Source organism: Peromyscus maniculatus, chromosome 19, assembly GCF_049852395.1.
Source record: "Peromyscus maniculatus bairdii isolate BWxNUB_F1_BW_parent chromosome 19, HU_Pman_BW_mat_3.1, whole genome shotgun sequence".
NCBI classification, from domain to species: Eukaryota; Metazoa; Chordata; class Mammalia; order Rodentia; family Cricetidae; genus Peromyscus; species Peromyscus maniculatus.
Genome location: NC_134870.1, coordinates 53,686,540 through 53,830,718, shown reverse-complemented (window position 1 = coordinate 53,830,718; position 144,179 = coordinate 53,686,540). Strand labels below are relative to the sequence as shown.

Sequence of the window (144,179 nt, the reverse complement as noted above, 5' to 3'; positions counted from 1 at the left end):
GAGAGAGTTCAATTATCTATGCAAGAGCTAAAACCATTTAGATCATTCCTCATAAATATGGAACTATTAGGAAAAAAATTAAGCTATGGAAGATCTTATGCAACAATTTGTCTTCTCCATTTAGAAAAAAACCCAAAGTTTCTACTTTGAAATCTACTTTGGGTTTTATAGCGATGTTGAGTTTGAGCTGATGTTTTCACAGAAAGTACCCTTTTTCTTGATTATTTTCACTGTTTCATATCATAGGCATTTTGCTGGCCTTTCCATCATATAAACATTGTCTGCCTAACACCCTTTGTGACTGGTCTGTGATTGGTTTAGAGAGCATGTGCCTGCACTAAGCCAGCAGCAGCTGAGGTTAGAATGACATTTGCTCATGCAGGCAGCAAAGCCCCGCCAGTTGGCAAGGACCCCTCTGCAATAAAATACTAATATTAAAAAAAAAAACAAAAAAAAAACAGCCTTTTTATCATCTGAGGTATTTGTAGCAGATTCTCCGAGTAACGTTCTTCACTCCCTTATTCATTCATGTTGTGTGGAATACATTGGATTCCATCGTCTCACAGCCCTGTGGGGAGACATTGTAGTGGCTTCCCTCCAGCAAGCCTTGGCAGGCTCCGGCTATACACTGCTACTTGATTAAGGATTTGGCGTGGAAGCTAAGGTAAGCCTTTTCATGGTTTGATCCAAGATGGGATTCCTAATGAATGACATACTCCCCAAAGAATGTTTCCAGAGTAGCTGTTAAAGCATTTTGGGAGGGGGGTAGAAATTTCACATTTTGCTTACTTGCTTTATTCTGTAGATTTACAGAGTACTAACTACTCCAGGGCTTCCTGACCTGAGACTTCAGCCTCCTCGATGGGAGGGTGGTGAGGAGCACCGTGGTTCCCTGACATCTAGGGAGAAGTGTTGTGATCGTTGAAGCATCTAGAAACAGACTAGAGGATAAGAAATGGGAAGGAGCAGAAATTCTATTATCTGCTCTGTCTTTCTCCTCCTTCATCATCCCACTCAGATTTTAGAATCTTCTAGAATGATGAGAGATAGACTCTAGGGAAACTGCTCCAAACAGCTCTGGTATGATTCTGTGAAAAACCAAAAACCCTTTAGGGAAGTGGAGAGATTATAGTGATGGGAGACATATTGGAGTTGTCTGGCAGGATATGGTAATTTTTGGGACTTGGCCATTCCAACTGGTTATGGTCATTCAATGGATTGAGTCAGGCTTACTCCTTACAGGATTCCTTCTTGAGGGAAGGAAACCAGCACAGCTTTTCTGGGAAGTCACTTCTGGCAGAGCCAGAAATATGGGCTTCCATTCTTGGCAGGAAAGTCAAATCAACTGCTACAATTTTTCTTCCAAATCTACCTTCCTGTACATTGTCCAGAATATCCTCCCAGCTCAACAAGATCCAAGCTTCCAGCCTCAGGGCATTAGTGATTAAGGAAGCCATCTTTAGGGTTGAGGATTAATTCCCCTTCTGCAAATGAAGTTTTGGTGGGGACATCTGGGAAGAGTTTACCTAGAAGAGCAGACTGCTCCCAGGCATTCCAGAGGAGCTACAAAGAATACAAGAAATTCTAATATATATTAGTCAGCTTTATGTGTCTATAATGAGATATCTAAAGCTAACTAGCTTATAAAGAAGAAAAGTTCATTTAGCTCACAGGTTTGGAGGCTCAATAGCATGGCACTGGAAAAGGTCCTTCTGGCTGTACTCACATGGTAGTGGAGGTGTGCATGTCTGGAAGAGCTTTGTGATGTCTACTGTTGAATGTCAACTTCACTGAATTGAGAGATGCTAAATAGATTAGTAAAGCATACCTGTTTATGGAGATGATTAGACCATGAGAGCTCTGGCCTAATCAATTGCTTAATCCATTGATAGATTCAAAATCCAAATAGACTATTGGTAGGTGATGGCACTGTGAGGGTGGGGCCTATTTGAAGGGCCCTTGGGATGTGTTCTTAGGAACTAGACCTTGTGTTTGGACCCTTCTTGCTACTTCTCTATACTTTCTATCTGCTGGGAGGTAAGGAACTCACTATGGCCTCTACCATACCATGATGGTCTGCTCTACCATGGCTTAGAAACAATGGAGCAGCTGACCATGGACTGAAACCTCTTTCATCATGAACCTTCTTTAATTTGTTTATCTTGGGCATTTGTCATAGCCATGAAAGGCCCAGCTAATGTAAGCCTTGCATCACCAAGCAGAGGTTGGGGAAAAGGAGAGGTGTAGGGAGGAAGGGAGGAAGAGGAGAGAGAGAGAGAAAGAGGAAGAGAGAGAGAGACAGAGACAGAGACAGAGACAGACAGACAGACAGTCAGACTAGGGTATCATAATACCTTTCAGTAGCCCAAGGGCCTCCTACAACCTCCCATCATCTTTCATCAGCACCATTATCATGGGAGGCCAAGACTAATTATAATAAACCATTGGGAAGGCCATCCAGGCTACACTCAAACCACAGCAGTAGAGTTCTGCAAAGCCTCTCAGCCTTCAAGCCCCCAGGCCAGCAAAGTCCTAAGGACTTTCATCTGCAAGTGGAAGGAGACGCCACCCCCCAAAGTCCCTGGTACCCCAAGGTTTCCCAAAGACCTTACCACACATGACCTTGACACAGGCAGGGGCCACCAGAAAGACTTTTGGCTGCTGTCAGTGTGACTGCTGGCCTCCTTTGCATCTAAAATGAGCACTGTTTGAAATATATTGGTGTTTTTTTTTTCTTTAATTTTTAAATATATTTTAAGACTTTTAAAATTATGTGTCCATATCTCTGTACTGGTATGTGCACATGAGTACAGGTACTGAAGGAAGCCAGAGGCATTGGATCCCCCAAGAAGCTGAAGTGACAGGAAATTGTGAGCTTCCCAACATGAGTGCTGGACACAGAGCCTCTGCACAAGCAGTATGTGCTCTCAGTCCCTGAACCATCTCTGCAGCCCCTGACAGGCACTACACTGGGTCCTCTGCATATATGTCATGGGTGTTGGCTTGCTGTTCTTGTGGAACTCCTCACAGCAGGAGTAGAGGTGTCTCTGACTCATTCGCCTGCTCTTGGGACCCTTTTCCTCCTCCTAAGTTCCCTTGTCCAGCCATGATATGAGAGTTTGTGCCCAGTCTCATCTTATACTGTGTTCAGGTGATATCCCTGGGAGGCTTGATTTTTTTTTTTCTGAGGGGAAACAGAGGAGGAGTGGATCTGGGTGAGGGAGGAGGTGAAGAAGTGGAGGGATTAGGGGAAATGAAATTGCTGTGGGGATGTATTGTATGAGAAAAGAATAAATAAGTAAATAGATAAATAGTGTGAAAGTGTGAAGGGAGGGAGAGATTCTAAGTCTACACAACTTCATTGAGAGATATAAACTGTGGGTCTGGTTGATTTTGGTGTATGATAGTTTTCCAAATTTTTTTTTATAATAAAGTTAATTCAAAAATTGTGTGTATATACGTGTATGTCCATGAATAGGTATGTGCATGTGAGTGTGGGTGCTCTTAAAGGCCAGAAAAATATGTTTTGATCCCCTGGAGCTGGAGTCACAGGAAGTTTTGAGCCACTAGACATGGATGCTAAGAAATAAATTCAGGCCCTCTGCAAGAGCAGTATGTACTCTTAACCTTTGAGCCGTCTCTCCGGTCCTCTTAAAATTATTTTTTTCCTCTCTTATTCCATCTTCCTCAATTCTGCTTATAAATACACCAGTGAAGGGAAACTGAGAGATGGGAAATTCATTTCCCAAATGTATTCATGAACAATGGAGTTTCCTATTGTTAGAAACACATGAAGAATATTGGTGTTATGCAAAGGAACATTCAAGCAAAGTGAAAGTATCTGAGGCAATTCTTTTGGAAAAAAAAAATGTGCCAGAACCCAGCCAGATTCACCAATGAAGCTTATGTCTTTTATCCCTGACATAAGAGGTATTTGTATCTCATTCAATTGGTGGGAGTTCAACTTCACCATCGAACACCACGGGCAAATTTGAGACAAGGGCAAGTTTCAGGAAATATGAGTGCTTGCTGGCTGACTAGCCACCATAGACAGAACCCAGTATTTAACATGACGCTTCACAGGGTTTGAGTGACCATAATCTGTGCCCTTACACAACTCCCTTTTCAGAGCCATACCAGGAGAATCTAGCTGAGACTCACAGTCCAGCAATCCAGGCTGTGTGGCCAACGGTCTCTTTCTTGTAGCAGGGCATGTTGGCATTAACTAACTCGGTATGTGGAAAAGAAAACAGCTTCCTACTCGTGGGAAGGACTCCATGGCCACTGCGCTGTATCTGCCTGTATGTCTCCCTCCAGCTGCCTGCCTCAACTTCCCATGTGTGTTAGTTCATGCAGTTCCCAGACTGTGGACTTCAGGGTCACACTGGCTCTTTTTTCTTTTCCTCAATTCCATGAGCCGTGGCTTACTCAGGCATGATGAGTGCTTAGAAACCTTAGCCAAGGGGTTGGGGATTTAGCTCAGTGGTAGAACGTTTGCCTAGCAAGTGCAAGGCCCTGGGTTCGGTCCTCAGCTCTGGAAAAAAGAATGAAAGAAAAAAAGAAACTTTAGCCATTGCTGATTTCTGATATGTTCCTGCAGATTCAGAACCCAATGGGCCATGGAGAGTCCAACAGAGATCAAAATGTCAGAGGACTGTGAAGCCAGCATGAAGATCAAGTCTAAATTCCCCACTAAATGTGTTTTCTTTTTCCTTCTTTCTTTCTTTCTTTCTTTCTTTCTTTCTTTCTTTCTTTCTTTCTTTCTTTCTTTCTCTCTCTCTCTCTCTCTCTCTCTCTCTCTCTCTCTCTTTCTTTCTTTCTTTTTCTTTTGGTTTTTCGAGACAGGGTTTCTCTGTGTAGCTTTGCGCCTTTCCTGGAACTCACTTGGTAGCCCAGGCTGGCCTCGAACTCACAGAGATCCGCCTAGCTCTGCCTCCCGAGTGCTGGGATTAAAGGCATGCACCACCAGCACCCGGCCTAAATGTGTTTTCTTATGCTGAGACTTGAGGGCACCCCTGAGGTGAGTTAAGTCTGCCCAGCAGGCAGCCTCCCACCAGCCTCATGGAGAATGGTGACGCACCCTGCATATCACCAAAGTGTCCAGGGTCTAGCAGCTTGATATAGAACTCAGTGATCTCTAGAAACAGCCCTTTCCTGGGTTTGTTTCCCACTTGGAAGCACGGGAGGACTAAAGACTGGAAAGATTCAGGTGAATGAGAAAGATGTAGACAGACAGAGAGAAAGGGAAAAAAGGCCCAACCCAGGGCCGTGCCTAGAATCATCGCTGAATGCTGCTTTTTGTCCCGCTGATGGGCAGGGATGGGAAGACAGACTGCTGTCCTGTTGCTGTGGTCTCTGATACTGTCACCTCTCCTGTGATCAGGGTCACTGTCACGGCTGCCTCCTTTGTCAAATGGAGCCACACAGAGGCCCTTAAAGAAGACAGTCCCTCCCTCTCCTCACATAGATCACCCAGGGGTGAGTGCCCAGGAAGCTGAGGCAGCAGCAGGACATAGAGTTTCCTTTGCCTGCTGCTCAAATATTCCTCAGGCTTTCCGATCTCTCTCTCACCTTTGGGTTGATACAACAGCAAATCTAGCAAGTCTAGCCCGGGAGGAGAGGGGTCCGGGGCAGGGAGAATGGGCCTTGCGTGTCAGACAGCGTCAGTGGACAAGTCGGAGTCTGCGCAGTGTCATGTGGCCTGAGCTCAAGTTGGGTCACATGGGTGAAGGGCTGGAAGGCAAGCCCAGGAGTTGTTCTCCAACTTTCTCTTAGCCACTAGGGTTGAGTGGGATGCTAACGGGCTCAGAGTGAAAGACATAAGAATGTGGGTTAGCTATAGTGTCTCCTTCCTGGGGCCACTGCCTTGAGACATCCTAAGAGGCTGCTAGTCATGTATCAAACAAAGCTGTGTAGATCTCACGCCCTAGAGCATGGGAGGGGAGGGGACCAGGGACCACCACATCCTATCCCATCTTGAGGCTTGATGCTGTCTACCTACCGGGCCCTTTCCAACTCCAGTCTTCTTTATTCAGCATTGTTGAGCTCCCCACAGCCTACTCTATAGAAATTGCTCCTTTTGCTTTGTTAATTTCCCCTTTCAAAACGAAAGTCTCTTCGGCATTTTCACTAAGGTACCAGGAAGGTATTCTCAGTACTTCCTCTTGCTCTGAAAAAAAATCTAAGCAAAAATTCATCCTATGAAGCTGAAAGGTGAGACTCGGGGTGTGAGAGAAACAGGGGCCATTTCAAGGGACTTTCTATCAGGAAAAGGCCAGTGTAGTGAGGAGGTTTTGGAAACCTGGGCACAGGAAATGTCAGTTTTCAAACACATACACCAAACAACAAAAGAGAACACTGTTATTATTAAAATGTGGGTCCTGAACTCTGGGATGGGGGTGGGGTGGGGTTCTAGATGAGGGAGGAGCCTGGACTCTCCCTCTCCTTGGTGGCCTGGCTGGGAATATTGTGCTGGCACCTCTGGGCCCTTGCATCTTTGGGTCCTGGGGCTATGGCCCCTTAGCCCCCCCATCGCCAGCCCCTTCTCCCCTTTTCTCCTTCACAGTACAGTCTGTTGGATGAGCCACCTCGCCAGCGTGTTTCAGTGAACCGTAGGTGTCAGCGGCGAGGGCACAGCCTGGCAAGGGAAGGCTCCAGCCAGAGTACGACTATGCCAGTGAGAGAGAGCCAAAGGACCCGCCTGCCGTTCACACACAGAGTTCAGGGAGCCCCCTGAACCACTTCGTGCAAAGCCAGCCTCTTTAGATCTGTGACCCGAGCCTGGAGGACTTTCTCAGGACCTTTCTACAATGTTCTCCAGTCTCCAGTTCAAGCAGACTTCGAATTATTTTCACTTTACTTTTGCTGTAGGAGGAAAACAAGAAAGCTAATTAACTTTGAACTTGGGTGCCACTGTGGCTTCATTTGGCCCATTTCCTTGTCCTGTTGGCCCGGCTGAACTGGCGACTCCAGCAGGGGAGGGCTTCTAGACTTTCTGTCAGTCAGCCTGCCCTTCTGATGGACTGGAAACCCACAGCCAGCCTGCCCTCCAGAGGGTGATCTCTGGATCTTGTCTCCCACTGCAACCTTTATTGACTGTGTTCTTTTCATTCTGCCCATGTTGTTTACATGGCCATCGTGGTGCCTTTTGGGTGAGTCTCTTCCTGTAGTGTGGACCGCACTCACCCCCGAGGTCATCCATGTTCTCTGAGTACAGTTACATGATGAGAGTTGATGGGACGACGGTACTAAGGTCTGCAGAAACCACACCCCAAGCTCTTCCCTTCTTGGAAAACCTTCTCCCCGCCCCCCCCCCCCCGCCCCCCAGCCCTTAAATGTGTCCTGTGATGGTGCCCAGATGCTCCGGGAAGCCGCCCAGATGAGCCCTGGAGGCCGAGCAGCGAGCAGTGCTGGCTGAGCCGGCAAACGAGACCCAGCAGCCCAGCATGGAACTATCTTTGCAGAATTGCCCAGAGCCCAAAGTGAGTTTCTGGAATTCGGACACATGACACAGCACCAGGGAGCTGATTGGAAGGGGTGTTCGTGTGGTTCCCAGGAAAATATGCGTAGAAAAACAGTGTTTGGAAGATCCCCTGAGGGGTAAACAAGCCAGAAGAAATTAAATCCATGAATCCAGGGGCGCTTCCCGGAACAAAAGAGCTGGGTGTGCATCCCGTTCTACAACACTTTCTTAGTCTGTACTTAACGACAAACTGGCCAGAAGTTGGACAGGTCTACATACTGACCAACAGCAAGGTCCAGACAGTATTTTACATGGACTTTATTCTTTCCAAATAGGCTTATTTTTAATGTAATATTTTTATTAGTTCTTCAGGAATTTCGTACATGCATACAGTGTAGTTTGATCTCCTTTCTCTTCCCTCTAATTCCTCCTAGATACATCTCTCCCAACTTCATGTGCCTTACTCTTTTTGTTTTAATAACCTGCTGAGTCCAGTGTGTGCTGCTTATATATTCACAGGTATGGATGTGGTCATCCACTGTAGCATAGCCAACCTTCCACAGCGCTATACGCTTACTGACTCATTCCTCCATAAGCCATCAACTTTCAATAACTCCTCAGTTAGAGGTTGGAGCTGGCCATCCCCTCTTCACTCTGTGCTGGAATGGTGACTGGCTTGATCTGGTGCAGATCTTCTCCAGGCAATCAGAGCTGCTCCAGAAGATCCTTTTTGGTCCAGTCCTCCCTGGCCTCTGACTCTTTTAACCCTCTGCCTCCACTGCTGCTGGGGTCCCTAAGCCTTAGCGGAGAGGGTAGCATAGGTGTCCCTGTATAGATCAGAGGCCAGAGGCCTTGAACCAGACCAATGACTCATTGTAATGAACATTTGGGGGTGGGCTCACTGGACAAAAGGGTATACTGTGTGATACACTGCAGCACCCAGTGAAGCTAGGATGAATAAAGAGAGGTTGGAGAGGCAGGAAAGAAAGATGGAGGAGTGAAGTGGTTTGTTTGTTTGTTTGTTTTGTTTTGTTTTTAATTAATTTGGTGGGGTCTTTTTGGGGTGATGCTGTAGGATGATAGGTGGATGTAGAGTGATGGGCAGGTGAGCAGGATTGGGGCATATGATGTGAAATTCCCAAAGAATCGATAAACAATTATTCTTTTTTTTTTTTTTTTTTTTTTTTTGGTCTTTCGAGACAGGGTTTCTCTGTGTAGCTTTGCGCCTCTCCTGGGACTCACTTGGTAGTCCAGGCTGGCCTTGAACTCACAGAGATCTGCCTGGCTCTGCCTCCCGAGTGCTGGGATTAAAGGCATGCGCCACCACCGCCTGGCTCGATAAACAATTATTAATTGAAAGGAATTGTTTTAGGTCAAATAAACAAACAACAAACAACCAAATAAATAAAATTGCCTGAAGAAGCAATAAGTAAATAAACAAATAAATAGATTGGTAGATAGGTAAACATAAGGTTCCACAGTCTCCCAAGCCAGACCCTCCAGCTGGGGACCTAGTGTTCCAATGTACGAACCCGTGGGAGACCTCTTAAGTCCGAACTGTGATAGAAGCCAGCATCTTCCATTCTGCTGCGATGCTTGTGACTCTCACTGGTGCCTTTAAGATCATGTCATTGTGCCTTGCTGCCAGGGATGGGACTGGAGCTTGAGGGATGTGGACTAGCTAGCTCTCCATCCCAGGTTCTCTGCTTTCCAGCTGCCCACACCCTGTATTCAAGTGTCTCCTGTTCCTGCTGCTACAGCTGTGAGCTTCCCCCACTCCATGTCTTCCCTCTCGTGATGGACTCTACCTCCTCAGACTGTGAGCCAGGAATAAAACTGTCCTTCTCAAAGTGGCTGTTGTTTGGTAGGCAGTCGGTCCCTGCAGCACGAATCTTAAAGAGTCTTATTAATAAAAACAAACCCGGAGCCAGGTGAATGGGGTGAACGCTGAAAGACCAGAGAAACAGAGCCAGCCACAATTAACCTCACCTCACCAGTTCCTCAGCTGATCTCCTTTCCTCAAACTGGAAACCTGTGTGTTCTCATCTGGAATGGATCTCAGCTGAACTGATGCTCAAAAGTCTAAAAGCTTAACCAGCTCTAGTTCCTGGTTTTCACGTCTTATATACCTTTCTGCTTTCTGCCATCATTTCCTGGGATTAAAGGCGTGAGTCACCATGCCTGGCTGTTTCCAGTGTGGCTTTGAACTCACAGAGATCCGGATGGATCTCTGCTTCCCAAGTGATAGGATTTAAGGTGTATGTGTGCCACCATTTTCTGGCCTCTATATCTAGTGGCTGTTCTGTCCTCTGACCTCAGATAAGTTTATTAAGATGCACAATATATTGGGGGACACAATATATCACCACAAGTCCCAATAACCAGAAAAGTAACTAGTACAGTTTCAAATGAAGATTATAAAAAGTCAAGCTACGTTTTTTTCCCTGGAGGGGAATAGAACCCAGGTTGCTGACCCCAAGCTTGTGTGTCCTTCCTCAAGCTAGGTGGCCACCACCATCCATCTAGCTCCAGGCTTCCAAGTTGGGGGGGGGCAATTTGAACAAGAAGGGCTTTCTAAGAGACCCTAAAAGGTTCCTTCTAGAGAATTATCTGCATGTTGTAATTTTACTTCTACAACCATCCTATCTCTCTCTCTCTCTCTCTCTCTCTCTCTCTCTCTCTCTCTCTCTCTCTCTCTGATTTTTTTGAGACAGGGTTTCTCTGTGTAGCTTTGGTGCCTGTCCTGGATCTAGCTCTGTAGACCAGGCTGGCCTCGAACTCGTAGAGATTCTCCCGAGTGCTGGGATTAAAGGCATGTGCACCACTGCTCAGCTACAACCATTCTATTTTGACCAAAGTAATACATCTCTCCCAGGTAAACCACTTGCCCAGAAAAGACTCTAGAGGTTCTCTTACTAAGAGGAGAAAAGGAGAGTGGACCCTGGGAGGATGACTGGATGTTCCTGCTGTTCTCTCTTACTTCACATAAGTCGAAATGATGAGGTCAAATTAGTCCAGCTTCTTTGCATGAAGATGGGGATTGGCTCCTCCCTGGAAACACTTGATGCCAGGGTTTCTCAGGCAGACCTCAAATGCACTAACTGCTGAACTAGCTCTCCATGGCTCCAGCAGCCAGGGAATGAAGCTCTGTTGTGGTCTCCTTTGGCTTTCCAGTTAACTGAGCCGCTGCTGCTGGAGCTGAGATGATGGTACCCAGGATCACTGGCCACCCGAGTCCCAGAGTCCCAGAGCTAGTGGCAAAGCTTTCTACCTTAATTTTTGTTGTTTCTTTTGTTTTGTTTTGTTTTTCAAATTCCTACGGGAAACAAATGTGGACTGATTTCTTTATGTAGACTGATTATAAGTTGCGAAGATCTTGAGGAAATGACCCTCTTCCCCACTTTTCATGTCCCTTTCAGGCGTAGATGCATGTCGGATGGGTGCCTGAGCTGGGTGACTCCAGGCATTTGGGGCTACAGTTTGGCCATGATTTTCCCTGGCAGCTCTAAGTTGAGACTGCCCGCCTCCTTGGTTGAGTAAATGCTTTCCAGTGGCATGCTTTTCTCGGGGCTTTGATTCTCTTCCATCAACCCTCAATTTCCGATCGAGTCTTATTAAACAGTATACCTCTGCTCCACTCCACAATTAGATATCAAGGGAAGTGTTACACCAGCCCCACAGGCCACAGTGTCGTCAGAGCATTGAAGAAAATGGCACCTAAGGATGAGTGAGTCTGGAAGACGAGAGTTTTGGGGCTGCAGCTGACAGGCACACCACGTCCACCTGATGTGATAGAGGCGCGCATGAGTTCAGCAGCTCCAAACCCCAGGAAGGCTAGCAGGAGCCTCTTTGCTCTCTCTCTATCACCTGGAACAGCTCAGGACTGCCCTTGCCTCTGCATGCCTTCCACCGCAGACTCTTGGATTCTATGGTCAGTCGTGGACTTCATTAAATGAAATTTTACATTAATGGAAATGTGGAATGGCCACTCCATGGGCCACGGGCCTTTCTTTTCCGGCTCTTCCTCATAGCCAAATCTTCCCTGTGGATTTCCCTCAAGGATATTCTGCCCATCTTCATGGAAGACTCCATCCTAGGGCTGAGTTTTAATTCTATGAGGTCCACCCCACCTCTGCTGTTTGCGTCTGCTGGTTTGGTTGTGGGTTGTGTTGCCCTTGATAGCCATGTCCCTTTGAATTTGTCAGGAGATGTTAGAGAAGTCCTACACACACACACACACACACACACACACACACACACACACACACGCACGCACGTACGCACGCACGCACGCACGCACGCACATACACATAGACACCCTTGCACGTGATTGTTCATACACACACCCACAGACGTGTGCACACACATGGCTGGGGTATACTCTATAAGGGACCCTTTGAGAGGGCGATAAGCATGTTTCCAAAGTTCTGAAGTGGGAGCCTGTGGTGGAGAGTCAGTGAACGTGAGATTTGCTAACTAATTGGTTTCCTTTATATTTTCAAAGGGCTGTCACCTTAAATCATTCATGAGAGTAAATGTTTCTAATAATGTTGGTCCCGATTACTAAGCATTCACTGTGACTCAAGCATTGTACAAAACCATTGATGTGTTTGTATTACTTGATTCTATCTGTTTCGTGATAATATATCCTATCCTGTCCGTTCTTTAAATGAGGAAACTCAGGCTTGGGGATTTAATGAGGGTTTCACAGCTCATAAAGGACAGAGCATGATTTCAGCCCAGGTTTATCTTGCTCCAAGTCTCTGCTTTATCCACTTTACTTTTATACTTATGCTTCGGTCCCACTTCCTCTATAGGAGAATCACTTGCTAATACAGACAAGGGCCCAGATTAGTCCTGGCTGAACATGGGCCATCATTTCTTTTCTCCTTGATTGACAGCTATGGCTAATGAGTCACCCTGGGAATGAGGCAGATCACGTGCTATTCTCAACCAGTTCCCAGTTGATGCTTGCTAAAGATTTTTTAAATTATTTTATTATTGTTGTCTTTGTTTTTCATTATTGTTTATGTTATGACATCAGCCCCACTGTGGACCACCTGTCCCAACCCTCTGTGTGTAAGGATGACAGACCCACGCCACATGCTACATGCCTAACTGTACTTTGCACGGACCTTGCCAAATTATAGTCGCTCATAGTTGCTCATGACTCTCTTTCCTGGTTTTCTAGATGTAAAGTTATATTGAAATTAGTTAAGATATTTCCACAGTCAAAAGTCACAGGACAATGGAGACATAAACTGCTTTGTTGTGGAATGTTTTTGACATTCGTGTATCCTGCCTTGCCTGAAATCTCTCAGGATGATGCTCCCTGTATTGTAACAAAGCAACCAAAGCCGAGTAATATATATATATATATATATATATATATATATATATATATATATATATATATATATCCAACAGGTTTGTTTAGTTCACAGTTTTGGAAGTTGAAAGTTCATGATCAAGTACCAGTCAGCTTCCAGGAAGTCCTCCCTGGCTATGTCACAAATGAGAGAAAAGGAAACTGACTTGTAGAAGACGCTATGTGCAGAGAGAGGTGCAGAGAGGTGGCTTCATATTATAACAACCCATTCTTAAGAGAACTAACTTATACTAGGAGAAAATATTAAATTTTCCTCATTCAAGGCCGGGCGTTGGTGGCGCACGCCTTTAATCCCAGCACTCGGGAGGCAGAGCCAGGCGGATCTCTGTGAGTTTGAGGCCAGCCTGGGCTACCGAGTGAGCTCCAGGAAAGGCGCAAAGCTGCACAGAGAAACCCTGTCTCGAAAAACAAAAAAAAAAAAAAAAATTTTCCTCATTCTGCACAACTAAGGATGCCAGCCTTCCCCAGACTGCACACCTAAGGATGCCAGCCTTCCCCAGACTGCACACCTAAGGATGCTGCACACTTTTAAGGATGCCAGCCTTCCCCAGACTGTACACCTAAGGATGCTGCACACTTTTAAGGATGCCAGCCTTCCCCAGACTGTACACCTAAGGATGCTGCACACTTTTAAGGATGCCAGCCTTCCCCAGACTGCACACCTAAGAACACAAGCCTCCATTTCTTAAAGTCCCTTCAACTTTAAACATGACCAACAAACTTCCAGCCCAGGAACCCTTGGGGGACACACTCAACCCTACCCAAACCGTAACATCCCCAAGGAGGCCATTCTGAGATGGGCTGGCTACAGTCACCAGCTCTTGCTGGGCCTTTTGGAATTACCCTTCAGGGTTAAGCCCGGAGCTAAAGCTTCGGTCACATTTCCACACTGTATTTTTAGGAAATTGAAGCTGTAGGGAAGAGAAAAGGCAGAGCCCATCTTCTGAAGTAGCAGCTAAGGCACCCAGCATGGAAGCACACGATTAGCAGCAAGAATGCGATTTGAATCTGCACACTCTCAACTCCCTTCTCTCCACAGAAAGGAGCAAATGGAAGCGCTGGCCAGGTTTCGTGAAATACAGCACGCATGCAGAGATGTCAGGACGGATCTTACTGGAGATGAATATCTAAGCAACAGTTCAAACGCTATTGACTTAACAGGAACCAACTGTGCCTTTTATGAGCAAACCTAAATCAGAACAGAAACTTCAGGGCTGCCTTTGAAAAGAGGCCCCCAGACCTCTCTCTGTGACTGCGCCGCCCCCCCTCCCCACGCTTCTGCATGTGCTGGGGCAGAAGTGCGGCTTGTCTGACGAGTTCCGGTCTGTGGTGTCTGTTTGTCCCACCGTACAGCAGCCCTGGGCTACAGGCTTGAGTCGGGGAATCCCAAAGTACTTTGGTGACCCATTCTGCCCGGCTCCTTGTTCCTCCAGGGAAATTTATTTTCATTTCTACAGTTACCTCCACTGGCTAGGTGGGTCTGAGCTGCAGGCACTGTCCAGGTTAGCGTTTATGGGAAGATGCCCTCTCCAACAGGCAAAGCCCATGGGGGTCCACACCAGTGAGCTCTGATCCCCCGCGGGATCAGTGTCTGGGCCCAATAACAGCAGATGAAGATAGTGAATACAAAGGACATGACCCTGGCAAGGTTTTGGAGAATGACTACTTACTTGACGGGGGCAGGGAGAGTGTGGTAAGGGAGGAGGTTCCCCTCAGAGAGTTGCAGCCCCAGGAAAGGATCTTATTACCTCTGGGATAGTCTGGAAGACCTGGAGAAAATTGGATTGCAGGGTCATGCAGGCGTGAGTCTGGGGTTGAGACCATCCTGGGGTAAAGGAGAGCACAAACCATGGGCCCCAAGATGGGCTAGGAGACCAGGTGGACAGAAGCCTTCTCTCCTACCAAGTTCCCATGTGATGCCAGGGCCCCAGGCCCATACCGACTGGACCCAGCTCTGCCTGCTGTGGGGGCGGGGGAGGCTGCTTCTTACCAAACAATCTGACTGTTGCCAGATGTGGGCTCCTGGCCAGCTTTTACATAATTCAGGCTTTTCTTCTCCCCACACGGTCCAACTTAAAGGAGCCTTAGAAGTTGTGCTTTAATCTTCATTGTGAGGCCTCCCTCGCTCCTTTCATGCCTTTCCTCTTCGTGGCCGCAAACCCTCTCGCCCAGATGCGTGGTGGACCTTTATTGTGTGCGCTGCACATATGGCTGGAAACAAAAGCCACCCATTTCCTTTATGTTTGCTACAACCTAAAATAAAAATAACCCCAAGCATCTGCCCCCAGCCTCTGGATACCAGAGGCTTCTCTTCCAAGGATCCCATCTCTAAACACCCTGTTGGGGAGCTCAGGAGGCGAGCAGGCCACATTGCCCAGCATGGAGAAGCAGATCCATTTGGTCCTGTCAGCAAAAAAAAAAAAAAAAGCAGTCTTTTTCTAATTTAAAGTTGTTCTTGTCACGCGAGGAGAGCCAGCTACCGCAGAGGGGGGCCGAAGGGGACTCTGATCAAGCAGGTCCGAAATTCATTTCGTTCTTCTGTGCGTGCGAGTTGGTCACGTTGCTTTTTTTTTTATCAAGGCTCAAGCGGGTCTTGCTTTGTCATCTGGACCCCATCCGAAAGGCTGGGGCACAGAAGGAGCCTCGCTTGGCTTTGGAACACTCACGTTTGCAGAGCACCGATGCTGGGAGACCGCTGTAGTCTCTCTCAAGTCCAGCCTTCTCATTAAGAAAGAACGAAGAAGCCACCACATCTTTATCGCGGGAAGCCTCTCATAAAGACAGGACAGTACACATACGGCTGGTCTCCGAACAGGCTCCACCCACCCCGGGGGCTGGTCTCAGAACATGCTCCACCCACCCCGGGGGCTGGTCTCAGAACATGCTCCACCCACCCCGGGGGCTGGTCTCAGAACATGCTCCACCCACCCTGGGGGCAATATAAAAAGCAGGGACTGAGCTCAGGCTTAATCTAGATAGACAGACTTCCATTGTGGTTCCTTCCATCCTGCGTAAGAAGTTTTCATTACAAGATCAAGCTAGTCAGCATGCCAGCATGGATGAGGGTGAGGCACACAAGGCTCCACCCCTAATTGAAGAGCTATTGGCAATTGATGGCTGGGGAGAGTCATTCTTCTTTGGTGGTGGTGGTGGGGGGGGGGGTGGCCACTGGTAGGTTGTCCTTGCTGCAACTGGTGTCCTCACCCGCCCCCACACAGGTAGCACTAATTGGACTCAGTGGGCCATACAGAAACGAGGAGGACATCAAGTCTGGAGGTGGAGGGACAATTGGGAGAGTCAACCAGAGGGGAACCAGAGTGGCAGAAGTAAGTGAACATGACCAAAATACATTTTCTACATATATGAAATTCCCAATGAATAGAGACGAAGTTCACACCTCCTTAGTGTCGTATCTGAATCCTAAATGTTCCCCCTGGGCTTATACATTTGAACACTTGGTCCTCGGCCAAGGGTCCTGTTTTGGGACATTACAGAATCTTGAGGACATAGGGGCTATCCCAGTTAGCGTTCAAGTCAACTTGTCACAGTCTAGACTCCTCTGAGTCTCCATTGAGGCATTGCTTAGATAAGATCAGCCTGTGGGCACGGCTGTGGGGGATGGTCTTGATTGTGAATTGATGTAGGAGGGCCCAGCCCACTGTGGGCGGCGTCACCCCTAGGCAGGTGGTATCCTGAGAAGTACAGCCTAGCCTGTGAGCCAGCCAGGGCAGCATCCTGATGGTTCCTGCTGTACTTCTTTGACTGTCAAGTGACTCCTTGGTTGGAGGTGATACTGTGTGGGATAGCAAACAGGCCTGTCTTCCCCTGCTTGCCTTGACTTCCTTCCTGCCTTCAGCCTGTAAGTTGAAATAAACCCTTTCCTCCACAATGGTTTATCAAGGCAACAGAAACAGAACTAAAACAGGGCCCAACTAACAGAAGGGGTTTACTGGGGGGTGGACCTTGAGGGTGATAGCTGCTCTGGTTCTGGCCTGAGAGACCTGCTTCCTGACCCAGCAGGATTCAAGAAGTGATAGCCACAAGTTCCTCCACCTTGAGACATTCCTCCATGCTCTGCCTTCCAGGACTGTGTTCCTGAAGGCCATGGGCCAAAATTAATATTCCCTTAAGTTACTTCTATTGCATATCTTATCACAGTGATAAGAGAAACTAACATGCTTTTGGAGCCTTACATAAGCTATGGAAGATTTTTCTATAATCTTACACTTAATCTATAATTGGTTCGATAAATAATCATGACAACTTCCACGAATATTGAAGCCAGATCTCTTTCCTTTTTTTTGAAGTATTTTATGTTAGGCATATGGGTGTTTTGTGTGTGTATGTTTGCCTGTGACTACTTGCATGCCTGGTGCCCAAGAAGGCCAGAGGAGGTCATTGGCTCCTTTGGAACTGGACTAGGAATGGTTGGGTGCTGGGAACTGAACCCAGGTCCTCTGGAAGAGCAGCCAGTGAGTGCTCTTAACCACTGAGCCACCTTCTCAGTCCTCTTTATCCTTTTGGAAAATCCACACACACTTTAGGAAACCGAGACTGTTCAGGAACTGTGCATCTGAAGCTCAGCTTCTCTGATGACTGGAGGAGCAGGTGGAAGGGCTTACCCGCCTCCCAGACTGCCCAAGGACCTCCAGCAGGGAGGCTGGAGGCTGTCCCATCTTAGTCCATTTCCTGTTTCTAGGAACACAAAGCCACAAGCTGGAAAGTCATCAAGATGACTTTCATTTGAGCTCACAGTTCTGGTTCAAGGCCAAGGGTCTGCAGGGGCTGGTAGTGTCCTGAGGCAGGACATGGTGAAACAGTCATGTGTCTGTGAGTATGTGTGCGTGTGCGTGTGCGTGTACGTGTGCGTGTGCGTGTGCGTGTGTGTGTGCGTGTGCGTGTGCGTGTGTGTGTGTGTGTGTCCTCCAATGCTAGGCAACCACTCTGCCAATGAGGTGCATCCCCAGCCCTACAAGTAGAGAAGATTCAATCATAGGGACTGGGAAGGTGGTTCCATTGGTAAAGCATTTGCTTCACAAGGACAAGGACCTGACTTTGACCTCCAGAATCCCTCCACCCCCAAAATAGCATGCCTGTAATCCCAGCACCAGAGAGGTAGGAACAGGCAGATTCCTAGGGCTCATGGACTAGCCAGCCTGACCTACTTGGCAAGTTCTAGTCCAGAAAGAGACTCTGTCTCAAGAGGGAAAAGGGTAGATGGCATCTGAGAAAAGACATCTGAGGTTCCCCTCTGACCTCACTCACATGCACACAACTGCATGTACAGCACACACAACCACCTCTCACACACAGGCATCTTCAATCATGGGGCTCCTCCCTGGCCACTCTAATCCTAACCAGCCCCACCTCTACACACCACACTTGGGTGCAGTCTTAGCCTTTTTAATGTTTCGTAACTGAGACTGAGCTGCAGCGTGAATTTCAAAGGAAACCAGTTATGGTCAAACCGCAGTACTCTCCACCACAAGTATCTAGCTTGACTGCACAGGCCAGCTCTTAGGTGATATACTGTGGGACATGTTTATATCCCAAAATGAACCCATCATTACCATCACTCAAACACAGAGAACAAAACTAAATGGGAAAATGACTTTATGATCTTATCCAGAAGCCTACCCCCGGGCCTCCATGCTGATATGACAATTCCTCACCTACATATGAGCTGTTTATGGGTCCAAATGCAGCTCAGATATAATAAACGGTGTGAACAAGCCCTATGACAGGCTATTTCCCATGCTTTCACTGAGCCCTAGGGTACCCCAAGGAGAACGAGGCAGCTGTTTCCTATCTGTGGATGGATGAGAGAACACCAGGGCCTTGGTTGGTCTTGGGATCACGCTTGTCTTTCATCCCTGTGCCGCTCTGAGCTGTACTTCCTCTCTCCGAACCACAGGGACATAGCATCAGCCCTTGAACATGACCAAACTCATTCCCAACTTATAAGTGGTTAAGAAATGGTGACCTTGTATCCACTTGGAGGTAGGGGAATATTGTGATTCTACTGGAAACGAGGGTTATGACTGAGCTTGTTTTAACAGAAAGCTAGTTGTTCCTATCCTCCATGTAAAAGATTCCCCTAAAATATGTGCATGCATTTATTTTTCCTCCACAAAACAGAGCAGAGTAGATTTGTAGATCTCTGTGTGTATGGTGCCTGTGTGCGTGTGCGTGTGCGTGTGGTGTGTGTGCGTGTGCGTGTGCGTGTGCGTGTGTGTGTGCGTGTGTGTGTGTGTGTGTGTGTGTGTGTGTGTGTGTGTGTGTGTGTGTGTTGACTGAGGCAGCCGTTCTGCAATGAGGCTTTTCACAGCTTGCTAGACACTGGGATGCACACGGGAGAAACTGTGCAGACTCCAGGACAGGCAGCTACCCTTAAAAGTCCACAGTCTCTAGAAAAATAAATCTGATACCAGAGTGCTTCGCTGGCACTTGACTGTTGCCTATCAGTGTGGACTGGAAGAGTTGGCTGTGTTCCTGATTGAGGGCTAGTTCCGGATCATTGGCAACGTGTTTATTCCTCAGGAATGGTGCCTCCTCATCCTCTCACGTGGAAGGGAAGATGCTAATGGCAGAAGCCCAGTTCCAGCTGAGACTGAGACCAGGCTGGACCTTAATAACCCAGCTGAAGCTGGAGCTCCTTAGAGTTCTGTCACCTGAGAATATGTATAACCCTAAGCCATGAAATTTTCTAAGGGAAAGAGGAGATGGTGGGGGATGGGAACAGGGGAAGTGGAGACTTGTGTGGTTTGGTCTGGGATGATTCCTTCTGGCTTTCGATAGCAGAAGAGGCAATTGTGTGACTTTGCTTAGGCCCGCCCAGTGTGTCTCCAGCCTGTGGCAGCCCCTCAGGTCTCCCAGAGCATCAGAAGCCTTCACTCATCAGCAGCTTACAGAAAGACATGTGACTGAGTCCAACACATAAGGTTTACATTTCCCTGAGAAAACAGGTCCTTGAGAAAGGAAGGGAGAAGGTGCCTAGGGAAACACATTACAGATTCTGCCAAGGCCTGGGAGGCCAGCAAGTACTTCAGCTACTCTCTCCATACCATGGGAGGGTATGATTAAAGTCAATGGGACAGACCTGTCAGGAATGAAGTTATGGGTCACTCCGCCAGGAAAAGAGCCAAGACCTGGTGAGGTTCTTGCTGAGGGTGGAGGAAAGACAGAATGAATGGATAGTAAAGGAAAGTAGTTATAAATACCAGCTAAGACCATATGACCAGTTGTAGAAATGAGGATTATAGTTGACATGAGTGTTTCTGTTATATTTTGTTAAGAATGCATTTGTACAGATATTTATGTTTTCTTTCATTTCTTTATCATGTGTTGTAACATCAATTAAAAGAATATCAATGGTTATCATACTTAAGTTTGAGATATTAAAGGAATGTCCCCCAAGGAACACTGACACCCATTCTAAACTTATAATGTGTTTGTGGTTGCACAGGGCTAGTTATACCATGTTAGGCATCAGTATGACCTGTTTAAATATATAATGTGTTTACAATTGTATGTGGGATAGTTACATTACATTTAGGCATTGTTATAACCTGGTATTGTTTTCATTTAGAAATTAATCATGACATAAGGAGGGATGACTGTGTGTCAGGTTGACAGGGGATGGACTTGTGATGGCTCTTCTTGGTTGTCAACTTGACTACACCTGGAGTGAACTGCAATCCAGAAATGGAGGGCACACCTGTGAGATTTTTGTTTGGTTTGAAGTAGGTGAATCTACTTCTAGTCAGGACCATTGAGGTAGGAAGATGCATCTTCAGTCTGGACCTTGAGGAGGGAAGACATACCTTTAATCTGAGCCATCACAAGGTCCTAAAAGCCTGTGATCAAAATGGGTGGAGAAAAAAACAAAAAGCTAAATTCTGAGTGATGGAGCCACAGACAGACCAGGAGGCTTTCCTCTCCCCCGTGGCTCCCTCCAGACCAGCTCCAAGGAGCAAGAATGTCAAGGCACAGGCTCTTCCTGGTCACCATCTGGACAGTGAGGTCCCTACTTGGAGGTTTGTGGAGCACTGTGTGTGTGTGTGGGGAGGGGGCAGACCCTGCAGGACAGCCTGGATGTACAGGCAAGCCACAAGCCAAATAAACCCCCAGACTGCCTTTTTCAGGTACTTGAGGCTTCCTGGCTCAGTGGAACATGTTTGTTTACTATTATTATTATTGTTGTTGTTGTTGTTATTGTGGCTCCACAAAAGGCCTAATGTCTCTTAAGCACTCTTGCTCTCCTTTACAAGTCCCTTTGCTTCTCCAAATCTCCCATTTCTAAGAGTGTTTCTTCCTGGTGTCCCTGCTATCTAAATCATGCTTGTCTCCAGTACTTCCATCACCCCTTTTCTCCCTCTTGGTTCCTTGGCTCTTGGGACACAAGGCCCTACTCCCATTCCTGAGGTGGACTGGCCACAAAAGGAGCTGGCAGCACCATCCACACATTTCCCTCAGGAACCAGGATGCTTCTTGGTATCATGACACTTTCACCATTATCAAAGACCTCCATTAGGACAGCATCCATGGGAAAAGAGTAGCCTTGGAGAGTTCTGAAGAGACAGCTAGTTCTACTTATCCATGCAGTGGCCCTAGTTAGGTCCCAGAAGACCTGGAGGTACTGCAGAACCCACTTTGCCTCTAGCACAGACCTTTCCATCAGCATGTCCCACTTTTCACTTGGATCAGAAAGTAAGTGGTGATAGGGTGGTTAGACTTCCCAAAGGGCCCCGGTCTTCACACAAAAGTTTCTACTCAAGGCCCTGTCCACAAGGGCCCCCACTCTGGTGTCCAGTTTCATAAACTCAAGTTTTTCCCTTTCCCCACTGATTTCCACTCCCCCTCTCCTCTCAGTGTAGGGAGAGATTTTGCTTCCTCACACACTGTCTGAGCCTGTGTTCTGGTGCCATAATGGAATGCCTGAAACGGGGTAATTTATAAACACTGGAAGGTTACTTGTCTTGCGGCCCCGGCATCTGATGAGGCGTCATTCCACAAAGGTGGAAGGGCACGAAGCAAAGGGAAGCCCCAAAGCTGGTCTTGCTTTCCTAACAGAGCCACTTAACTCTTGTAGGAATTAATCTACTTCCACAATAACAATAGTTAGTCCTAATCACCAACTAGGTTTTATACTACACAGGGAGACACAGTTGCCTTGGGAATTAGGTTTCCAGTCCACGAAGCTTAGGGGATATATTAAAACCACAGCATAGCTGAATCTCTCATTGTCTAATGAAATGTGGGGCAGGGGACCAGAGGGCAATGCCAGTCACCTCTCAGTGAGAGCTTTGGCCACAGGCACTGTACTCCCCCATTTTTGTTATGTGAGTGTGTGTGTCTATATGTCACATGTGTGCAGGTGCCTGTGGAAGCCAGAAGAGGACCTTGAATCCTCTAGAACTAGATGTCACAGGCAGTTGTGAGCCAAGGTAGGCTCAATGTTGGTGGTGGTGTTCATTACCATGAGTTCATTGCATACTAATGAGGTTCAGTGTAACATTTTAATACAAGTGTATGTTTCATGTACCAATCAAATCCAGCCTCTCTTTGGCCAGCCCCCCATTGAACCCCAGCCTCTATCCAGCTTGCCTTGGTTCTCTCTCTCTCTCTCTCTCTCTCTCTCTCTCTCTCTCTCTCTCTCTCTCTCTCTCTCTCTCCCAGTACTACTTAATTGCAATTGCTTCCCTTGCCTGTCAATTCATATATCTTTTCCATGATCATAGACATAGGCTTGTACGCATAGTTTATAAATGGGTTGGCTTTTATTGCCAGCAGGTATCAGAAATCAGAATTTGAGGAAGGGAAAACTTAGCATAGATCTAAGAAAAAAGCTTTATGTACATCGTGAGATCTAAGAAAGATGCTTTATGTACCTCATGGTGACAGATGGTTAATGAACATGTATTACAACTGGCTGGGTGTGATGTCACCTTTAACCCCAGCACTCAGAAGGGAGGGGCAGGCAAATCTCTGTGAGTGTGATGCTAGCATGGCCTACATAATCACTTCTGAGATAGCCAGAGCTACGTAATACTTTGTAAAACAAAAATAAAAACAAACTTTAAAAAAGTATTTCAACCGTAAAACTGGCAAAACCTATTTGGGTTCTCATCACAAAAAAATGATATGCATGTGAAGTAATACATATGATTGATGTGGCCAATCCATAATATATACATATTTCAGAACCTTGTGCTTAATAAATATATCCAAGTTTATCTGTGTATATTCAGATGATTGCTAAATACATCTATAGAGACAGATAGCAATGAAATCCTTAAGTCAGTAGTCTGAAAACACTTCAAATCTGTGACAAAGATAAGAAAAGAATGAGTTATTTATTCATCTCAACAATCAGAATGGAAGGGTTGTTTACAGAGCCTGAACAGTCTGGAAGTGAAGCTAAGGACGTACCTCAGAGGCAGTGTTCACAGCATGTGTGAAGCTCCCCACTAAATCATCATTACCCTCCCCAACACCCCACCTCCCCCAAACCAACTCTCTGTGCAAGAAGGGTTAGCAGAACCCTGGAAGAGTGTAAGGAAACATCAAACTGCTTACAGCCTAAAGACCTTGAGCCCCTTGCTCTGCCAGACCAGGACTAAAGAAACGTCATTTCAGAAGCTACTTATTCCTGCTGAAGACATCACAGAGGCAGCAGGGGAGAAATTTCAGGAGAGGAAAAAAAATCTTCCCTTTCCTCTCATTGCAGTAACTTTAAATTCCCAGAAGGACATAAACCATATGCTGGTGTTATGAATAAATTGTGAAAAGTGTCTGAGGGTAAGTGTTTAATTACGTTTGGCGTGGCTACACCTTTTTGCTCTTAAGACAGGAAATCCCCAACTATTAACAGGATTCAACCTTGGCAGACCAAATACAGCCTTCCTGACTGCCTCTCCCAGACAGTCAGCACCAATGGTCTCTCTGGGACGATAGTAGCGCCCGAGGCCAGAACTTATTGTGTAGGTCCGCATGGTTGGAGGCCAAGTGGACACCCCAGAGTCTCAGTGAAGAAAGAAAGAAGATGAAGGCAGGTCCCCCAACTTCTGCCTAAGAGTGTCAGTCATCCTTCAGTCTCTGGAACACACACTTGAGATAATATATACAAAGAAAGGGTTTAGTATGATCAAGGTTTTAGAGGATTTAGTTTGCGGTCAGGTGGCCCCATTGCTCTTGGGCTTGGGGTAAGGCAGCACATTACTGTGCGAGTATAGGGCAGGGAAACCCATTCACCTCATCACCAGAATGAAAGCGGAGACAAGGAAAAGATGGCCTTCCCTGTAAACTCCATCAGGGGAATACCCCAAGATTACTAACACTGGGCCTCGTCTAAGAATGGATCTACTGCTTCCAAATGGGGCCACCACCTAGGGGCCAAGACTTCAACATCTGACCATCTGGGGGACATTTAACAGAACATTTAAAACTTTCTTTTCTTTTCTTTTTTGGTGATTTCTACCCTCAGTTTTCTTCTAAATCTTCTGAAATTCTTACTGAGACACCCGAGGCATCTGTTTGACAGGTAGCAGGCATCAAGTACGAGACAGTCACAGACCAATAAGAAATAGCCAGAAAAATAAATCTCTGTGTGTTTTTAACACATAGTTCCTATAAACGATTCAAATTCTCTCTCTCTCTCTCTCTCTCTCTCTCTCTCTCTCTCTCTCTCTCTCTCTCTCTCTTTCTTGGTTTTTCGAGACAAAGTTTCTCTGTGTAACAGCTCTGGCTGTTCTGGAACTAGCTTTGTAAAGTTATACAGCTTCCATTCCAAGTGGCTATTCTCACCGTATAAGGTTCACTGAGATTGTTTTATTTGCATTTTTTGGAATAAAGTTTATAAACCTTACATATCTTCCTTTAAAGTATACTACATATATATATATATATATATATATATATATATATATATATATATATATATATATATATAACTATGACTAAAACTCTATTCAGATCGTGACAAAGCTGAAGGATGACTTCTGAGCACTGTGTGATGACCTTGTCCTTGAGAATCTGGATTAGAATTTCTAACCTTTTGCTTTTCATTGGTTTCCATATCATGAATTTTAAGAATGCACTCATCTATAATACTGTCATTTGTTCACTCAATAAATATTTATCAAGGGCATATTCCCTGCTAATCTGACTACTAGGTGTTAGATTAGTACAATTGTGATGCTTGTTCTTGCTCAAAATAAGCAAAGACACACTGTTAATGCTCTAGTGAATTCTAGGATGCAGGCATGTGCTGGGCAAACATGGGTGGGGGGCACATGGAGCTTCAGAAAACCACCTATTCTTAATTGTTCTGACTGTTTAGACCAGTGCTGCATAAATTTGTGATGGACGGAACATCCTCAGAGACTCTTCGCCTGCTCCTGTGTCTCAAGTGTTCTCCATATCTTCTCCTCAGGAAGCCCCAAGTCATGTATACAAATCAGAGACGTCAGAATAGCTGTCATGGAGGAAACCAAGGAGAAAAGGAACCATTACACATTCTAAGAGGAAAAAAAAAACCAGCGCAGCCACTTCCAGGATAATTAATAAGATTCCTCAAATAAATAAATAAAAATAAGACTACCATAGGACCCAGGTATCCCCTTCTTGAGAATATGTTACCCAATGTTCACTGCAGTGCTATTTACAGTAGCCAAGCTATGAAACCAGCTTCATGCTTATCAACAGATGAATGGACAAAGACAACATGCTGTGTGTGTGTGTGTGTGTGTGTAGTGGAGTATTATTCTGCCACAAAGACAAGGGAAATTGCATTCTTTGCAGGAAAACAAACAGAGCTAGAGATCATCATATCAAGTAGAATAAGCCAGACTTGGATAGACAAACGCCACATTTTCTCTCATGTGTAGAATCTGTAATTTTTAAAAAGGAAAAAAAAACATGAAACCAAAAAAGAGGGAAAGAGGTGAACTTTTAAAAGTTAAGATAATGACATTCCAAAAGGCCTGAGTTCCCATCACCCTAAAAGTTTCCTGTGCCTGTCAGTATACACTTTTAGAAACCTCGGCTCATCTTTTCCTTGATATAACTTGCATTTCCTAGAAACTTACAAAACTGTGATCATACATTTTGTGTCTGTTTCTTTCTCTGAGCCTAATCATTCTGAAATCAATTTATCTTGTTGCACAAATCAATAATTCCTTAGGAGCTGGCAGGAAGTTGCACCTGGGGCTTTGGGCATGCTAGCTAGATTAAGTGTGCTGACATTGAACCCTAGCCCCCAAAGGCATTCTTACATTTTGTTAAGCAAAAGTATCTCTAAACATTCAAGTGGTGGTGGGTATTGTGGACAAAGGGCACTCTGACGGAAAGACAAGACGCCTGATATCAGCCAGTATGAGTAGCCACTTCATTATGCAGTAAGCGGGGACGTAGGTGTGGAAGGCCTGCTGAACACGTGGCTGTTTAAGAAAGCAGTCTCACAAGGCCCCTCCTCCCCAAGATTATAGAAGCAGCAAGGACTGCTAAGCAGAGGAGATACTTCTATTTGTTGAGCTGCCTGTAAGTCATTCAATATGCTCCAGAGTTACAGCTTTTGTGAGCTATCACCCACACATACATCCGCCTGTGTTCCAATAAACTCAAGGGTACACACACACATACACACAAAAATGCAGAGAGAGAGAGAGAGAGAGAGAGAGAGAGACAGAGACAGAGACAGAGAGACAGAGAGAGAGAAAGAGAAAGAAAAAAAAACAATCTAACACATTTTATGGGAAAAAAAAAGAGAAGAAAAAAAATACCTTCTCTTATCTTCAGGAGACTAAACGTCTTCTTGCTGTCTCCTGTACATTTCCTGCAAGAGAGCCATGAGCTAATTCCTAAGGTGTGTTTATTTGAACAGACCCAAGAAATACCCTTACACTGTAAACACTGGAGATTGGGCTCAGCCCCTAATGATCCATCTTTATTTCAAAGGTCATTACAAGGCCCAGACTCACCAGGAAAACAGTCTAACAAAGAGTGAAAGGAAAGAAAGTGATTTCCTTTACCCTCCCAATGAGTGGCTTGCTTTCTGCTTTGGGCTATTCCAAATAAAGCTTCTATGATCACTCATACTCCACCATGTCTGGCTACACACGTCTGTCTGTTGCTAAGATTACTTCCCTGGGGGAAATGTAACGCAAGGTCTACCCCTCCCCCCAAGGTCCTGTGCTCAAACTGAGGCAGGACTCTCCCCAAGTTCACTCTGGCGAACCAGTGAATTTGTTGGGTTTCCTTACAGAGCTCAGGTGAGGGGTTACACGGGTGTGGGAATTCATCCCTCAGCTGGCCGTACCTGAAAAGCCTATACTCCACAGAGGGGAGGGCCTCCCGATGGCCCCATAGATGGAGCCTCCCTTCCCAGCCTTCCCGGTCTGTATCCTCTAGCCTGTCCCCAGACCTTGTGCAAGTAAGGCAGCATTGTGTACGACAAGTAGGGAGCAACTAGATACGCAAGTGAGGGTCTCATGACCTCTACCCACCCCTCTATGAGGGGGTACAAGCAAACAACAACCCTTTGGCAAGGGACACAGCTCAACACCCCAAGATGGCAGTTGCTTGGCTAGGAGGTCAATCAATCATGACACTGCCTTCCTGAAGACCTAAGAAAGGAAAGGCCGGCCTGAGTCACCAAGATGTGTGCTCAGCTTTAAAGGAATCACCAAAATGTTTTCCCCAATGGCTTTGCCATGCTGCATTTCTGTCAGCGTGTATGTGTATGGTCATTGCAATTGTGCCATACTCTTGCCAACACAAGGCTTGCTCGGTTGTTTGCTTGATTTTGCTAAGGATCAAATCTAAGCTCTTATAAAGACCAGGCCAGCACTCCACCACTAAGTTACGCCCTGGGGCTCGAAAAAGTAGCCAATTTTGATGGCGTCCAACCAGAAAAAAATGAAAACTGATCAGAGACCTCTGGGTTCCAGACTTAGGAAGAATGGATGTGCTATTCCAAGCCACCAAACTCTGTGGCTACATGTGACTCAGATGCACTTGTTTCCTTGGTTCAGACCTGCTTCTTGCATTGGTGGTTCCGGGCTTAGGCCGAGAACTGTGTGCTGAAATAAACCTTTTCCTCCCTCAAATTGCTTTTGGTCATGGTATTTAGCTCAGCAAAGCAAACTAGAAAGGGAGATAAGAAGGATTTCTGTTAAGTTCCCTGTGTGCATTGTGATAGTGTGTTCTACAGGAGTCTTGATCTGGTAAGGCAGTGCTGGTGGCCCAAGTTAGTGATCCTCCTGCCTCAGCCTCCCAAGTGCTGTGATTACAGGTACACACCACCTTGTCCTGCTCTGTCACAGATGCATAGTGGACAACATAGTTTTCTGGATCTAGTCTTGGCCCCAAGTTTCCAAAATCATATTTATTAATATTTTTGGTTTCCATAGGTACTAATTTGAGGGGGGGATTTTTGTTTGTTTTGTTTTTTTTGAGACAGAGTCTCATTATGTAGCACTGGCTGTCCTAGAACTTGATATGTGGACCAGGCTGGCCTTGAACTCACAGAAATCTGCTTGCCTCTGTCTCCCAAGTGCCTTGAGAAGAGTGGACTATGTCCTGGGTGCTCTGAGGACCCTAAAGATGAAAAAGAATGCTTGAAGGGGCTCAGAATGACAGCCCTCATGTTTGTATATTAAGGTGGAACCCGACTGCAGTCAGCCAAGCATTCAATGATGTGGTACATTTCCAAATTGGCTTCCGTAGAAACTTCAAAATTGAGCTCTCAAAAGTGCAAAATTTAAGCTTTAATTGTACATATTTGTCCCTGCAGCCTCTCGTTTTACTAAATTATGTTATTATATATGTTATTTAGCTTCCTGTCACTGTGATAAAATACATAAGATGATTAACCATAAATTACGAAGAGAGTTTACTTTTGGTTCATGGTTCCAGAGATTCCAGTCCTTGGTCACTGGGGCCCCGTGACAGCACCAGTACATCATGGTGGGAGCCAATGGTGGAGGAAGCTGTTTGTCTCATAGCAGCCAAGAAGAAGAGAGAGAAATTGAAAGGGGTCAGGGTTACGGTATCCTTTTAAAGGGCCGGATCCCAGTGACCCAGGTTCATCTACTAGGTTCCACCTCCCAAAGATTCCTCTAGTGTTCAACTACCTTGGACAGGCTTTATACTCCATACACCACATGAGCAATTTATTCCATTGGTACCATAAAGGTAAGGCAGTACTCAAGGGGTTACTTTGTTTTGTTTTTAGTGAAAATAAAAATTTTTATACAGTATATTCTGATCATAGTTCCTTCTCCTCCATCTCTTCCCAGATCCTCCCCACTTCCCTAGCCATCCAATCCCACACCTTCTTTCTCTCTCGCTTTAGAAAACAAACAGGCCAAGACCAACCAACAACCGAACACACAAACAACAGACATTTTTTTTTCAGTTCCCTTTAAAGTGTCTTCTGGAGCCTGTCCTTTTGTCTCTGTCTTAACCATAGCCCAAGGAGCCAAGCACCCTCTACAGGCAGGGCAGATGATTGCAGAGCACCGCCAGCCTGTGGACGATGCCCACTGAGAACTCAGAACTCTGTTTCAAGGTGAATGAGTATATATTAAAAGGGGGAGCCACAGTAGGGAAGTACTTCACCACTTCTTTTTGGAGCATCCAAATTTCCATCATAACCAGTCTTGTGCCACTCTTAAATACAGGAAAAGTGACCTGAGGGTGGGCAAGATGCCGCCATACTCTGTCTGATAACTGAGATGGTTCCTAAACGATCACTGCTGTCCCTGCGTTTCCTCCCTGATACCAGAACCCACCTCCTTGGGCCTCTGATGTGGACTGAAGTTCAGCAACTCCCTGGGAATTCTCCAGGCCTTCAGTGCCATATTTGGACTGCTGATGTACCTCGTTTGTGGAACTGAGCAACTGCAGGGTTCTCAGCCTCTCCAGTGTGAATAGCCATTGTCCAGTGTGAAACAGCCATTGTTGGACTAGCCAGACTATACTGTGAAAGCCAGAAAAACACACACACACACACACACACACACACACACACACACACACACACCATAAAAACACACAATCAGAAACCATAATATATAAGGAAAAGACCACTAAGATAAAAATGCCTTTTCCCCCTCTCTCCTTCTTCCTCCCTCCCTCCCTCCCTCCCTCCCTCCCTCCCTCCCTCCCTCCCTCCCTCCTTCCCTCCTTCCTTCCTTCCTTCGTTCCTTCCTTCCTTCCTTCCTTCCTTCCTTCCTTCCTTCCTTCCTTCCTTCCTTCCGTTTTTTTTAAAATGTGTAAGATGTGGAGATGTGGTGGAGACCAGAGCAGAAAGCCACAGTCTTGGTCCCCATGTGTGAGAAGGTGAAACGCCTGTTCCTTCCCCTCTTCACACTTGGTTGTTTAGTTTTGTCAGGTCTTTGGAAAGTTCCAGGCCAAGCTGAACTCCATTACAAAAGGATATAGAACAAAATGATACCCAAACTCATAATAAACTCCGGGTCAGAGGATATTTGAAAACTTTTCATTGGCATCACAGAGTTGTTTAGGCTCGAGAGATGAACACAGGAGAAGACAGAAGTGCAATATAGTCCGGTTCCTTCTGGAAAGTTCCCCCCCACACACCCGATTACTTACCTTTCATATTGCTTTATTAATAACTTTTAAAGGAAAACGTATTTTGTTCTTTGCTAAATAAAGCAAAAGTGACTGCGGGCATATGACTGTAGGTCCTGAAGGATTTTCCTCAGACTGGATCTTTCTCAACCAAATACATGTAGAAAGAAACTGCTTTCTGGATTTGTTTGAAGTGTGTGCACATGTACTTCCTAAAGGATGCTGTTTATTTTGCTACAGCTGTGGGTGGATTGCTTGTTGTTGCTCCAAAGCCTGCTTGGAGTCCTGGATTGTAATCAATAGATGAGTAAGAACAGGAAAGTTCCGGAACTGTTGTTCTCACCGAAGCCTCCTCATGAGCTGGGAGTTAGAGGATAGGCTAACGTCTTTGTGGCTGTTCTTAATGGTTTATGGAAGTTTGAGGTAACAGAGGAGACCCTGGGAAGTCTATGCCACCGGAAGAACTCGTGAGTACCTTCTGGGTCACTGTTTCAGGCATACGCTCTGGATAGGCTAGTCTAACCCCAAAGTCTAACTCCACCGAAGCCCTCATTTAGACTTTATTTGTGTTCTTTTGTGTATTTCGTTACAGTTGTCAGATTTTAAAGCACAGTTACAATGTCTTAACTTTTGTATGTAGACTAAGGACATTGCTAATAGTGTACTTGCACGAATGGATGAGTAGAGAATAAATGAATGAATGAATGAGCTAATGAGTGAATGAATGAATAATGAATGGTGGGACAAAGCTACAATTCTAACTCGGATCTTTGTAAATGCCAGATAGGCAGAGTGTGGTCTCATGTGATTAGGTGGAATTCCACACTACGCATGCCCTGGAGAGCATCATTCATTCACTGACAGTCCTAAAGCCAGGGAGTTCCAGTTCCCCCCAGGCCCCTTCCCATCCCTGCAGCCAAAGCTCTTTCCCCTCTTATTCCATCTGCTGTAGTCCCAGATAGCCGTCACCTAAACTAAAACACCGTCGTTTGGGGGGAGACTGCCCTGTCTGCTGTGCCTGCTCTCTTTAGAATGCGTGCACGCTGCGACTGGAATCCTCAGGGTTTGGAACTGTGATATCTCAAAATCAATCACCCTGTCTGCTCAGCTCTCAGGTGCCTTGAACAGCATTTATGCAAAGCCCAGCTTAGTACTCAGGGAGTTTTTGTTTGTGAGTGATTATAGTCCACCAAAAACAAAACAAAACAAAACAAAACAAAACAAAACAAAACAAAAAATGCTCTAAGTATAGTTCATACTGTTTTAATTCTTTGAAAATTGGTCAAATTCTCCCTTTGCATGACACTGCTAAATAACTAAGAATTGGCGCTGCTTTGATCTCTGCGATCTTATTTTAAGCAGACTGAACCATTTAGCCAAGGACTCTTTCGTTTCTCCATAAAAACTAAGAACTTAGTATGGGGGGGGGGGAAGCTCTGAAGGTTTTTCTCCATCGGCAGCCTACCTACTAACCTGCCCACCCTACCTATCGCCAGTTGTGATCAGATTGCACAAAGCCAGGAAAACAGTGTTGGCCCTCCACAACAAGATTTGCTCAATCCTTTTGCCACGGTTAATTTTATGCAGCCCACAAAGCATGCCTCTGAGGCCAGAATCAGGAAGAAACAGGGCACACTTCCCCGTTAGCCTTTGATGTGTGCTCTTGGCTCCATCCCATCTCTACCCCAGGCAGGAGCCACAGCTGGCCACCATGTGTAAAGGGAGGGGTGGTGGGGGAGGGGGCTGCGCTTCTTCCGAGCCAAGTGTGGATTCCACAGCTGAAGTGGAAAATCCACTTGCTTAGTGTGATGGGCACACTGCCGGCATCTTTGCAGCAAGTCAGGTTAACCCAACCCCCCCACCCCCACCCCCCGACCCTGGGGAAATTCTGATCTTAGAATCTGGCATTCAGGTCCTGGATGTTTCACCTCCTGGCTGTCTCTTGTCCTCGGCCAACTTTCTCCAGTGGCCTGAAAACGGAGTTGCCTTTCTCTGCATTGGGTGCTACTCTAAGCATATATAATGTGATCACTTGGAAAGTCACAGCAGGATCCTCCTCGTGGGTGTTCCCATCATTTACAACCTTTTCCCTTTCAGTAGGAATAATGGATGGAAAAACTGAACCCGTTAGGGAGGGCCTCTTCTACCCTAGCATGCCCAGCGAGAATCTTCTGTCTTCGCCAAACACATCTGTGCCCTTCACCCTGAGAATGATCATGTGCGCCCCCGGGGGCAGAAGACACCGACTCTCTCTTCTGGTTTTGGCTAGCCAAGAAGATCCCTGTAAGAAAATCAATCATGACCTTCCTCTCATCTTCATTCAGCACACCTCACTCAGATGAGTCAGGCAAGCTGAGAGTGACAGGCCTTCTGACAACGCCACAATTCATTCCAATGTACATGTCAATGTACATTGCTTGTAGACTTCAGCCAAGAGCCTGGGCACCCTGGGAATTTCCTATAAGCCAGCCTCTGGATATCATAATAACAAATGGGGAGCGAGACCTATCTCAGGACTTTGACCAGCTGACTCAGTGGGCCGCCCTATCAAAGCCGAAGCCATGGAGAGCATGATGGCTGGCCTCTCCCTGTTGGGTCATCCCATCAGAATGAGTTAAAAGTGTGGGGACACTTCTGAAAAGGAGGAGGGCAAACAGAAGAAACCAGCACAGACGGGTGACTTCTTCCCCCGCGCTCGTTCTGAAAACCAGGGCACGCACTACAAGGCCCCTGCTGCAGAAGTTTGGAAAAGCACTGGGCTTTGTAAATCTTTAAGGTCTCAGGAGAGAGTAGAATCCAGGCCTTTCAACACAGGATACTCAAGTTAATCTCCCAGCCTAATCCACTTAGAGCCTTGCTTTTAACTCCCATTTGAAGTGACAGAGAGTCTGGGCTAAGACAGATAAGCCCTTCCCACTTGGTAGGGGTTCAGCCACACTCACACCTAAGAGTTGACCTTCCAAGCCTTGTCCAGGGACAGTGCATGTGATGCTGGGGGGTATATTTTAGCTTTGGGGACGAAGCACAGAGAGCTACATCCCATCTATAAGGTTGGACCCTTTTGCCTTCCCTCCATGACAGGCAACCAAGGTGGCACTCTCTCACTACCAGCTGCCCTTGTCCCAACAGGGCATCTCCAAGGCCCCGGGCTCAACACACTGTTGGGCATGTGCTAGATCATCATTTATAGATGAGGAGATCTCAGGTTGTTATTGACAAATGATGATCCCATCTCAGAACAAACAGAAAGATCCAGGGCTGGGGGTTTCTGCCAGATGTCCATTCATATGTAGAAAACAAACACGGCTCTACCTGCCCCAGCCCCCCCTCCCTCTTCATAGCCCAGCAGGTACAGCCTAAGAATAAACTGATAAATTGTGGTGGTTTGGATGAGGATGGTCCCTGCGGGCTCATATAATTGATTGTTTGGTTCCCAGTTGTGGAACTGTTTGGGAAGGATTAAAAGGTGTAGCCTGATTGGAGGTGTGTCACTGGGGTCGGGCTCTGAGGTTTCAAAAAAAAAAAAAAAACAACATGGTCCATTCCGTATGTGTGTGTGTGTGTGTGTGTGTGTGTGTGTGTGTGTGTGTGTGTCTGTCTGTCTGTCTGTCTGTCTTGTCACAGTGTTTCAGGATGTGAGCTCTCAGCTACTGTTCCAGCACTGTGCCTGCTTCCATGCTCCCTGCTATGATGGTCATGGACTCTGACCTTCTGAAACTGTTAGCCCCAAATTATATGCTTTATTTTAGAAGTAGCTTTTGTCATAGTCTCTTATCACAGAAACAGAAAAGTAACTAAGACACACTGACATGTGATTGCACTCATAACTTGCACATGTGTGAACATGTACATATGTACCAACATGTGGCCACATTCAGAACTTGTGTGTGTGTGAATGAATACATGCAGATGCACCGACATATGACCTTGTATATGTACTGACACGAGAAGATCTAGAAATTTTCACATGTGTTAACAATGTGATGTGCCCATACATGGCCATAATCAGAACTTGCACACATGTCAATATGCACATATGTGCTGACATGTGACCAGACTTGGCACTTGCACACATATCAACTCAAAGATATGCAGTGGCATGTTGCTATACACAGAAGTTGCATACATGTCAAAACGCATATATGCTCCAACCTGTGGTCAAGCTCAGAACTTGCACATGTGTGAACAAACACATATGTGCTAACCTGTAACCAAGCTTGGAACTTGACTATGTGTGAACACATGCATAAATGCTGACATGTGACCGTGCTCAGAACTGCACACATGTAACTAAGTGCATTAGCACAGACATATGACCATGTTTAGAAATTCATATGTGTGAATACATGCATGTGTGCCAATATGGAAATATTGTTAAAATATGCAAATGTGTCAAGATACACATATGTAACATGTGACCATGCTTAGAATTTACACATACTTGCATTGACATAGAACTGCACATGTACAAGTAAGTGCATTTGCTTGAACATGTGACAATGCTCAGAACTGCATGCATGTGAAAGCATGCATATAATCCAACGTGAGACTGCGATGAGAATTTGTACATGTGCCAGCATGTGCATTATGTGTTGAAATGTGACCATGCTCAGAATCTGCATGCGTGTTAACACATGCATATGCACAGACATGTGACCATGTTTAGGAACTTGTATCTTTGTCAGTGTGTGCATCTGTGCCAAAATATAGCATGTGCATACATGCCTACATATGACAGCACTTGGAAACTGCACGCACATGAACTTGTACATGAATACTGATGTGACAGCATTTGGCAAGTCTATGTGTGAACACGTACCTTAACGTCTGCAATGGTCAGTGGTCAGAAATTGCATGAGTGTGAACAAGTGTGTACATACCTACATATGGCAGTGCTCAGAAGCTATATGCCTGTGAACATGCATGAAAACTGCATGCGTTTCAACCCATACATCTATGCCTATATGCTACAGTGCTCCAACATCAATACTCTCTGAGGTTGGCGATTCAATTTGTGTTGTAACTCAGTGAACTAGGCTTGGGTTTGTTTTTCTGCAACCTCAGCTCGATGGCAGCAGGGGAGAAGATTCTCTCCCAGTGACCTTTAGACAGTCTGTGCGCATCTGGAGCCAGTCAGTTTTATTACTCAGCTCTTTTTTCTGTGACTTTGTTCAAAGATGCTCAACGAAACCAAGCACGATTGTTAGTTTCCTACCAGTGTTCAAAGGTTCCCTACAGGGTCACTGGATTCCTTACACAGGAGGTGAATCTGGATCATCAAACTTACCTGTCTCAAGAAGCTCTTTAAGCAGTGCACACTATGGATTTTCAGGGCCCTGGAGACATCTGAAGTACCTTTATCCACTGTAGGTTCCATAAAGCCGAAATATCAGAACCAGATTCCGCTAAGCCCGCTAGAGAAACTGGCCCTTATAACTCCATCTCTCCAGAACCACTCCTTGTACCACAGATTGTTTTAGTCAGGTTCTCTAGAGGGGTGGAATCGAGGGAAAAGAGATTGAGCATGTGAGCTTTCAAACAATGCTAGCCCAAACACATCTGAGACCCTGAGGTTCCATCTTTGAGGCTGGGTGGCTACCTCCGCAGTTGGAATAGCACCAGAAGAGCTCTGCCTCACTGGAGGTGTGGCCCCTAGCCAGGGTGAGCCTTCCCACATCTGTAATGACAATCAGGACAGTTCTTCAGGTGAGGGCCCCTATTCAGGTGGCCCTAATTTGTAGCCAGTTGATATTAAAACCAACTGTAATAACCATTTTCAGCTACATAGCAACTTAGAGGCCAGGTTAAGCTACATGATCCAGTTGAGAGAGAGAAAGAGAGAGAGAGAGGAGAGAGAGAGAGAGATTTGTGTCCCGATACACAACACCAAAAGAACACAGACAAGTGTGGGCAGGCTCAGTGCTCGAGATGGGCTGCTTGCCTCCCTCCCTCCCTCCCTCCCTCCCTCCCTCCCTCCCTCCCTCCCTCCCTTCCTCCCTCCCTCCCTCCCTCCCTCTCTCCCTCCCTCCCTCCCTCCCTCCCTCCCTCCCTCCCTCCCTCACATCTTGCACAGGGTCATCAATGACAGCTGCACAAAGAGAAGTCAGGATATCCTGAAGTCACCAAGCAAGGGAACTAAATGCTGGGGACAAATCCCATCCACCTCAGTCTAACACCAATCAGTTGTTCCCGGCCTTTCTTGGCCTTCAACCCTTCAGATAGAGCAGTGGTTCTCAACCTGTGGGTCATGAGCCCTTGGGGGAGGGGTCCAATGACCCTTGCAAAGAGCTCATGTATCAGATACCCTGCATGTTGGATATTTACATTGCAATTCATAACAGTAGCATAACTACAGTTATGAAGTAGTAACAAAAATAATTTTATGGTTGGGGGTCACCACAACATGAAGAACTATATTAAAGTAGTCTAGACTTTTGGGTCTAGACACAGTGGATCTAAAGCGAAGAAGAAAAGGGCTGGGTTTTCCAGAGCATCACCCAGGATCTGAGTGAGCTTATGACATCAGGTACACAGCCATTTTCCCAACCATGAAATGGGGCCTGGGATTTATAGTCTACACTGTGTTATGAACCCACAACCTATGCATGTCCACAAGAGTCACATTCAGGTCATGTTTCCCACTTCTTTCAAACTAAGTTCCCATGGGCACATTTCCTCCCGGAGGAACGAAATTTCTCATTGTCCTACAGAGTTGTATCTACTATTTTCCTACTTTTGGTTTCTGAGACAAAGTTGTAGTATGTGGCTCAGACTGTCCCTCAACTTACATTGTTGTTCAGGCTGTCCTGAAACTTACAGTCCTCCAGCTCCAGCCTCCTTACTGGTGACATTACAGACATTCAACACTATACCCAGATCCTGACTGTTTATTAAGGTAGGGAGAAGGCCTTTGTACCCATATTTTGGTATTTCTAATTTTCTTTTTTCAATTAGCTTTTAAATGTGTCATTCCCATATGGCATCTTTCCAAACAATATTTGTTTATTGTTTCTCCTCCTTTTTCTTTCCCAACTCCTTCCCTCCCTTCACCTCTCTCACCTTCTTGTAGACACTTTCCTGGTCTCATGTCACATGTGATCTCCCTAACAATAACTCTTCTTCCTCCCATGGTCTCCTGTCTAGTTTCATAATCTATACTCAGTCCATTATCTATCTATCTATCTATCTATCTATCTATCTATCTATCTATCTATCTATATCTATCTATCTTTATACAGTATTAAATGTAGAATCTATATATAAGAAAGAACATGCAATGTTTTACCCCCGAGACTAGGTCATCTCACTAAATATAATACATTCGAGATTCATTCATTTTTCCTATAAAATTCATTTTCCTTAAAAGCTGAGAAAAAATCCATTGTTTATATTCTAATTTCTAAATAAGACCTATTTCAAACTATGTCTTTGATAGGTCTCAGATGTAGGATTCAAGGAGGACACTGAGATGGATTGTTGGGAGTATTGGTTTTATTGAAAGGTATACCAATACCATGGACTAACAGACCACAGCATTGCAGGGACCAAAGGAGATGCCAGGCCACGGCACCATCACAGAGGAGGGGGCTCTGAAGAAGGGTCCATTCTTATAGCTCTCTGAGGAAGAGAGTGTCTTAGTTAGGGTTCCTATGGCTGCAATGAAACATCATGACCAAAAAGCAAGTAGGAGAGGAAAGGGTTTATTTGGCTTACACTTCCACATTGCTGTTCATCATTGAAGGAAGTCAGGACAGGAGCTCAAACAGGGCAGGATCCTGGAGGCAGGAACTGATGCAGAGGCCATGGAGGAGTGCTACTTACTGGCTCACTTCTCCTGGCTTGCTCAGCCTCCTTTCTTATAGAACTCAGGACCACCAGCCCAGGGATGGTCCCACCCACCATGGCCTGGGCCCTCCTCCATTGATCACTAATTGATAAGAATGCCTTACAGCTGGATCTCATGGAGGCATTTCCTCAATTGAGGCTCCTTCCTCTCTGATGACTCTAGCTTGTGTCAAATTGACACAGAAAACCAACCAGTACAGAGAGGTTTCCCAGCAAGAGCCTGTATCTAGATATTCTGATTCCTCAGCAGGCAGCAGGGAAGGAGGTTTGGGAAGAAGGATGCATGGTCACAAGTACCCATCTGATGTCTCTGAGCCTCTAACACTGCCCCTCATCCCTGGTGAGGAATAGAACACCAAGGAATAGGAGCACCTGGCAATCTGTTAGCTGATGATTCAAAGACACTGCTTTCATTAGGGTGCCTGTCGGTATCTGTGAGGGGGAAGGGGCTGCTGCAGGTGTTGTGACCTCAGCTGCAGTCTGGTCTGGATGGTAACAGTCCTCAGAGTCCCATTTTCTCCATTGAATTCTTGGTGGTACATGAGAATCCCTTTTCCTTCCAATCACACCTTCTCCCCTCTTCCATCTTTTCCTTTCTGTTTTTTTTTTTTTTTTTTTTTTTTTTTTTATCATCTAGGGGGCCTGATTTTTCCCTCTGGCTTTTGTGTCTGTGGAGTGGCAGGGGTGTACCGTTGACCTGAAAGCTGCCCAGAGAGAGTTCTCTGGGTGGCTCCAGCTTGGCCAAATTCCCTAGGTACCCACTACTCTAGAATCCCCCTGAAGAAGGTTCTTAGGGTCCAGATAGGAGAGGACCATACCAAGAACAGAGGAGAACCAGTCTGGAAGCTCCAACTCCACCTTCAAAATCATCCTTCCGCAGGGCTGCTCAGCTCAAGGGCCCCACATCCTTCCTCAGTCCTACAGCAACTTGGCATCCAGGGAGACATCTCTCAGATCTGTGTGATCTTCGCTAAAGCAGAAGGACAGACAGACTTTGGGATTTCTCAGGCTGAACAAAGACAACTGGAGGCAGATGCTCTGGTTGGAGGAAGGCGCGGGGGGGGGGGGGGGTCCTGTTTTCATTAGAGAGACAGAAAGAAAGATGAGGAGGGGCACAAGGAAGAAAGGAGGAAGGGAGGAGAGTGTGGAAGAGGCCATGGAGAACCAGGGTGCACCAAGGAGCAGGGGTAGAATCTGAATCCTCCACAGGCTATTTATATCCTCTTCAATCCTCGGCACAGCATGAGATCCCAGAGAAATGGCTGATCCACCCACCTGCCAGGGAAAGCAGGTCTGGGACAGCTTCAAGATGACATCATCCAACCCACCTGTGCTCATGAGAGGCGCTGGTCCTTCTCTACAAGTCTCCCTCCCTCCCTGCCTTTTGTATAAAGGGCCACCCAATACCTTTACATTGGGTACCAGAAGCTTCGACACACAGCTGCATGGAGCATCCCTTTCCTCCTCTTAGCAAATATTCACTGCCTAACTAAAGCTGCAACATCTTGTGGGTTCAAGGACATGTTCAGAGAGGAAAACAATCCCCTTGGACAGGTCAGGATTGTTCATTGTCGACCAGCCTTGAGGGACTGAGGCATTTTGGAAGCTAACGTGGCAGAAGTCTGTGGAGGCGGCTTGGTGACCAGTTCTGTGCCACAGCACAGATAGCAAAATAGCTGTCCTTCCTTGGACAGCTTAAGCAACAGGCTTTCAGCCAAAACAACTAGTATGTAATATCCAAAGAACTCCAGTAAAGATCTAAAATGAAATGCCAGCACTCCAAGAATTGGATACACAAGCGTAGTGGAATTTTATTCATCTTATTCCCCGAACTGGATTGAAGATATTTGCACAGTAGCAGATGGAAAGAGAAAATATATAAGTGAGGTGACCCAGGCTCACAAAGACAAATACAGCACATTCTCTAATATGCCTGGCTGCCCCCTTTTGTACGTGTGTATTTGCACACTAGTGAGCATGGTTTCTAAGTCACGAAAGTACTAAAGGAATGGGAAAGGGGGGTTCAAGGAAGAGAAGGGGTGGGGCAGTAGATCTCACGTGACATGAAAGTGCAAAGGGGGACCACGATGAAGGCTAACAGTGGGGAGAAGGGCAGGAAGATTGGAGGGAGGAGGGAGGAGGGAGGAGGGAGGAGGAGCAGCAGCCAGAAGGAAGAGCTAGCAACCATGGTGAGGGGTTGGAGAGCCGGATCAGCCGTAACAGTACTTCCTATGCTTGGAGAAGATCCAGGTTCGCTTCACAGCAGCACCCAAATGGTGATTCACAACTGCCTGTGACTCCAGTTTCATGGGACCTGATGCCCTCTTCTGACTGCCTAGAGCCCCTTCATGCATGTGGTGTACACACACACACACACACACACACACACACACACGAATATATTGGTTTTTGAAGAAAGAAAATGACACGGGAAACTTGTTACTTTCTATCCTAACTTTTAAGAGTTTAAAAAGAAAAGAATGTTAGCAAAAGAATAAACTGCAGCAGGAATTTAAAAAATATATATTGGTTGCCAGGCAGTGATTGTGCATGCCTTTAATCCTAGCACTTGGGAGGCAGAGGAAGGTGGATCTCTGAGAGTTGGAGGCTATCCTGGTCTACAGAGTGAGTTCTAGGATAGCTAGGGCTGTTACACTATCTCAAAAACCCGTATATATATTTATGGTTGCATGTATATGTGTGTATACATATGCATACAGGCACACTGTTTTCAATGACAAGTATAAATGTACATATTTCTATGTAGCTACGAATATTATTTTTGTTTTATATTTTCATTTTCTTTTCTATTTTTCTATTTGATTTCCTCTAACTGTTCACTCAACACTTGGGATGGAACCTTGGGCATCACACTAACAGCACTGATTCCACACTACCACCTCCAGCCCATTCTTTTTTGCTTTGTGCCTTAATTCTGAAACCTTCTTTTTCTCTTTGTAAATATTTGGTTTTTTCATATCTCTTTTCTTTTTTTATTCTTCCTTTAAAACATTTTTATTATTATAGAACTTGTAAATTCTGTATTGCCTTTTCTACCTTTCATGAATGGTGGTAGTGTGCCACTTGCTATTGGTTTTATAGAGTTTCTACTCTCTTGTCTAATTTGTTTTGATTTATCATTGTTACTGTCCTTTGTCATCCTCTTGTAAAATGTCAAGTTCGCCACTTCTGATTGGACAGAGCTGGCCATTCATGCTCCATCCTGGGCCATTCCACAAGCTAGCAGAAACAAAGGATTCCACTGGATCCACAAGTATAATGCTCAAAATATCTTGGTATAGACATCACGGATGCAGAGCAAAATGGATCCAGGCATGGGTCACACGTAGGCTTAGTCCAGAAAGGTGATGCTGTGCCCCACTCTTGCTTAGAATAGCCCAGGGAATGGAGCTGAGCATGGGAGGCCCAGACCTCAGCTGCCTGGCAGGTGAAGCCACACCTGGGCAGACTACAGAGCTGTGCAGGAAGGCTATGCTTCCTGTGGTCCCGGTTCCTCTTTCTCACAGCACTCTGCCTGCCCTCCTCTGCAGCATGCTTTCAGCGGAGCCCTTACTGGGCTCTCACCTCAAATAGTCCAGGGGTTACAGGGAGCCAGACCCTGGGCCACCTTGATCAGAAACAGCAGAGACAGTGCCAGCACAGCTTCACATTCCCTCCTTAGCCACCCCCTAGGCCCCCCACCCCCACCCCACCCCCACCCCACCCCCACCCCCACAATGGAATCTCTAAAGGAAGTGCCGCAGCCCTGACTGGCTGGTGCTGCCGGTTGCCTGGCCAGCTCTACTATACTGGCCCTGTTGGCCACCATCTTGGAAACATTTTTTAGTCGTTTTCCTTATATAAAAACTTCTTGCTGAAAGCAATGGAGTGCTTTCACTATGGTGTGGCAGAGGAAGAATGAATACGGAAGATTAGGGAATTTAACATTTAATAACCATTGTATACGACAGTTTTAGAAACTTGGCAGATAAGGACAATGTGATAAATATGATCCTGGCATCGCTGTCAGCTGTGGCCCGGCAGACTCACAACTCCAAGCTGTTGCCCGCAGCAGCCTCTGTGGCCCTGGACTCAGATCAAACCAGACATTTGACTTTGATGCAAATCATTTCAGTAAGAGCCAGTAGGAAGCAGAGTTGGCATTTATCAGCCTGAAAGCATGGCTGTGGCTTCTCGAAGAAGGGGCTCTCTTGCTTAGCATTAGCCACGTGCACCATTTCTAGAGCCCTCCCGTCACCATCTCTAAGGGTTGGTGAGACATTTTCCCCCATCCTCTTTGTTCTTCTGTTTTGGTAAGTGAGATCACAGGGTGGCTCTGGGAGTGCCTTGGATGAGAACACAATGGCCCAAGATAAAACCTGGAGCCACCACGATTGCGCAAGAGCCTGGTGACAGAGAAACACAACTGTCATCTCAAAGAGGATGACAGATAGCCCATTCTGGAGCCAAACGCGAGGGACTGTGGCCCAAACCACAGGTTTAGGGTACCTCAAATTTCATGTTCCAATGTGAATGCAGTTTTCTGCTGTTTTTGTGGTAACATGACAAAGAAAGCCACGAATCAAGACTTTTTCTACAGCGTATTGGTGGCTACGTTAGGTGGGTAGTTACAGCAAATGAGAGAAAACTGCTGGGGGCCTTTGATGCTATTTGGCAACGTTCTTAGCCCTTTAACGCGTGGAGACCAGGTATCTGTTCATACATTGCAAAAGGTTTGTCTCTTAGCCTGTGAGTGATGTGTGCACGTGTGTGTGGTGTGTGCACGTGTGTGGTGTTTTGTGCTTGTTTGCAAGTTCTTGTTATATCTGTCCAATCCACAATCACTCATTCACCTCCATGATCTGACCGCAGGTGGCCTCATCACCTCCAGTACTTCACACAGTTGGAGGCAGAATCTTAAAAAGCCAGACGATTGGAATTTTGAGCCTGTTTTCTTCTTCTTTTTTATTTAAAAGGGTTTTTTTTTTCTATTTTACACACCAACCACAGTTGCCCCTCCCTCCCCTCTACTCATTCACCCTCCACTTTCCCCCCCATCTCACCCTTCTATCCACTCCTCAGAGAGGGTAAGGCCTCTCATGGGGAGTCAACACAGTCTGGCATGTCAAGTTGAGAGCCTGTCTTCTTGTTGACTCTTGTGGGTTGAGGGGGCAAACAGAAATAATACTTTCCTCCCACGGCACCAGACTGTGCTCACCCAGTGGAAAGCCTGCACCAAGGTCAATGCAACAGATCCCCTTACTAAGCCAAGGGTGCTGCTCTACCTTGGCCACAGTTTTCTTTTGTAATTATTATTGTTGTTGTGGATGATGTTGTTTTATGTGGTGTGTGTGTGTGTGTGTGTGTGTGTGTGTGTGTGTGTGTGTGTGTAGATGCATGTGAGAGTAGGTACCTGAGGAGCCAGAGGCTTTGGATCACATTGAGCTTGTGTTACCGAGTCTGTGCTCAGTCATCTGACATGGGTGCTGGAAACCAAACTCAGGTTTCCGGCCAGAGCAGCAAGTGTTCTTCCAGGCTCAGCCATCTCTGCAGCTGCCACGGGGCTTCTTTTTGCATGGTTCCTAAAGGAACAGGGTTGACAGGCTGTATCTTGGGGAGTGTGGCTGAGGAATGAGAGAGGGAGCTGTGTTTGGAATCTGCTGATTGGCCTGGTGTCTAAACAGTTCTAGTATCTTGGAGAGCTGGAGTGAGAAGAACTTGGCGTCCAGGGAGAACGGGCCCCACTGCTCAGCCAGAGCCCTGGGCCTCATCACCTTTGAAATCTTTATATGAGTATGTATCCACTGTACATCACCCTTTCCAGGACCCCGAAAAGATGCATTCTCTTTTTTTGAAAATGTTTTAAATTTTTATTTAAGTATATTTTTACAATTAAAATTGGATTTCATTGAGAGGCAGGACTTCCTTCTTTTTCTTTCTTGTTTTGTGTGAGTACAGGAGTATTTATTTGTGCTTGTGTTCATGTGTGAGTGGGTACAACAGTGCTCACACACATATTGAGGACAGAGGTCAACCCCTGGTGAGGTCAACTACTCAAATGCCTCTATTCTCTTTTATGAACCCAAATACATTATTGGCCTAGGCTTGAATATTAGGCTAGGCTAGCTCACCAACCTGCTCCCACTGAGCTGTCTCCACATCCCCAGGGATTACAAGGGCATGCCATTTATGCATTCTAGGGATTCGTGGGTCCGGTACTCACACAGCAAACACCATACCAACTGAGCTATCTCCAGAGCCTTGGTTTCCATTGTGTTAAAGGCTGCATATTCAAAAACACAATTTGATGATTCAATACACATGTGTTGGTTTTGTTGTCTCTGTCACCAAAATACCTGATAACAACTTAATAGAGCAAGAGTCAACTTAGGCTCATAGTTTTGAAAGTTCTGGTTCATCATGATGTATAGGACACAGTGGGACAGAGCAGAGTAGTTCATGCCAAAGACAGAGAGGATCAATGAGAGAGACAAGAAAGGATCAGGAAAGAGAGATCCTCAAGGACACTCCCAAGCAACCTACTCCTCTACATCTCCCCGGAACAATATGAAATACTTTTTTAGTTTATGGACAAAATTCCCATATTTTTATAGACCAGATTCCCATATTTACAAGGTTCTGTTTTTTTAATCCATTTACACAGTTTCTAGGAATGGATATATAAATATTACTAAAGAAGTAGTAATTATGTGTTGTTTAACTTAACATTTCTTGTGGCCTCTGCAAGACAAACACTTTAAAAAAGTACAATTTTCAGTCTCAACACTCTAATACGTTGCAGTAGTTATTGTTTTTAATAGGATTTCATGGAGCCTAGGCTGAGTTCTGGGGCTATTGGAGGAAAATGGTAATTGGAGGAGTTTATCTCAAATTCCTCATGCATTGTGCCCCGTCCTTCCAAATGCTTATTAATTAAAAAATTTTCATTTATTACTGTTTATGTGCAAATATGCTGATATCCCACAAGTGTGTGTGTGTGTATACACTCATATGTGTATATAAATATGTGTGTGTGTGCATGTGTATTTTTATACAAGCATGTGCTGCTGCAGGAGAGCTCCCGGTCCACACTATAGACAAGATACTAAATATGAGGCCACCCTGAAGGCTATTAGCCCATGACTACATTCTGAAATGTCTTCTTTGTTATCCCTCTAACAGTGTCAGAGTGGCTGGCCTTATGTGAAGGCCTATGGCTTATTTTGAGTTGATTTTCACAGAGACTGTTTAATTTGGGGCATATGGTTCCAGAGGGTTAGAGTCCATGGCCATCATGACAGGGATCATGACAGCAGGCAGACAGACAAGCATGGTGCTGGAGCAGTTGCTGAGCACTCACGTCTTGATCCACAGGCGTGAGGCAGAGAGAACTAATGGAGATAGTATGTGCTTGTGAAACTTCAAAGCCCACCCTCAGTGATGCACCTCCTCCACCAAGGCCACATCTCACCATCCTTCCCTAAACATTTCTACTAATTAGGGGCCATTCAAACATTTGGGTCTCTGGGGGCCATTCTCCTTAAAACCACCACATGCTGTATTGTTTTCAATATGTATTTTTTTCCATCTTCATAAAACACCAGGAGGCTGTATTCGTAGTTTGGTATTCAATTCCAGTCTCTAGTCTATTCCATCCATTCATCTACGTGTCCAAACAGTGAATTCATCTGGCCATTTCTCATGAATGATTTCATGTACATCTGTCTCATTCAAAGTTATCAGTTACCTTGTGAAATCCACTTTAAATTCAGTGTTTGTAAGGATTTGGGTTACTCTGATATAATGGACTCTCCTTCATCTTTGACCATTTCAAAAAGAATATTGGGTGGTTTTTCATCTACCCGACATACCTCTCTCACTTTGTCTTTTCCTCAGGTGCTCCAAGTGGTGGCTGGCAGGCATGAAACCAAGGGCTGTTTCTAGCTATCTTGAATCCCACACCAGTTTACAGGACAGGGCACAGCGGGTTGCTACTGTCAGATGGAGAAATCCCCCATGCCCAGGGTCATCAGGCTAAGAAGCAAGCTTACAGACTCACCACCTCCTTGCTCTGAAAGCCATCCTCCTCTGCCCCCCAATGGCAAAGACCTACATCACAGGGACTGTCAAGGCAGAGGCCGTGAGGAGGGCTTGTTCCCAGACAGTGGCAGCGAACAAACCAAGAGCAAATGCAGTGTCCCTTAGGGTGCTGTCACTTGTGGAGAGAGGTTGAGATGTATGTAGTTACAGGTCTGCTTGGGTCTGTGGAATAATGACAGGGGTTCCTAGGAAGAACCCAAAATGATCCGTGGAGCAGGGAAGGGTGGAAGGGAAAGGTATATTATGTAAAGGGGAGTTCCAGAACATACATACATGCATACATGTATGCATACATACATACATACACATCTATCTATGTATTTATTTATCTACCTATGTATCTATGTATCTATCTGTGTATCTATGTATCTATCTATGTATCTATCATCTATCTATCTATCTTATTTAGAATTAGACATGAAACTCAAACATACAAATCATGGAACACTGTCAGCTGAAGCAACTTCTCCACAGGGAAGCAGATGGCTCACTGTGCCCTCCCTGGAGAGGGGCCAGGGATGCCACCTGGGAAGGAGAGAGTTTTGCCTGCAGGTGGCAGGACACTTTGGGAACAAGATCGCATGGCATTTCATGCATTTGCACGTGTGTGTGTGTGTGTGTGTGTGTGTGTGTGTGTGTGTGTGCCACACAGACAGTAATAACAAAAATGAATTTTGAAAACAAAAACACATGGAGTCCTTGTTTGATATTTGTTATGATGTCCTTTTGCCTTAACAAAAACAAAACCCAACCAACTAATCAAACAAACAAAAAAGCAACTCTGTACAACTAACATATAGTAATGCCCAATCAGCTTGCAACCTTTCCTTACTGTCGACAGTGGCTTTTTCATGAATGGCCTTGTGTTTTTCAGAAATGGTGTCATGCTACCTGCAGAGAGAAATAATCCATTCATCCCTTTCTATACTTATTCCTCTCTATCAGAGAATATTTGCTAAAGCTTTCAGCATAACATCGTGTAATAAAACAGGCCCCCCTGCCAGCATCTCATTTATGCTTATTTGTGAGGCTTTAAAAATATCACTTTCCTCCCTCCTGACCACAGCTCTGTGAATCGTGTAAAGATGATCCTCACCCAACAGGCGGGAGAACTCAGAGTGGTGTTCTTGCATTCTCTTCAGGCAAAAGGTCTTCATGAGAGCATCGGGATGTGCAAAGCAGGCCTCGCTCGCCACCTTGTGGAAGGAAGATTTTAGTGCGCCTGAGCAGTGTCTTGCTTCAGTCCATTCTAAAGCCGAGAGTCGGGTAGAGCTGGGTCACCCTCACCATGGGCACATAGCCCCTCTCACACACAGAAACCCAAGCCTGGCCAAGAGGCAAAGGCACATTGGCTCTCTAGTGAGATCTACACTCACACCTTAGTCAGCCAAGAGTTCAAAGATAAGGCTAGGGAGCCCCAGGGCAGTAGGCACTAGAGAACTTAAGGCAGTGTCTTCTGTGAAATCCAATGGGACATTGACCTCCGAATAGCCAACTTAACCTTCTCACATCTACAAGCCATGCCAGAAGTCACAGTGGCATTCAGTACCAAGTCAGTTATCCCGAATCCCACAAATAGACGGCATATTTTATAATGAGTTACAGTGGAGGCTTATGAGTTTTCTATTTCTTAAACTTCACTGTACACAGGAGATGGAAGTACATAAACACCACTTCACCTCAAAGAGTATTTTCATAAATTTCATCTGAGTTCGAGTTCAAGCCAACAGGAACTTAATCATCTATGGCTGTGGGACACTAAGAAGAAACTCCATGCAGGCATGATGGTACAAACCTTTAGTCCCCCAGCTCTCAGGGAGGAGGGTGGGGCAGGCCGATCTCAAGGATTACAAGGCCAGCCTGATCTATGTAACATGTTTCAGATCAGTCACAAAAATGAACACAAACAAAAAGTTCTTCTGCTCTAGGATGTATTTTTCAGTAAGTGACAGATGAACTTGTCACTGCAGATACTGTGAAGAGAACTGGGTGCCTTTGTAGGCAGAGAGACTGGACTTCATCTCTGAAGTTAGACAGCATTTATGACACATTTAGAAACCTAGCAATCACTGCACTGTAGGCAGAAATACAAACAGACTTCTTTTGATGTCAGTTCTATCCCCCACCCACCAGAGGTGGGCAACACATTAATATACGAACGTAAGGCTTTGCAAGAATTGAGAAGAACTTAATAGCTACAATCTTTAGTCCCAGCACTTGTAGGCAAAGACAAGTTAATCTCTGTGAGTTCAAGACAATCAGAAATGTGTAGCTGAGACTTTATCTCAATTTAAAAAATTACATACAGTCTTTCCTAAGCCACATCAGCTAAATTTATAATATAAGCAGAAATAAACAGACTAGAGAATTTTTCGTGTATTTGCTTAGAAACATAACCTATGAACATGCCACTGCCCACTTAGCTTCAAATAAGGAAACGGGCTTGCTATTTACTTAAAGAATGACATTGATTGTTCCCAATAATAAAGAGCATAACACATAGGAAGGACCAAGACGGTAATAAAAAAACTACTTCCAGTGTGGCAGGATCCATCGCCATTCATACAGGAAGAGTCCTCTGCAGGTTAGGTGAGTTGCTGTGCATTTAATTTCCTTGCAAGCAATTCCAGCTATGTAAATGAGGACAAATCTGTGGTTTTGGCTTGCAAGTAATTCTGATTGGCTGCACAATTCTGCCATCCTGTGTCTCTAGTTAGGCAAAGGGAAACACTCCATCTCCCTTCCTCCACACTCCCCAGCTCTTCTTCCTAGGGATTGCTTTTTGGATCATTTGCAACAGGGACTTGTATTCTATCATGATCTCTTTAAAAATTTTATTTTAATGTTTTATGTGCATGGGTGTTTTCCTTGCTTTTATTTCTGTGAACCCCACTTGAGCCAGGTGCCCATGAAACAGAAGTCTGTCTCTATTGCTGTGAAGCGACACCATGACCAAGAAAACTCTTAGAGAAGAAAGCATTTAACTGGGGGCTTGCTTACAGTTTCAGAAGGTCAGTCCATTATCATCATGGTGGGAAGTGGAACGGCAGATAGACTTCATTTGGTGCCAAGAGATGTCCATCTGAGGCTCAGACTTCTTATTATTTTGCAATTTCAGTTAAGATTGCTTTCATCTATGTATATATTTTAGGCAGCTTCTACTGTATTGTTTCTATATTACCCTTTAAATGGCCCTTCATTTTAGATGTCTCTTCCTGTGTTCATCCATTGTGCTCCTCTTCTTTCTCCCTCCGCACTTAATCCTTCAATTCCATCCACCATGCCTATCCATAATTATTTATCTAGTTCCCTTTCCTAAGGGGTTCTATATGCCACCACCTCTCCTGCCCATGGAGCCTTACTCTATATTTAATCTCTGTGGTTCTATGGATTGTACCTTGGTTATGATTGAATTAAGAGCTAATATGACATATAAGTGAATACATATCATATTTCTCTTTCTGAGTCGGGGAAACTTCACTCAGGATTATTGTTTTCTAGGTCCATTCATTTACCTACAGATTTTATGGCTTAATTTTTTTTAGCTGAGGAGTAATACTCCAGTGTATAAATGCACCTTATTTTCTTTATTCATTCTTCTGTTGAGGGACATCTAGGTTGTTTCCAATTTTTGGCTATTATGAATAGAGCAGCAATGAACATGGTTGAACAGGTGTCTAGTCGTAGGATGAAGCATCCTTTCAGTGAATGCCCAAGAGTAGTTTAGCTGGATTCCTATCTTCCTGAGGAATCATCACATTGATTTCTGTAGTGGCTGTACAAGTTTGCATTCCCACCAGCACTGGATGAGTATTGCCCATAATTTGTATCCTTCCAGCATGAGCTGTCACTTATTTTTGGATCTTAGCCTTTCTTATAGGCATAAGATGAAATCTCAAAGTAATTTTGATTTGCATTTCCCTAATGGCTAAGGATGATGAACATTTCTTTAAATGTTTTATAGCCATTTGCATTTCCTCTTTTGAGAATTCTCTATTTAGATCTGTACCCCAGTCTTCAGTTGGGTTATTTGTTTACTTGAAATCCAGGTTGTTTTTTTGGTTTTGTTTTGTTTTTTAGTCTTTATATGTTTTAAATGTTAGCCCTCTATCAAGTATGTAGTTGGTAAAAATCGTTTCCCATTCTGTGGGCTATTGCTTTGTCCAAATGACAATGTCCTTTGCAGTGCAGATTTTCAGCCAAGTCCCTGTTTTGATCTCACAATCAAATACTCAGTCACACCATGGAACTACTAAAATGAACCAATTAAATATGTGTTGAAACATGACCAAATAACCACGGACTGTTCTGTTTAAGGAGATAAATGTTTTCTAATCCTGGAGGTGAAAGGACAAAAATGTTCTTCCAAGTTTGGCAAAACCACTAAAAATTTTAGTCAGAGAAAGGAGAATTCACATCATTCAATATCAGTGTTTCTCAACCTGTGGATCGTGACTCTTTTGGCAAACCTGTGTCTCCAAAAATATTTACATTACAATTCATAACAGTAGCAAAATTACAGTTATAAAGTAACAATGAAAATAATTTTATGATTGGGGGGGTCACCACAGCATGAGGAACTGTATTAAAGGTCATAGCATTAGGAAGCTTGAGAACCACTGTTCCATATTATATTGTTTCAAGTATAAGATGTTTTCAAACTTAGTTTGATTCTGATGTGGAAAAATTGATGTGTTATGAACTAATTAATTATGAACTATCATAACTATTCTTTTGAGAGTTGCTTTTATTAAAAATGTAATTATAGCTGTCCGGCATGGTGCCTCACACTTTTATTCCCAGTACTCTGGAGGCAGAGGCAGAGGCAGGCAGATCTCTGTGAGTTTGAGGCCAGCCTGGTCTACATAGTGAGTTCCAGGACAGCCAGGGCTACATACAAAGACCTTGTCTCAAGACACAAGCAAGGTAAACAACTGTACAATGCCAAAAAGTCAGATGATGCAATGTAAATTTTTTTCTTTTTATTGGAAGGAAGTAACTGTGAGGAAAGTGCTCTTAATTTTTGCTTCACTCTTCTCTGTCCAAAGTTTAAGACAACTTATACTAGAGAGTTCACCACACCTTAGCTAGAAAACCACAAATATCACTTTTCTCCCAGTCTTAGCCATATTGGATACCACGTGCCAAGTGCTGCAATTGACTCCATCAAAAAAGGTGTAACGAGTCAATACAGCAGAGTTGCATTGTAACTGTATATATTGCTACACATACAGTACCACAGTTGTGTCACTAGGGTCAAAATTGTGTTATATATATATATATATATATTAGAGTAGCACCATATGGCACAAACTTCTGGTTTGCCATGGCTTCACAAGTACTGGAATTAAAGCCAAGACCCACCATACTCAACTTGTAATTTCCCTTACCACTCTCTCAACTTAGGTCCCAGAGCTTGCTGGTGCTTCCCTAGAAGAATGAAAAAAGAATTTTTTTAAATACCAAAAATTGCAACTCCTTCTGAAAAAGTCAAGAACATCTTCTTTTCTAAGGAAAAAAATCAAATCTCTTTTATTTAAAAAAGTAAATAGATTTTTATGGTAAAAATGTGTGTTGCATACAATCTGCAAAGATTTCATTTACACATGAAACCAATCTTGGCATCTGGTCTTTTTGCTCCTTTGCCACATGGAAGGTTTGTTCTTGTCCAGTAAACGGGCTATATGATGAGCCAGAACTTATGTGAATGTAACTTTTAAATGTTTCTTTCATTTCAAATTATAATGAATATTTTATCTTTCTGCCACAGTTTCAGCTGTGCTCATCATAACAGTTTTCAAAGCTGGAAGACATTAAAAAAAAAAAATCCCAAAGCCACCCGTACGTGGTATTTGTTTGGATGAAAAAGGAAAGAATTCACAGTTACTACAGCCCAAGCACCTGTTTCAAATTAAATAAATATTCTCCTTTCACTTGCAAAATTGTTTCTTTATAATTAAGCAAATACTAACATGAGACCCATGTTAATTATCAATTTGTGTTTCTTCCTGGAGGAAAACTGCATCTCAAGAGCATCTGTTTGTTGAATCTGAGAAGTGGAACATAGAGAAGCTGGATTTTCACCCTAAACCATAGGGGTACTATGTAAAGAGGCACCCACATTTCACTAGGGACAGTGATGCCATGAAAAAAAATGAGGAATGCTTCCTGAGACCACAGAATAGAAATTCTTCGTAAGTCCTGAGTTCAGAATTTTGAGACTATAAAAACAATGACTTATTTCTAATGCCAGTATGTCTGAAGTATTCTTCTATGTATTACCATGTACCTTTTGTGAGCCATATTTTTTTGCAAGGCCAACATTTTTACAAAGAAACTACATGATCTTTTTTTTATTTTAGCAATAGGAACTTATTTTTTCAATATTCATTAAATATAACCTGACCTTATATTTTATAGATTATTTTTAAAAGTACTTTATTGCAACTGATATTTTATTCCAAATTGCTTTTGTTCCTGTGATATTTGTAAATTGATCATAATATTTCTTATTTTTTTTGTTTTTTGTTTTTCAAGTCAGGGTTTTTCTGAGTAGCCCTGGAAGTCCTGGAACTCACTCTGTAGATAATGCTGACCTTGAACTCACAGAGATCCACCTGCCTCTAGAGTGCTGGGACTAAAGGCATGCACCACCACCATACAGCCTGAATATCTCTTATTTTAAAAAAAATCTCATTTGGTACATATATGCATGACATTACTATCCACTTATATCAACAAGAAGGCAGAAAGAAATTTTGAGAAAACATTTTGCCCTTCTAATTTTATTCATTGCTTTCTTTTTTAATTTATTTTACTTAATAGTTTCACTTATAGTTTATTCAACTGTCTGCTAAGTTAAGAAGTAAATTTGTTTCAAAATGATGTCTCTTATTCTCCCGACTGCCCCCCCCCCACCCCGCGCCCGCCCGCCCGCCAAATCCTTCTACAAACTAGAGTTTGACCAAACAGACCAACTTAAATCTACCAAGAATGTGGGTCAAATTAGCTAGCTTTATTAAATGTGCAAATTCATTAAGACCTATTCCATTTGAGTAAGAGCATTTCAAAGAACAGTGTGGAAGCCTACTGGTGCTGGAGATAAGAAACTTCATCCGGTTTTTGTGTCAAACAGCATTTTAGAATTTGAATATGGAAAATTTGGTGAATGATAATTATTAACATATCAAACGTCTACTTTTAGCTTTGATCAAAACTATACAATTATCTCCCTTAAGTTAAAGTAAAAAGACTCCTATTTTTGTCAGATATTCAAACTTATACAGAGTCCTTATTGCTTTTCTAAAAAACTGTTTTATATTAGCAAAGAAAAGCAAGTAAATCAAAAGTTGAAAGAGGTGGTATCTTAAAAAAAAAGTAGTTGGCAAGTCTATTATTGTAAACACACAGGATGAGACATTACTTGCCCATCCTGTGAGTAATCGGATTAAATGTTTAGATACAAGAAAGGAGAGTTCACTCATTCACCTGGAACTAGAAGCGGAATGCCTCTCCTTTTTAAAGATTTTAAGATGAATCATCTGCCTGAAAATGTTTTTGTGATTTTAAAAGTATTTTATACTACTTATTTAATAATCTGCTGTTTTCTTTAATAATTCCCAACCTTGTATTTGTTGTGCATTTATGTTGACAGATGACTACATGAATAAAAGAACTTGTTGCTGCCTTGCCAGAATTCCTTGAGAAAATAATTCAATTGAGCTTGAAAAATCCAGGGCTTTGTCAATTCCAGTTAATGTACATCATGAGGAATGCCTAATTACTATTTCTTATTGAAAAAAGTTTTTTCATACACTATATTCTGATTACAATTTCCCCTCCCTCAACTCTGCCCAGACCTTCCCTATATCCTCACCTGCCCAAACCTCCCTCTTTCTCTCTCTCATTAGAATACAAGCAAGCATAATAATAATAATTTAAATAATAATAATAATAATAGCAAATAATAACAGGACAAAACAATCAAACAAACAGAAAAATACACTGCACACACAATAATCAAGTCACGCCATCTATACTGATCAACATTATGCTGATCAGGTGCAGCAATGCCACTGTATGATATCGCTCAGACGTTGATGGGCATGGAGTTGGAATAATACTGTTCCAACTGAAGATAATGGGGCACTCAAGGGTGGCAGCCAAGTTGAAGCCAAGCCCTCACCAAAATAACAGATGACTGCATAGACTATGCTCACCACCTGAGAGATCTGCATGACCGATGAGAAGAAGGTAGTGATAAGTAGCACTCTCTGCATGGGGACCTGGCACTTCTTGCCTGGATCACTCATATTGCTGTAGTACTCAACCACAAACAGTTCCCAGGGGACATCTCCTTACATCATGCAGGGAAGCTCATCAAGACACAGGATTTTCATTTTCTTCTTCTTTTAATTATTTTATTTTTATTTGTGCGAATGTTTTGCTTGCATGTATGCCTGTACACCATGCGCATGTGCCTGGAACCATCTTGTAGGCTATTTACCTCTGTATTTAGCTCTGTGTTTCTTATTTACTAAGACTGTTTAGAATTTCATCTACACACCAAGCCCATTTCCAGAATTTGGGACACCATATTAGCATGAAACAAGGACACAGAGGCTGCAACAGTCTTAGTGGGAACAGAACCTGAAAAAGGTCTTAAGATGTCAGGCCAGTCTGGCAAAGTTCTTATTGGTTAAAGGATTTCTTTTTAATTCTGTGTATTTGTGAATACTTTACTTTTATTTTTATGAAAAACATTTATAAACTGCCCTTTGAGTTTTACTTGAATGTGTCTGAAAATTCATTTCCAGACTTGATTTTTCCATCAAATATGGAAACATCACATCACTTATACACATCACATTGGTTTATATCTAAGGGAATAAGTGGGTTTGAGTTTTTATGTAATTTTCATCAATAAAAAAATAATTCACAACTTTGTAACTGTTCGATGATCACCTTAATAAAAGCATAGACGTCTCAAGAAACATGGATAGGATTAAAGCACAGAGCTTGCCTCCGGCTCTTCCTTCTCCAGTTACATTTCACAAACGAATCCGTAAAAAGACTTCCGAAGAGTTAGACCTCAAACGGCCTTGAACTAATTCAGCTTTTAGTCAGTTATTCAAAACACTAAAGAACTAAGGCAAAGACAAAATCGGATTGTGGTTAGGCAAAGTGAGAAAGAGTGCCAGGGCTCAAACTTTGTCGTGATGGAAGTCTTCCACATTCTGATGGTAATGATGATTACAAGACTGTAGAAATGGCCACTAGAGAAAATGGGTTTCACTCTGAGTACATTGTAGCTCAATTAAATTAAAGGAACAGACACTGAGCCCAGTGAAGAGAAAGTGCACCAATCTCAAAATCTGCTTTCATCCAACTCGACATGGCTCTTACCAGTTCACTTAACAAATACTGCATGTTAACACTTAAGATAATTTCAGCCTAAATCAAAAGAATGAAATGCGACTCTCGTTTTTATAGCAGATAGATGTAAATCAAGCTATAACTGGCTTACAAGTTATTATTCTAACAGCATAGTGGGGTGCCTAAAAATATTTTTTAATTAATCTCAAATTCAAAGTGTAATAGTGAGGAGAAGACATCTGTAGAATTAGTAACATTTCAGTGGAAGCCAAATTGTAGCCTTTGAGTCATGTAGAAAATGTATTTTCTATTAGGTATTTTAAGTCAGTGAAAAAGATATGGAACTAGAGAAAAATAGCTGATTAGCCACCACAGATTAACAAGATGGACAAAATTTCTAAGTTTCCTCCAACCAAGACACAACCAATATATTGATCACAAGTAATTTTGCTTCTCACTGACATTTACTACACTTTCTACCAGAGATGCACATTTTTTGTAAGGAACAATGAGATGATCCCTACACCCAAAACACTCCCCACATTCTTTCCATCACTGACAAAAACAAAGAGACAAAAGTCTTTTATCCTTATATGGTTTTAGTTTTATTTGCCTTTTCTCTCCGGAATGACAAAACAGTAAGAATACCTGGTGGGAAAGACATCAGGAAAATGAAGCTATCCCTTTTGCCTCCGTTATGTCCTTTATATTGTCTATTCAAATACCTTTCCCCAAGAACCTCTGCCTATTTTCATGAATGTGGATGCTTTAATCAAATGGAGGAAAAAGTCAATAACCTTCTGTGGTAGACTTCGAGCCATACTATAACCTGCACTAGAACAAGATAACTACAACTACTTCAACACAGGGTGTTTTTAAGAATATATATATATATATATATATATATATATATATATATATATATATATATATATATATGTAATGTGATCTGCATCTATGACTTTCAGAGTCCTTAGTCATTTAAACCAAGATCCTTGACTCCTAGTCACTTTTTCCAAAAGAGCACTTCAAAATTTGAACAAGTTCATTCCAGTTCTGAATATTTCCCAAGTTCTTGGATCTAAAAATCTCTTCACTTTAACAACAGTTTAGGGTTGTAATCAATCAGAATCTCAAGGATGCCAAGGATGTTCAGGAGGCAGCATCAGACAAATGGGAAGTGACTGTGTACTCAGTAAAGAGGGGTAAGGATGATACTAAGTAGTTGGTATAATTATAATTGGACTAATCCTATTTTAGACCATTGATACCATTTACAAATTGATAGCTGAGAATTTGCTATATTTTAAAAGATCTCTACTTTAAGAACATTACATTTTACTACTTATCTTCACACTGAAAAAAAAATGGTACTTTAAATTTTAAAACTAGATGGAAAAAGGTTTACAGTATTAAATTTTATCTAGTTTGAATAATTTTATTTCTACAGTCTTCTATATGTGCACACAGGTGAAAGGCATAGCTTTCCTATTCAGACTGCTAAGACAAGTGTTATTTACAATAACTGAAAGTGGTCAAGTGATAAGAGTGCACCTGAAGGGAAGGGTCTCCAAGCTTAAAGAGGTAAATCAGGAATGAACCTATAAATAGTAAAGCCATAAGATCAAAATTCTAGAAGTCACTTATAAAAATTAAAACTACACATCTTTCTTAGTAAGTATCTACTTATTTAGTGGAAAACATATTTTCAGAAACTGGCACTGTGGCCATTCACATATAAAAACAGTTAAATAAATAACAATACACAGAAGACCATCCAAACCTGAGAATTCCAGAGTCTTCCATCTTACCATATTTTCATATTCAATACCTTCTTTTACAATGAAGAATAAAGAATACACCAAGTTTGGAACATCAGGGGTTTAATATTATTTTTATCAAAGACAAGTGATTAAATATTTAAATAGTGATCGTTTATTACAGACTTTAGTAAAGTTAGTAATAAGAAACATCCATTATTTTATAATAAATATAAACATCCATTACTTTATATATACACAGAAAAAAGGTAATTGTTTAAAGTTTTATAAAAAAGACTATTTGGTAAAACTTTTTTGTTGTTTTGTTTTTTTGAGACAGGGTTTCTCTGTGTAGTCCTGGCTTTCCTGGAATTCGCTCTCTATACCAGGCTGACCTCGAACTCACAGAGATCTGCCTGCTTCTGCTCCTGAGTGCTAGGATTAAAGGCATGTATCACTATGCCTGGCAAATAAAGCTTTAACAACCTCTTGTATCATTAGTTCAAGAAATATTTTAGTTGAATAAATCAATTATAATAAAATAGGCATGTGCTTTTATTTAATTTAATGTGAAGGAAGATAACTGAGCTTCCACGGCGAAAACTTTACCCACGGATACTACAGAATGGGAATTTTCCCACAGGAGTTCCCAGATGTTCTTTCAAAGTAGTTCTAGGTTTAAAACATTACACACACACACACACACACACACACACACACACACACACACACACACGTACACAGGTGCGGGGGTTGGGGAGAGAGGGGAGGGAGGAAGGGAGAGAGGGAGAGAGAGATATTTGTAGTTATATAAACACCAATGGGCATACTAAACACAGATTTCACAAGCCTTTCTAGAATGGGAGCTGTTGTTAATCGTTATAGTGGCAAGTAGCCCATCATCAATCCGTACAGTTCTAACATTCAGAGTTTTCCACGTCCACAAAGTGCTGAGCATAAGCATAGAGTAAAATTGGACAGTGTAACTTAAGGAGAGGGCAGTAAAAGGGAAATGTTACTACTGACTTGTGCACCTTTTCCTGTCACTGACTTGATTTTAATTTCAATGCTTTATCAGGTGATGCTGAGACTGAGTATGCAACGGAGCCTTGCCAGCAGATGGTGCTCTTCTACAAGATCCACCATCACCTGTCCGGTATGTCCAGTGGCAGGCAGTTCAGAGCCTCATGGAAAATTCCGTTGAGTATATCCTCTTAGACTTCTACACACACACACACACACACACACACACACACACACGCACGCACGCACGCACGCACGCGCACACACACACACACACACACACACACACAATTACAATTATCTTTGTCTTTTTTTTTCTTCTTAGAATTTTTGTTCCTACAAATAACACTGTAGGGGAAACTTTGTAATTTGCATGATAAATTGTATAGTTTTCTAATGGGCAAATATGTTCTCCGTAAGTGTAGCATAATGATTTTCCAATAATTCCACTATATCCATCATTTATATTTTGAAATCAGTGCTTCAAATAAGTCTAAGACCATAAAGCTTTTATATACAGAAGGATGTTTTATTGTTCTGCACAGTGTTTGGCCATGTAGTCCAAGCTTGTCCTAAACTCACATCATACTGTTTCAGTCTCCAGAGTGCTGGGCTTATAGGCGTGTGTCACCATGCTTGGCTTTATAAGTACACATAGTGTACAGTGTATTTCCACTTTATATAGAGCAGTGTTACACACATATGCAGGTTAAGAATTAGAACATTGCTGGATGGTGGTGGCACACGCCTTTAATCCCAGCACTCAGGAGGCAGAGCCAGGTGGATCTCTATGAGTTTGAGGCCAGCCTGGTATACAAGTGAGTTCCAAGACAGGCTTCAAAAGCTACACAGAGAAACCCTGTCTCAAAAAAAAAAAAAAAAAAAAAAAACCAACAAAAATTAGAATATTACCAAAATGTCAAATGCCTCTGCACTTGCCAATCTCAGCCTCCCTCTCCCTCCTCAGAAATAACCATTTATGCTCAGCATGCCTTTGCATTTTGTCTTATTAAGGTGGGTTATTAAAGTGGCTTACAGGCTGAGGTTCAGCTAGTCCAATAATGGTTATTTCCTGATTGAAAGTTCAGTAATCCAATAGTTGTTCAATCCATGAGGCCAGATGCTTCAACTGGTCTTCACTATACATTGGAATTTCAGTGAAGTATACTCTAGTACCAATGAAGGAATTCCTCAGCCTCAGGATATGTGAACTTGCCCATGAGAGTGAGGGTAAATAAGCAAAAATCAAAGTTTCTTTTATATAGGCTGCCACAAGGAGGTGTGGGTCATTTGAGGTAGGAAGACTCACCTACCTCCAATGACCCAGTTAACTAAAATTCCTCACAGGTGTGTCCAACTGCTTGTTCTTTTAGTTAATTCCAGATGTAGTCAAGTGGACAACCAAGAATAGCCATTACACCACACCCCGACTTCCCACTGTTTCTACTTGCAGGGACAAGAAGCTAGTATCTTGGGGATCTGAGAATATAAATTTCTCCAGTTCTTCAAGAGGCAGGCTGGCAAGAAATCAGAAACAACCTGGGAAGCATTAGTTCCCATTTGTAAGCCAAAGCAAGTGGGAGAATTTGGTGGGGAATTGAGTGCTATTTCCCTTTCTCCTTCCCAGCCCATTGTCTCTCAGGGCATTTTCAAGCTTAGAGTATGGAAGATCACAGGACAAAGTGATGTGGCCGTACCTTCTGGACTCCAGCTTTGGCTACAGGATGGGTCCGTGTTTACCTGTGGCCCACAGCCCTGGTCACTAACAGCTTTGTCTATACCCCTTATGAAGTGAAACTAAGATGGGAGAGATCTCTGGAGGGTCACCTATGTCTTTTGCACTCTCTCAGTCCTATGTCTGGAGCTGGGGCTTTCATCTATGAAGAAAGAGGGTCATGATCAAGATCGGGTTGAGTTTTACTCAGGTCTGGTACCCAGGATGGGAGTGGCTCACTTACCCATCCCATGGTTTCAATGCTTGATATTTTCACTTGTGACGTAGATATCTCTGATGTCTCCATTCCTGGAAGCATATGAATTCCCTCCTAACATTTCCCAGAAAGAATAGATCATGGCAAGGAGAGCCTGATGCTTGAAAGATATAGTGATGCAAAACCACAACTCTCACCTCGAAGGGGATGAGGTAGTTTATGCTGGAGCCAAATGGGAGTGACCATGGCCTGGGTACACAGATTTAAATTATTACAACATCATAATCCAACATGAAGATAGTTCTGTGACATTTCTATAGCAACAGAACAGAAAGCCATTGGTCAAGATGCTCTTCAAATACAGTGGTGGAAACACTAAATGGGTGGGTATAAGTCATTAGAGAAACCTCAGCTATAGGACCCCAGATGCTGTATCAGATGAATCTCAGTCTTTGGTTGGTAGAAACTGTGGTTTTGTTAAGTTAATACACTCCAGGAGGTTTTCATCTGTTAGTCACAGTTGGGGTCTGACACACAGGTGGGCGAAGATGGCTGAAGGCAAACTGTAATTAGCTTCACATCTGCAGCCCCCCAATCTTTCCACATCACTGCAGTTCTAATCAATCAATCTGCCTTTGCAGAAACAGCAGCTTTCCGGGAATTTTCATTCACAGCTAGAACTCTTTCCCTTCTCCTGAAGCTACGTAGTAGTTTAGGATCCTAATATCTGAGGAAAAGTAGACTAAAGTGACCTCCTGTCTCATGAAGAGGGAAGTGGGATCCTAGGGTATATTTCAAATAGTACCCTGAACAACTCATAGCCTATCATCACTCTGGATGCAGTGGGACTTGGGAGGATGGAGCCTATAAATGAGGCAGCCTAAAGTCTTATGCAGTAGCCAATTTTATTCGGAACATCAGACAATTTGTATTTAGAGGGTTAAGAAAAATCACATAAGTAAGATTCTCATGAGCTCAAACTGTGTACAGTCACAAGGATATGCCACACATGACAAGAACATGTTTTTCCATAGAGGCACATAAAGGATAGTTTGAACATTTAATTGAATAACAGCCGTAAGCAATAATGAGTCATTAGAAGTAAACACACCACTACTGGCTACACTTGGGCAAAGCATGAAACCCTGTCCCAAGAACTATTCCATGTTTTGAAGAAATTGAGGTCACAAGACTCTTGTTTTCTTGGAGTGTTCTCACAACTACTCATAATTCTCCTCTGGGGGCGGGAAGAGGGAGAAGAGGGGGAGTCTGTGGTTGGTATGTAAAATGAATTGAAAATCTCTTAAAAATGAGAGAAAGAAATCGCCTGTGGGTGGAAGAACAGATATTTAGAATGTAGTTAGGGGGTATGCTGGTTTAGGAGAGTGGTAGTCATAGGATTATCTCCAATATCCATAACTTCCATGGCCTTAGCTAGATTCATGTCAGTAACAACAGCCATAAAGTCTCATCAACACGACTGACTGTCCCTGAGATGAACAAGGACAAGAACAATAGACATGACAAAGTGGGCCAGGGGAAGACCATGAGTTCTCAATACATAAGAATTACAGGTGGTTAGCCCCACCCACCTGCCTTTCAGTGACGAGGCAGCAGAGGCCATGGTGGTGGGGGCAGCTTATGTCATCATCTGCTGCCTCCAGGTGCAGCGCATTCCCTATGTGACAAGTGCACCCCTTAAAAGGGTCTGACAGTCACAGTTTGCTCTCTTGATCTCTTGTTCTCTATCAAGAAGAAGAAGAAGAGGAAGAAGACAAGGAGGAGAAGAAGGAATGTACCCTACTCTTGACCTGTACATGGTGTCCCAGGTGAAATGAAACAGGGAGAGAGTCTGATGTCTTAGGGTCTCCCGGATCTTGTGCCCATTCTCTTTCAGTATTGCAGAAAGGATAGGGGATATAGGAAGTTTAAAAGAAAGCAAAGATTTGTCTGTTTCTGGGCTGAGAGTAACCGCTCAGGAGTCCTTAAAGAATGTTGACCCAATGCCATCTTAGGCAACATGCTCTTCCACTCATTTTCTAAGAAAAGGAGCTGGGTGTTTGTTTTTGTCCTTTCTCCCCCTTTATGATATCGGCACCTCTCCTTCCAGCACCTGAGTCAGGTTGTGCAGTGTGATCACACCCTGTGTGAGCCAGGCCTTAGCTTGATCTCTGTCCCGAGCCTTTGGTAGGAATATCAAACTGCATTAATATCACTAAATGGTCAACTTTCTTAAGTAACTTTTGCACATCCCTAACATCCTTGTTAGTAAGTAATCCCTTTCATTTTGATTCAAACTACTGAGGTGAAAAGGGAAGGTTGAAACAATCTAAAAAGATTACGTGTACCACGGTAAAATAATAAAATTCAGTCTCCTTTGGTGTATGTTTGTGTAGTCTCCCGGAAGCCAGAGTTCAGGGACTAGCTCTAGGATGTCATCAATTTCAGCCCACAGGACTGGCTGCCAGTTGGACAGTAAGAGCTTTCAGTAAGTTCTTACAGTAATTCATTTCAGTGAGAACTGTCTGGAAGAATTCTTTTACTGTCTAGTACAAGGCATTGGAGTTAGAAGGGGAGGCTCAGGGGAGCATTTTCTTGCTAGCCTTTCAAAGAAAGGAGAAGGAAAAAAATCAGCCTAGGGCTCTGCTATTAACATCTCCTTTCCCCTCATTCCAAGATATTGGAGGGGCCCTGGAAGTTTACAAGGGCATTCTCCAAACCCATTGTTGTCTTAGCAAGAACTGACCCTGTATTCATCCAGAATAGGCTCCCAACTAATTCCATCATGGTGAGGTTGCCTAGGGGTACAGGGTATTCTTCTCCACTGATTTAAAGAATAAAAAGGCAGGGAAAAGAAAGGTCTCTCATTGGAATTTCTTTTATTCTTTCTCTTTTGGCTCATTTGGGGGGACCCACCACACAGCTCTTAAATACACAGAGGCTTTTTCTTAATTATAAATGCCTGGCCTTAGCTTGACTTATTTCTAGTTAGCTTTTCTTAAATTATCCCTTCTATCTTTTATCTTTTTCCTTTTCTATTCCTGTATATCTTTCTTTGTTTCTTATTCAGTGGCTTGCTGTGTAGCTGGGTGGCTAGCCTCTGGGTCCTCCTCCTTCTCTTGCTACTTCTCCCTTTCCTCCCAGATCTCTCCTTCTATATATTGTCTCTGCTTGCCAGCCCCGCCTATCCTTTCTCCTGCCTCGCTATTGGCCATTCAGTTCTTTATTAGACCATCAGGTGTTTAAGACAAGTAAAGTAACACAGCTTCACAGAGTTAAACAAATGCAACTTAAACAAAAGTAACACATCTTAAAATAATATTATACAGCAGGTCCCAGCACTTAGCCAGATTTTAATGAAAGCTGAAATACACATGCACTGCAAAACACACAGACGCATCCTCCCCAAGGTGGAGACGGGACCTCTTATGGTGTCCAAAAAAGCCAAAATATTATGTTTGCTGATGCAATGGTGTTCCTAATCCCTCAGAATTGCCTGATGTGGGCTGTCACAAGGGGTTGGATAATCCATACAAAGAAAGGGAAGCTAATTGGTTCTCAGCACAAGAGCTATCCCAAGAAAGGCCTACCAAACAGGGGATGCATCTCACCAAGCCTTTGTCTTGGAAAGGTAGAAGAATCAGGAAGATGGCCATCTTTAATGTTTAAGTGAATATACATGAGACCACATGGAGCCTCTTTTCCCTGACTGTTTGCCTAACAGGGATCTGCCTGACTCTTAGGTTCTCACTATAGCTAACCAGGAAGTACTTATTAGAATTCAAGTTTCCAGATATCTCACTAGAGTTCATGTTAAGTATAAAGAAGATTCTAGATCTTCACTTTTGATGAATACTCACATATTGCTTTATTTATTCACTTTTGAAAATACTTCCTGAATTTGTGATTGATAATTCCTGGAAAGAAGCTGTGTCTGCAATACTGATTAAAAACAGTGATGTGTGGAGATTGGGATGCCATCTGTCCAGAGGCTAATTACCTTATATCAGGGAGTTTCAGCCACCTGTATACCCATTCCTTGCCACCTCTATGCCAGAATTAACATCCTGTGACTAATGGATAAAACCCCTTTGAAATCTGCTAACTTAACCAACTACTAGCTTCCACCAATCCCCAAACTAAGAATGTCATCAGATAAAATCTGAGGCTGATGTAATTACTCTGACATTGCTGTGACAAAATGCCATGACCAAGGCAACTTGTGAAATGAAGCATTTAATTTGGGGCCTTGCTTACAGTTTCAGAGGAAGAGTTCATGACCATTATGGTGGGGAGCATGGCATCAAGCAGGCATGATGGTGAGTGATATCGGAGAGCTGAGTCTGATACACAAGCATGAGGCAGAGAGAGAAGAAGAGAGGGAAAGGGAGATAGAGCTAAGGGGAACGGTAGGAGCTTTTGAAATCTCAAAGCCTATTCCAAGTGACATACCTCCTCCATCAAGGCTGCATCTCCTAATCCTTCCTCAAATGTTCTACCAACTGTGGACCAACCATTCAAACATATGAGCCTATGAGGCCGTTCTCATTCAAACCTCTACAGAAGCCTATAGAAAAGCTTCTCCTGTCTTGCTGGCTGTAGCCATCTCTCTGATGTACCCACTAATGTATTTTAAACTTGCCTTGATTTGTGAATTTTTTTTGTTCTGTAAGAATATAAATTTTATAAAATTGCTTCCATGTTGGGCCATGGAATTCAGGGTAACCTAAATCTGTGTTCACAGTTACCCAAAAGGACTCCAGAAATATCTCTTATTTCCTTCAAGGTGAGAGCTATTTTTTTCATCAACAAATTATAATTACTAAAGGTATTTATTTACCTTAACCATCTGCCTCCAAGATAAAGAATCCCTAATAAAGATGAAATTTATTTAACATTTTACTAAATGAAACATTTATGATTACAATTGCACTGAATATTATCAAACACAAAATTAAGATAACATTTTTAACACTATCATCAAATAACTGAAATAAAATCATTCAATCACAGGTTGGAGAAATTCTTTAATATCCTATATTCCACTCTATGAACCACCGAACACTTCATTTGTTGCTAGGAATCTGAAGCACCAATTGAGAAAATTTTACTTGATTGCAGGATCCACTATGGAAAAGGATGATGTATGTGTAACCCATACAAAATTCAACAAGGACCATGATGCAGATAATCAAATTTATCTTTAGCGGATCTGTAAATAAAGAAGTCAGAAGGAAAATACAGAGTTGAGCTACCATTTTCAGTTAGCATTTGTAAATTGTATTGCATTCATTGCTTTACAACAAGGAGGCCCTGGCACGATTGACACAGAGATGCTGCCACCTACCAGCAGCTACAGCTCACCAATTCTCCACCCTCGCACGTGTCCTATCTCTCGTGTTGGGGTTCTTAACTTTTTCTAAAAGCCCAGTCCTGACTCTGTCTTGCAACTATCTTCAATCCAAAAGAGAAGAGGACTAGAAATTGTCTTAGTTCTCCTCTAGAAGCTGAATACATTTTGGAGATAAACTATACAGAAATGTTTATGGAAGGAAACACTTGGGAGGGAGAAAATGTGGAGTGAGGTAGGAATACAGCTGAATTAAAGTTTAAAAAAATATATGAATTTATTACCATCCATCAAGCAATTTTTTTGCATGCTCCTTATATGATAAAAGAATGTGATTCAGAATGATATGGCAGGGAGGAGGGAGAGTGGAAATGCTCCCAGACTGCCCTGGTCCTTAGGAAAGTTAGGAAGCTGTCCCCAAGTTCAGTAGACAGAGTGGATCACCAGAGACATCCCTCCTTAGTACTAGATTCAATTGTGATGGATTTCAGAGTTCTATACTTGAGTATTCTGCTCATACAGCAGGATCATTATTATTCAGCATCTGCCTTTGGAATTATGTTATCTTGTTTACCAGTATGCTCATCAATAATTCATTTAAATTAACCAGTGGATACATTTGCAGAGTGTTGTTTAGAGTCACACTGAAGGGTCAAATAAAAAAGCAAGTTTTGCAAATGAGAAATTAAAGGAAGGGTGCAAGTTACTATGGTCTTAGGAATAACAGTTTACTATCTGTATGTTATATCTGGATTATCAGAAACAGGGTTTTCTATCATGTCCTTACAGTTTCCTCATTACTTAGGAAAAGCCAATATTTAATCATGTGTTCTTACATCTTGGCATTGCAGAAAACACATTCATTGCTATAAGTATGTCCATTAGTTCCACAAACTGGATTCTTCTCCCTGGTACACTTATTTGGGACTTTTTTGTACATTTCACAGTCAGGCTGTCAGAGATAAAGAGACAATACAAGATTTATCATATAGTGATCTTTGTGGGGAAAAAAAGCCACACAACAGAATAGTTTAAATATAAACATTGAGGTGCCTAAACATAAATATGTTATACATATACAATTACATTTATTTATTTTGTGTTACATGTGCGTGTGCATGCACAGGTGTGTGTGTGTGTGTGTGTGTGTGTGTGTGTGTGTGTGTGTGTGTGTGTTCATGCATGCATATCTACATGCATGCCACAACATTCATGTAGAGATCAGAGGACAACTTGCTGGTATCAGTCTCTCTTTCTACCATATAGGCCCTGAGATTGAACTCAGGACATGGGGCTTGGAGGCAGGCACCTTTATTCACTAAACAATCTTGCTGACCCAAATACATTATATAACTGATATATTTTTATAAACTTGATTTTATTTTTATTTTTTATGGAATTCATTCTTTATTTACAAATAAATGAAGAAATATCTTTTAAAAAGAAATGTAAACTCTGAGATAAGAAAAGCTACATAAAGATGTGATTCTTGGCTCCACAGTGACTTTGTGAGGGAGGGTCATGTCACTGTTTCTTTAAACAATAAAGTTGGGCATGGTGGAACACACCTGTAATCTCACAAGTTAGAGGCCAGCCTGGTCTACATAGTGAGATTCAGGTTAGCCAGAGCTATATAACAAGACTGTTTGAAACAGAAAAACAAAACAAAACATACAATGATTTTGTTTTAAAAAAATGCATGCTTTCTTCATGGTGGCCTATGTGAATGACTAAGACCACTTTGACTAAACAGTCTCTGGCCAAATGTGTGAGGTGACCAGGTGACAGCCCTTGCTCTCTAGAGCAAAGGCCTCAGTATGCGTCCAGAGTGTCTGCTCGAGGGATGGAGAGGCCCCGATCTTTAAGGGTCTGAACCTTCAGCTCCTCTGCCTCCCATCTGGCCTGCAGTTTTACCCGCTGTTCTTCTAGGATTTCATCAATAGATACTCGCTGGAGGGGCATGCCATTCTCCTTTTCCAAGTCTATTCCTCCTAGTAGGACCACATTTTCTCCTCTGACCACAAAAATCCCTTGAGGAATATCACCATTCTTTTTGCCCACATGGATGCACTCCACAGTCTGATGCTGGACTGATGCAACAAACTGATCAATGCTTCTCCAAAAAAAAAAAAAAAAAAAAAAAAAACCCACACTTTAAGTCCTTCCACATCAAAGTAGGACCAAGTGCTTTTTGTCCATGTCCTCGATGAGCCTGGCGGTGCCGGGCATATAGTGCCAGGCATTTTGAGCTCAGGCAAGGCTGCATTGGACAGCCGTGGTGAGTGAGGGCATCCAGTAACACATTGGCAGGAGACAGACAGGGTAAACCTGATTTTTTAAAAAGCCGTGCATTTGGATATCTGAATTTTAGAATAGAGTTATCCTGTCTCTGCTTCTCTTCACATTTATGTCAAATCTCTCATTATTTTAAGTCATGAGAGATCATAAAACTTATTTACCTTTTAGTCTCTTGCCCTTCTGAACCATTCATGACAGACATATACACTCATATATGTGAGCCTTTGTATAGATGTGTAAGATCTTACACAGACATAGATAATGAAAGTATTGGTGGTTTGCAGAAATAAACAATAGGGTTTTTTTTTTTCTGGTGAATTTGCCTTTCAGCTTCTTTGTAACTTTTATCTATTCAGTTGTTTAGGACTATAGTTCTTCTTCACATCTATATAACATAATAGTGTTAATATTTGAAAAATTATGATTAATCCACCCTTAAATATATCATTCAATTACTTTCAATCTTCTTTCCTTGCTAGAATAAACAAATCTACTTTAAATATCTTTTTAAATATGTTAGATACTTGTATACAATAAGGATTTGGTTCATTAATGGAATTTTTGGATAATAGGATATTTTATCGTGTCTATAATGCTAAACAATGCATAGTGTTGGCAAGACTGTTATTATGTATGCATATGTGTATATGTATGTGTATGCATATGTGCCTGGGTTTATATATGCTCACCACACATGTGCAAGAGCCCACAGAATTCAGAAGAGGCAGTTGATCTCATGGAATCAGAGTTACAGATAGTTTTGAGTTGTCAAGTAGGTGATGGGGACCAAATATGGTTCCTTTGCAAGAGTAGTAAGTGCTCTTAACCTCTGAGTCATCTCTCCAGCTTCTGCAAGACTCATTCTTGTCTTTCGTGTAATGACAATGACATATCAAGGTTGAATGAGAGAACTCATTAGGAGGAAAAGGGTCCCAAGAGCAGACAAAAGAATCAGAGACACCCCCACTTCCATTGTGAGGGTTCCCACAAAATGCCAAGTTAGCAAGCATAACATATATGCAGCAGATCTAGAGCAGACCCATGCAGGGTCCATGATTTTCATTTCAGTCCCTATGAGACCCTATGAGCCCTGCTTAGTTGATTAGAACTATGGGCCAAGTTCTCATGGTGTCCTCAACACCTCTGGCTCCTACAAAATTGACAAATTAATCACTGTTAACTTACCTTATGACGAACTTCTTTTGAAAATGCACAAGTAGTTTCTGAAACCAGCAGATAAAAGAAAAGTCAAGAATAAGAAGAAGGGAAAAATACAGTACTTAGCAGAAGTAACCTGTGCAAATTGCTTATTCATGATCTTCAAAGTAAGGTGAGGAATTGTGGTAGCAGTAAAATAATGTGTTTGCAGAATGGTTTCAAATCTGAAAATGTTTGTTATTGTTTATTAATTTCTAAAATTTTCCTTTTAAAGATACCATAGTTTTCCTTTCTATGTGAAGTAGCCTAATCAGAGGAAAAATGCCTTGTAAGAAAGTCAACTTGCTTTGCATAAAAGATATGTAGAAAATTTGATTAATAATTATTAAGAGTTAGTATTTTGGATCTAAATCTCCCTCAATTCCTTTATTTATTCTACAATTTAGTGTGTGTCAGTGGAAGAATCAATGAGTTTTCTCTGTAAGCACAGAACTTGACTTACAGGACTCAGCCGACAAACAACAATGAAAATGTCAAGGAACACCATGGAAGACACCATCTAGCTCACACATGACATTTAGCAATGCTGGAATGTGTCCTTCAAAATGGGATGAGTGTAAATATCTCTAACCAAAGATCAATAACACCAACATAAAAAAACCAAAGTATTATTTTTAAGATTTGCTTTTAAAGGAGATTGTCTCTCTGTCTTGTCCAAGTTGGCCTTGACCTCTGCTGGCAATTGTCTTTCCTTGTGCCTTTGAGTAACTGGCTTTATGGGCACACATGGATGTGCTCAGCTTCTGCTACATATTCTAATTCAGATTCTATGCTCCAGTCTTCTAAGTCAAGACAGGAGTAAAAGCGATTCATTGGCATAAGTTCTAAAAAAATTCGTAAGATAATGCTTTTCCTTTCACCAGTTTGGTGTTTCTAACCCCAGTGTAAACATCCATCTGTTCCTGAATTATAATGGATGCTTCCAGCATTATATGCCTGGGAAGGGAGTAGTAGAAAATTGACTTACCATAATAAAGAGGAAACACCAAGGCCAGAATGAAAATGATTTTGATCCATTTTATCAAGTCTGAGGAACAATCATTTAAGAGCATCTATAACACATTTCCAAAGGAAAGTTTTTTACAGACCAAGGGACCACCACCCTCCCCCCCCTACCCCCATCCCAGATTCCTAATATGGTTACCACGAATCTTCCTCCATTCCTTTACCAATCCCCCAAATCAATAAGACATGGGCAAGAGAAGTGCAGAGTCCCCCTGGAGATGTGAAATGCCCTCACGGAACCTATTCTCCCATCCACCGGCTCAGCTAAGCAGAAGGCTCGCTATGCTTCAAGAAATACCCACATTGGAACCCCAGATTTTCAGAATTCTTTTAGAAAGAAAGACCTTGGAACTCTAGGCTCCTGGACAGTCTCCAGCCACCTCTCTGTCCCCTGCCTGGAACAGCAAAGACAGTGGAGAGACACCAACAGCTCTGGACAGCAATGTTTCGCTTGTCTTCTCAGCCGCTTCTCTCCAGCTGCAGTTCAGATTGTTTTTTTCCCTTGAAAACCTTGTTCAGGAACGAGATCAAAAGCCCAGAGCAGATCAATCATAGCAGTAGGCTGTGTTCTTCCTGGAGGCGGCAAAATAGTTCACGAGATGCACCTCACTCGTTCTTAATAGTTCTCTCAGCAGAAAGTTAAGTACAACATGACCCAATGTATCCAGAGGAGTGGGAAAAAGAAAGGAAAGGCAATTAATGCTGAAGCAGGGCCAGGGGAGGGGAATTCCAAATTGTTGGAGAAGAAGGAACAAGAGAATAAAAGGGAAAAGAAAAATAAATTTCAAGAATTGTGACCAGACAATTCCACTTCATGGTTTTATCAGAAAAATTAGAACAAACACTAAAATAAATAAATAAAACCAATATGCTTACACCTGGCAGACTCAACAGGAAATTTTATTTTTGTTAGGTGTTTTGTTTTGACATGCATACCAGTGTCCCAGTGGGGTGTCTGTAAACCTGCAGTACAAATTTATATCCAGGAACAATCATCCGCTGGAGACTTTTTACCAATGTCCATTTCCACAGCCCAAACAGAAAATCTGTTGTCTCTATAAGAAGCCAGGGCTGTGGTATGCTTGAAAAGGTCCCAGAAGAGTCGTCAAGCACTCAGCATGAGGGAATCCTGGCTAGAGGATGAAGACAGGATAACAAGGTGGTGGCTGGGGTGGGGGTGGGGGGCAGATTGAGGCCACAGTGGGCAGTGTCCTAAGTTATAAAAGTTAATGATCTGATAAGTCCTAGAATTAAGTGGGTGGCACAGTGAGACATGAAGTTGGGATTCTGTGGAGTTCTTTACTGAACTTTCTCACAGCCTGACATTTGAGAAAGTGTTGGCAGTTGAAATCCTTGAGTTCTATCCCTGTCTCTGGCCAAATGACCATTATACCGTATCCAAGCTTCACAAAGGTCAATGGTTTCACTATGTAGCACAGGCTGGGCTAAATCCACAGTCCTTGCCTAATGACTCCTGAGGTTACTGGCTTACAACACCATGGCCACCCCAGTCTTTAAATGGGTAGAAGTCACTAAGAAAAGAAGCCAACGTGAGTCCCATGAGTACACACATATGTATTGTTTAATTAATTTAAAATTTTCATCGTGCATACTCACGTACATGGGATTGTGTTGCATAGGATAGCTCTATAAAAATGTATTTTATCTCATACCTCTTGCCCTCCTTTCTCCCTCCCCTCCCATAAGTTCTCATTGTTCCCTTAGACAATTTCTCTTATAATTTCTATATTTTTCTTAATGTAACTTTAAACAGAAATATAAATAAAAATATAAAATGGTACAAAATAATAGAATATGATGTGATGTTTGCATAATACATCTATATACTGGATAATTTTAAAATCAGTTAAACATATATTACCATACTTATAATGACTTTATGGTGAAAACCTTCAGAGTGCTCCTAGATTTTTGAAATATATAGTACCCAGCTGTTGTTTTTATAGTTCCACCCTGTACAATAATAGCACAACAGCCCTTGTCAATCCTCACCGGAACTGAGCACTCATGATTGGATTCCTATTCTATCTGCTATATTTTCATTTTGATTTATGGCAACTGCATGCATTTGTGAGTAGGTATATCCCCCAAAGCTTAGAGGCTAAGTCAATGGTTTAAAGAGAGCCCCTCACAGGGACAAGGGACAGATAGAATTTTCAGGCACTTAGCCCCTCTTCTATCACTTACAGAAGAGTGGTAACTAGGAGTTGCTAACATAGAGTTACTAACTATGCATCTGTCTAACCAGTTTTGCTACCAGTCTGTGAAATGTGCTTCCTTTCATCTCAACTCTGACCCCAGGGAAGAAACCACCCCTACCATGGGAACACCATCACGTCTCTAGGACAAACAGGCCCTGGTACTTGCCTTATTCAACAAGAGCTACCTTAAACTGATTTTTATTAATGTTAAAAAAAATATGCTGAGGATCAGTGGAAAATTATGATATCTCAGCGAACATAAATGATCAGATAAAGGACCCATTTCTTATCCTTTTAGTTGGTAGCCTGAATGTCTTCATATTGGTATTGTCCCATTTTTCTCAACCTAAACCTCTGTCCCTCTCTAACTAAAGCCTTTTGCCACTGAGTTCATGCCATTTGCCTCTTTCTTTTCTACCTTGACTAAGATGAAGCTATGTCTCATACCATCATGATTCTCTAAGGTTCATAAGAGGCTAACCTGAGAGACTTCTTAGACTATCAACTGCTCAAACCCCCCTCCCCCTTTGGATGTTCTGAAACTTAAGAATGAAGAGAATCTAAGATGTCTCATTTATTTAAAATTTCTCAAGTAATGTGATATTTGGGACTATCTCTTAGTTAACAGGTACTAAAATATGTCTTCTTTTGAGATAGGATTTCTCTGTGTAGCTTTGGAGCCTGTCTTGGAACTCACTCTGTAGCCCAGGCTGTCCTCGAATTCACAGAGATCCACCTGCCTCTGCCTCCTGAGTGCTGGGATTAAAGGTGTGCGCCACCACCACCCTGCCTTAAAATATATCTTAAGTCATTATACACTCAAATGAAAAAAAAACACTCTAATACATTTAATAACACTTTATTTTAAAGTGTTTAACATTTTATTCAGCAAAATATTTAGATACGAAGAGCTTTAATTTGAATCAGGGCTTATATTATCGAGCATAACTTTAAGCTAAGGGTTTTGTTGTTTGTGCTCAAATTTCTCTGTAACTCAAGCTCAGACTCACATCAAAGAGTCTTGCCTCAGCCTCCCAAGTGTTAGGATTGTACATGTAAGTATCACACCCCGCTTGGACATTGAGATTTCAAATTGTCACTTTATTAATGAACATAGAAAATAGAAATTCTGAAATTATAGATTCCTATTGTTGAGAGCAGCCTTGAATGCACAGTATTTAATCCTCTGTCACATAGTGTGATTCATCTGGTCTTCTATGAATGGGAGACTTTGACCAAGAAATTCTAATTTTAGAACTCACTGCAGAAAGGTACCATAATTATGGCCATTGGGTTGTTTAGCTCCAGAAAAGGTCAGCATTTACCATAATGAGAAAATGAGAAAACAGTATCACTTTTCCTGGAGAATCAAAAGGAAAAAGGGAAAAAAATCATTAAAAGTTAATTACACTTTTTGGATAATTTACATGCTTATATAAATATTTATAAGTGAGGATTTGAACTCAGGACAAGTTGGAGATTATGATTTATTCTAAAAGCGGCCGTGTCTGCTTGCTTCCTTGATCTTTTATGTGCCCTTTCGCTACTGTGGAGATCCTTGACAAGTCTCAGTCAAAAGCCACACCAGATCCATGAAAGAAGAGCTCTAGGGAATTCCAGGTCTGCCAAGAGGCATGTATAACTTTGGAAGCAAACGGGCAAATATTTGAATTTTTTCAAGAGGAGATACACCCACAAGGAAATGAATAAGGAAGGCTGACAAGTCTTCAGACAACAAACACTTAGAATGAAGGACATAGGGACAGGAGTTCTGCTGAGAATGTTCTGTGCTCTGAGGAAGGTGTTGAGGGACAGTGCAACTTCAAGAGACAAAGTTGACATGACACACGTTTCTTTTGAGCATTAATTGGCCCATTGTCCACAGTGAATTTTAAAGCTCAGCATTCAGTCTGATTCTTGATCTGTTATGTTGCCTGTAGCTAGAATTTTGCAAAGCAGATTCTTGTGGCGTCACAGAAACACACTGGCTAATGTTACAGTCTCCGAATTACATCATCATAGCTATTACTCAACCACTAATACTTTACAATTCACCAAATTAAGTTAAATTAATCCATTTACACATCTGCAGAACACTTAGCACGGATATGTTGACAGTTAACAAGGAATACTCTTAAGAGGAGCTAGAAGTACATTTCCTTGGCTTTTATAAAACATAGCTAACTTTGAAACATCCCACGTGGATAGATTACCAACAATATGAATCTTTATATCACTGTGTAATGCTTTATTCATGACTGGAAGAACAAATATTTACTGCTGCATTCTTACCTCAGTGCATTGCAGAAGATACATTTATTGCAATAAGTTTTCCCATTACTTGCACAGATTGGATAATACTCTTTGGTACACATGTCATGAAAATTTGCATAGGGTTTACAGTCTATCTGTAAAAGAAATACAATAAAAATTATTTAATAGTGAACATTTGGTTACAATATTATTGAAATATGATATATCAAACAGTCAACTAGAGATAGCATAATGTATATGTAGGATCAAAAACAAATATCTACACACCCACTATCCAGTAACTAATAAAGTAGTCTCAATATTTTTGTAGAAGTCATCCAAGGCATTCTATTCTTTTGGCAATATTATCAACGTTGATATGAACACAGACTACTCAATTTCTAAAAACAAACTAGAACAGAAAAGTTAAAAAATTGATGTCAGGTAAATAAACATAAATGTATTGAGATATATAAAGCCAAACCTTAAGTTGTTGTTCTTTATTATGTTTTGACTTATATTTACTTATGGTCATATACTGTAGATATGGAGATGAACCGTATGTACTTATTATCTGAACCATAGAGCAGATATGTAGACATTCCTATAAAGGGCTAGGTAGGAAAATCAGGCTTTGGGGAGCCAGTGGTCTTTGGTGCTGCTTTCCACTCCGCCATGATGTAGGAAAGCATCCAGATAATATGTAAACAAAGGAGTGTGGCTCTACCCTTCATTTTTGGACTTTGAAATTTGTATTTTCTATAAGGTTCACATATAGAGAAAAACCTTTTGTATTTTTTCTATCTACCAATTTTAAAAATTATTCTTGGCCTCAGGACCATATAAATTTGGCCATTGGCCAGCTATGAAACTTAGTAAAGAATTCTCAAATTTGTGACTACAAATATTTATTTATAAAGCAGGATAGTGAAAATCTGCAGCACACCATTCATTCTAATCATAACAAAGCATGAAAGAGAAGCCAGTGGGTCCAGTGTGGGTGTTCTACAGCATTGACACCTATTTTAATCATATTTTAGGTATATGTGTATTAAATATGTACACTATTATCACGAGTCCTTTAGTCATGCTAATATTATCCTTTGTCAAGACCTCAACAACAATATCAACTGATTTTTTTCTCAACAGCCTGACAAGGTTTAAAATGACCAACTAAGTTTTACTAGAACTAAAAAGTTGGATATTATTAAATCTTTCAGAAATGAAGTTCACTAATGTTTTTAAGTCATAAACTCGGCCATTGCAGAATTGCCATTTAAATGAAGAACCTTCCTGAAGAGCTCTGTTCTGTACTTACTAAAGCAGTGGTTTTCCAGTACTCGCTCTCAGTTCCCACTTATTTAATGAAGTGCTGTCACCAGTGTGGGGGAAGGCAGCAGCTTCTCTCTGTGTTTTTATAATGTTGTGGCCACCCCCTTCTCCAATGGCCCCTCCTTCTCTCTGTGTTTTTATAATGTTGTGGCCACCCCCCTTCTCCAATGGCCTCCCCTTCTCAGGTTAGATCTTCACCACTCCCACCACATTAACAAAAGCATGAAGTTGGATGTGTTGTTGACTATTCCATCTCTCTTCAAATTTTTGCTAATTAATATTCATATATTCACTACATTTACTTAGTTTGTATAGCTTTAGAAATCTTGACAATTTATGTGGTGGAATGCTAGTTGTGTTTGTATATTATTTGTTTTTAACATAACCTTGTGACCTTTATATATGCTGACATTTAAAAGTAGAGTTTATTTCTACCATAATATGATATAGCACAATACAGAATATATATGTATACATTTTCTAGCATATGATATATTATGTATATATATATATATATGTATACAGGTACATCTACACACACACACATATATATATATATGTATGTATATATATATATATATATTAGATAGAGGTCATTACTATTTATTCTCCTAAATATTGACAATTGGTACGCTACTTTATTTCTCTTTGTTAGGATGAACAATTTTACTCAGAGTATGCTTTTGCATCTCAGTATTGTAAAGAGCAGCTAATAATTGCCAATGGCTTTTCTAGATACATTCCTATATACACATTATCACTTCAATCATACCTAGATCATACCAATCTGGTTTTATGCTACTTGCTTGCTTATGTTATTTGACTTTAATATAATAATACATGCATAAACAGTATTTTCTTTTTTACTTTTTGAAACCCTGTCTACTTTAGACAGTCTTACTGAGATTCTATAACTTGACAAAAATTTAAAATTATATCTCACATACCAAGTAACTTACTTGCATTCCAAACGTGGAATATTTTGAGAAAGCAGTTTCTACAACAACAAAAACAGGTTTAAAAATAAGCACGCCACAGACACAACAGTGGCAGACACAAAAGTGTGCCTCAGTGATCCAGTCCAGGAGCTCCCACCAATGAGATGAGAATTCTATGCCAGTGACAAAAATCAAAATTCTCAAACATATCTACACAATTAAGAAAAACAGTTAGTAGCCAGGCACATGCAGCTCCATGAAAAATTATTTATGTTTTCAATAACTTCTAGTGAAGTCTCCAATAAACGTGAAAATGCCAGCTTTGAAAAGATTTACAGCAAACACACCTAATTAGGATAGAAGAAGGTGCTGTACAAAGGGTGACTTTAGAACTCTGTCCTCTGTTATCAGGATATTTGTCAGTACTTAACGCCTACTTCATTATGAATTATTAATGATAGAGAGGTAGTGTCACCCGAGGTGTCACGAGCTCTTTCCTTATGCATATCTTTGATTTCAGGGTTGGGAGCTGCAAGCAACAATTCAGAGTGGTGAAGCATACCAGACCTAGAGAAGAGGAATCCTTCCCTGCACTTTGCATTTAACAAGCAAGCTATAAAGTCTCCCCACAATATCAACTGTAAAAATCAGTCGAAAGTTCCTGAATTTAGTAATGTGCAAAGTACTAAATTCTACTGTACACAGTAAACCAGCATTCTGTCTCTCTTTCTCCACCATAGGAAAAAAGAAAGGCAGCTTTTCTCATGGGACTTAGAAGGAATTAATAACCTGCTTTTTCTTATTTTACCAATTTAAGGAACGAAAAGGCAATAAAACAACCATTCTAGTCCTGCCCTCCTACAGCAGCACACCAGGCATTCTACCCAAGACTGGAAACTCACCGGAATAAAGAGCAAAAGCCAAGTTGATGAAAACAGCTTTGGTCCATAGTGAAATTAACTCCATTTGACCAAATCTGCAGGAGAAATCATTCAGAGAGCTTGTTAAGAGGAGTCTGGCTGCATTAAAAGTAGACATGATCATTTGAAACTGGGTTTTGTTTAGACATTGAAGACAGTTATTTCAGAGGAGAGTAACTGAGACCATACTGACGTCAAGGTTGCACACTGAGCCTATCCTCCTCTGGAGCCAAACTGTGAGTGATGTACACTACACAGTGCTCTCCTTCAAACACCACTAGCGGCAGTGCTGGGTACTGGGGTTCTCTTCCTCTGAATAGTGACAGCAGTGTTGTATTCTAGGGCTGTCTTCCTCTATCAGATCACAGCACTGCTTGTATTGTGGCCACCTTCCTGTTGCCACACCTCACCTACCTTATGCAGAAAGGTGGTGGATTTAAGGACAAACCTCTGGAGACCGGCTCTCTCGATCACTCTTCTTCAACTATAGCCTTCAAGCTAACTCTTGCTTCCTGGTCCTTGAGTGGGGAACTTGAAAAAGGGTAATGATGGCGTGGGGCAGGTAAGACACATAAGTATGCTGTTTGTTCCCTAGAGGCTGTAAAATAGGTCATGAGAGGTACCTACCAAATGCTTCCCAATACTGATAACTAGATCAGTATCTATACAGATCATCCCTCAGCAGGAGGTGTGGGGACAATTTGATCTCCTGTACCTAGAAATATGAAGAGAGAAGTCAGTGAGTGCAATCATTGATCCTAACATAGATAAGGAATATGAATGCATTTTCTTCATGCTAGAGAATAAAGTAGGAAAAAAGAGAGCAAAATTTTAATTTATTAAGGCTTCATCTCCTTAATAGTTTTATAAACTAAATACATATTAGGATTTTTCCAGAGAAATGTTAAAGCCTAAGGATTCAACATTCCAGGAACACTACCGTGAACTGATTGTTAATACATGTGTTCTGATGGTTGATGTGTTTATAAAGTGCAGATGAGGTACAGTCAGGTATGGAATTCCAGAAAACAGAATTCATGATAATTACTACTATTCTATTGCCTGCTAAATAATGAATGAGTTAAAAAATAATCAGAATTTAAGTCAAAAAATACCATGAGATGAATGACAAATCAAAACATCCTTCAACATGCAGCTAAAACATATTTCCAAGGCGATTTAGAGCTCTACAGGCCCAGAGTGGGGAAGAATGAAGTTCTGAAATTAATGAGATGAACTTCTATATTAGATACTGAAATATGAGAAAATCCAATGCAAATCTTGTGGGAGGAAGGAAATAATAATGATGCAAATATAACCTAGTGAACAGAACAGAAAGACAATACATAAACTTGTAGCATTAATCCGCTTAATCTTTGCCGCCCTACCAAAAGCTTGTTGTTCAAAAAGAGAAACACAAATCTACAAACTTGAGTGAGTTTGACCATGCAAAAGGAGCAATAACTGAAATTACTTCACTCGGAGAGAACAGAGGCTTTGTAGTCAGTCCTACATGAAAGAGGAAGAAGGTCACAGGGTTGGAGTGTGAGAGTTCACTCCTACCATTCCTGGCTTGTTCTCTCTGTTTTGTGCCCGCTGTGTGAGATAAGAGCTCTCAGCTCCTAGCTTCCAGCTCCGTATCTGCTGTCCTCTGCCATGCTGTCCCTGTCACTACGGCTCCGAACCCTTTGAAACTGTAAGTCCAAGCAAACCCTTCCTATTGCATGCTGCCTTGGTCATGGTGTTTATCATAGCAGCAGAAAAGGAACTAATACAGCTGGCTTCAGCTCTGACAACAACAGCAACAACAACAGCAAAATACAGATAATTTGTAATATAATAATTAAATAAGAAATTGTGAATTTAGGAGGGAGAGGTGGGGACACAATAGCATTAGGGTAGAAGGAAAGTTGGGAGTTATAGAGATATATCTTCTCAATAATAAAATCATTTAAAAATAAATAAAGCTTAAAGATAAATGATGGAAGATTTATCAAACTATTCTAAGATCAGTATTACCTGGTGCTAGCCCATAAACATTGTTAACAAGGAAAATTAACAATCAGTATCCCTTATGAATTTGAATGAAAATCCTCTGCAAAAATACTAGCAAACAGAATCCAGCAACACACAAAATATTGTACAACAGGACCCAGATGCATTTCTCACAGCATTGAAAGATGGGATTAACATCTGAGGATTGATATTTTATCAATATTTAAAAAATACATATTATCATTTCAATAGATGTAGAAAAACACCTAGCAAAAAGTTGACACTCTTGTATAATTTTAGAAAATGCTCAGTGATCTAGAATAGAAATACAAGGCATCTACCCGATAAGGGTGGTTGTAGATATTACACACTACTATCGTATTCCCTGGTGAGCTATGTCATACTTTCTACCCATGGTTCAAAATAAGGCAAGGAAGTCTTTTCTGGCCACTTCGATCACACGTGGTTGTTCTAATGGAGTGGTTACATTATAGAGACATACACTATAGTGGGCTGACCCAAATGAAACATTTCAGCCTCTTGTGTAAGGTCACATGTAGCAGCAACTGCTCTCAGACCGAGTGGTCATCCAATCACTTTAGTCTAACTGCTTTGAAAATTATGCCACTGAGACTTGAGGTAATTTTGGAGAAAGAATACTGAGTTTTATGGCTGTGCTTTCCATAGCGTTAGGCTAAAAGGGTCATCCAAGTTTGTTAAACCCAAAGGTGGCTTTTTAGCCTAGTCTGATCTTCACCGTGTCAACGGCTTGCTGACACTTGGTCATTTAGCCCATATGCTCTCAGTCTGCTTATTTTAGGGCCTAGTGCAGAGGCTTAGCCATGAGACAAAATATTGTTTACACATGTAATAGAACCCCGTCATTTCACCAAACATCAATAATTGTCACTGAGAGTAGGTACTGTTAGGTAATTAACAGCCCTTTTATACATCTGGTAGAATTTCTTTTTGTTCTTTTGAAATAGCAAATCTTATATACAATCTGCTGGTTATCATTTTGAGCCCTTTTCTCTGATATTATACATTTACCCTCTTTCAGACAATTCAGTACCTTAAGGATTATTAATAATGCACAATTTATATGTGATATTAGCAATCAGTTAGTTATCCACATATTGCAATATTAATTCTTCTGCTAACTCAAGGCAATGCAAGTCAATAGCTAAGGTTTTTCTAGATAGAATGGGGATAATGTTTAACCCACATGGGAGCATAATCTAACGAAATTGTTGTGTGATATAATGTCAAGGGATTTCCATTCAGAAACAAATAAAAATGGAGACTGTTCTTCCAACAGCAAAAAGAAGAGGAAGCCCTCAGGAGGGAGCACAAAGAATTATTAATATGATCCCAGGACATTTGCTAGCAAAGTGGAGATTCTGAACACTTTTGTTTATGATTTGTAGGTACTAGGCAAATCAATATTAATCATGTTAAGGCCTTTTAGCTAGAATTCTTGTATTATATGGACGCTAGCAGGTGCTAATTAAATAGCATTTAAAAACTATTTAATAGATGATTCAGAGACCAGCTAAACACTCCTTTGGGCCTCCTGCTTTAGCAGATATTAATTCAGGTTGAGAGTAGGGACATTGTTGTCCCTTCAATGTTATCTTCATAAGTGTTAATTCTTGATCCGATCCAGTGTACATGTTGTCTAATTGTGCCTTACTTTTTCATAGGCTTGGGAGGAAGCAGCTATGAAATTTCTTTTTTCTTTCTTTCTTTCTTTCTTTCTTTCTTTCTTTCTTTCTTTCTTTCTTTCTTTCTTTCTTTCTCTCTCTCTCTCTCTCTCTCTCTCTCTCTCTCTCTTTCTCTCTTTCTTTCTTTCTCTCTCTCTCCCTCCCTCTTTCTTTCATTCATTCATTCTTTCTTTTTTTTTATAGAAGCACATCTATAGCTTCAGAGAACATTCCAGAATAGCCTGCATTTCTAGGCATTTAACTTGCAAAATAGACCCAGTCAAAGAAGAAGAATCAGATACCCTGGCACCTAAAGAACCATGTATACTAAAATCATATCCCCAACTGATATTTAAGGAGCTGAAGAAAAACAAATCTGTCTTTGATTTTTTTCCAACACTCCTTTAACTAAGGTCATGGTATGTATCCTTTCTCCCAGTTTGTCATTAAAACAAACGAGTAGCATTGAGATCCAAGAGAAAAATCCCTGAGCCAATTCCCCTTGTCCCCCATTGTACCTGGGGTTGCTGTGGGGAAGTACAAGCAGATATTTCAAGTCCATGGAAGCCTTCAGGCCTCTTCAGTCCTTATGAGCATCCATAGCTCCTCACCACTGGGGGAGCCTGCTTCCTTCATTTTAACACTGCGGGAAATTCCTTTTCCCAGTGGCTTTCCTCTTTATAGAGGAGACACTTTTTTTCTCTGTGAGCGCTGCATTCTGGGTAATCTTTTCTTCCCAGTGACCTGTTTAACCTACAGCACCACAACCAAAAAGCAGAGCTTCGTTCCACATCTTGTCCTCTGTGTTTCCTGCTGCTAAAGTCTTGAAAACAATATTCAAAAATTGAAAAGGTTCATGCCAAGGCCTAGTCTAGCTTTTTGTAATGATTTTCATATGTCTGGAGCCTTGGGTCTTATAAAGGTCAGATTAACCACACCAAGGTTTCCTGGGTCTTTGTGATCTGAGTCTCTATCTGTCAGAGTAGCCTAATACATTATTTCCAGTAAATAAGAAGAATCCTTAGTAGGCATTTGTTGTATTTTCTGTACCTTATAAAGACTCTTGTTAAAGGTTCCTCATCTTAAATTGTGTTGGAATGCTTCTGTAATAACGGTCTAACCTGCGGTAGTCATTGCCTCATTTGTTCATAGAGTGTTTCCAGGATTTCTAAAATGAAGTCTGAGCAGTTCTTCCCTTACTTTGCTAATGACCCTTCCCTTTACTTCCCATAAGCATGCAATAATATATAAATGTCAGTCCAGGACAGATGATGGATAGTGGAAATAGACTGTTCGTGTGTGGGATTCTTTTCATGGGGAATTATTCTTCTTCTGATTGTACTCTGATATAAACAGCTAGTTGCCTCTGAGCATTTGCCTCTAAGGGATTCTGGCATAATAAAAATTCCCTACTTGTGTTGGCACCATGTCTGAATTGTGTTCTCTGAAATGTCTGAAGAGGAGAAAAACCACGAAAGCAAAGACCAAGTGGGCTGACATAATGTGCCCGAATCCAAAGTTGCAAATGGAGATAAAAATCTAGATTACAGATTCTCAGTAGAGGTCTTGTAATTACTCTAATTTCATGTGAATACTGATTCAGTTACCCTCACCTTTCTCTCCTGAGATGACAAAGAAGAGCCAGAAACAGAGGGTGCCCCTCAGCATACAACTCAAGGTCATCCAGCTGCTTGGAAAGCAATCAAGTGACTTGCCTAGAAGCTAGTCCTTAACATCAGCCTCAAATAATATAAAATATGTTTGGGTAACTCTAACCAAGCAAGTGAAATTTTTAAAACTTCAAATCTTTGAAGAAAGAAACTGAAGAAGATATCAGAAGATGAAAAGATCTCATGGATCAGTAGAATTAACATAGTAAAAATGGCCATCCTACCAAAAGCAATCTACAGATTCAATGTTATTTCATTCAAATTGCAACACAAGCCTTCACAAATCTTCAAAAACCAATTTCAGCTTCATGATGAAAAACTAACAATTCAGGATAGCTAAAAACAACCCTCAACAATAAAAGAACTGCAGGAGGTCTCACCATTCCTGACTTCAAGTTGTACTACAAAGCTACAGTAATACAAACAGCATGATATTGGCATAAAAACAGACTCGTTGATGAATGGAATCAAACTGAAGAGTCAGACATAAATCCACACATCTATGGACACCTAATATCTGATTAAAAAAAAAAGCCAGAAATACACACTGGAATGCTGTGGGATATTTTGATCGCACTGTGACAATCTAAACTGTCAATAAAGTTTACCTTGAATCAGGGGGCGGAGCCAGAGACTACCTGACTTGAATTAGAGAAACTAGAAATTTGCTAGAGAAGACCCAAAGGGAGAAAAGGGCAGGGACTTGAGTTTGAGTTTCCTTTTGGTTCTGAGACAAGGGAAGAGATACATCTCTGGCGGTGTCTCCAGCCAAAAAACAAGGTCCACTAGTTGCTACTCAACCTGTCTCCAGCCTGAGTGGCTAGAGGGGTACTGACTGCAGGGCCGTGGGACTGCAGACAATAATTACAATATCAGTAGATTCATGGAGAGTAGAAAAACATCCCTGGAAAATAGACTGGTAGGTTTTAGAAACAAGATAATGGCTTGTTCTTTTATATTGTTTGTATTTTTGCAATGAGATCTGGGCACATGAACTTCTTTTATTAGTCTGAATTCTGATTTGGGCAGAGCAGCTTGGGTGGGCAGAGAGGATATGCAAGTGAGTTGTGCCTAGAGTTTGGAAATGGCTTGGGTGGAATGAAGTCAGGTGGACAGAGGCCACTGGGCTAGTCTGCAGGATGTGGCTCCTGGTACAAGCCTTGAATATGGGGGCTGATTTGACTGGGTAGAAAGACTGGATACAGCATGAGGAGACTCTTGGGGAATAGAGAGGGAGGGTCATAGCAGAAGCTTAGGGATCAGTGGGAGCGCAGGCAGGGAAGGCTAGACTAGGCTGTGGCCCTGGTTGTGGGACCCAGGCTATATCTGGCAGGCTGGGGAGAAGTCATAGACTCTACACTGTAGATGGAGAGGTCAGGGAGACTCACAGGGATAGACCCTGGAGAAGGAGGTGGGAAGTCTGGCTAGGTGAAGTTGGACTCAGTGCAGTGTGAGAAAGGTTTTGATCATACATTTATCCACATATCTCTTGGACATCGGAGGGTTTTGTTGAATGTTCATATTATTTACAAGTTCAGAATGATGTCATTGCTTCATTTGTCCAATCTATGGTTTTGTTTTAGTGCTTTAAAAAAAAAGGTCAAATTTTCCCCTTACAAACTTTGATGTTAATTGGCAAGGCTCAGGAAAAAGGGCCTGTTTTATTGCACTGACTTTAAAGAAATACTTACAAATTATCATAGGATAAGTTGACCTTTTAAAGATGTTCCATCACCACATGGAATGTTTTCCCAATTGCCCAAGAGCTCTGATGTTTTCCAGGACTGCTTTTTTCCTCTTTAAATGAGCTTTATACACTGCCTCTTAAGTCCATCCCTTCTGTCCTCTTTATTGTCATTTTTAAAAGACTTTCTCTACTTTTAATTATAGCTTCCCTTTGGCTATTTTTAGTACATATCAAGTAACTGAGTTCTACAAGTTAATTCCATATCCAAATCATATACAGAATCATCACAATTTGAACTGTTTTTTTTAAATGAAAAGGTTCATTTTGGAGAGTTTCATATATGTATGCAATAAACTATGATCATATCTGTCTCCTCCCTTCTGATTCCTGAAATGTATCTCTCAGGTTGTACCCCTCACAACTTCATGTCTTGTGTGATTGGGTTTTCTTCTTCTTTTTTACTTTTTAAAACTAACACACAAAGTCCAGTTAGTGCTAACCTCATGTGTATCAGTACGGAGCCAACATTTGGAGTGTGGAAAACTTATCAGTAGCCACATCCTCAAAAAAAAAGAATGATGCTCCCTCCTCCAGCAAATATCGACTGCCAATAGATCCTCAGTATATGGCAGGGCTGGAAGATGATCAACACTTCCATGCTAGAGTTTTGGCTTGCTTGATCTTGTTGGGTCTTCTTCAGGTAACCAGAGCTGCTATGAGATCATGATGGTGGTAGCTGGGTTATGTCCCAAAGACAGCACTTCACAGTGTGCTCTGTATCCCCCAGCTCTTGCATTATCTTTCCACCTCCTCTTCTACAATGTTCCCGGAGCCTTGGTGGTGCTGAGATAAACACAGCTGGCTCCTTTAGGGCTGATTGACCGTGGACCACTGCCAAGAGAAACCCCTCGGGACCAGGTTAAGAACAGTCCATGCCTATGGGTCTAAGCATAAATATTTATAAGGCAATTGGACATTGTGGTCAGGCAGCAAAATAATAATAGTATGTTCCATGTGACCTCCACAGCTATGGGCTTTTGACCAGGATTAGAGTACTGGACCTGAAATTTCTTCCTGAAGAGCAGACTTTAAATCCAACCAGAAAGTAGTAAGTAACTCCATAGGAGTCATTCCACTGTTATACCAGAAGACACATCTTACCTGGCAGGTAAGCATTGAAATATTCATGATTCAGGGCTGAGCTAAACCACAGATCTCTTTTCTCCCCCTTCGGCCTTCACAACATCTTCCAGCACTATGAAAGCTGGTCATCTGGGAGCACGTTTCCTGTTTATTTGAGTTTTATTTCCCTCTTTTATAAAGTGTGTGGTGTCTTTAGCTATAGGATCCTACTATCTAGTTATTTTTGGATATTCCAAGACACTAGCAATAGCTTGTATTTTTGTAGACCTCTGGGGCCTCTGTGACCATTAACAAATAGGGAGGTATCTCATGCCTTGTATTGGGATTTCCATTAATGACCCATGTCTTCTGGGAGACACATTGTCCACCCATGCAGAGTTATTCCATTGAAACATTTCCCTTAAAAGTGCCATTTTGAAAATTCACTTACTAATTAGTGAGTTTCATCAGGCTTTCATGCACCATTAGTTTTGGATAACCCACCCACTATACTCATCTGTCCTGCCACCATTCTTACTCAATCCTTTAATTCTCAATGGTCTGCCCTCTCCTCTCTATGTTCTCCACTATCCTCCATGTTTTTAAGATGGGCTGTAGATAGTAGACTTCCATATAACTTTTCATGACCTCTTCCTCTTGGATTAGGGCTCCCCTTCATCCTCTGATTTGATTTTTTAATGACTATTGATCTTCCTATTATGTTGTTATATTTTCTCCATAATATGTAATTTTGAAACTTTACTTTTGTGTTTTTAACTGTAGGGCCCTTGATAAATCCTCAAATACGGTATTGGAGATAGTGGACATCTTGGCCTCTTTTCCTTCTTTTGTAAAATTTAGAGTAAATGCCTTAAGTAAGATGTTGGTTAATAATGCATTTTCATTGTGATAGAAAAGGGTCCATTCAGTTTGGATCTTATAGATATTGTTAGAAATTTATCAGCTCCCTTCATAACATTTATAGATATATAATCACATGATTGTTTTACTAAAATTATTAATATAGGCTATGCTTGTGGATTTCTTCCTAATACTAACTGAACCATGTAAGACAACAAATAAATTGTGTTTAGTCATTAACATTTTAAAATTTTGTTTACTAACATTTTATTCAAAAATACATGCTACGTTAGGTTAAAATTTTATTTTGGGCTAGAAGATAAGGTCAGGATTTATTGGAAAGTAGAATTTTTTTCCTTTTCTCCACTTATTGAAAATAGATTTTTTTCCTCACACAATATATCCTGATCACAGTTTCTCCTCCCTCCACTACTCCCAGTACCCCCCCATGGCCCCGCCTGCCCAGCTCCCCTCCCCTCTGGATCCACTCCCTTTTTGTCTCTCATTAGAAAATAAACAGGGTAGCCGGGCGGTGGTGGCGCACGCCTTTAATCCCAGCACTCGGGAGGCAGAGGCAGGCGGATCTTTGTGAGTTCGAGGCCAGCCTGGACTACCAAGTGAGTTCCAGGAAAGGCGCAAAGCTACACAGAGAAACCCTGTCTCAAAAAACCAAAAAAAAAACCAAAAAAAAAAAAAAAAAAAAAGAAAGAAAACAAACAAACAGGCTTCTAAGGGATAATGATAAAATAAAATAGAGTAACATAAAACAAAAACCAACACATTGGAATTAGACAAAACAAACAGAAGGAAAAGAGTCTCCCCAAAAGGCACAAGAACCAGATATAGATGCAGAGACTCACTCATGTGCACATTCAGGAATCTCATAAAACCACTAAAGCAGAAGTCATAATATATACCCAAAAGACCTAGTACACACTCTGTGCATGCTGTCTCAGGCTCTGTGAGTTCATATGAGCTTTGATCATGTTTATTTGGAGTGCCTTATTTTCTTGGTGTTCTCTATTCCCTCTGGCTCTCATACTCTTTCTGCCTCCTCTTCTCAGGGCTCCCTGATCTTGAGGGGAGGGAGTTGATGGAGACATCCAGTTTAGGGCAGAGTGTTCTGTGGTCTCTCTCATTCTCTCTGTAATTTCTGACTATGGGTCTCTGTGTTTGTTCTCATCTGCTGTAGGAAGAAGCTTCTCTGATGATGGCTGAGCAAGGCACTGATCTATGAATAAAGCAGAATGTCAAGGAGATATTTTATTGCTATATTTGCTTGTTTATAGAATTTAGTTTTACCTATGTTCCTGGGCTATCTAGTCTCAGGTTCTTGGTCACACAAGCAGTGTTGGGTTTGTGTTCCATTTTGTGGAGTGTCCCTTAGGTCAAATCAGATCTTTGTTGATTACTCCCACAAGCTTTGTGCCACCATTGCCCTAGCACCTAATGGGCAGGACACCATTATCAATCCACTCCATTTGCATATAAAAGTTTTCTTAATTTTTTCCATTCTCAAAACTATTTCTATGATATTGAGCTCTCTGGTTATAAAGGTTGAATTATTTCTTCTTTTAATGTTTTGAAAAGTTGAGAATTTCATATAATATAGTTTTATACTTTCCTTTCTCCTAATTACTCTCAGATCCTCCCACCCTCCATATCCACCCAACTTCATGTTGAATTCTCTTTTGAAATTCTGGGGCCCTGTGGTCATATTGTGTCACCAAATATATTGTACACCCAAATAAACTTATCTGGGGTCAGAGAACAGAATAGCCACTAGATAGACATAGAGGCCAGAAAATGGTGGCACACACACCTTTAATCCTGTCATTTGGAAGGCAGAGATACATCTGGATCTCTGTGAGTTCAAAGCCACACTGGAAACAGCCAGGCATGGTGACACACACCTTTAAATCCAGGAAGTGATGGTAGGAAGCAGAAAGGCATATAAGGCATGAGGACCAGAAACTAGAGCCCCTTTTAAGCGTTCAGCTTTTAGCAGCAGTTCAGCTGAGATCCATTTGGATGAGGATTCAGAGGCTTTCAGTCTAAGGAAACAAGATCAGCTGAGGAGTTGGCAAGGTGAGGTTGGATGTGGCCTGTTCTGTTTCTCTGATCATTCAGCATTCACCCCAATACCTGGCTCCGGGTTTGTTTTTATTAGTAAGACCTTTTAAGGGCCCTGTTCATTGTTTGTTTGATTTACCTTAAAAGACATTTATACTTTTTAAATGGATTTACTTTTAAGATCAGAAAGTAGTTACTCTTAACAGTCATGTGACCATTGTACTAGAAACTTATTATCTAGCACGTCAGAACTGAAGTATGCAGTATTGATTTATTTTTTTAAAGGGCCCTGATTTTGACATACTATTTATTGATTTTTAAACTAATTGTGTTTTTTAATTTTTCTAATTATTTTTGTGCTTTTCTGTTCAGTCATTTGTTATTTCTAGCTCTTGAATGGAGATTTAACATTTAAAATTTTTTGATGGTATAAGCTATATAAGCTATGAGTTTTCTTTTAATCACTACAATAAATCATCAAAATGATTTGAGCAAGGTTTGTTATCAGTTTTATATGCATTTAAATTTTATATGTGTAATGTGGTTGAATTTGATAAATTACATTTTTGTAAAAGCATTAATTTCTTATGGAACTTCAACTCTATTTTTAATAAAGTATAGAATGTATACAATTTTATATTTTTCTAATTTATTATATTTCAATGATTTTCTTGCTTTCCAGTCTGTTGTAACTATTTTCCTCATCAATTTAGCTTTTTTTTTAAAGGATCCTGATTTAGTCTTATTATTTATTAAATCTATTTTACTAATTGTGGTTTTTATCTTTCTAATTATCTCTGTGCATTTTGTTCATTTCTATCTCTTTGAATGGAAACTTCTCTTTTTAGTTCTTTTAACTGAAAATAGATTTTTTATGCACTATAGTCTCACTATTTTTTCCCTTTTCTCAACTCTTCCCAGATCTTCCATATGTCCAAACTCACCCAAATCCACACCCTTTCTTTCTCTCTCTTATTAGAAAAAAAAAGTTGATAATGATACCTAAAACAGCCAGAGACTATCAAACAACAACTCCAATACTGGGCATGAGAACCCTCTTCTGGGTTGTTGGTCAAGGTTGTCCAAAAGAATCTAAACATTATAGAATATTCTTTCTGCTTTTGGCTGCTCCCGAGAGGTGGAAGTTAAGTACCTATTGCTGAAGACACATGTACTTCAGACATAGGTTTCAGAAGCCCCTGGACTGAAATGGGCCGAAATGCTTCTTCCTTGAGGACTAGCTTCTTGGTATCAGAAGGCACCTATCAGGGGCCTATTGGAGAGCCTGCTCCAAGTTCACCTCCAGGGTAATGCAAGAAAATCCACAAAGGCAGCAAGAGCTAGACTTTTTCTATCTGAGGCTATTTACAAATAAGTTTCCACCTGACTGGTAATACATAGGAAAACACACATGCTTTCTGGTGTTAACTTTCTCTTTTACTTCATCCTAAGAGTAGTCTCTAACTCTGTCTTCACACAGCTATATATCTCCACATTGCTACATTCTATACATACAGCTACTTGTGTTCTTTATGTACATACAGCCATACATCTCTATACACAGTTACATCTATTTTCTCATGTCTACATATCTATCTTTTACATCCATTTCTCTTCTATATCTCTTTTCTATACAGCTTCATCTTCCTTGCCTCCACACAGTTACAAATCTTCACACATCTCATTTACATAACTCTCTCACCGTGCAGCACTTTACACAGTTCCTAGGCACAGCTCCTCCATGTAGCAGCAGCTTTCACACAGCTCTCTCTCATACTTACTCACACACACATACTTCTACATTACTCACTCACTCTTTACTCACTCACTCTATCACCTACTCACTTCCTCACACTTCTCTCATGCTTCTTCATCTCTCACTCAACACACACACACACACACACACACACACACACACACACACACACACACTTCACTCACATTCTGCATCAGCTCTCACATAGCCCTATACAGCCATCTCTCTCCATACCACCACCATGGCTGCTCTCTCTCAGCCAAACTCTGGACAATTATAACTTACATTTTCAGGGCCCTACCCATTCTCAAAACACAAGGTAAGTTATTTAGTTTCTCTTAGGCTAGTAATGTCACACTGACCCTGACATGTAGCTCTAAGTGGGTGAGGGGTCCCAGACATGAAACAACTGGCTGAACCTTGAGCATTCAGGGTACGTACATAAAGAGAGCTACTGCAAGGACTATGTCTTGATGTAAACAGCCTGGCCTTGGTTTAGCAATAAATAACACCTGGAAATTAGTCTTTGTGTATTTTCTGCAGGGGCAGCTTGGTCTGTTTTGGACTAGTTCTAAGGCTGTTGCAAAATGTGTAAAAGGCTGTCTTTGAGACTGAGAATACTGTTACTTTCCTGTCTCAGTAAAGAAGAATATTCTGGTAATATTTCTGTTGATCAAAATTATACACCTTAAACAGAAATCCACAGCCAAATGTGTGCCCAGAGATGTAAAACACACTACCAAAGGGCTGTGGAAAGCACCCCATAGCTGTTCTCATAGGGAGGTATAATGGTGGCACATGAGGAAGTTACAGACAGAAAACAACCTGTTTCCATAGCCAGTGACCCCACAGCTTTGCCAGGTGGGGCTCCCTAATAGGGAGTTATACATCTGGTGTGTCGACTTGTCAAACACTAGTAGTCACCTGCTGTATGCTCCCACAGCAGTATCCAAAGAAAGAAAGAAACAGTCCTACCCAACCTTGGTGACTATGAGCCCCAATAACCAGCATGGCATGATAACCCTGATATCAGTACTCATACTTGATGGTAACCAACAGCTGTCTGGTCTTAGGACAAGAGGGAACCCATGCTTGCTACTGGAAAAAGGTTAATGAAGTAATGGATATTGGAGAAGATTGTACAACCAGTATTTTATTAAACCATCATAACCCGTAAATACGTTCTAAATATGTGTCCTTAAATCCACAAGTAAGTATAGTCTTCATCCCTTACCAAGAAATGGATATATCTACAATACAATTTCCACACCTAAGGATCATAATAGAGGTAGGGGGCTGGAAAGATTGTAAGGGCCAGAAGAATAGGGAGCTTGCTGTGACATGTGTTTCCTAGGAATGTCAGAAACTATACCCATAAAGTCTCATCAACATAGCTCTCTCTCTCTCTCTCTCTCTCTCTCTCTCTCTCTCTCTCTCTCTCTCTCTCTCTCTCTGTGTGTGTGTGTGTGTGTGTGTGTGTGTGTGTGTGTGTAAAACAACAATTAATTAGAAAAGAAGCCATGAATTTGAAAAAGACAAAGGAGGGATATATGGGAGATTTGGAAGAGGAGAAAAAGGAGGAAATGATGTGGTTATATTATAATCTCAAAAAATCATTTAAAACCTAGGAAAGGGAGAAGTCAAAGTGTGTTCATTTGCAGATGATATGATTCTACACATAAAACCTTCTACAGACTGCACCAGAAAACTCCTACACCTGACAACTACATTCAACAAGCAGGATTCAAAATTAACACACAAAAATCAGTAGCCTTCCTGTATACAAGTGGCAAACATACCAAGAAGGAAATCAAGAACAGTACCATTCACAATAGCCTCAAAAATAACATCTTCAAATATGTCTAAACAAGGAAGTGAAGGATTTATATAATGGAAAATTTAAGATACTGAAAAACACTTCACGTGCTCATGGGTAGGTATGATTAATATTGTGAATATGGAATCCTACCAAAATAATACACAGAGTCAATACAATTCTCATCAAAATTCTAACACAATTCTTTACAGAAACTGAAAAAATTATCTTAAATTTCATATGGAAATACAAGAGACCCATGATGATGAAAACAATATTGAACAACAATAACAACCACCAAACTGGTAGAGGTATCATCCAGATGTCAAGTTATACTACAGAGCTATAGTAATGAACATAGCATGATGCTGGCATAAAAACATATTCTTTGATCAGTAGATTAGAATTTAGGACCAACATACAGCCCACACACTTCTACAGCCACTTGATTTTTGACAAGTAGGCTAACAGTGCACATTGCGGGGCAGGGGGGGGGGGATCATCTTCAACAAATGGTCCTGCTCCAGCTGTGTAAGCTACACACAGAAGAAGAATGAACCCCTTTCACTATGTCTCCCCTGCACAAAACTCAGCTCCAACTAGATCAACTCTATCAACATAAGACCTGATACCCTGAACCTAATAAAGGAAAAATACAGGGAATATTCTTGACCTTCTAGGAAGAGGAAGGAACTCTCTGGAAAGGACCCTAAGAAGTGCAAACATTAAAATCAACAACTGGTCAATGGACCTAATGAAAGTAAAAATCTGTATAGCAAAGAACACCATTGCCCCATTAGGGAGGCCATCTAGAGAATGGGAAAAATCTTTACCAGGCAAACATTTGTCAGAAGGTTATAATCTAGAATATATAAAGAAGAGAGAGAGAGAGAGAGAGAGAGAGAGAGAGAGAGAGAGAGAGAGAATAAGAAACCCAATTAAATGATAAGGTATAGAACTAAACAGTGAGTCATCAAATGATAAAATAGAAATAACTGAAGAACACTTTTAAAAGGTTAATCATTCTTAGCCACAGGAGAAATGCAAATTAAAAATACTTGGAGATTGCCTCTCAAAGGCTAAGGTCAAAACTACAAATGATAACAAATGCTAGCATGAATATGAGGAAAGAGTAATATGTATTCACTGCTGATGAGAAAGAAAATTGGTCCAACCATTATGGAAACGACTGTAGTGGTTCCTCAAAAAGATAAAATTAGACCTATCACATTATCCAGCTATACTACTCTTGGGTATATACCCAAAGAACTCCATATTATATTATATCATAAAAATACGTGTTCATCCATATTCATTGCTACTCTATGCATGATAGCCAGAAAATGAAAACAATCTATATATCCATTAACTACTGAATGGGTAATGAGAATGTGGTATATTTTCACAATGGAATATTAGTCAACTATTAAAAATGAATTATGAAATTTGTAGATAAGTGGATGGATCTAAAAGAAATCATTCTGAGTGAGGTAACCCAGACCCAAAAAGACAAACATCCCATATTTTCTCTCATCTGAGGATGCTAGCTTTGAATCTTCAGATATGTTTGTTTGATTTGGAATACCCACAGAGGTCAGGTAATTACTAAGTGGCCATGGGAGAGACTTTCAAGACAGGGGTGTTATAAATCACTGGTATAAAAAGGTAAAACATGAAATAATGAAATAGGAAGACTTAGGAATACCCAGAGCAGAGGGTAGGATGGAGGAGGGAGTATGATGAGGGATAAATAATACTGAAGACCTTTCAAAGAAGACATGGAAACCTGCAATACCTAAGCTAACACCAGAAGCTGCCATTTAAAAAGCCAGGAATAGGTTACTTCTTTTGGAGTTGTTGGTCAATGAGGTCCTATAGACCCCTCTCCAAAAATATTACAGGCTATTGTAATTGCTCTTAGTTACCCTTCAAAACATGAGAATAAAACCTTAGTGTTGAAGATACCACCACTTGAGTTGTGAGCTCATGGAATAATAAAACTAGTACAGACCTGGGAGCTTCATACCTATAAAATATCTTTAATAGTGTTGGAAGATGCTATAGAAGCTACCAGAGTAGAGAAATCATCATCATTCATACCCTGCTGTAAACCCTGTTAGCTACAACAATGAATAAGATTTGGGAAGACATGACCACTGGTGCAATAGTGGCAGGAGCATCATGGGAGTAACCAATCATTTTCTAATTGGATTTAAGTCACACTCTGTAGGAGGAAATTTCTGTCCCATCAGCAACTCCCAAATACCCAGCAGCTACTTCCCAAATTACCACACAGAGGCTTATATTAATAATAAATGTTCAGCTGGTAGCTCAGGCTTATTACTAACAACTCTTACACTTAAATTAACCCATAATTCTTATCTATGTTGAGCCACATGGCTTGGTACCTTTTCTCAATACAGTGTTCGCATCTTGCTTCCTCTGCATCAGGCTGGCAACTACTGACTCTGCCCTTCCTCTTCCCAGCATTCTTAGTTTTTAGTTTAATTGATCTGCCTATACTTCCTTCCTGGCTACTGGCCAATCAGTGTTTTATTAAAACAATTCAAGTGACAAATCTTTACAGTATACAAGAGGATTATTCTACAGCAACACTCTACAAGATAAAACCCATATATGGCAAAAATCTTCGGCCAAAAATCTAGACAGATTATAGGCCTTAGGGGAGAATCTGATACTATTATACTACTAAATGGGGATAGTATTAAAGTGACTCCTAATGACATATTATTATACCCATCCTTTGGTGAATCTTTTAACACTCATCTGAGAAACTTCTGTTTGCAGTAGATGGTATAAACACAGAGACCCACAAGGCAAATGTGGAAAGAATAAAGAATAAGAGACTACAGAATTCTCAGCCCTAAAAGGAACACAGATACTCTACATCTCCTGCTTCTAATGCTCAGGCAACATATCAGAAGGGGGATAGAAAAATGTGATGGATTACTAAAAGAAACTTTTTTTTTGGACACAGCTGGGCAGCTACACATATGAACTCACAGAAATTTGACAGCATGCACAAAACCTGAGCAAGCGCAATCCATACCAAATACCAGCATGGAGAGGGAAGTTGGGCAACATTCCCACCCTTAACCTTAAAAGCAAATGGCAATTGGTAACTGGTAGGAGAGGGAGAAACGGTTTATTTTTCTAAGAGTGTAGCCCCTGGTAAGTCAATCACGTTTCAGGGGAGGACCCTATCCAGGAATATTTGAATGGCAGAACTTTGTTCTGAAGGGTTGAAAAAACATGGACATAAAGTTGGATAGGAAGGGAAATAAGGTAGATTTGGAAAGAATTGTTAAAAGGGAGGCAAATGTGATCAAAACATGTTGTATGAAGCTAAACTCTCAAAGAACTTATAGAGAGAAAGGAAGGAAGAGGAGGAGCAATGAACTAGCAGCCCCCCATGCTAACCCGCATAAGGTGAAGGATGGAAACAGAAGGAAAAACTTGATGACAGGATTTCTAGAATTTGATGGGAAAGGAGTAGTGTTGTAGGTCATGTGTCCTGTGTTTGTCTGTTCATTCAGTAATAAAAAGGTGACATTCTCTACACACAGCAGTACAGATGGGATGTGGGAAAGAAAGAAAAGCAGATGCATTAGGTAGCCTAACAGCAATATGCCATTAAATGAGAGGCTTTCTAGGGAATCTCTCGCAAAGTGGGATTGTCAAGTTCAGTGTGTAGATTTTTTTTCTATCTTTCACCACTAAGACCTGAAAGAAATTAGAGTCAAATTTACTCCAACTTAGAAGAAGAACACAAAAAAAATAGCAAGGTCTCAAAAGGTTGATAGACCCATCAAGGGACTCTCTGTGTCAGGCCCTGAGACTTGGACACATCCAGGACACAAAACAACAGAACGTGCCAATGGCACCAGAGAAGCTTAAAGTGTGAGGTGATGTTTTTCAGATGAAGGTCAGTTTTCTGGATTGCCTATCTTGAGGTATTGTTGATGGCAACACATACAGAAATTGAGAGAGCAGCACTGGAAATATTATTGATTAGAAGAATATTAGGCTTTCCTAGGTTAGCAGAGAAAGAAAGAAAAGAAAGCTTGAGTATAAAACAGGTAAGACTTCTAAAAAGTAAAGACAGAGGAATGTGGGAAGACTGGGAACAGGCTGCGATTTGCCAAGAGCATTTACCAAATAGCCTGGAATGTAACAGGTCATTAATCCACTTTGCAAACGTTAGATATTTAGGATGCTTTTCTTTCTTATGTTTCATAACCAGAAACCACAGCACAGATCTCCCAGGTCTGGCCTTGCCTGCTGAAGCATGAAACAGCTGAGGGGGTGGCTTGAAAGAGGGATCAAATTCAGAAACAGCCTTGAGAATAAACTCGTGCCAAGTTAGGAACCCACCTCAATGGCTTCACCAGCCCCTAGCCAGCTCCTCTTGAGGCTAGCTGTGACTTCAAGCTAGCAACAGAAAGTTCATTCAGGTAACTTCTTTTTGTTTCCTCTATGCTTTGTCAAACAAGGTCAGTGGTGGTATGTCTGGTTTCCCCATATCTCAGCTCTCCACTTTCCATTGTATGGTTGTCATCAGTTGGTTGGCTTATTTTGTTTTCCTCCAACACCTTCCCTTAGTTTTCTCTGCATGTGAAAATAGCAAACCTTCAGTTATTGTGGGTCTCACTCAGTTCTTTGTGTACCATTGGCTACAGTTTTGAGAAGAAATAGCAGGAATGCAGCCTGACACTGATGATACAGACTTGGAAAGTGTGGAGCCTAATTTCTATTCTAGACAGAATGTAATTTCAGGCACACATGAGCGGAGGAGAGGGGGTTGTTGGTGTAGTTTTCCTGTCCTCTTTTAGAGCAAAGAGAGTCTCTCATGTCTAAGTGCCTGGAGCCTGTGTGAGACCATCGTGGCTAACTTGGTGTCGATACAGCATCCCCAAGGGCCTTGAGTTTTCTCACGTAGGGAAGTTATCTGTACTGTTGACTGGGAATAAACTAATGAGCATTTTCTTAATCTTCACCACAGAAGACATGAGGAGAAGCAGCTGCTTGCACCAAATGATGACACTTTTTCTGGTACTCTCTACTTTGACACATGTTACTTCTTCAGGTGAGCAATCTTAGAGATAAAAATTTGATTTTCTTAAAGCTGCAGAGAAAAAAAAAGTCTTTTTTTGTCCTTTGGATCAGTGTTTTTCTGAAATATGAAATGTTGAGTATTTTAGTCCAAATGACATATTATTAAAATGTATTTTCCTAAGAGGAAAAATCAACTTTGTTTTCTACATTGTAGATTCTAATCTGCTCTATGTTTGGAACCAAACCACGTCTTCTAGTGCAGAGAACACTTTAATGTACCCATTATAAGTAACGCATTGTGTGAACATGATACCTTTTCCTAGAATAGATGTGCATTTCCACATGGAATTAAAATTTTCTTTGAAATATGACAGTGGGGGAAATGCCAATGAAGAACACAGGCATTTTGTTTGAACGCTGTTGGTGTGTGTCTGAGAACTGCACAAGAAAAACCAATGATTTAACACAGTCTAGATCATAAGTTCCCTGCCAGGTATATTTCTTGGAAATGTTTACCAGTCTGTGGGTAGGCTTTAGAGCTTTATTAAGTGACTTTCAAAGAGCAGAAGTTTCAAAATTTGATGAAGTCAGTTTTTCTTTTCATGGATTATGCTTGTAATAATCTTTGCTTCCTTTAAGATCACTAATGTTTGTCTTTTATTGCTTCTGTCAGGAATTTTTATGGTATTGAACTTGGTTTATGCTTGCAATCTACACTGAGTTAGTTTTTCTGTATGCTGTAATGTAATAGTTCACAGTTCTATTTTTTCCTTAGAGGTACCTAATTGTCTCAGCATCACTTGTTGAAAAGATGGCCCTTCCTTTTCAACTGGATTGCCCTGTTACTCTTTTCTTAAACTCATTTCTTCATAGTTGTGTGTCTTTGGGTTTTTAATTCTGTTTCATTATTTATCTAGTCCTATGCTATCAAAATGTTATGCTAATTTCCACAGTCTTTATTTTTGGACCAATGTTATAACTTACATACAAAAAAAGTTAACTAATGACGGCCATGGGGTATGAGATTGCTCATTAGATAAGGAATTTTGATCCCAGGGCTGGTGACCTGAGTTCAATCCCCCAAGCTCATGTGGTAGAAGAACAAACTAACTCCTGTAAGTTGTCCTCTGACCTTCGAATGTGTGCTGTTGCTAGTACTAGGTAATAAATAAGTAGAACCAGCATGATGGATGTCCAGATGGCTTACAGGATAAGGATGCTTGTCACCATGTCTGATGACCTGAGTTTGATTCCCAGGACCCATGGGGGAAGGAGAGAATTGACTCCTGTAAGTTGTCCTCTGATTTCCACATGCACATATTGGCACATTTATACAAAAAAAATGTGCACAGACACGCATGTAAGCATGAGCATGTGCGTACACACAGATATATTTGTAATTTTTAAATAAACACATAAATAAATATATTTTAAAATATTTCCTAAAAATCTAAGGGAATCAAGGAAATACTACAAAGGTGAAAACAAATAGAAACAGTGAGAAGAAAAAACATATTTCAAGAGAAACATTTTCCCCACTAAAATGGACATAGTGGAACTAACTCAAATCATCCTTGAATATAGGATTTCGGTGATAATAATTTCATTCTAAAGAAAAATTAAATATGTAATTGTACTGGTCAGTTTTAAGTCTTAACCTGACACCTAGAATCACCTGGGAAGGTAGTCTTAATGAGGAATTATCTATATCAAGTTTGCCAGTGTATGTCTTGATTGCTACTTGATGTATGAAGACTCAGCCCATTGTGGGTGGCACCATTCTCTAGGTAAGGTGTCCTGAAAAGTATGTGAAAAGAAAGCCCACTGAGAGCAAGGCAAAGCAAGCGAGGATGCACTTATTCTTTCTCTGATTTTGATTATTGATGTGATGTGACTGCACTGGGTGATTTCCTGTCTTGATGTCTTGGAAATGATCAACTAAAATCTTAGAATTGTGATCCAAATAAAGCCTTTCTTGCCAAAGGTTTTTTTTTTTTTTTTTGGTCAGGAAATTTGTTACAGCAACAGACATGAAACTAGAACAATATTGAATTCTAGTTTGCGGAGTTTTTTCATAGAAGATGAAATGTGTTTTTTGTGAGCTATTTTGTGCAAATTTTAAGTTTGAGCAATAAGTAAATATAATGCATCATGAAAGACAAATTTTTTACCAGCAAAGGAAGCTACTCTAAAAAGTCCTCTGATAGTTGAAAACTAACCAATACACTTCCACATAATGCATGGGTCAGGAAAAATCAGAAAACAATTTTAGAGTAATTTTCTTTGTTTTTAATTTTTTCTTGTATTGTTGTTGTTGTTATGTATTGAATAAGGCAACTTGAAGATAAAACAAAAGGATGCCAGGCACTCTAAAGGAAAACACAGGGGAAACTCTGTGAGTTTGAGGTCATCCTTGTCTACATAGTGCTTTTCAGGACAGCCAGGGCCACATAGAAAGACTCTGTCTTCAAAACATCAAAATTCATTCATTAATTAATTGGGGGAATCAATCTCTACAGAAGCAGATTGTCCTTTACTAGAACAACGAGGGGCAGGCATGAAAAGAAACCGTGCACCAAGGTGCAGGAGGCTTGAGGGTCTTACAGGGCAGGGAAGGGAACTTTTCAGGTGGAAAATGCCATCTGTAGGTCTGTTTTCTACATCGCCAAGCTGTAAATTCTAACTGAAGTTCTTACCTATATGTCGAGTTCCTTGTCAAGGGTTTCCCAGCTCCTAACTGCCTACAGATGTCATCTGAGTGTAAATGTTACTATCAGGAGTTTTGCTGCTCACCTGGAGGTTTTAGGTCATTGACCCTTCTTTTGTTGCTTGTGTGAGTGTTTGTATACCGTGTCTCTCTCTCTCTCTCTCTCTCTCTCTCTCTCTCTCTCTCTCTCTCTCTCTCTCTCTCTCTCTCTCTCTCTCTCTGTGTGTGTGTGTGGCTGTGGCTGTGGCTGTGGCTGTGGCTGTGGCTGTGGCTGTAGCTGTGGCCATGTGTACGTGTGGAGACTAGAGAACTACTTTCAGGAATCAGCTCTGCCCCTCCACTGTACACTCTGTGGTTTGAACTCAGGTCCTCAGGCTTGGGAAGCAGGTGCTTGAACTTCCTAGGCCATTTGGCCAGCCCCAATTTGAAATGATTTTTAATGAAAGCAAAATGAACAAAAAGATACATTCAAAGAGCTAGCTTGCCCCATTCCATTATCCTTTCTGCTCTACACACACACCATCTTCTTTGTATTCAGTTTCAATTCTCTGGGCTTTCCGTGTTGATTTTTATCCAAATAATAGTTATACATCACTGCCGTCTAGCTGCCTACATGAAGATGGCATACTATAGATGTTTGTTTACAACTTACTTTTCCCAACTTGTGTTGAATCTTGGAAGTCCATGAGATCATAGTTCATAGGGGACTTCCTTTCTGTTGTTCAGTTATATAGAATTTCACTGAGTAGATGCAACAAACCATTTGGGAACTGTTCTACTAGAGATTTCATTTTAGTGTATAACAGCAAATAGTGTTCAATAAATAATATTGTGCATATGAGTTTTTGTATTGTTGGAGATATATCTTCAGAAGAAAGTCTTGAATTGGGAGTGATGAGTTAAATGAAAATTCAAATGTTGCTTGTTCAATATTGAAAACTTCCTCTTTATAAACAAATGCTTTTGTATTCTCACTATTAAAGAATGAAAACACCTCTTTCTAAGGAGCTGACATAATAAGTGATAAGTGGCTTTTTAGTATAATTTTAAATAACTATTATCATGAATTAAGTTGACTATCTTTTACAGATTTTGCTTCTCTATCTTTGTTGTGTGTGTGTGCGTGAGTCATATATGCACATATATTGCCTCTTCTGAATGAATTTTTCAATATTTCATTCCATTTTTTTCACTTACTTTTGTAGTATTTGATTTTTGGTGAGGGCACACATTGAGTTCAGGGCATTTCACATGTTGTTCAAATACTCTATTACTGAGCTATACCTCTAATCCTACGTTCTGAGGCATACCTTGTTATTTAGGACTATTGTTCCTAGTTCAAATACTGCATGGTATTTTTTTTTTTTTTTTGGTTTTTCGAGACAGGGTTTCTCTGTGTAGCTTTGCGCCTTTCCTGGAACTCACTTGGTAGTCCAGGCTGGCCTCGAACTCACAGAGATCCGCCTGCCTCTGCCTCCCAAGTGCTGGGATTAAAGGCGTGCACCACCAACGCCCGGCACTGCATGGTATTTTTAAGCCACCTGAAATAGAAACAGAACCATAGTAGGCCCCATCTTCCCTCATTCTCCCACAGCTGTTCTCTGTCTGTGGGCACCAAGAGCATCCGACAAAACCTGCTCTCAGAGTCAGTATCCTGAAAGCAAGATGCTTGTTCTACTTGCATGTTCTCCATCCATGTACCCAAATTAAGTTAGCATCTTAGCAGGGCCTGCAGGAATACACTCCTTATACAACATATGCAATTTAATAGAAGTCTGAAAACGCATATAATTGTCCTAATTATAGACAATTATAGAAAAAGGAAACATACTGGAAATAACATTATACTTCATACAACTCCAAATTGTTTTTATTTAACTTATTAATTTATTTATATTGCAATGCTGGAGTCAGAACCCAGGATCTCATACATGCCAGACAATTTTTCTGTAGCTGGGTTACACACGCAGCCTGGTACTGTTCCCCCAATGAGGCAACAAATTTGGAATAGAGAGATGAATGAATAAATAAATAAATAAATAAATAAATAAATAAATAAATAAATAAAGCAGTCCACAAAGGAATATCACTTATAAATTCTGTTGCTCTAAATTGTTTTACATGGCTTTATGAGAGTGAGTGACTAGTGGGTGAGATCATATCCCATCATGCACTATTTCTTTTAACTCACTGTGTTTGTACTTTATTTGCAGCACTTATCAAATCACGTAACCTCGCTAGCTGGCCTAAGGTAAACTTCAGTTCCTCACTTCTAAATTCTCCTTCTAATTGATCACTCTCTTCACTGGTGTCTAAAACTCCACAGAGGTGAAGTGCAATTGCTATGGGATGTTCTGTATGCTCTGAATGTGTTGCTCTGATTGGTTAATAAATAAAATGCTGATTGGCTAGTAGCCAGGCAGGAAATATAGGCGGGACTAACAGAGAGGAGAAGGAGGAGAAGTGAAAGGCTGAGGCAGCTGCCATGAGAAGCAGATGTTAAGATACCAGTAAGCCATGAACCACGTGGAAACTTACAGATTAATAAAAATGTGTTAATTTAAGATATAAGAACTAGATAGCAAGAAGCCTGCCACGGCCATATGGTTTATAAGTAATATAAGCTTCTGAGTGATTATGTTATAAATGGGCTACAGAACTACAGGGGCCCGAGTGGGACTGGAGAAAACTCCAGCTACATGCATTGACAGATTTTTCACATGGCCTTGGTTGGACACACATCTTAATCTCTCCAGGCTGGACTTCCTCCCATGTAGCATAATCCTTATAACATATTAATATGTTTTAGTAAATGTTATAGTTTAAAAAACACAGATTAAATATAGCTGAGCATTTAGCAAAATAACCATTGCTTGCTCAGTCACAAACATCACTTATCTCTAGTCTCTGTAGGCATTTCTCATTCTTATCAACTACATGGGAACCCTCTCCCCTCTAAGGTCACAAATACTTAATGAGTAAAGATATGTCTACTTATTAACTTCTTATACAATAACATACTGGAATGGAGATAAGATCAAAGGAAAACTGTGCACTTGGGTTTTAGCAGGGATTCTATTATGATTATCATTCAAGTGATTATGGGACACATGGAGTCACTATATTAAGAAGAAACAAAAACTCACCCAATGGAAGTCCAGAAGACAGGAAATCCTTAAACATACAGCTAGTAAAATTTAATATTATTTCTATGTGGGTTAGAAGTGGAAGGTAACCGATAAATGGGGAAAAATAAACTCTTGTTCCTGGCATGTTCCTGTTTCCAGCCCCCATGCAAAATGTACTACCCAACAGATCCTGACTATGAAGCATTCTGTCCAGACGTGGCAGCATATGTTTGTGCTACAAATGGCTTAACCTACAAGAATGAGTGCTTCTTTTGTATCGATCAGTGGTAAGTTCAAAATGAAATATAACTAGCGTATAATTTTTTTACTCTATGCTGCCTCAAGTTACAAAAAACTATGTTGACACATTATGAGTAATCAGCACATAGATCAGGCATGTGTAAAATATGACATGGCACCAGGATTGGAAAAGATGGGCACACATGGAACTGTAGAGACATCTCCAACTTCAGGACTTTATTAGGAGGCAGTGAAAGTGCATTTAAGAGCAACATCCATCTTCTTTAAGGAACTAATTTTCTGTCTCTTTTCTTTAGGGAATTTGGGCGTCATATTGCATTTGTCAAATATGGAAAGTGTGACTAGCAACTAATGAAACACCTTCACTTGCTTATTCTTTTCATTACTTCATTCTGGAAATTATTTCTTTGGAAACTTGAGACTTTTAATTTGCAAACTATATGTGTACCTGTGCCATATGTAAATTTCAAACCAGATGGAAAACAAACAAAGGAATCAAAATAATGGGGGAAATGTCATATTTGTTGCAAATAAACATCTTAATAAATGAAATGATTGCTATTCATTTCTGAAAACTGATAGTTTAAAGTCAACTTCCATGTGGAGAAATCTATTATCTGTCAGTACAGTGTGATTGCTACTTCTCTCTTGAATTAAACTCACTGGGTCTCTCTGTCTATGTTTTGCTCCACTGGTTTCACTTAAGGAAGCCATAAAAATGAAAGAGAAAACATCCTTCCCGTGAAAACTAGACTACAGAGTAGGAAGTTATGGGGTTACCCAGGCTTACCTTTCAAAATCCCTAAATCGATGTTATACTTCCCATTGTTGGAGGAGTAAAATACCAGAGAGAGATGAGGAGTGTTACCCTCATGGATGTCTCTTACTCAGAGAAAGAAAGAATAAGACTGTGGAGGTGAGATCAGAATTCACCCATCAGTTTTGCCACTGACTGTTTAATTTAGGGTCATATCACTGTCCTTGGCCATGCAGAAGGATGATCTGTTCAGCTTAATTAACTCACACCTTAAACATGATTGTATGCCTGATAAAAACCAATACTGCTCTTCCTTTTTGTAGTAATTAAGATGAAGGCTGTTAAACAGTGGTCCTCAACCTTCCTAATGCTGTGAACCTTTTATACAGTTCCTCATGTTGTGGTGACCCCCAAGCATAAAATTATTTTGCCACTGCTTTAGAACTGTAATACATATATCTGATATGTGACCTTGTGAACAGATCGTTCAACCCCATTGAGACTCACTGCTGTTAACTATGAGCTTCTGACTTATAACAGAAATATCCCACCACCTGGCAATTATTGTTTCTAGTGGTTGACTTAGGAACTAAGAATTTAAGAAATATAATTGACCTTTATTTATGTCAGTGTTTTATTTATTGACCAAACAGAGCATTTGACATACAGACCATCCCACAACACTTCCCCCTTTCTTCTTTTTTTTTAAAGGATGGTTTTAACTTTTACAAGATCTGCACCCTTGGAAGATTGGATTAGAGATATGGTTAATGTTGAGGCTCATGACCATGATGATATGTGGGTAGGAGAAGCAATTTCAAAAGGTTTGAGAAATGTTAGATGTTTTGGATATGGAAAGCAAGGACTTTTGAAAAGGGACTGTAAACAGATCATTCCTAGAAACGATGTTTCTTCGAGGAACAATGGCAACAGAATGCCCCTTCCTTCTGGAGTATGCAGAAGGTGTGGTAAGGGAAAACACTGGACCAATGAATGTAGATCAACAAGGGACAGGCAAGGTAATCCTTTGCCTCGGTCTTTGGGAAACTCCCAGAGGGGCCTCATGCAGGCCCCCATAGCAAATCCAGTTCAAACATTTCCTGCAGTTGTAGAGGAAACCCCTATTCAGAGCAATTAAATAACTAAATGCTTATTGGAATAAATCATGCTGGTCAGGATGATGAAACAGAGAGAATAGAAAATTCAGGAAAAAACATAAAGAAAATTTTTTGGCAAACTTCTATTAATGAACAAAGACCAAAATTAACAATAAAAATAAATGGTGTTTTGTTGTCTGGTCTGGTAGACACAGGTACGGATGTTACCATCATTGCACCAGAATTTTGGCATCCAACTTGGCCTCTTCAGGAGGTAAACGTTCAACTGTTCGGAATTGGGACATTATCTCAAGTGAAACAGAGTGCAAGATGGCTTGAATGTATAGGTCCAGAAGGACAGAGAAGAAAATTAAAACCATATGTGGCTAACATAGCTATGAACCTGTGGGGTCAAGACCTGTTGCAACAATGGAATACTCAGATTAACATCCCTCCAACCTCAGAAATAAATCATAAACTAGCACATGTTTCTGAGAGAAATATTAGAAGATATTATTCTAATGAGTGGTCACCAGCCATCCATATTATACAAGAACAGGGCACAACAACTGATGATCTCCCAAAGACACCAACAGCTCTACCTTTAAAATGGTTAACAGACAATCCTGTATGGGTTCAGCAATGGCCTTTAACAACAAAGAAACTCCAGGCTTTAGAAGAGCTGGTAGAAGAACAGTTAAATGCTCAGCATATTGAAGAATCAACCAGCCCTTGGAATTCTCCTTTATTTGTTATTAAAAAGAAATCTGGTAAATGGAGAATGGTAACAGACCTTAGAGCAATTAACATAGTAATTCAGCCAATGGGCTCCCTACAATCTGGAATTCCTTTGCCTACTCTGTTACCAAAATGATGGCCTCTCATAGTTATTGATTTAAAAGACTGTTTCTTTTCAATACCCTTACAAGAAAAAGACAGAGAAAGATTTGCCTTCACGGTGCCTACTTACAATAATTCTCAACCAGTTAAAAGATTTCAATGGAGTGTCCTCCCACAGGGAATGTTAAATAGCCCAACTCTGTGCCAATATTTTGTACAACAGCCATTGTAAGTGATTTTTTTTTCTTTTAATGGGTTTTGGGTCTGGGATAATTTTCATTGTTTAGGGGGGTTGGTTACAAGTTGTTGTCAAGGGTTAGGAAAAGGGCTAAGCAAAGGAGGTTAGATTTAAGGTTCTTGTTAAAAAAGAAAAAGACAATTACTAGTTTTAAATACTTTACATTGGATTGGATTGTACAAATTATATATATTGAAACTGATATTGTTAGAAAATGCTATATGTATATTTCTAATTGTACTTATACCATTATACCATTCATTTAACAATGTAATGCAATTTTCTTATCCTTGAATGTTATTATTACCAACTATTAGGATATAAAGAAATGAAAGTCAGTAGTTAGACATTATAATAGAACCTGTAGTATTATTAGTGTGTTTTAAAAATTGAGCAGATATATTTGATATAGACAGGTCATCTTCAAACCCTTCATAGATCATTCAGAATCTAGAATCTTAAGATAGGTGTGGTGGTTTGAATGAGAAATCTCTCCCATAGTCTCAGGCATCTGAATACTTGGGTCCACAGATATTGTTACTGTTAGGTGAGGTTTAAGAGGTATGGTTGGCCTTTCTGAAAGAAGTGTGTCACTAGGGATGAACTTTGAGAGTGGAAATCCTCACTCCACTGTTAGCTTGTCCTCTCTACTTTGTACAGAATAAACTAAGAATAGTATATGAAAAGAAAGGAAAAGATACCCACACCACAACATCAAAAATAACAGGAATCAATAAATACTGTTCATTAACAAGTCTCTCAATATTGAGGTCTCACAGACTAACAAACTATATTACCAAATAGAATCCATCTTTTTTTCTGCATCCAGGAGACACACCTCACCATCAAAGATAGACATCACTTCTAGGTAAAAGGATAGACAAAGGTATTCTAAGCAAGTAGAATCAAGAAGCACATAAGAATGGCCATCTTAATATCCAAAAATATGCATAAAACCAAAACCAATCAGAGGGCATAGGGAGGAGCATTGCCTTCTCATTAAAGGAAAAGATTCACTGAAAGAATGTTGGAATTCTAAACAGTTATGCACTAGACACAAAAGAACCCAAGTTCATAAAAGAAACATTGTTACAGCTAAAACAGCATATTAACACTAACAGAGTGATAATTGGTGACTTCACTACCTCCCAACTTTGTCAGCTCCCTCCATCCTCTGTGGCTTCACCATTTGTTCTCTCTTCACTTATTCTGGTTTTATTTACCATCCTCACCATTCAGGGTCTTGTGTGGCTTTTACTGGGTTGGTGACACCCTCACTTCAACTCCATCTTCCTTCCTTTGTCCTAGTTACCATGCTCTGGAGATCTGGAGTGGGCAGCTTCTAGGTTACATCTTTGGTGATATATTGTGTACCTTAATAAATTTGCCTGAGGATCAGAGAACAGAACAAGCCACTAGATCAAACATAGAAGTCAGGCAGTGGTGGCACACATCTTTAATCCCAATACTTGGGAATCACATGCCTTTAATTCCAGCACTAGGAAAATTGAGAGAAGAAATGATATGAGTGGGCAGAGAAAGGTATATAAGGCATGAGGCGACAGGAACTAAAGTCTTTTGGCTGGAGACACACAAGTAGTCAGGCTCTTTTTGGCTGAGGCCTTTCAGGTGAGGACTCAGAGGATTTCAGTCTGAGGATTCATGGAAGCAGGATTGGCTCAGGAGTTGGTGAGGCGATGTTGGCGATGGTTTGCTCTGCTTCTCTGATTTTTCAGCTTTCCTCCCAATATCTGGTTCTGGGTTTTTATTAAAAGACTGTTTAGGAATTCGTGTTACATACATCTATTTCCAAGCACATCCATTCCTTCTTATTTCTCTTCTTTATTTGCTGGTTGTTTGCAAACAGGCGGCAGCTCATGCTCTTTGGTCCTTATTACATAGATGTCCAAGCCTGGTAAATATGATTCGTCTTCCTAAAAATTATTGCAAAATTGCTGTGGCCTCTCCATGGCTCTAGCTTGGGTGACTTGGCTTGCTAAGTTTAGAACTTCAACAAGTGTGGAGATGTTGGAATGTTGCAGGGCCAGAACCTAATTACAACTCATCTCGGGCTTCCTATCCTTCCTTATCTACCTTTTTTTTTTTTTTTTTTGGTTTTTTTGAGACACAGGGTTTCTCTGTGTAGCTTTGTGCCTGTCCTGGAACTCACTTGGTAGCCCAGGCTGGCCTCAAACTCACAGAGATCCACCTGACTCTGCCTCCCGAGTGTTGGGATTAAACCTTATCTACCTTAATAGCCATCCCTTGGCCACTTCTGTGTCGGTCCTAATATTCTATGACTAACAGCTAAAACAAAGCTTTGGACAAAAAGCCTCCTTCCCACTATCCAAAAGACTAATAATACCATCAGAGAACATATGAGTCTCCAGAACAGTCTTCTCCACGTTGCTCCAACCCACCTACTGAGTGTTTCCACCAATGTATTTTCAAAATGCCTTTATTTATGATTTGCTTTTTCATATTATTATAAAAACCTCATCAAATTGTTACCATATTGGAACATGGATTTGGTGGTAACAATATGTTTCCAAGTCATAGTTGTTCATATTTAACTCTAGAATAAACCCTCTCTTACCCTTTGAGATGACAGTCTTCCTTACATGACTGTGATTGCCTGATGACTGATTAATTGCCCACACTGTTGAACTTGTTCTCCAACTCTATTGATATCAAGTCACCTAAAGCTCCCACCCTGAATCATATGGTCTGGTCCGCCCTACCCTCATCTCTCAACTGTGCCCAGCACCACCCTATAATCTGGTGCACCCAGATCCTATTTTAAACAAAACACACCCATATGGTGTACCATAACTTATATCTGAGAAGCCAGAAGCTAAAAGCTGACCCATTTGAGGAACTAGGACAGATTCTTTACTACATAATCCCATATTCTCTGATCCCACCACATTGTTTGGAGCTCAGTTTGGTTTCAAAAATGTCAATAGCTCCTTCTTCTTCATGTTTGTGTTACCGGATCATTAGGGGTTTTATTATTATTATTATTATTATTATTATTATTATTATTCCACTTTTCTCATTTCTGCGAATTACCCAGATAACCCCGTTTCTTTTCCAAGACTCCCATTTCATAGCACACTTTAGTACTTCCAATTTCTTCCTCGTACTGGAACTGTAGCTTCTGAGAACTCCCAGTTCAGTTTTAAAGGCTACTACCTATCTGCCCATGTGTTTCTGACTCTCTGGCACTCCTGGACATGCAAAACCTGCCTGTCGTCTGCCACAGATATTCCTGTCCCTACTGTCTACTCCTTTCTCATACTTTCTCCTTTTTCACACAAGTCCTCTCTTGTACCACTGCTTAAGCTCTGGTCTGTTTCATTTTCCATTATCTGTTTTGAAAGAGAACTTGCAACATTGTGGAGAGAAAAACTGAAGGATGATTTCCATATTCAAAAACATTGTTCAAACTAACAAAAACCTACTAAGTAACAACATCACTAATAACAAAAAAAAAAACTAAATGGGCATTACTTTACAAATCTGAAAATTTACAAGATATCTCAGCTGTAATACATTTAGGTACAAGGGATTTTGTAGTGAAGAATTATATTTTATTATATTTATTGGATTATTGCATACATTATTTAATATTAAAATATTACATTAATTATATCAAGACAAATTAATGACCAAATTTTTCTCTAAGATAACTTTTACAGTCATCAGTATCAAGTAGAAGACATTTAAAAAAATAAATTTATTTATTGAATCATCAAAGAATTTCTATTTATTTAGTGATTTTAGTTTACCCAAAAACAAAAACTATCTTACAAATTACCAGGGAAATTAATACATACATACATAATGTATACATTTTATAGCCAATGCATTATATATACATTTATTGCATCATTTATATATAGTATATATGACTATAAAATATTTGTCCTTACATTTTCAAGCTATAAATCTCTTTTAAATTAAAAATAATGTGACTGACATTTTAAAAATAAACTACTAATGATTGTCCTATGACAATAAGTGGTATTTTTTATATTAGTGTGTTTAAACTTTTCTTTTACTGAAATGTGTAAGTACTGAGCATGTAAACAAAGTTTCTAGATAGTTTATTTCATAATTAACTGAGCAAAATTTTCTTAACTCTTAAATACATGATATAACTATTATTGTTTTACTATATTGCTATATTGTTCTTATTTATCATTTGGTAGTTACTTTAACCAGAAATACCTCACTTTTGACTTGAATTACATGTTTCTCATTTTTGTTAGTTTTCAGAGAATTTCATACAATGTATTTTGTTCATATTCTCCTCTCCTCCTACTCCTCCCAGAACCACGCCCCCCACATCCCAGCGTCGCCTTTTGTCATAGCATTCAAGTCCAATTTGTGCTTCCCATATACTTTTGAATGGCCTTTCCTGGATGGTGGTCGACCCAACAGGGACAACACTCTGAAGGAAAACTGACTCCCTCTGCCAGTAGCTTTCAATGGCCAACTTCTCACTCAAGAGTGGAGCTTGCTGCCTGCCTCCCCTCTCCATGCTGAAATTTTGTCTGGCTTGGACTTGCTCATGTCTTGTGTGTGCTGTCTCAACTGCTGGGAATTCACATGTACAAATGCCCTCTTCCACCTCTGCCTCTTAAATCTTCTGGCCCTCTTCTGGGATGATCTGTGAGCCTTGGGAAAATGGGGTATGATAAATGGTTTGGGGGCTGGTCACTTCACAATCTCATTCCCTTCTTATGGACCAGTTGTAGTTCTCTGTGTTAATTGCCATATATGCCATATACTGCAAATGAAGGTTGACAATACACTAATCTGTGGGTATAATGATGTCATTAGGAATTGGTTTAATACTATGTCCATTTTTCAGAATATTAGTATTGGGTTCTTTCCTAGGGCCTATGACCTGTCTATCCACAGGCCATAAAGGAACCAAGAACGGGTTTTAATTTGTGGAGTGGCCTTAAATGAGATCAGAAAGTGACTGGTTATATCCACAATGTTCACGCCACTATTGGACTACTGAGTATGACTTGCCAGGCCATTTATTACTGGAGCCAGGAGGGTTCATAGCTGGGTAACACTGGTGATTCTTTATTCTCCTCTGATAATTTTTGACACCTTCCATCAGTTTGAATACTAGCCAGTGGGGCAGAAGCTTACAGTTGAGTACCAGAATGTTTTATCCTTGTCCCATGATTCAGGTGTGTGTTGTCTTCTTCGGCAATAGGGTCTTACCATCCAGTTCTGTATGGCAGCCAAGAGAATTGGCAATAAACTGTAATATTTGGCTTCTATGGTTCCTCTCTTGCCAACAACTCAAAAAGGGGTGTCCTGTTTAGGATTACTGTTGCTGTGATGAAACAGCTTGACCAAAACAACGTAGGAAGGAAAGGGTTTAGCCACATCACTGTTCATCGTTAAAGGAAGTCAGGACAGAAATAGGGCAGGAACCTGGAGGCAGGAGCTGATGCAGAGGCCAAAGAGGAATACTGCTTTCTGGCTTTCTCCTTCTGGCTTGCTCAACCTACTTTCTTACAGAAACCAGGACCACCAGCCCAGGGATGGCACTACCCATGATGGGCTTGGCCTTCTCCCATTAATCATTCATTTAAAAGTGCCCTACAAGCTTGCCTATAGTTCAGTCTTATGGAGACATTTTCTTAACTGAGGTCTCTTTCTCTCAGATGACTTTTGCTGAGTCAAGCTGACATAAAATTATCCAGCACAAGAAATAACCCAGTTCAGGTACTAGGCCTTGTATTTTTTTTTATCTTGTGGTGTCTAATGGGGACATTGTTACACCATTATTGGGGTAACTCTATTTAGATTAGTCTTATATATGTTTGTGAACATACTTTAGAAAGCGTCTACAGTAGGTTTTCCTATAATTATTTTGAAATGTCATTAATTATTAGATTATTTAGCTGTTCCTTCCACTATTCTCTCCTTCACCCTGACCACCTACCCCACCCCCATTCAACTCTTCCTATCCCATTATTCCTCTTTAGTCCTTTACACCATGGTGTTCTATCTCCATCTCCTTGACATCATTCCCCCAATCATGCCTTACTAGTTACCTGACCACTATGGGTTTTCAAAGTGGAACAGACGTACCAGAAGACCCAAAGCTAACACACAAGATGAGAAAAACCATGCTCTGTTTGCCTGAGTCTCACCTCACTCGAATGAGTGTTTACAGCTTCATCCATTTACCTGTGAATTTTGTGATTTCATTTCTCTTAACAGCTGTACACACACACACACACACACACACACACACACACACACACACACACACACGTCTATGAGAGAGATTATACATGTTACTCGTAATTTTAGGCAGATAAAAGATAGTATGATTCCTTATGGCTTTTGCAAATATCTTCAGTATCTTTTTTTTTTTTAAAGGTTTTTTTATTTATTATGTATACAGTGTTCTGTCTGCATGTATTCCTGCAGGCCAGAAGAGGGCGCCAGATCTCATTACAGATGGTTGTGAGCCATCTTGTGGTTGCTGGGAATTGAACTCAGGACCTCTGGAATAGCAGCCAGCTCTCTTAACCTCTGAGCCATCTCTCCAGCCCCCATCTTCAGTATCTTAACCCCACTTTCCCTATCCTGAATTGACATTCCCCTCCCTCATCCTTAGTTAACGCTCCCCACATTTTTCTTATTTTCCTCTTCATAGAAGTTGTATCCTGCTCTTCTTCTCTTTAGCATTCCTCCCCACCACACACACATATGGAAATCTGTTGCTTTCCTTATTTCTGTTGTTATCCTGGTTATATACTCACACCTAAAGATTTGGAACTAATAACCATAGAAGAGAGAATTTGTGGTGTTTGTCTTTCTGGGTCTGGGTTATGCTGCTCAGCATATTTTTTTTTTCTTTCAGCCATTTACTTGTGGATATTATGATTTAATTCATCATGTTTTCATTTTCTATTGCTCAGTTGAAAAACATTTAGGTTGTTTCCATTTCCTAGCTGCTGTGAGTAGAGTGGCCATGTGGAAAACTGTATGCTAATTCCTGTTATTTTGTCACTTTTTAATAAAGTTTGTTTATGTATTTTCCATGCCTCCTTAATTATGTTTAATCCCTCTCCCCTCCTTCTTTTTTTCAAGTCATGGTTTCTCTGTGTAACAGCCCTAGTCCTGGAACTAGCTCTGTAGACCAGGCTGGCCTTAAACTCACAGAGATCCACCTGCCTCTGCCTCTCAAGTGCTGGGATTAAAGGTAGTGTGCCACTACCACCCAGATGTTTAACTCTCTCTCAAGTCCTAAGTATTCCTTCTGCTATCCTCTGCTTACTGGTTATATATTCCTTGCATCTGTTCCATCATGGAAAGCTTTTCTTTTGATTGTGAATGATAGTTTTTTGAGAAAATAGTCTGGATTGGCGTCTGTCACCTTCCATAAAGTATAGAACATTGTCCTAAGCCCTTCTGACTTTCAAAGTCCCCATTGAAAGAACCAGCTGCTGTTCTGAGGGGTGTGACTTTGTCTTTCTGGCTGTTCCCAGTGTCCTTTCTTTGCTCTGTACATTTAGTGTTTTGCCTATTTCATCTATGTCTTGAGGCTTGTCTTTTCCAGTCCAGTCTATTGCGTGTTCTGTGTGCTTCTTATATCTTGATAGGCACCTCTTTCCTTAGTTTAGGGAAGTTTTTTCTCTGTTTTTTTTTTTTTAATATTGTCTCTGCCTTTAACCCAAGTTTCTTCTCATTCTTCCATATTTAACACTTTTTTTCATTGAGTGATCAGTTCTTCTCCTTGCCTTCAAGACCTGATGCTCTCTTGGTGAGGCTTTTCTCAGAGCTTATATTTGACTTTCTGGATTTTTCATTTAGAATTTTAAATTTGTCTTTTCTTCATAGATTCCATCTCTTCATTAAATTCAATTTTCTTATCTTGAATTGTCATTTTTTTCATTCCCCTTTTTATCTGTTCTTTCATGATCTTCATTCTAGAACTTATTCATATCCCCTTTGAGTTCCTTAAAAATATTTATCATTGCTCCTTTAAAGTCATTGTCTTGTACATGATTGAAGTTGCTTTTCTCTGGGAGGAATAATTTTTAGAGGAGACATATTGTCTTGGTTATTCCCGTCATTTGTGCTTTTGCTGTGGGACTGAGGCATCTGAAGCTAAGTTGTTGCTGGTGTTTCCCAGTATGGGTATCTGGTCTTTACTTTGTGTAGTGGGTATTTAAATCTGTTGTGTTTCTCCACCTTGTCAGGATGAATGTGACTTAGAGCCCAGCGTTGGGGAACTCAGTGTTGGTGTTCAAATAGGGTATCACATGTGGTCCTGGTTCAGCTAGTGAGACTTCTGATCCAGGAGCTTAATTTCTGTGGAGTTATAAGATTTTCATAGCAAATCTTCAGAACTCTAGGGGAGGTGGAAAGGTCTCATACTAGGGTGGTTGGGGTGGGTGGAGTTGTGATGGGAGTGTGGAAGTCTGTGTTTGGAGAGGAGGGGCATGTGGCATGGTGGGACCCACTATTCTCAGGCAAGCTGCTGTGAGTGATAGAGTTGATAGATGGATTTGGGGTTCTTTATCTGGAAAAGAGGAGTGAGCAGGTGTAGAACCCATGGTCCTTAAGCAGGAGGCAGGGGTGAGTGGAGTTGGTAGTGGGAATCTAAGATCCCTACCTAAAGAGGTTGGGCATGCAAGTGGGCAAGAAAACACATGGTCAGTTGGCAGACAGTGGAGGTGGGTGGAGTTTGCAGTGAGAGTCTGAGGTTCCTTCTTGGAAAGGAAGGATGACTGGGTGTCCAATATCACATGTTCAGAACTGCCCATCTAGGGTCTCTACCCAGAGATAAGGACTGGGTAGGCACATGCCATGTGATCCTCTGCAGGAGGCAAGGGTATGAGGAGTCCCATGGAAGTCTGGGACTCCTATTTGGAGAGGAGAGACCCATGGTCTCTTGTTATCTACAGTTTCCTTTCTTAGAGTTTAAGTGTCCCGGTCAACTATGCTATAGAAATGTTACACAAGCAAAAAAAAAAAAACTATTTAAATTACATGCTATTCTAAGTAGAATGATAAAACCTCACACCATTATGCTCCATCTCAACCAGGATATGAGTCAGACCTTTCTCTAGTATGTCCACACTATTCAGGACATGATCCCATTAGTCATTCTTGGTTGTCGGATGTGCTGTTGCATATCATATTACTCTTGTCCTAGTAATCATGCTCTAGCAATGTAGTACAGCATCATGATATCTATATCATTCACTTTATCTCATCTTAACCTATCTTCACACACCATCATGCATTAGGGTATAATGCAACACAATATAGTATCTTGTATAATAACATCCATTATAGTATATTTTACAATTGTTCCATTGTATTACCAGTTATTGTTGTTTATATATTATGCCTAATTCACAAAACTTTATCATAGGTATGCACACATAGGGAAAATATAGGATTTTGTAGAAGCAGGCTCTCACAGAGGTCCATAGAAAGGACCAGAAGTTAAGGGGAATACAGTATACAGAGGTAAAAATGAAGTAAAAACTCAGGAATCACACTTCTCCCAATTTCAGTCTCCAAGATTATCTGTTTACTGATAGAGTGAGTCAAAATACAAACCCAAGAAGAAATTAATTTGCTCACATTTTCAGAGAAAGAGGCCAGTTTGGCTAAAACACATGATGACTGTGAGCAGGAGATACTTGCGGGAAAGGGCATAGTAACAGAGGTATAGTTGTATTCTGCAAGTTCCAGAAGATTGAAAACTGAAGTCATAGCCAAGAAAGGAGAAATGGAGGCTAGAGAAGGTCTTAACGATGGGGCTTTAACCTAGTGGAGCTGGTGTCTTGACTGAAAGAACAGAAGCCAGGTGTATGTGCTTAGGGAATAAGCCATGTGAAGGCCAGCACAAAGCGTGTCTGTCTGGAAGCCCAGGAGAAAGGCTGCAGAAGGTCCACCAGCCAAACCAACGCTTTGGTGAGATCTCTCAAGAACTACGAGAAAAGAAATTTCTAATGTTTAAGCTCCTCGGTTTTTGGTATTTTGTCCCAGCAGCCTTAACTAAGACATTATTTCATGCTGGCTGACTTTTAGGTTGTAGGTATCCTTTCAGCTTTGAGAGCAGTAGATGTGATTTTTATCAATTACTGCTGACAGCTGTGTATGTGCCAATCAATATCCGGATGTGGGATGTGAACCAGAAGGAAAATTGTTATCATTTATTCACATCGTCTTATCTCATGATTGGAATGATTTGTTGACATGGACCAGATGGTCATTCTTTAGTGACATGGTCCTGAAGGGGACATTCCAAGGGATGAGAAAGAAAAGATAGGGGATAGAGAACATAAAAGCTGGAGTCCAGAGGTCTTGCACAAGTTATGTCTTATGCCTCACAAGCTTATTAAAAAGTACAGCATCTTATATACTATTTTCAGGAGGGGAGAGATGAGACCAAGTCAGCAGAGACTATCACACAATGGAACAAAGGCAGCAAGAAGCTAAACAATGTTTCACAAGAGGAACACAGGGTATATCAAGAATGTTACTGACCAAGCACACAGCAGTGCTGGGACTGATAACCACAGCCCCCGTGGTGGGAAGAATTGGGTTCTCATTACATTAGAAGAATTAAAATGTATCATTCCTTGGTTTGAACTGCTACCTTTTAAGCCTTTGTTTTTAATCTCAGCTAAAACAAGTGGCTATTCACACCTATCTCATAAGGTTGTTTTAAGTGAACTAATCCAGATCCAGAGGGCACAGGTTCAGGAGATACTAATTACTTAATATGTGTTAGTTTCCTTATGATAGTCTGCTGCTATAGATACTGTTCTGTCCCTGGATTATGCCCATCTATGATGCAATTTCCCTGATGTCCCTCCAAGTAGCTGACCCAGGAACACCTCATTCAATCATTATTCCAGTATAACCCTTTAATCAGCCATCCTGTTCTTTCTTGGGGTACCCCAAATCCAGTTGGGAAAATATGCAAGACTCTAAAGACTTTGTCTTTTGCTTTCATGTTTTCTGCATTTATTTTTACACGTCCTCCCACTATGTGGGCCCACAATAGTGGTCCTCTTATAGAATTCAAGGCTCCTGCTTTGAAGGAACATATGGCTGGATAAAAAAACTACCCTTGGCCTAAAATGGGCTGCTTTCCCGCTCCCCAGAATGTGTGGTTCAGTGTTCAGCATGAAGTAGTTTCCAAAACCCAAACCAACCCCATGCCTGATCCCTTGACCTCACTCCTCCTCACTCTTAATCTCCACCCATCCACCTCTGCTTTGTTTTTGTAAACACCCAGAGTGTCGTGAACTCAGCCCCACCCTTGAGAAATTAATCCTGACATTTGCCTTCTAACCACAGCCTGCATAAACAATTATTTATGTTCTCCACACCTACTAAGTTCATATTTTGTTTAAAACTTGATCTTTCAGAAGAAATTAGCAGGAGTTTCTAGAACAAGTGACTCTCTTCCAAACCTTGGTCCTCCCTAACACAGAGATATGCTTGTCAGAAGTCACAGGTGTGCTCATTCAACATTCACAAGATCACTTAGTGTTATATGGACTTTGAGAAAAATGTGCAACAAGGTACTAATTGTGCTGGAGCTTTGTTTAATGGCCATCAGTTCTTATATCCAGTTTGGATGATCTAATATATTCCCATCTATGTTGGTGCCAAACCTTCTTCTCAAGCTACAGTGTAACTCAATTCTTCTGTTGTCCAAGGCAGATTATGATGGGCTCTATGTCCTGATCTCTCCAAACAGCAGTCTCCACATTCACCTACCTACCTAATCACCTGTCTTCTGTGACAGAGGGAGTGGCTTCATCTGTGCCTTCACCCTATGTCTTCCCTTTATAGGCCTCTAGTTCATCACCCTCCACTGTGCATCTTCAAGATTCTCAGTAAATACAAGACTTTGCTGAATAAAGCCAAAGTTCCCTGATGCTCAAATATCCAAAATAATACTTTGTGAGTCTGTACTTCCACAGCATCCTGATCACCCCGATCTCATTAGCATTCCTTTTTTGTTAAAAAATGAAATAAAACAAAAACTCTGTTATTTAAAACATATATATATATATATATATATATATATATATATATATATACCTCATCTTGAAGCACAATGGCTTTAGATTGGTATTCATTATCTGTAAACTTTCATAACAAACAATAGAACTTACAACTGTTTGTCCTTAGTGGAACCACCACTTTTTGCCTGTGACTCAACTCTGCATAGTCTCCTCCAGGAATTGGTGTCATGACCTTAGGAAAAATTATATAAGTCTTCAAAGCTTCAACTGGTTAATTAGGGCAATAACTAACTTCTTCAAAGTGTTGTCATGAAAATTGCATTCCCCAACATGAACTACCATATCAATATCTGATTATGAGTCCAGCACTTGATATAGCACACACACACACACACACACACACACACACACACACACACTCATAAAAGAATTAGATACATAGTCATATTTTAGATATTGGTGTTTCAGTCAACAACATGCTGCACATAGAATGTAGTCCCAGAAGATTATAGTGAAGTTGAAAAAAAATCCCCATTACCTAGTTGTTTTTAGCCATTGTAACTACTTTACCCAATGGGGTACATATTAGTTGTGTTTCATAGTGGTGAGACTATTTGTAATGATGAAATGCATCTAGCTCGACTGCACCTCTGGTCATATGAAAGTACATTGCATACAATATATGTAGACAATACCTGATAATGAATAATGGTAAATAACTAATATATGTTGTATTATATACTTTATATAATATTTTAGTACTTACTCCTTCTACTTATATGAAAGAAAGCTTACTATAAAATGGTATGTTACTGTGTTATTTCAGGTACAGTCTTACATATCTCAGGTTTATATGGCTCTCAATTGTATTATATATCCTGTGCTTCAATGCTATCTTGTTTAAATGGTCCTAGAAGAAATGAACTTAATATATATGTACTTTGATATATGTCTATATGTAAGTGCACATCCATACAGATTATATGTATATATATGATAGTTTGGGTGTGTGTATAATTATACTCTGTGATTTTTATACAACCAAATTGTCATGACATGTTACCTGCCCCCCACCTCATGTGTATATGTGTGTGTGTGTGTGTGTGTGTGTGTGTGTGTGTGTGTGTGTGTGTATGTGCATATGTGTGTGAAGGTTCGTTTAAGAGTCCAAAACATCCCATGGGGTAAAATTAGTTGTGTTTCAGAGATGAAGAATTCGTGTCTCTCGAAGTTAAATAACAGTATTCAATGGCTTTTAGATGAACAATTCAAATGAGATCCATGGTATACAATTTTAGTGCTTTTAACAAGATTACATTGCCCCCACCAAATATGTAAAAGTCTAAATTTTAGTGCGATACAATGTCATTTATTAGTTGTTTGATATCATTTGTATATGCTGTTTTTCAGAACACACTAAATGAAGCTTACCACAATGAGCTTTATCTACTACTGCTTTCGGGGTTTGCATGTATGTCTTGAGCTTTGCAGACTGATGGTAGGCACTTGGACAACTGTGCCTGGACATGCAGTTTACAGTTTAACTGCCAGCAATCCAAGTACTGACTCTTGCCTCCTCTGGGAATATTAACAATCCCTAGTGTGCATTCAAACACATTCTGCTTTAAAACAGGCTTTTGTGTTAACGGCATTTAGCTCTTTTGTGACTAATGATAATCCCCACGGGACAGGGATGACATTCAGGCTCTGAGACAGACACTCTGCTGTTCGTCAACGACTTGTAGTCATTCTTGTGCTGACATTCAGGGGACGAGGTAAGAGTGACTATAATCATTCCATATCCTCTACAACTGGAAAAGACCCCGAGCCCGATAGCTGTGTGACAGAGAAGGGACATGACAGAGGCAACTCTTCTGGGATGGAATATTTATTTCATTGATGGAAAGGGACATCCTTCAGAATATTTCTTCACCTCGCTGGAAAGCACCATTCTAAACAGTGACTACTTTGCCCGTTTGGCAACTGAAGAGATAGCCAGCCATACAGCAGCATCACCTGACCACCCACTCACAGAGGTACAAGCTTTAAGTCATAGAAATCTCAAAATTACAAGCACCTGTCATATGTCACGCTTTCCTGCCTGGTAAAAGTTCACAGCCTCACCAATGACTTACCCAAGGTTTCATAGCTAGGAAATGTCAACACCTTTCTCCAAACCTCATAAATGCCAAAGCTATTGTTACATTTGCCAGACCCCAGCATGCTTAATAGGTTCACTGCTTTGAAAAGAAAACTTTATCTTCTCGGGAGCCTAAACTCGATGTAGGTATACTATGACTTGCCTATGTTTAATACCTTCTATTCAGGTAAAATAAACTAGGCTGGTAATTTCCTTTTGTCTCATAAGGAAGAAACCTGTGCTTAATCTCTTCTGTGAAAAGCTTAATGTAAGTAACAGTTCTTACTTATGCAACAGACAGAAAAAATACTTGTCACCTCAAGTCACCTCCCTATTGGTGAGAAGGGAAGCAGTAATTAACCATCAAGTAAGGCAGTGCCACTCGGGTGTGGCATGCTTTGAGAGCCTCTCAGGTCCAACACTGACTTTGGATGAGCTCACAGGAAAGGTGGAGAAACCAAAGCTTTCCCTATAAATATGATCCCTCTGCGGGTACATGGTGCATTCAGCTTCAAGCCAATCTCAGATCACTAGCGTCCTCATCACAGCCCTCTCCACCATGAAGGTCCTTGGGGGTCTCCTTCTGCTCCTCACAGCAAGCTGTCTCTGCAACAGCTCGGGTGAGTTGGATTAGACAATGTCACATACAGTCCTGAAGGCTTTTTTTTTTTCTTTTTCCAAACATTTTCCCCTAGGATCTAAGCTACTGATATAATCATCAGATCAAATGGATCTAAAGTGAGAACAGTTCTGGTCAGGAAGGAGAGTGGTTCTAGCTGTACTTTGAGAGAGTGGGATTTAATGCCTTTTCTTAAAAGGATTCTTACTTGGCACCCAGGACAAAAAGGGTCCTAATTTATTTATAAATTCTACTGCGTAAGGATACTTGCGACTGTGTCCGTAGATGGCTACTTCTCAGTGCAGAGACGCAGAAGTCCACATGGTAGGATTGAAATTAAACACACTGCCCCAGGAGGCTCAAGTTAACGATTCAGCTTTTAAACTGTGTAAAGAGGTTTAGTTAAAATCACTTTCTAACACATTAAAGACGCTCATATACTTTTCTGTTTGATTGTTTATTTGTTTGTTTGTTTAAGACAGGGTTTTACTATGTAGTCCTAAGTGGCCTGGAACTTGCTATGTAGGCCAGGCTGACCTTGAACTTACAGAGCTCTGCCTGCTTTTGCCTCCAGTGTGCTTTGATTAAATATGTGCACCACCACATGTAGCCCTTTTCATTTCTTCATGTTGATTAACAGAAAAAGTGTATCAGTGATAAGGACTCAGTGGCAATTGACTTTATCAAGTACACCATAAGCTCCAGAAAGAATAAATAAATTTGCCTTCCTGACTTAACAGCTTGCCCATTGGCCATGCAAGTTCCTAAACAAAGAGCTGTTATTTTGTAGAATGATGGAGATTCTGCTGAGATTCATTGCCAAAAGAAATGAAAAGTCTTTGACCGAAAGACAATACTACATTGATTAATGAAATTCTGGTTTTGGCCAGGCGGTGGTGGCGCACGCCTTTAATCCCAGCACTCGGGAGGCAGAGGCAGGTGGATCTTTGTGAGTTCGAGGCCAGCCTGGGCTACCAAGTGAGTTCCAGGAAAGGCACAAAGCTACACAGAGAAACCCTGTCTTGAAAAACAAAAAAAAAAAAAAAAAAAAAAAAAAGAAAAAGAAAAAAGAAAAAAGAAATTCTGGTTTTGCTTTATTTTTTAATACTTCCTTGTATTTGTCTTTCAGAAGTGACCACAGTCACCAGTCACCCTTTAGCAACAGTAAGTATGTTGAACAAAATTTTAATTTCATTGTCTATTGGCTATCATTTAGTCAACCAATACTTGTGAAATATCGATGCATGGATCATGTCGTATGTTTAGGAAAAGCAACGCAGGTGAAGAACTGTCTTCTCCATTTGTAAATGCGCATTATAGTGGAACTTCTCTTATCTGAGTGTTCTAAATATAAAATAATGGGAAATTAAGTAATGCTAAAGTGAATGGTCTGACACAGACATGCTCAGCAATTGCTCACCAAGTGTGGTATTCAAAAGGAGGAAGGGTGCTGGCGCCACTGGTATTTGTCACAATGATAATGTCCTCTTTATAAAAATAGCTTCAACAGCACCAGAACACCTGAGGTGAGAGTGACTTCAGCTCTTGTAGCATGGAGAGTTGATCCAAGATGGTTATATTTGAGGTGTTTGAGAAAAAATACATGACATTCTCTTCTGTATAACCAGTTGGACTGCAGCATATACAAGAAGTACCCAGTGGTAGCCATCCCCTGCCCCATTGAAAACATGCCAGTTTGTGGTTCAGACTATATCACCTACGGGAATAAATGCAAGCTGTGTACGGAGATCTTGTGAGTACCAAATGCAAAGAAAGTGTATCTGGGAACAATGTTCTCTACGCAGATTCTTCCTCCTACCAAGACACCACCTCTTAACTCTTTATAATTTACTTATTTCTACACAGAATAGAGGGTGGGAAGAAAAATCCAATTGTAGCTTAATTAGACCATAGTTGGACCAGCTACTCCACCAACTTGAACTGCTCCTATCCCGCCACATATCTCTAATTATTAGAACTCTGGGAAGTCATGAGTTTTCAAGCTCATATTAGTCCCTGTAACCTAGAGGAAAGTCGGGAGTCACCAAATGGGTTAAAGTGGCCATTTGGAGTGGTCCCCAAACCCAAGTTCAAGTTTTACTGTTTTAGAAAGTAGAGTTCCATATACCTTCCCATTTGAAGAAAGGTTCCTGAGTAACTGATTGTTGGGAATCCACTATCTCACATGACTTCTAAAATACTAAACAACATTAATGCATCTGGACTTCATTCTCAAGTTGCTACAGGCCCTAAGTAAGTATCAGTAGTCTTAAGGGAGAACAGGCAATGAAAATGATTGGTCTGCCTTTTTTTTTTTTTCAAAAATAAAAGATACAGGCTGTTATTGTTGGATCAAAATCCCATGGACATGCTTTGTTTATGTACTGTGTTTGGCTTTGTTTAGCCTGCACAGCATTTAGAAGAATAGTAATTAGGTAAATATCACCCTTTTAAAATGTAAGATGAAACTTAGCACTTATTATCTTATACCAAATTTACTTTTTATCATTGTTTTAGCCACCAGTGTTGAGACACTTATGTCCTGTGTTTTCACCTTTGTGGTCATCTTAGCAAGTTCAAGTATCAAGTTGAGCCTGAGCCCAGAAAACACGTTTACACACACATTTCTCTTTGGGAAGTTTCCTTTCACAGAAGGAAAGATTCTTTGACACAGATGCATATACAGCCCTGGACCATGAAACAGGCATGTTCAAGGCCATGAGCCCCTTAGAAGGAGACATGATGGAGGCCTTCCTTGGTAGTACAGTACTCAGCTCCCTCATTGCCCTGCTGACCAAAGAAAGCTGAGAGACAGCCTACCTCATCTCCCTTTGTGAAGTCTTGTTCTTTCAATGCCTTGGGTGATCTTCTCCCCTCTGAGATCAGTGGAAGAAGTAAGTTGGGATAGAGTTATCACTGAAGAAGAGAACCCTTTCTCTGTGGCAAATAGCGTGATGTTCTGGAACTCAGTCTTCCTTTCTGTGAAAAGAGGTTCTACCACAGTCTTGTTCTTATCTGTAAAATAGGTCCCACTGCTACTTCATAATTTTTGTACTTCTTTTCAACTTTGATATGTTCCTGATTTTATTGAGTCTTGTGAATCATGTCCCCCCTCAGGAGGAGTAATGGAAAAATTCAGTTTCTTCATGAAGGACACTGCTAACATCTCCATGGACAAAGAAAGAACAATGAGACCTCCACTGTGTGCATCATGTGTGGGCTCTGACAGACTTCCCTTCTTTGCTGATGTTCTAGTGGGGTCGGATCTAGATTCAGTCATTCCCAGTGACTGTGCAGGCATCCCTACTGACTCACGTTCCCTGTCAAATGACCTTTTCCCATCTGAATAAAAAATAATCTCTCCAGAAAGTTTGGTTTACTTCTGTTTGTTTCATAGATAAGGTAAACTAAAAAAACAAACAAACAAACAAAAAAACCAAAAAAAACCAGATAATTCTTATTCAGGAGAACTTTTGGACAATAAACACAGAGTGATTTTCAAAAGCAAACACACGCTGACCACACACAAGATGTCTACACACAGATACACAAGTACTAGGTAGATACACAAGTGCTTTCCCATCTTTCAGTCTGTAATCACTGTCTATGGATGATACTGGTGTTCCAATCTGTAACCGCTGTCTATGGATGATACTGGCGTTCCAATCTGTAACTGCTGTCTGTGGTTGATACCAGTGTTCCAGTCTGTAACTACTGTCTATAGATGATATCAGTATTTATTTTCACTTCTTTTTCATATTTCAATAAATCAAACCTCTTCCATTCTAAGAAGTTATTTCCAGAGAAGCAGTTGTCCCATTTCTTTCTAGAAGCATACTGTTGCCTCTGGGCCAATCTGCAATAGTACACTGATGGAAAAGTTATTATCCCTCAGAAAATGTAAACATTACTGCAGAGGTCCAGTTGTTGGAATGCTGTACTTATCTCTAAATTATGTCCACACGGCTATCAACCAACAGACCTAGTCAGACCACGAGACAAAGAAGTTTGTTCCTTTCCCAAGAAATAAATTTTCAAATAGCTGAAAGAGCTCACCGAGCTGGGGAGACAGTTCAGTTGGTAAAGTACTTACCACACAAGCATAAGGACGTGAATTTGGTCCCCAGCATCAACACTGAAAACCACGAGTGATAAAATGCGCATATCATCCCAGTGCTGGGGAGGTGGGCACAGGTGGGTCCCCAGGGCTTGATGATCAGACAGTTTCGCCAAATCAGAGAGCCCCAGATCCCAGCCAGAGGCTCTGAGGAATGGAAGCCAAGGTTAACCATTGCCCTTCACTCACATATGCGCATAGGCATGTGTGCCCACACATGTGTGCCCACACAAAACAGGCACACATACTTATGTAACACATATAACTAATAAATTAAGTAAAAAAAAATTTTACAAGATAAAAATTACTTGATGACTCTGTAGACCTGCACTGTCCAGAAGTGAGCCTTATCCTTGGTGGTGGTGGTGGTGGTGGTGGTGGTGGTGTTTAAAAACAAAAGGGAAAGAGGACTGTTTTGTGTCAGGCTTTGAAAATAAATCCACAACCTTTAGAGGCCAGGGAATACTATCCAATTGACCACCATTGTATTCCATTGCCATCCTTGAAGACCCTCTACATGGAACAACTAAAATGTCTTCATTCTCTGCCTGATGTGCAGCACCCAGGCTTGTGCCTCACTTTTTTTTTTTTCTATCCACTTGGTGAGCACAGGTGGTGACCAGGTCCCTGGCTTTCACTTTCTTTCTGTGTCTGAAGCCATGGGACACCTACTAAGGTGAGAAATACAACCACCCATTGGCTGATCTTCTACATGTGTCTTCAAGATCTAGTGATGTAGAAAAAAAGGCACTATGTTGACCGTGGCAAGGAGCAAATGAACAGTTGTTTGAAGTGTGAGAATTGAGAGAAGATAGCAAAGCATTGTATTTTGCTACACCTCTGCCGGAGATGACTTTTTCAGGTGACTCAGATGTTTTGCTGCTCTGCACGTATTATGTAAAATGCTACTGGAACTGATTAATATAAGACGGGTGCATGAAATGGTAGCCACTGGCCTGTGATTACATCATTTCTCTTGATGTATGTGAGACCAGCTGGGAGACTGGCTCCCACATTTTACCCCAGGGTATTCTTGAGGAATGAGGGATGAGATTTAGATAGAAGAATAGAGGGGAGAGAAACAGATGAAAAACACAGGATAGCTTTGGAAGGGCCTGGATCCTAATCCACTGTCCCCTTCTGGATCTTCTAAATGGATATTTATAGGAATGCCAAGGGGTGAAGCAAAAGACCTCCCCCTTGCACAGCCAAGTGCAGACACTTTCCAATTACCTGGTAACCATGCACTTGGTCAAGCAATCCCCTAATGCAGCTCTGCTGGGTTAAGGCAAGCTCAGATCTCAATAGGAAAACTTTGTGGGCCTCCACATTGATGAACTGGCAAGAATATCCATTTATTGTTAAAAAGACAACACAGTTCTCATGGAATATTAATTTAAGATGTGTTGCATTTGTTTATGCTGTGGAATATTTGTTTAATTATGCAAAGATGTGTTGCGTTCTTTTATATTGCATTTGTTTAACTCTGAAGCTGTATTACTTTGCCTGCCTAAAATACTGGACTAGTCTAATAAAGAGCTGAATAGCCAATAGCTAGGTAGGAGAGGGATAGGCAGGGCTGTAGGAAGAGAGAATAAATAGAAGGAAAATCTAGGCTCAAGAAGAAGCAGGAGGGAGGAACTAGAAAAAGGAAAAGAAGAGGAGGACTCCAGGGGCCAGCCACCTAGCCAGCCAGCCAGCAATGGAGTAAGAAGTAAAGGAAAGCATATAAAATAGAGAATGGTAAAAGCCCAGAGGCAAAAGGTAGACAGGATAGTTTAAGTGAAGAAGCTGGCTAGAAACAAGCCAAGCTAAGGCTGGGCATTCATAAGTGAGAATAAGTCTCTGTGTGATTATTTGGGAGCTGGGTGGTGGGCCCCCAAAGAGTAAAAGAGTGAATCCCCAGGGGAGACCTTGCCTTGGAGGAGGTGGGAATGAGGGGTGAATTGGGGGGAAGCCTGGGGGTGGTAGGAGGGAGGAGGGAGGATATGAGAATCTGTGGCTGATATGTAAAATTAAGTTAATTATAAAATAAAAATATTTATAAAATAGTAAAAATCAAACTACACACAATGATGCTGATTATCATGTCTGAATCAGATGAGGTGTACCCCAAGTATGAAAAATTAGACTTAGTTTTAAAAAATTTTTAGATGTATTTATTATTAATAAATAAACACAGAGATGTATATATTTTTGTGTATTTTGCCTGCATGTATGTATATGTACCACACTCATACCTTGTGTCTAAGGACTTCAGAAGAGGCTCTAGGATCCACAAGAGCTGGAGTTCTGCATAGTTGTGAGCCACCATGTGGGTGCTGGGAACTGAACCTGGATCCTCTGCAAGATCAACACGTGCTCTTAACTGCTGAGCCTTTTCTCTAGTCCAAGATGTCAGCTTTCTACTCATTCACTGGGAGTCTTTCTTGTGATCTTGGCCTTACACGTGTTAGACAATGTCACATACATCTGTGACATTCAGAAGAGTGGGGAAAGGCCTCACAAATAGCAACACTGATTTCAGTGATGCTGTGCGTCACAAATAACTGTCCTCTTCCGCATATTACTCTATTTGGACATCCATCTCCTAATGTAAAAACTGCTGGAGGTTTATCAAGGCTTTCTTTCTCCTTGTTGGAAAATGGAGAATTAAATGGCATCAACATGCTTCATCAGAACCCTAAAGCTGAGTTATTCACAGCAAGCAATAAACAGGATTTCAGTGTGTCACACAACCACAGCTTTGTGTGTCTCAATCAGTGCCTTAGACCTCCAAGTAGCAAAAGCCAAATCAAGAGTCTGATAGCAGCTCCTATTCCAGTACATGTGATGGTCCCCATAATAATTAGATGCTAGCTGGCCTGCAAACTCAACAGTAGGCAGAAAGACAAGGAATGAGATAAGAATGGGAAGGACACGCTGTCTTGACACAGGACCTGCAGAATCATCAGGGTGACCAGATTACCTGAGGGTACCATGCACATTTGTTACTGACTTTCCTCTCATTTATATGAGATAAATTGGCATCTTTCATCCCTCAAAGCAAGGGTCAAGTTGGAGGAATGGTTCATAGGTTGATAATTAACTGGTTCAAATAAGACAGGTAAATTCTTTTCATGGCTTTGTGCTAGTTTGATATCATTTATGAAATATTTATGAGAAATGTCTCATTTCAAATCGAGATAGTTTTTTAAAGCATATAGACCAAAGAGTGATCTGTCTTTAAAGGCAAGTGTTTGCAGTGCTGCTAGCCTTTTATAGATCCCTATTAGTAATTTCTGATTTCTAGTATTGATGGATCCATCTTGCATCAGTTTAAAAGCCAAGAACTCAATCAGATATGTTACGTGACTGAAATCTTGGGAAACAGAAACAAGAAAATTGTAAGTTCAAGGATAATATAGGCTACATAGTTCTGTGTTAGCCTGGGATATATAGGAATAGAATGTATAGCCTTAAAGAAAAGCTAGAGAAACACAAGAGGTAGGAAGATCCTCGTGTTACTTATGACACCTTCTTTCTCTAAAACTGTCATAGTCAATATGAGTGGACTCAACTCCACTTGGGTGATGAGCTGTTCTCATCTTCAGATGTGTAGTTGGATACGAAGAGACCAGGCTTTTTGTTGTTTTGTTTTGTCTCAGTGTGGCTGGATGTTTAATTTTGGTAGCTCTGATAGCATCAGATTCTGTTACAAAGCCTAAGAAACACAGACCAGCCTTTATAGGGGAGTTCTCAGAATCAAGTCATGAAAGGAAATAAAAGCAGTGGGTGGACAAGAACAGCTTAGCGGATAAAGATAAAGCTTGATCTGGACTCAATGTGGCGGAACTGTGGCTGTTCACCAGTAGGAACTGAGTCTGGCCTCTACTTTCCTTAGAAATTGACCGATAACAACAGTACTCATCATGCACACACACGTCCCAGTAGCCTCAGCCAGAACACCCACTCACCCCTGAGCCTGTAGAGAAGAAACAAATGATACAGCGATGGTCACATACTGTTCCATTCTTCCCACTCTGGCGATTTCACGCTTCTTTTTTTTTTTTTTTTTTTTTTTTTTTTTGGTTTTTCGAGACAGGGTTTCTCTGTGTAGCTTTGCGCCTTTTCCTGGAACTCACTTGGTAGCCCAGGCTAGCCTCGAACTCACAGAGATCCGCCTGCCTCTGCCTCCCGAGTGCTGGGATTAAAGGCGTGCGCCACCACCACCCGGCTAATTTCACGCTTCTTTTATTGAAAAAGTCTTTGGTTGGTTTCAACTGTCTTGAAAGTTTAGTAACGTGCTTAGGTAGAAAAATCTGTGAGGACTGAATCATCCAGCACAATTGTGCAATGGGAAATTTTTAAACGTTCTTGTCATCTACTACAACTTAAAAAAAAATCTCTTATCTGCAAATAAGTTTCTCTCTCTCTCTCTCTCTCTCTCTCTCTCTCTCTCTCTCTCTCTCTCGTGTGTGTGTGTGTGTGTGTGTGTGTGTGTGTGTGTGTGTGTGTGTGTGTGTGTGTACATAATTTCAGCTACCCATGGAAGTGAGAAGAGGGGAGTTGGAACTGCTGGAGCTAGAGTTACAGGCAGTAGTGAGCCGCTTGACATGGGTGCTGGGAACTGAACTTGGATCCTCTGGAGGAACTTACTCCCTGTGACTGGGATATCTTTCCAGCACCATGCAAATAATTTGAAAGAAGAATATTTTGTATTTACCCCTTCACTGATTACCTTTTTGTTGTTAACAAGCAAGGTCGGTGTGGTTATACTCATTATCTCCAAAGTATTTTCATTAACCTTTTAGTTATATAAGATTCTACATTTCAGTTTTATGTTTTTATAAATACATGTAAGTGCATGTTTTAAAGATGTTTTGAGGTTACCACATTCAGTTAAATCTAACTGATAAATAGAAGTCAGCCAAGGAAGACGGTTGGAGGAGGGATTTGCACTAGAGTGGGCAAAGTGATCATGGGATTAAGAAATGAGACACACACACACACACACACACACACACACACACACACACTTTCAAAACTAGATTCCACAAATGAGAGACAATATGCAATGTTTTGTGTGGTTCATTTTACTTGACATAGTTCCGCAGATTTTCTTGTGAATGCCATGATTTCATTTTTCTTTACGGCTGAATAAATGTCCATTTATGTGCATGCAAAAAGCAAAAAAAAAAAAAAAAGAAATGAGGAGCATGGTAAGGGAGCCCCAGGAAGCAGGAACACAAAAGAAATTGTCTGCGGGGTCACATATTTCAGCCCCCCTCTTCCTCTTTCTTCTCTCTAATGCTAGCTCCTCCAGTACTCCATTTTCCAATCATCTCCAGAGGATTTTTTTTTTCTAAAGCAAAGACCTCATCTCTCATTCATCACCAATAAAAAATGCTTTGGTGAGTTTCACTCCCTACAACCTTCCTTACTGGCCTTTTCAATCCCCAAACCCATTCTCTCTATTCTATACTTTCCTGCCTAGTCACCGCTCTCAGAGACTCCCGTGTGCTCTTCACATTAGCATGTGTTGACACCTCTTTCCAGCTTTCTGGTTTCAATACCATCTGTCGGCCCTTTTGCCCTCATCTCTAAAAGGCTTGCCCTCTGTGTCTGCTTCTCCTCGATTAGCACCTATAATATTATACTCCCATCATTCTATAGCTGTCTGCCTTCTATGCTATATTGAACTTACACCCTGAAAGCCGTGTGTTCAAAATCTAAATGAAGTGAATTTGCCAACAAATAGGAAAGCAGCCAAACAATGATGTCTTATTCTAGTATCAGTTTCTGATCTAGCTACATGAATTCGTGTTCTGCACAAACTTACACTCTGAATGCCTCATCAAGCTTCCTTAAAAGAATTTGCAAACACACAAACAATGGAGAGCAATTAATGCTGCTCTGGACATTCTGAGGGAGTAATCAACAGACAGTGAGCCATGTACATGCCACAACCTAAGACTCCTTATTACATTTTTTTGCCATCTCTTACAGCACCACTTTGGAATTCTCATTTGTAACTTGAAAGGAAAGTTGCTGTAAGATTTTAAAGATACACAAATAAAGTAACTTAAGTGAATCTGTTACATAGCCAAAATCTGTTTCCAGAACTGAAGTCGACACAAATTCTAAGACACCTCACCCTATTTCATTTTTAAGCAGATTGTCCACATACTTAAGGGAAGCAGACATTACTTCACCCAATAATCCAGTCTTTCAGAAACACATAACCCATGTCTCTGTCAGAGAGCATGATGTTAACATAATAACTTTGCAGTGTTCTTTAACAGCGAGCACACAGATCAAGGCTATAAAAGCGAGAGGGACAAAGACATTCCTTAATTAAACACACAGTCATGGATACATCCTGAAAATTCATATACCCAAAGTCATGCGCCAATATAGAATTAAGCTTTTGAAGAGACCTGTGTGAACAAAAGAAAGAGTCTGTACAAATGCTTCTGAAACTCACATCACTGGTGGTTGTTGAATGCTCTCTAGACGATGAGGCATTTGGTGTTCATAAGCAGGCTCAGAGGCTAAAACAACTTAAGCTAGCTGGCCATGCTCTGGGGGCCCTTCAAAGAGCAAGCCCGGCTTTGGGGTTTGATTTTGTTCTCACAACCATGCTGCTCCTCATTCATGACTTTGTGTGCCATTGTGTGAGTACCCTGCTCTGAGGATGGCCACGCTGCTCCTGAGCCCTGTCCTCCATGAGACCTTCCAGCACCACAAACCTTCATTCTGTTCCTCTAGGGTGTGTTCTCTTCCTTCCCTGCCTCAGTGCTTCTAGAAATGAAGCCTTATGGCACAGATTCAAAACCACCACGAATGAGACTTCACTGTGCTTTCTGCTCACCCTGCCTTGGCTTTACCTGTCAGTTTGGGCTCCACGTCCTTATTTATTTATTTATCTGTAAGTCATACATTTCCTCAACTTTTGTCATCACATCCAATAGATAGCAACCTGACATCCCTATCGTATGAATTATTTGTGAAGTTTGCATGATGCAATGGCTAAGCTTGGGGAGACTGGAAAAGGTAGAAAGCGCTAGGGTCAAAGATAGGTGAGCCATTTCTGAGTAACCTCAGGTGAAGGGTTTGCCTTTTGACTTTTAGTGCCCAGCTGTCAAAACAGATATCTCAGTTTCTTATACATTGTCTTCAACTAATGAATATGGAGTATGTAATACTGTGCCTGATACATAGTTAACAAAAATCTATGATTGTCATAGTTTGCTTGATAACTATACAGGTGATTTTGAACTTACATATTTTATTCCCAACTCTGTCCTAACTGACAGCCCTGCCTGTTCTTGCCCTGAGCTACAACACAGTCAACCACTTACCATAGCAGAAGTCAGCCAAGTGGCTTGACTGCAACAAAATGAAACTATACAACCATCCCATCAGAGACTGACTCTGGAAGAGCTGTGCCACTTTCTGCAAAGGCTACTCTGTGTCTTTTCTGGCTTTGCGATTCCTTATAACAGGGATTTGGTTTTGATCATCATGTATCCACACTGGACATTTGATTACTTCCCTACTACCAGTCCTATAGTTAATGATGCCTCACCTGAATATGTACCTTTTAAAGTTTCAGAGAAGAAACATTAAAACAAACCCAATCTTGAATGTGTTTGAAGCTATATATTCACTATTCTACCATCTTAGAGCCCCACCCCACCCCCACGTGAATTCCATATTGACTGAAAATAACAAATGGGACAAGTACTATTTAGCAAGTGCAGAGAGAAGGAGAGCTACTTCACTGGCTCCACGTATGAAGAACCATCCCCAGATGGACTGTTGTTGAGTGTTTTTTACCTAAGAAAGGAAGCGGAGGTGGAACCAGGTGACAGCCGATGGACAGCACAGCAGTAAAGGATGGGTGTTAGGGAATATGCTTATGAAACATTTTGAAGAAATAGTTCATGGATCTGGTTGATGGACATCGGGACATTTATGCTATTGTTAAACCACATGTCTGCCATATGCATTCTTCTCTTACTCATGACTTATGATTAAATAAGAGATTGACAAGGGCAATAGAAGTAGATGCGCCTAAGTATAAATTTGCTCTGAGTTTGGGGTTTGCTGAGAGCATCAATATATTTAGTTTTAAGGAAAATGACTTCTTCCTTAAATAACTGGAGGCTTCTTTGACCACAAGGGCATTTTGCTTCAAGGGATCTATTAGTTTGCTCAAATAGTTCAAGTGTGACCATGAAAGCAGCCTAAATGGACCAAATGCACAGAGAAAGAACAGGATGTATCAGGGTGTGCATCACTCTGCTTGCCTGGGTTTTCCTCTTTCCCCATAAAAAGCTCCCATAATGAACAAAGTAAAAATTTCAGGACATCTTATAAATAAAATTTTTGGTAAAAAAAATAACTCTGGAAATTGAGTCAATTTAAGAAGGAAGTAATCTTGTAATTTAGCAGGGTTTAGGGTTTTACAACCCAGTTGTAGTGCCTTGTTTTAAAAAATAATTTTTTGAGAAATAAAATACAAATCACAATAGAAATTAGGACAAAAAGTCACAATCTTCTTTGAATATTTTCTTTTTACTCATAAGATACTTTTTTTGGTTTTCAGTGTATATTCATTATACAAAGTGATGTTTCATTGTAACAGTTATACACACACACACATATATATATATATATATATATATATATATATATATATATATATGTCATGTACTTTGGACATTCAGTGTTCATTATCTTCTTTTGTTCTCTTTTCCTGTTTTGCTGATTTCCTTCCTGCTCCTAAATAGTCCACCTTCTGCTTTTATGTCAGGCACAAATATTTTAATATATATAGATATAGATAGATAGATAGATAGATAGATAGATGATAGATAGATAGATAGATAGATAGATAGATAGATAGATATTCCATATATGAATGGAAAAGATGTCATATCTGCCTTTCTGGGTGTGGCTTATTTTGCTTATGATGATGATCTCCAGTTCTATTGATTTTTCTGGAAATGTCATAATTTTATTTTTCTTTATGGCTGTATAAAATTCTATACATGTATGACACACTTTCTCTAACTATTCACCTGACTTAGGAAGCTATCTTTAAGAAGCTCTTAGCATTGTAGTTTTTACACATATATACAACTTTTACATACCTAGTCCAATATCATAAATATGATTTTATGTTCCATTTTGTCTGTTAAACCGTAAGAATATTTGTTTTTCTCTGGCCTTTTTTCCCTCTCAAACCAAATAGTGATGTAAGATGTTTGGGACAGACAATAGCATTACAAAATGTAACTATCAGAATAATAACATAAAGTTTTCAATTCTTATATAAGTGTATTAGTAAAACTGACATTTACTAATTATTTCATGGAGTGAAATAAAAGCTAAAATGTTTTTTATGTGATTACACATTTTGATTTGGGTTTTTTTCCTTGTTTTTTTTTCCCCCCCTTAGTATAGCATCTATCTCAGAAACTGGCATTTAAGAACTCATAAAGACCAGTGGTCCTCAAACAGCAGTCTGCGGAGTTCTGGTAGATCCTATAATCACAGCAGCAGCAGCAGCAGAAGAAGAAATAGAAAGTGGCCCAACCAGCCACCCTGCTCTTTTGCTGTGTTTCAGAAATGCTTCTCTTCACCACCGTCTAGCTGTGTGAATTTGAACAAGTTTCTAATCTCTTTGGCTCAATTTCCTCCATCTTCAGTTACATTTGGATTTCATTTGACCATTTCATAAGATTTGGATAAGTTTTAAACAAGCTTATGAATGCTAAGTGTGTAGACGATTCATGAACATCGTAAGAATCCAGTAAGTCCCATTATGAGTGTTGGCAATACAAGACACAGAGGACTACAGTCCACACACACAAGTCAGCAATCACTTTCCTGTGACTCCTGCCAGATACTGATGTGGCTTCTTTTTGGGTCCTGAAACTAAGCAGGTTCTCACTACCCGAAGCAGTAAGAAGCTCTCTTATTTTTATCAAGATCAGTCTACATTATTTACCCTTGAGATCACAAAGGAAAACTAACTGATATACTTCTTAATGTTTCTAAGATATTTCTTGCATGCCTCCCAAGTTTACAGACACTGGTTGAAGAAAACCTTGTATCAGGTTCTGTACTAAATGCTTGATATCATGATCTTACTGAATAAAAAAACTTTTTTCAGTGAAGACGGGTTTTTTATTCTGTCTAGATTACAAAATTCCATAACATTCACCATGGTATTTCTAAGACCTAATTTTGTTATAAAACATAATACATGAGACTTGGAAACAACAAATAAACAAGAACAACAAGTTAATGACTGGCATTTCTTTCCCCTTACTTAAGAACAGTGAGATTTCATGACAGATCTGTTCTTCAACACAAATAGGAAACAGTGGGACGTCGACTGACAGCAGTGTTATTTGGCTTCAGAATTAAGCTCTTAAACAGTCTTACATTGTAGTTCCCAGGAGCATAATAAAACAAATTCTCATAGCAGTACATCGGGACAAATTTCTAGATGTCATTTTTATTGACAGAAAAATAATGTGAGCTCTGTCACTCAGACTTCTCAGGCCGTGATCACTATGCCCATTTACTGTTACTGACCATGACTTTTGGCCTCTGAATAACAAAGGTAAGAGAAAGTGCCAGTAGGTTGTGAAATATTAGTTGAAGATGTGCTGCGTTCATTTATGCTGTGGAGTATTTATTTAATCATGCAAAGATGTGTTACATTCTTTTACGTTGCATGTGTTTAACTCTGTGTAGCTGTGTTACTTTGCCTGTCTAAAACACCTCATTGGTATAATAAAGAGCTGGGCAGAAGAGGAATAGGTGGGGCTGCCAGGCAGAGAAAATAAACAGAAGGAGAAAAAGAGGAGGAGGAACAAGGAAAGCAGGAGAGGAGGATGCCAGGGGCCAGCCACCCAGCCACACAACCAGACATGAAATAAGAAGGAAAGAAAAGATATACAGAAATAGAAAAAGGTAAAAGCCCAGAGGTAAAAGGTAGGTGGCCTAATTTAGGAAAAGCTGACTAGAAACAAAGTAAGATAAGGCTGGGCAATTATATGTAAGAAAACGTTTCTGTGTATTTATTTGGGAGCTGGGTGCCAGACCCCCCCAAAGAGCAAAGAGTAAAAGTAAAAAAACAAATCAGCAAACAAAAAGTGAGTACACCAGTAGCTTTTCATGGAGCCATGGGTGGCTTTTTAAATTTTAATTTAATTTTTAATGTTTTAATTGATATAGCATTATATCACTTACCTCCCTTTTCTCTTTCCAACCACCCTCAGCTAACCTGTCTTAAACTCCTTCATGGCCCACTTTCACATTGGTAGCCTCTTTTCTTCGATTAACATTGTTACATACGTGTGTGTGTGTGTGTGTGTGTGTGTGTGTGTGTGTGTGTGTGTGTGTGTGTAATCTGATGAGTCTGTTTTTGTCCATGGTATGTATATGGTTTCAAGGCTGATCACCAATAAAGAGGCTCATCATTGAGAGAGGCTAATTCTCCTTGTTCCAGCTGTCATTAGTTGCCTGTAGTTCTTTGTCAAGGGGTGAGACCTGGCACAATTTTACTACTTCCACATTAACACATCCATCGATAGCGCCATTGCTCCAACCTTGTTTGTGCAAACATTTCTAGTAGAGACTATTCCACCACAGACTTACATTCTGGCTCTTACATTCTTTCTACCTCCTCTTCCTCAGTGTTCCCTGAACTTTAGAAGAAAGGACTGTGATGAAGATGTAGCCACTGGTATGGATTTTGGTATATTGATACAAATTTAAAGTTATTTTCATTGCTCTGTACGTATTTTTCCTCCTCATTCTCCCCTCTCCTCCTGAGCCTAGATTTCTCTAGGAGAGAACGAGGGAGAAAGAGAGAGAGACTCTTGGGGCCAGCCAGCCAGGCAGCTGCCAGCCAGCCAGAGACAGAATAGGACACACAGAATGAACGAAAGGTAAAAAGCCCTGAGGCACATCGTAGATGAAGAGAAATGGATTAAATTAAGTTATAAGAGCTAATGGGACAAGCATAAGATAAGGCTGAGCATTCATCACTAGTAAGAAGTCTCCATGTTGTGATTTGGGGGCCGGTGGTCAAAGAAAGCCTGCCACAAAAGATTTTATTTGTTTTTATCTCATGTATGAGCATTTTGTCTGCATGTATGTCTGTCCAGCATGTGTATGCAGTGTCCCAGAGGCCAGAAGAGGGTACTGAATCCTTGAAACTGTATTTAAAGATGGTTCTGAACCACTATGTGTGTGCTGGGAATCAAATCTGGTCCTTAACCACTGAGTGGCCTCTTCAGACTAAATTTCTAGTTCTTGATCCACTCACATACCCTTGAAATTTTAGTTAGCCCTGTTTGGAAACAATCATTGTCAAAGAATCAGGGACCCACTCAGTCTGCACACCAGCAGATGTTTAACATACTCATACAGATCATAATTCTAGTGCTTCAAGAATGCCAGATGTTTTCCTAGAGAGAAGAGGTAGACTCCCAGGTGTTTGGCTGTCCCTCTGATTGGCTCCTTTTATTACACCACCATATGTGAGCAGCTCATTTCCTACTGGAGAATGTGTGTTCAAACCTTGGCAGCTAGGATCAGCGAATGCACATATAAGCTTAGGGCCCATGCAATAACGTGTCCTGGAAGCCTTCCTGTTGAAGAGGAATCTAAATAAAAGGATCAAATAGCAAATGATAACAGACACCCTGATCATGGCACCAAACCCACATGAAGATGAAACTATTGTGTGAAAGTGAGTGCTGAACCCAAGGACCTGTCTCTAAAGTTTTGCCAAACCCCATTCAGTAGTTCTGAGGTCTTGGACAAGTTAACTTCTCTAAAGCCTGGTCTCTGTCTTTATAAAATGAGATGACACTGCCCTCCTGAAGCTTATATGTTAATCAACTGACTCAGAAGATGCGAACACACTAAGGAATGTTAATATGCCAGCCAAATGTAAACTGGCATTCATTTAGGTCATGTTACGTAATCATCTCTCAAAGGAATTTTTTTCTCAATGACTCACTAAGTCTTTTTAAACTTGTTTGGGGTTCTGTTCATGGAAATGGCCATTTCTTAATAGAGATGACACATCTGGAGGGGAGGGAACACAGAACCTAAATGGTCCCAGACAAGTCAGAGCTGCTGTCTTGCCTCCATATCACTGCATTCCATCACTTTCGGTACTTCAAGAATAATTAGCCATAGTACTTCCATTTGACTTCTCAACCAAGAACCTATGTCCAGAAAATCCTAGACTTCTTTCACAACAATGATAAACTACTCTGATTTACATTGTTATTTATTTTTCTGTCTGACAATAAGTCCCTGATCACCCGATCTCAGGACTGGAGACAACCCCCAACTTCCTTCTGTATAATGAAATTTCCTAAGAGGTCCCTGGAAGGTGACTTGGCATTCAACTAATCTCTGTTGTGAACAAAAGTCCTCTAGTCAGAAATAATCAGTCAGGTATGCTAATGACAAGTTTGTGTCAATATTTTATTTAGAAATCAATGTTGATTAACTAATTTATAACCAACATAAGGTTTAACAAGTCTTAAACTATGTCATGCACTTACCCATTTCATGTTTATTGAGGACTCAAACATATTTTGGAATCATATAGTAAACTTATCTTCCATATGAAGATAAATATAAGGCCCCTTTTCTGTGCTCCACCTTCCCAAGAAGGGCAATCATGATAATCCCATTTTTACTGTGGGAGTTGAATCTGGCAATTATTTTCTTATACAAAGCATTGAAGAAAGCCCCAAGTCAGTTGACACAGATTAAGAGCTGGGGGAAAAAAACTCCAAATGAGTCATTTTGATTTTATTCTATATGAAAACCTGTTTGGGGAGGGCTGGAGAGATGGCTCAGCGGTTAAGAGCACCGACTGCTCTCCCAGAGGTCATGAATTCAATTCCCAGCAACCACATAGTGGCTGCCAACCATCTGTAATGGGATCTGGTGCCCTCTTCTGGCCTGCAAGGACACATGCAGACAGAATATTGTATATATAATAAATATAAATAAACCTTGAAATAAAATAAAGAATATTAAAAAAAAGAAAAAAGAAAGAAAACCTGTTTGGAAAAAAAGTGTCTATTCATACAAAATGTTATACATAACTAATAAATTTACATAATCCAAAGTTAAGATAACGTGTGTATTAATTTTTTCATGTTTAGGACAAAATGACCAAAAAAAAAAATCACTTAAGAGAGACAGTGTTTACTGTGGTGCACAGTTGGACAGGGCCTAGTCCCTCTGGTGGCAAAAACATGAGGTACCTTGTCATCACATTGTGTCCAGTCAGGAAGCAGAGAAATGAATCCTGGTGTTCAGCTGCTACTGTTGCTTTTTTATTTTATTTTTCTCTTTTGCTCTTCAGTCCAGAACTACAGTTCACGGGGTGGTGCTGCCAGCCTCATGGGAGGGGCTGGCACTTCAGTTTAAGCCTATTTGGAAACTCTCTCACAGATCCACCTAGAAACAAGTCACCTACATGATTCTTAATCCGATAAAGTTGACAGTCAAGCTTAATCATCACAGATGCATTTTTCTATCTACAACAAAAGCTCTTCTTTTCATCCTGTATTGTGTAGAAGATGTAATTTAGGATCATACACGGTCGTCCAAACTAAATGTGTTTTGCCATATAATTTTGTGTTTTGCTAAGAATTAACTTTTTTATATCAAGACTGCTTTTATGGAAGTTATTTTACCTTCAAATGATTATTAATCAATGTATATATGAGAGGTCAAAAGCACCAAAGTCAGGATTCTATTGGCCCCCAGCTTTGTCATAATATGTAAATGGATGAGTCACTTCATTTTTGTGTGTCTCAAATCTCTCATTTTTACAAAAGGAAATATTGCATACTCATGGCATTATGGCGAATACAAATACCACAATTCTTATGATGAACTCAATGCAGCCCTTTGCTTTTGGTTATAGAATGGCTGGCTATCATTACCATAAAATGATTATGTGAGGACTTACTCATCAAGAACATGACTTAATCATTTTATTCTGATTCAGTAACATATTTCATGTTAACATATTCCAGGGAATTTTTTTATACAGTAATAAAATCCTTCAAGTAATGTGCAAGCAATTTAAACAACGCCCGTGGCTCTCTTTGAAGCTGTGCCTCATAAGTCAGGGAACAATAAATTAACATGAAGGTTAAGAATATGAACTTTGCAGTCATGGGCTTGGGTCCAAGTAATAATATATTATCAATCACTAGCTATGATCATGGACTATACTTGAGGGGAGTAAGAAACAGTCTCACTCTATAATCCAGGTATTGTGAGCAAATGGGGTGGATTGGGAAACAAGATACCCAACCTGATATGATCCAGGAAAGAGCTTTATTGTGCAGGGTTGATACCCACAGGCTCAGCAGACCTCTGTCTAGAAGCTGAATCCCAAGCTCATTCGGCCATCTTTTTCTGTATCCCATTTGTCCCTTTGCCTCCATGCAAGTGTCAGTAATACATAGCCATTTATAACTCTATAGGTTCTTCTAAATATGTTAACAGAGGTTGTGAAAAGTAAGCTGAAGGGCTCCACCCGCTGCAGATTCTACCATAAGTGCAGAGGTGAGAAAGAGGCACCCAGACACAGCATAGGTGTGGAAGGAAGAGGAGAGGAAGATGGTGTGGACCAGAGCCAGACTGAGGCCCATAGAAAGTCTTAGCAGTGAGCTAGACAGGGATTGATGAAGACTTATGTATATTCCTGAAGCTCAGGAGAGCTGACCAAGGTCTAATGCATCCCACTGAGGTGGCTCCCTGCCACATCCCCCTCTGATCCTCATATCCCTTTTAGAGTCGTGGAGCATCAGTTTGGTCCATACATTTGTATTTTCAGAGCATCATAAAGTGAGCTGTGTTTTTTTTCTTATCCATATTTTTTTTGTTGTTGTTGTTTTATTTTGTTTTTTGTTTTTTTGAGGGTGGAAATGAATCCTCTGAGGGAATCAGGAGAGGAAGGATCAGACAAGACAACCTCCCAGAATTTGAATTCCTTAAAGATGGAAAACTATGCTCCAAAAAGTCACTGGCATTCCAGCCCTTCTTTGATGTTTAAAGATGTAGTTAATTAGGATCCAGGAGACCCTTCGATCTGTTCACATCTTTCACAGGAAAGAATTGCAAGGTGGTTCTGGGACCATTTATAATAGATAAATGCAATACATCCTCTGTCAGAGAGCCAAAGGCGTATGAATAGATGCTTTTGCCATATTATCAGTCAGCTGGAACTGTGGCAGTCAGACCTACTGCAACGACTCGGGCATAAAATATTAAAACAATAAAATCAAGGTTTCAGCACATAAGGAAAATAAGCAAGAACAGTTTTTTCAGGTAGTCTAATCCTTCAATTCCCACTAGGAGCAGGCTGGTTAGCCACTGGGGTAATCACACTCCCACCAGGAGCAGGATGGTTAGCCACTAGGGTAAATACACTCCCACCAGGAGCAGGCTGGTTAGCCACTAGGGATAACCACATTCCCATCAGGAGCAGGCTGGTTTGCCACTGGAGTAACCAGGGGGAGGTGTCCTTCTCTGGAGTTACAGCTTGGCCACTGCTCTCAATTTACATGAGAGCATTGGGTCAGAAAGGCATTCCTACTTGGGAGAAGCTGGCTTCATTCTACTGTGGTTGATCCAAGAGATCCCCACGGCTTCCTTTATTGCAATGGGAGTGGACTGCTGATAAGCAAGCACATCCATCAAGGATTCCATTCGGTTGTTTGTTTTAGTTTCAGCTTTTGCAAAGGGATCCTGTGCCTTACTCCTAGTTGTTAGAGTTTGGCCTCATACTTTTATATGGTTAGCTATTCTTTTAAAAGTGTATTTTAGTTCTGAAATTAAAATGTAATTACACCATCGCCCTCCATCCCTTTCTGACCCCCAACCCTTTCCATGTACCCCCCCTTGTTCTCTCTCAAATTCATGGCCTCACTTTTAGCTGTCATTATTTACAGGGTGGGGAGACTTCTCAGTCCACATAATTCGAAATTTTTAAACAGTGTAGTTGAAAAGCAAAGTGCAATGTGAAAAAATACGGTGCATTCTGATTTTGCAAGTGCTAACTCGGGGAGGCATTTGAATTTCCGCTGAAGGGTTTCATCATCTCTTTTTTTTTTTTTTTTTTTTAAAGAAGTTTTGTCTTATTTTGAAAGGACCGAGCAGATGCCATAACAGGCCGCCCAGTCTTCTCTCAGAGATCAGGCCTCAATTTCCTGAGACTGAGCAAGCAGTTTCTGAGAGAGCCATGGACAAAGACAATTATGCCCCTGTCAGTAGGGACAAGGGAGATAGAGCACACCAAGCCTGGGCCACTGAGCCAGCCCCCACAGTCAGCTAGGCAAACCAACCTCCACAGCAGCTCAAGGATAAAGCCAGGGATTTGTCCAGGCCTGCCCCCAAATGGATAACTGTAACCCCCCCCCCCAACTAACCCTAGCCAATTGAAAGTTACTAACAAGATTGCCACTCACATAAACCAAGCCTGAGTCTGTTCCTATGTAGTCTGTAGACCCTCAGAGACCCCCCCTTGCTTTACCCCATATAAAAACCCTGCCCCATGGTTACTCGGGGTCTCTCCTGCTCTGCTGTTGCTTCTGACAGACTGAGAGGCCTGAGTTAACTGGAAACAATAAAAAGACTCTTTGCTTTTGAGTTGGATTTGGTCTCTTGGTGGTCTTGGGGGACTCTGGGTATAACAACTTAAAAGTCCCTGAAGAACCTTGTATTTGTCTTCTCTGAAACAATATTATGAAGAATAAAATATATCTTTCACCAAGCATACAAATATCGCCTTTTTCTTGTTGTTAAAATCTTATCAGGTGGGTTTCTGTTTTATCTAGCTGTTTGGCAGGTGGCATCTAGCTGGCTAGACAGTCCTTTAAAGGCATCTCAGATATAATTGATAGATTTTTGCTGATTATTTAATATTTTTATGTAATTATTGACCAATAGAACATAGTTTATTTGAGTCTTGTAACGATGTGGCTTTTAGCCTTAGATTCATTTGGAATGCCCCTAAGAACATCTCTAGAGTCAATGCAGGCATCAAAGGGCCCAGTTATTGACTTCTTAGTCCTGGGTAATAAAGGCCAGAGTGTTGGAGGAAAGAGCGTCACTTTCTTCGGTGGTGTATCCACTAATAAGTCGCCCTTGCTCTAACAGATTACCTTCTACCCAGGCTTAGGCAAGGACACCTCAGATTAAAGTAGTTCATCATATGCAAAAGAGAAAGCCAAATGGGGAGGGCCCTGTGGGCTCCAGCAGAAGAGAGAAGAGAGGGGGTGAGAGAAGGAAACGGATGAATGAAAGTGTCAAATAATAAGAAATTTAAAAAATGTTTAAATTAAATAGCTAAATCCTCATAATCAAGGTAGCTTGTAACCATTGATAAATATT

At 41.0% G+C, this 144,179-nt stretch overlaps 3 protein-coding genes and 1 pseudogene across 4 annotated transcripts; 2 read left to right on the top strand and 2 right to left on the bottom strand.

Moving 5' to 3' along the window:
* Positions 1-65,366: 65,366 nt before the first annotated feature.
* LOC102923540 (serine protease inhibitor Kazal-type 10-like) lies at positions 65,367-78,676 on the bottom strand. The gene is made up of 10 exons (XM_076554689.1): positions 78,431-78,676; positions 77,999-78,072; positions 77,106-77,155; positions 74,866-74,981; positions 73,899-73,933; positions 70,696-70,806; positions 70,314-70,373; positions 69,314-69,351; positions 66,667-66,782; positions 65,367-65,692 (listed from the first exon to the last, which is right to left on the bottom strand). Exons 2-10 carry the CDS (start codon positions 78,060-78,062, stop codon positions 65,647-65,649), a joined length of 636 nt encoding a protein of 211 aa, XP_076410804.1. The 5' UTR covers positions 78,063-78,072; positions 78,431-78,676; the 3' UTR covers positions 65,367-65,646.
* LOC102904677 (U6 snRNA-associated Sm-like protein LSm1 pseudogene) lies at positions 66,791-68,317 on the bottom strand (annotated as a pseudogene).
* Positions 78,677-86,067: 7,391 nt separating the features above from the next.
* Positions 86,068-104,423, top strand: Spink13 (serine peptidase inhibitor Kazal type 13). Its single transcript, XM_016003662.3, has 7 exons — positions 86,068-86,239; positions 91,957-92,093; positions 96,964-97,174; positions 97,723-97,806; positions 102,696-102,733; positions 103,770-103,897; positions 104,168-104,423. The coding sequence occupies exons 4-7, from the start codon at positions 97,728-97,730 to the stop codon at positions 104,214-104,216; spliced, it is 294 nt and encodes a 97-aa protein (XP_015859148.1). The 5' UTR covers positions 86,068-86,239; positions 91,957-92,093; positions 96,964-97,174; positions 97,723-97,727; the 3' UTR covers positions 104,217-104,423.
* A 15,319-nt stretch (positions 104,424-119,742) lies between these two features.
* Positions 119,743-124,981, top strand: Spink7 (serine peptidase inhibitor Kazal type 7). 2 transcript variants are annotated; one of them, XM_006985166.3, is made up of 4 exons: positions 119,743-121,613; positions 122,742-122,776; positions 123,241-123,365; positions 124,730-124,981. In XM_006985166.3, the coding sequence occupies exons 1-4, from the start codon at positions 121,490-121,492 to the stop codon at positions 124,773-124,775; spliced, it is 330 nt and encodes a 109-aa protein (XP_006985228.2). In that variant the 5' UTR covers positions 119,743-121,489; the 3' UTR covers positions 124,776-124,981. The 2 variants fall into 2 exon arrangements, 1 of the variants encoding a protein (XP_006985228.2); XR_013046144.1 differs by lacking the exon at positions 124,730-124,981 and having other exon boundaries at positions 120,635-120,889; positions 123,241-123,338.
* The last annotated feature ends 19,198 nt before the right edge of the window (positions 124,982-144,179 follow it).

What these genes read in the sequence shown, in the direction of transcription:
- Spink7 (XM_006985166.3), top strand. Translation starts at nt 121,490, where the DNA reads ATGGTGCATTCAGCTTCAAGCCAATCTCAGATCACTAGCGTCCTCATC. An exon ending in CTGTCTCTGCAACAGCTCGG is followed by an intron (nt 121,614 to 122,741) that starts GTGAGTTGGATT and finishes TTTGTCTTTCAG; the next exon opens with AAGTGACCACAGTCACCAGT. An exon ending in CCAGTCACCCTTTAGCAACA is followed by an intron (nt 122,777 to 123,240) that starts GTAAGTATGTTG and finishes CTGTATAACCAG; the next exon opens with TTGGACTGCAGCATATACAA.
- LOC102923540 (XM_076554689.1), bottom strand. Translation starts at nt 78,062, where the DNA reads ATGGAGTTAATTTCACTATGGACCAAAGCTGTTTTCATCAACTTGGCT. An exon ending in GGCTTTTGCTCTTTATTCCG is followed by an intron (nt 77,156 to 77,998) that starts GTGAGTTTCCAG and finishes TTGTTGTTGTAG; the next exon opens with AAACTGCTTTCTCAAAATAT. An exon ending in GGTGTTTCCTCTTTATTATG is followed by an intron (nt 69,352 to 70,313) that starts GTAAGTCAATTT and finishes TGCTGGTTTCAG; the next exon opens with AAACTACTTGTGCATTTTCA.
- Spink13 (XM_016003662.3), top strand. Translation starts at nt 97,728, where the DNA reads ATGAGGAGAAGCAGCTGCTTGCACCAAATGATGACACTTTTTCTGGTA. An exon ending in GACACATGTTACTTCTTCAG is followed by an intron (nt 97,807 to 102,695) that starts GTGAGCAATCTT and finishes CTTTATTTGCAG; the next exon opens with CACTTATCAAATCACGTAAC. An exon ending in ACCTCGCTAGCTGGCCTAAG is followed by an intron (nt 102,734 to 103,769) that starts GTAAACTTCAGT and finishes TCCTGTTTCCAG; the next exon opens with CCCCCATGCAAAATGTACTA.